Raw genomic sequence first — 106,696 nt, 5'->3', positions numbered from 1 at the left:
CTTACGGTCGCGAAAGACATGACATTTCATTTAATTCAATGAAATCGCACACTTTTCTGTAGGACATGATCTTTTTTTTCGAATTTTCTATTTTATTTTTCGTTCCTTCTCGGTGCTGCTCACAGCTGGTTGTTACACGCTTATTGTGTTTTATTTTTTCACATATAAGGACATTTTTACACTGTGCAAAGAAGTTACGTGCTCTTTGCCTCCTCGATGGACTGGACGAAACACGGTGGCATAAATGTATTACTCACACGTCAAAGTGACCACTGAAGATGAGTTTGTGAAATGGGACGTACAAAATGCCACACATACACTTTTTCCAAATTCACTGATTTCTTTTGGCTAATCGAAACGAACAAAATATGGAGCACAATTAACGCAGTCAATGAATCACCGCCATTTTGTTTTGATTTATTCAACTCCTACGCTGATTCCGACAGTATTTCGGTGGCCATGCGCCGCAAAAACAAATGAAGAAAAAATCTATTTCATCGACAGAACAGTGGACTAAATGTTCGGTTTTGAAACATGCTTTTCTTTCGCAAAATATTTAATCACCGGTTTACTTTAAATAGTGCAACCCGTTGTCCAGTTTAGTGCGCTTTTCATGTTATCTACGTAATAAAACCAGTGAAGTGCGCACGATTTGGATTTATTCACATTCATGGCTTACTTTTCACCATCTCACTCGCAACTTACAGTAACGCACGACCTCTTTCAATGGGATCAGTTTGTTTTCATTTTCTTACTAGCTTTCTCTTACCTATCTAAGATGTTAGGTTTTATTTCAGCTTCATTTCATTCGACTCAGCAGAATACAGCGGTTGCCCGAGAAATGTACGCCACATTTTTTTTACACAATCATTGATGGCGCTTTTTAACAATCTACCATCCAATGTTCTGCGACCTATTGTTCTTCGCGACACCTTTCAACGGTCATTGGCAAATTATGTATATACACATACACACCCACACGAAACCGGTCGTTAGCAACCTTCCTCCGAGACGTCCCGAATCAAACTGAATTGGTGATCTAGATTGCGCACGATTTGGATTTATTCACATTCACCATTCACCTGTTTGTTTCATTCTTTTTCTTCGTTGAGTGGATTTTCCTTTGGTTCGTTTTCGATCATGAAAGCGAGATGCGAAATTTCCTGTACAATCCACTCCACGGTGCCATGTCCTTAGGTTAGTTTCAATTTAATACAATTTTAAATGAAAAAGGATCAATAGTACGGGGCAGTTGGTCTCTTATGCTGATGCGACTTAAAAAAAAACAATATGACCATGTTTATTACAACGATTTGCCCCTCGTCTGTCCCCTATACTTCTGGTTTGTTTTAATTCATTGTTTTTATCACAATTTTATTTACCTCCTGCTGTCGTCATCCTAACCGGTACGATTTTGCTGGTTTGTTAAAGTTTCGCAACAACTGTTCCCTTCCATATCTCATGGCCGAACGGTTATTTCGATGAGCGAGAGTGTCAACAGCCTACAATATGTTAAACTGAAAACACTGATAAAGGAATCGCCTTCGCTTTTTTGCTCTTAGCCGGTAAAGTGTGAACCGCCATTGCCGGTCGCCAAGGTGACACCAGTGCTGACTCCGATGGGACCATTGGACCCGTTGCTGCTGCTGCTACTTCCGTTGCTGTTTCCATTCATGTTTTCTGCCACCGGTGTTGAAGGTTTGTTGTCATCTGCAAGAAAGGAAGTGATCAATGTTTGCCTGGGTAGCAGAAGGTTGAGGAAAAAACAGTCAGCAAAGGATCATCCGAAGCATGTCCCGGGAAACGCCGCAATTGGTAGAGTATGGTGATGAAAGGTCAGGTTTCCATGAAGTGGGCAAGAGTTTTGTGAAATAATTTTGTACGAAGAATAATGAAATAGAAATTTCGGGTGTTTAGAACGAAATTAGAAATAGTGGGTGTTAAGTCATAAATCGAACAAAACATTGAAAACAGTACAAAATAAAACTGAAAAAATATCAAGGGAAGAAAACATTCCAATTTTCGGTAAGCAATTAAACTAGTAAACACAAAATTGAAAATGAACACAAAACAATTGTTGGTACGCGTTTTGATTATTGTTTCAGTTTCTTTGCTTTTTTTTATCTGTCGTCAGTTTTTACATCATCACCTAATAAACATTTCCTACTGATAGTACTCGAGTACTATTCCTGCTGCACTGCAAACGCTCTATCTGGGCTCCTGTTCACTACATTCTCGCAATTCTCCTACCAACGTTCTACAACTCATATGCTCCGCAACACATTGTACGCCATTTACTTCCTTATATTTCCTTACTTTGTTGCACTGGTTGTTTCCCTTTCCTAGTCACACACGTTTTGTATGGTTACGATTTATTAGGTTTTGTTTGGATATTTTTTCTGAAACTTATCTTTTCCTTTCTTGTTTGCTTTCTTCGTCAGAAGATAGGATCTAAAGCGGTATCGTGGTGTCCTAGGCACTACACCATATAGAGATAGAACTAAACTTTGTCTCCTATACTAAGTTAAGGATAATAATAAGCATACGGGGGGGGTGGTGCAATTAATTATATTGTTTTGCTGGTAATAATTATAAAAATAATCTTTACCTCATCTCCGACTGCTTTCGATTGGAGTTTTGGAAAACAAACCAAAAGAAGAAAAAATGCTCTTACCACCTAACTAAAGGGATCCAAACACTATTACATTAAAGCAGACAGAGTTTGCATCCGTTTCTGAGTGTTCAAAATCGAATAGAAGAGGAAAGTTATGAAATTATGCAGCATCTTACTTATCTACTCGCTTTAGTATCCCTTTCACGACGGTATGTGTGGTTTGTTGCCTAACGTCGATAATGCACAATCTTAAGTGTAAAATAAAACGCAATGATAAGAAGCCAAAGAGAATAAAAAAATAAAACTAAAGTAAGAATCTGTCCAGTGTATGGGGGATAGAAGAGATGTGTTTAAAACTAACATGTAAAATTATACAATGGAACCAATCGATTGCTTCTTACGCACTAAATTATAGTCCCGAGGGCGAAGGTCACCCGAATTCCGTTTTCGGTGCTTCCACACCGTGTTTGGTCAAGCGTCGCTTCAGCATTGATGGAATTTTCGGAACCATACCAAAAAGTCGATGCCCCTCTCTCTCGATTCTCGTGAACAAAAGCGAGACTTTACGCTAATGGGATGTTTTTTCTCTCTCTTCTACAAAACGAGCATATTAGAAAACAACGTCACAAGGACGAGCAAACTGCAGCAGAAGATTGGGGGTGTGTTGTGTGCGTGCTTTTGCAAATGTTGGTCTGAACTGTTCAGAGCATATCCGAAGGTGACGGCTATATTGTTTACTCTTATTCTGTATATACAACGAAAGTCTTACACTAAACGCTTTTGGGAATTTAATCCCAACCTCCCCAAAAACAACCAGAGGTTGTGTGTGCGCATGTAGTTACATATCCTTTCCAACCCCTTGTTTTTTTTTGTTTGCCAATTCCACACTTTCAATGTTTTTTTTAAGTCGTTTGCCGTGAAAATCTAAATCGTATCATTTTCACCAATTGTCACCTTCGCGCCGTACCGTACACACAGCATCGTTTTCCTTTTGTCCGATCTGAGATCTTGTGGAAGAATAGATGTGGTTGTGCTTGTGCGCTCGCTATGCTGCTATAGAGGAGCATATTCGTATTTACATTTTTATTGTTCGTCAAAAAGTACTCCGAGGAGAGGAACAGCAAGATTATCATGTGTGTAGAGCTTTAACATTTTTGTTTCAAATGCTTTGCCTCGTTCTAGGCGAGAGCGATCTCAAGGATATACAAATCCATCATCGCACGCCCTCTCTGTCTCTCTCTCTCTCTTAGAGTGTATGGAACACAGTGAGGCCCATCGTCCAGGAATAAAGAAGTATCTCAACGAGTCAAATAAATATTCCTAAACCTTTTCCATATACCACATGTAGCCTTTCGTGAGAACCGTCTCACCGGTTGTCACCCCTTTGCGCGCCATTGTTAAGCCCTTCTACAATAACGGGCGCCCCGCCGTCTGCACTGTTCCCTATGGCGGACTTCTTTCCGTTCTCCGCGCCGTGAAGATGTGTCGTGTCCATTGGCTCCACATTTGAACGGTCGTCGGGCGTACTAACACCACCGGGTGGTGAGGTACGCCGCTCACGTTTCGATGGTGGAAGCACCAGTTCCCGTTCGGCAACAACGTGATCCTCGGCCGACGGTTCAACGACGACAGTCTTATTATTACCTGCTGATGCCGCTGTTCCACCGATCGGGGTGCTGGTACCCGAAGTCGTCGTCGCCGTCGTGGTGCCCGTTTTCGTCGTGGTCGCTGATGGTGGTGTTAGGGGGCTGGCACCACCTACGGTGCCACCGTCGGGATTATTACCACCACCGGTACTGCTGCTGTTGCCATTACTATTCACACCCGCTGTGGGGGAAGTGGACCGTTGACGCTGGTGCTGTTTCTCTAGCACCGTCGTACCATTATCGTCCGCTCCGTTGTCATGTGGAAGAGGTGGTGGCGGTTGTGTGGTGACATTCACCGGATCGTCCTTCGCGTTCGACCCATCGCCACTCGCCGCACGATCGTCTTTACCGTCCTTCGCCATCGGGTCGTCGTTCCTCGCGTTGGAGGCACCCGTTCCATTCGCTTCCATCACCGGCGTTGTTTCCGGGGGGGTTGCATTCAAATTGTCCCCGCGCGGTGGGGAGGACGACACGGGACGTTTGGTTCCCGTGATTACTCCACCGGTAGTAGTTCCATCATCCAGCTGCGACGATGATCTACCGCCGCTAGTCGCATCGTTGACGGTCGATTTGATGACATTCGTGACACTGCTGTTCGTGTCCACGAGGGGTGTCAGCACGGATGGGGAGGGTGCGCCTATCGTTGATGGTGGCGAACGGGACAGCTTCAACACCGAGGGCGACAACGATGAGTCATTACCATCACCGCGAGATGGTGCTGGAGGTCCTGTGCTGTTAATACTAGCGACGTTTGTACTATTTACATTGAGTTCCGGCACCAGCGGACCGGCCGGCGATGAAGGGATGACGGAAGGAGGGGCAGCTGGAGGAGGGGCAGGATCGGATCGTACGTTCGACGGTGGTGGAGGTCCTCCACTGTTGCTGCCTCCTCGGTGTTGGTGCTGCTGTTGGCTCGCTGAAGAACGTTCCTGGGAGGCCGCGGCAGCCGCCACGAGCGCGGCATGATGATGATGATGGGCTAGCTGCTGCTGCTGCTGTTGATGATGATGGCTTGGTGGTGTTATCACACTGCGTCCTCCACCACCACCACCTGCTCCGGGAGGATGTTGCGGTGTTTGTGCGCCGGGATGGTGGTGCATGTGGTGCAAATGATGACTTCCGGCACCGGCCGACGATGGATGGGACAGCGAGGGATGCGGCAGTGGTGGCTTGCTGCTAAGCGAGAGTGGCGAAGCTGCCGCAGCAACTGCGGCCATTGCGGCGGCCGTGTAGTACGGATGCGGGGCGGTCGCGGGACTGTTGCTGTTGCTAACGCCACCGCTGCTGCTACTGGCGGCCACCACCGGGGATGAGGGAGAAGCTCGGGTGGCCGGATGTGGCGATGGATGGGTGGACGATTTGCTGGACGTCAGGGCCAGCGGGGCACCGTGGGGCGAAGTGAGATGATGGTGCGGGGACGGTGCAAGATGATGCTGGCCACCGTTGTTACTGCCGTTCGCCGACGAGACGACAACGCCAGCCGGTGACCCACCGGAAGAGAGGTTCATCGATCCGTGCGCCGGCGGAGGAATGTGCCCGGCAAGGCTGAGGTTCTGGGCGTTCGCGAGAGCCGCTGCCGAGTGGGACAGATTCAGCCCGCCCATGTGCGCCATCGACGAGTGGAACGCGGAGTTCATCGTCGACGCGATGCTGTGGCTGTAGGCGGCCGCTACCGCCGCCAGGCTTGTCGGGATCGCCGAATGCCCGAGACCACTGCCGGGCGGTGGTGGTTGTGGCACCATCCCGGCCGACGGATGCGATAGGTTGAGCGTCGAAGCCGACGGTGGCTGTGGCACTTGTGACAAACCGAGACCCATGCTCAGTCCCAGCGATGGGTGCAGTGGGTGATGCGAGGGAAGCCCCAGCGGACCACCCTGCGGACGCATGCCGAGCCCGAGCGACGGTGGCAACCCCGGCGGAAGGCCCGGAATGGAGAAGAACTGCCTCGGCAGCGAGTGAGGTGACATCATGTGCATCATGCGTTCACGCTCCCGTTCCCTTTCGCGTTCCCGCTCCCGCTCCCGAGCTGCCTCACGTTCGCGTTCCTTCTCGCGCTGCTCCCTCTCCCTCTGCTCCTTTTCACGCTGCTCCTTCTCGCGTTGCAGCCGCTCGCGCTCCTCCTTCTCACGCTGCTCCTTTTCGCGCTGCTCGCGTTCCCGTTGCTCGCGCAACTCGCGCTCCTTTTCGCGCTCCATGGCCGCCTCCCGGGCTTCCCGGGCTCGCTCTTCCTCGCGCAACCGAGCCGCACGGTGCTCCTCTTCGAGCTTCATGCGCTCGTGAATGCTCGGCATGCCCATCCCGGGCAGCATGCCGTAGATGTTGGGCGAGTACGGAAGCGACGGGTAAAGCGGGTGACCCGCGGGTGAATGATGACCGGCGCGGAGCATCGGGTAGCGCGGATCAAGATAGATCGCCGGATCGTGGTACGCGAGGGCGGCCGGATTGAAGAGATTTGCTAAAATGTCCAAAATACGGGAAAAAGATGCATTAATAAATTATCCGATGCTGGGAACGCAAGGGTTTACTCACTTGGCGGCATACCGGGAATGGAACCGAAAGCCGAATAGGCATCGATAGGAAATGCACCGGCAGGATGCGTCAGGCGTTCGTCGGGTCTGTACGGCTGGAAACCGCTGCGGGCCAGCAGTTCCGACTGAATCGTATTCGAGCTGGGTGCACTCAAGCGTGGCATCTGTGAAGAAATCAGAACATTAGCTCACCGGTGTCTCACAAATGGGTTTTCCTGCGCTAAAATTACCTTCTCCGGGGGCTGCGGGGAGGCACGTTGCTGTTGCTGGTGTTGCTTCTTTGCCCCTTCGACGCCACCCCCGCGGCCTGAGCCCCCACCCTCGGGCCCTCGTATCCGACCATCGTTGATGATGTTCCCCCGCGAATCCTCGCGCCTATCGACCATCGACGCCATCGAGTTACCTCGTCCATCCATCGGCAGTGGCCCTCCATCACCCGCTCGCTCCCGCTCTCGATCGCGCTCCCGTTCCCGATGATCTCTATCACGTCCACCCCCACCTCCTCCTCCTCCGCCTCCCCCTCCACCACCACCAGGTCCTGCACCGCCACTGGGTCCACCATTCGCACCGCCGACGCCCGGCTCGTCGTCCTTCCCATCGGCCTGCTTGGCCAGGTTACGCAGGGCCGCTGCGAACGAACCGGTCCCGTTGCCTCCACCCCCACCACCACCGCCACCACTACTGCTGCGTCCACCGGACGAAGGATTCTGTGTGTTTGGCGACGAAGAGTGATGCGGTGGCGGGCCGGGTGCGGCACCTCCACCGTGCGCCACCGACGGTACGCCCAGTGGTGGCTGCTGGGGTGGTGGAATCAGTCCGGGGGAGGCACCCGGGGGCAGATGGTTCGGACCACCGATCAGGTGGTTCGAGTGCGGCGAGGAAGACGGATGGTGCTGCAGGAGCTGTTGGGCCGACGCGGCAAGCACTGGCGGGGCCGGGCTGGTGACGGGACGTTTCTGAGCCAGCTTCGATTGTACTGCGAAGAGAACGGGGAAATAGAAACGAAGAAGACGCAATTAATACGATATCCAAAATGGCCGAAAGCATCAAGAACGAAATTCGAATACGGGCGAAATCATGTTTTAAGTAGGGATGAGCGTACTGAGTAAGAGTGAGTGATTGAGTTGAATCTTGCTATTGAAAGATTGGTTTTAGTACGAACGGATAGTTTCTGAATACTCCATTATTATTTGCAACCTTAACTGGGATTCGAATCCGAAAAGAGTGAATGAGCGAGTAAAATAATTACTCCGATTAGAGTGAGCAATGGAGTTAGTCGCCGCAGAGAGCCGGATCTCAAAGATGTATATGTATTCATATATAGTTCTTACCTAAAGTCCCGGTTTGGGACTCATTCACTCTATTAAAAATCGAATTCCAAATAAGAATTCAAATCTCTGCGACGACTAATAACTCCGGTTTACAGATTTTAAATAAAAAAAAGAGTGACTTAAAGATTCGAATAATCGTGATGATTGTTCACTCTGAATTAAATCTTTAAATAGTCTTCAAATCTTTAAAACCTTCATCACTAATTTTAAGTTCTCTCAAATAAACAGAATCGCTGCAAAAAGCCTCTCTGGTGTAGTAAACCCAATCGTTTTTGCAATTCCAAATGTTCGACAAAATACAGGACATCCTATCCATCATCGGTCTACCGTGAAAATATCACCGCAAAGCATCAAGTGATAGCGCAAATGATGTGTCTCGTATTGATGCAGATTTCGACATACTTGTCCCAATTAGTTTGCAGAGCGGGACGTGGAACGAACGATTTTACATTGCACCGACAAGACCCTCTCTTGGCGGGCCACGTCACGAATCGGTGCGCTTTTTAACAAGCATCTGATTGGACGTGGTTCACCGAACATTCAATATGCAAAAGCCTGCGGTTCCAGCCGTCGTCGTCGTTGTAGGATGCGAAAAATAGGTTGGGACCGGCGGGAAATTCAACAAGTATTGATTTTCCTTTCCCCAGGCAGGTGCAACTGCAATTGGAATATCATGTGGAACATATTGACGTAGGTTGCTACCCCTACCCAAATCCCAATGAGTGTACAACGAGGTTAAAGGAATGATTTTGTGTTTGGGTAAACTTTGTAAAAACTATGTGAAGTTAAATGAATTCGTAAACTTTGTACTGAATTGAAAGTACACCAAAACATCCGCTTTCATGAACTTCTAGTCCTGATTTATCAGATATTGGTACATCCTGGGAACGGATGGAATCAACTGGCATTACATTCGATTAACGTTCACCTCCTCCAGCGTGCAATGCATGTTCGACTGGTGATCCACACGTGAATGTTGGATCCCAATCATCCCATCCATCACCGTTAGGCGTTAGAGTACGCAGGATGTAGGCTAAAGTGATTCGCCGTGAGTATCCCAGCCCGGGGATGGTTTATCGGTTGCTTCCGATGGATTCTGATGCCTCGCATTACATGGGCATAGCGTATGTGCGACCATTTCACCTTCTTCTCAGGGTCCCTAAGGGAGGAAGTTCTAAACGTGGAACCTTGCAAAACGCACATCAGATATGCGCCCCTCCGGTGGCCTGTGGTGTATGTGGTCGGGGTCCTGTGTAGATGGACACCGTCCGTGATGAACGTTGATTTGATTTGCGAACCCGGTTGGTTGCATCGTGCTCGATGCCATCGTTGGAATGGAACAGTAATTGAACCGCAGCTAGACGTCCCATCGTTACTTCTAAATATTTGCGCTACACTCGGAAAGCCGTCTCACACCGAGGAAGCGTATCGCTGACTTCCGTTGTGGCTTGTCGTGTCTAATTGCGACCGGCAAAATGGGAACCTGACCCAGGCAAGGATACAAGGAAAACCAAGGGATCGATGCGTAAGCTTTGCCAAAGTGTAGGTGTAATTTCTTTAGTGCATGAAATTCCATTCAGCACGCTATCAGTAACGAGAATTGATATGATGTATCCAATATAAAAAAACACCACGATTCAAGAACGCATAGTTTAGGAGCTCTCTAGAGATACGTAACAAATTTGTCGAGGAGTTGCCTGGAAATCATTGGTCGTAAACTCGGGTTTATGAGGGACATACTTCCTAAACACAATTTCCTGAACCAAACCAAACGCAAACAAATCAAAATGGAATGAAAGAATAATGTACATTCGCGCCAAACACCTTAAGGCTTAAGTGAGGCTTAAATCGCGACATAATCCTTCCCCTCTAAATGAAGGAAAATTCTTCTGTAAATCACTGGAAGCTCTCGAAGCGAACCCAGGGGTTTCCCTTTTTTTCCCCTCGCAAACGGGACAGGTTTTCACCAAGCGATGTTTAAACATACCAAACGCCAAACAGTAGCTTATGTCTTTTTGAGGCCGCTGCCCGAAACACGACTCCCAAAACCGGATCCCGGGGTTTCAACAAAAGAGGCACGCAACAGATCTTAACGTTTAATTTATTTTTCGCTTCCCGAACCTGGCCACCATAACCGGCGCGGCAGTAGAAGTTGTTGCGCTCAAGGGAAGGGACACGAAAACTCGAAACCGACCTCCAATCTATCAATGATCCTTTTAATACTTTGGCATGCCTTTGGTCTCACTTTTACACCAGACCAGACCTGGTGAGGTTCGATTGTGTTTCGTGTTGTGTTCGCTTTCCTGGTTCAGTTCCGTTTGTGACGATCGGACGAAGGACTTTTCAAGGGAAGGATTAACGGTATTATAAGACCCAAGGACCCTTCTTCTTGCGCAACTTCCGTTGAGCGAAGGGTCTGTCGTCGCAGGGAGTTTCATCTCGCGGGGATGGGTGAATAACGAAGTGTAGAAAAATCACTTTACGATAATTGTTTGCTATGTCTGACATTCTTTGGGGTCCGGATTTCACACCCCAGGGATTAGGACTTCCCAATGCACGCTATTTTGTTGCCCTTTAAAAGAAACTCGATGACATTGAAACTAGTTCGCATGGTGTCGTTCCAACGAGAATTGAAAAAGGGAACTGGTCCCTGGAACTAGCGAAGCATAGCGTTCCACCCTAAGAAGCAGCAGGAATACAACTTATCGCCATCGTCTTAAGCGTTTCCCTCTTTGTCACGGTAATCAATCCCATTCCAACTGCTCATGAATGGAAGGGATTTCACTCGTTTATCCCCGGGGGGCCACATTGTGGTGGCTAGAATGTGCGTGTTTTCTTTTATTTCCACCGCTGCTGAGGGATGTTAATGATTGTTCGTGGCCTCTACCATCGCCCGGAGCAATCTGGACGTGTTTCGATGGAAGCGACGGTGGCATATAATCAATTATTCACAAGCCAATCGAAAAGTGCCCGTTAAGCGTTTGGAGTACTTTGCCGGATAATTGGGATCGATTGGTTTGCTTGCTTCGTAGTTGCTGCTTTTCGGTTTCGACGAGAATTATTAGTTCTTGCGGTTCAGAGAGAAATAAATGAGTATGCAATTCAACCTAGATCGTTTTCATTCCTAACTGTTCCATTTTTTCTTTTCGGTTGGGATTTCAATTATGCATACGCTGAAATTTACATACACAAGCTATGTTCCAAGTCAAACCACTTCAGTCTAACTTGACAGGATCTAAATGCGATTGTTGTCACTTTGAACTTTTGGGGGGGAAAACTCCACGAGAACAGAGAAGATTAGAAACAATCATTTTTGGTTCGGTCGACCGATTCTGGTGACAAAAAACAAACACCAACCAAAACCCACTCATGTTTTGGTTATGTTGTTTTTATACGGCCACGTTACGGAGCGATGTCCCGGTCTCCGTTTCAAGTGGAACAAATTGTTCCAACTCTCGGGCGCAAAGCAGCTGAAATGTTCTAATACGTTTAAAGCTGGTTCTATTTCGCTTCTAAAGGGGGACCGAAGACGAATCGCTCGTGTGCTGGTGTCATAACATTCGGCAACCGATCCGAACCGTTCTTGGGATGTGATGCTCATCATGGGAGTGACTTTTACCATAGCGAAACATTAACAGTTTTCCTAGAGAGGCGACTGCTTGGAAGATGATTCATTGGCGATTACCTTTTTTTGTTTTCGCTTCTCGAGCTCTCAGCCTTCACCCGCAGCTTAAGAACAAACATTTACGGGGTAGTAGGAAAAACTTAGAAAACATTTATTGCCAGAAAACCCCCACCGGTGTGTGTGTGTGCTGAAGGAAAAACAAGCTCTAACGAGGGTAGATAGAGTATGAGCAACTACCAAGTCAAATAAAAACCCCCACACGAGTGAAAAGAAAACGATCACCTCCACCCCGCCCTTTTGGCGATGATGATCTGCCTTCTCCTTTAAAAATACAAATAATAATAATAAACCAGTGGGAGAAAACGATCCCATTCAACAAGATAAATATAGGCACTTAAGTGAGTGGTGTGTTTACAAAACTCGGCAAAGATGGCAATAAAAATAAAAACGCACATCTATATCCCGTTCCGAGTGCGTGCGTGCACATCCATCTAACCGGCCCCCTCACGCTTCTCTAATTTCCCTCACCCGACCAAGAACGAAGAAAAAAAGGGCAGCGGGTCGGTCGATGTCGTGTGGGTCGAGAAAACGGTTTGCCCGAGAGCTCATATGTCGTCCCAGCCAGCGTCTAACCTCTCTAACGGGGCCTCCTATATCCACTCGTTGCCCGCATCATTTTCGAACCGTTTTTCCTTTTTTTTTTTTCTTTTTTCTTTTGCTTACTATTAGGAGGACTGAAGATGAACGCAGTGGAGAGAACACGAAACAACCCGCGGGGGACCCAATTTCATCGAAACTAATATTATTGGCTGCTCCCTCCACCCATTTAGGAGTGTTTCCACCGGGTATCTAGTTACGGGAATTGTACTGAAAATGTGTGTGTAGACACAAACCGTATTTCAACAACTCGAACTTCGGAAGGAAGCAGTTTCTGGGCTGGAAGCGGAAACAGAGACTCATTAGTAGCTTATCCGCATTGAGGATTGACTAATTTCATCAAACCATACCACCACCATGTACAACACTACACTCGATTTTCCAGTTTTTCCCCAACCGGAATGAACAACAATCAGCATTGTTGGGTGGAAATGATTTGCCAATTTTACGCCATCCCGAGTTTTTGAGAAAGGATACAATAGTGGCTTTTGACGTTCGGGTAAAAAAGGGTTTTTTGGATGGAATCGTCACATGATGATAACCAACATTAAATTAGCTTGCCAGCAAAACTATATTACAAATGAAAATCGGTTGTTGAATTTAACGTTCAATGAAACCAAAAATCGTTTGATAAGAAAGGAGGAATATTTAATGCATGAAATTTATATTCTTGTAACAAATAATCCTAAATGTATTATTATAAGTTATTTTTCCTACATCTTGCACAACCATAAAAACAAACTTTGCTCAGACCGATAACTTTCCCAAACGCCCAGGGAATGCATTCAACACCCCTTTTCCTCGAGGTTAAAACAGAGGGATCTTTTTTCCGGTATGTGTATGCGTGTGTTACGACCGCTCACCTAATAGCTAGCCATTATTTAGGGACTCGTTTTACAACACGAAAACGAGCTGTTAACACTCTGCCCTGCATAGTACACACCGTTCTGATGTACTTCTGTTGGGGTATAAATTTATAATACCAGACACAAACACACACCCGAAACCATACACCGTACGCTGCTGCGTGCACTGGTCCAGTGTTAATAGGGTGTTTTATTTTCTACTTAGATTCCAGGTTTCCCTACCGCTTTTGGGCGGCACGGAAGCGATTGGAAAAGCTGGTAGCGTCGTTTAGCTGATGAAAGGCGACGAAAAACGCCGCAATTGATTTCTCGCCCCCGGGCGGGGCGAATGATTTTCCGAGCAGTTAATAGACTGGCTGCCGATGAAACACATTCCGTGCATATTTGAGACTCGAAATGCGGGGGCGAGAGGGGGGAGAGTTTTCCACTGCATTATAAATCTTGCCAGCAGATGTCGGAACTTAATTAGGGTGGATTTTTTTCTAACTACTCCAAGGGGAGCTATTTTTTTGTCGCCGGTTCCGTTGTCAAATGCCAATGGAATTGGAAAAAGTGTATGTAAATAAAAGCATGTAGGCATAAGTTAATTTCTCCCATCAATCCATCAGCGGCAACAGTCGAGGACGAGAGCGCCGCCGCAAATACTGTCACTTTGAAATGTCTCATAATTACCGCTTTACAAACCGTCACCGGCGACGAGTGTTTCGTGTCGCGATCGTCAATGATGAGCACGTGAAAAAAGCAGCAACAGCAGCAGGAGAGATTGACAAGATACATGCCCAGCAAAATCACCATTAACCTTCGCCGGCGAACGATCCGAACGACGGCGTGCGGTGATGAACCGCAACTGGCAAATGATGATTTGTGACGCTCACACACATCGAGCGATGGGTCCAGGTTCTCAGGGGTCGGTCAGCGGTCTGTGTTTCCCTTGGCAAATTGCGGCACGTCTTGGCAGTCCATAACTCACGGAACACCGCCCAACGTGGTCCTGGTCCAGGGAACAAACGGACGACAACGTTGGAGGTTTCATATTCTAATACTACTATGCCATTGCACGTTTCGTGCCATCCGGGTGAAGCAAATTGTGGGTGTCGATTGCGTGCTTCCATAGCCAATTTGTGCCAGCGTTCAGGACGAGAAAATTATGACTAGTTTTTCGTGAAAAGTAACATATTTTTTTTTGCTAGATCTCTTTTCGACTTTTTTGCCTGTTTGAATTTAGTAGAAAAGATCATGATATTTCTTTTTAAAAGAATGTTTTAAAAAGTTTTTATCATTACATAATAAAATAACATTTTTACTATTCCAGATGCCTTAAATAAAAAGTGAAATGAAAGTAGAAGTCATCTTTATACCATAACGCTTTAAAATATAATGAATAAAATGTATATCATAGGGTAAAATTGAATACAAAAAATATTCACCCCAGATTGAGCGACTCCGTGTAAAGCATGTGAGAAAATTGCTACAAATTGTAAAAAACAAAATCCCATTTACTACGCCACATTTCATGACATCCACCGCACCACCCAGCGTGTGCCCCAGTGGGGGGTGGGGCGTGGGGTGGTAGAGAGGGATATTTTGGCTTTCGCTTTCATCTATCATGCAGAAAGTCGACCCACACCGAGCGCGCACTAATCCGATCCGGAGCAAATGGCAACAACATTACCACCCCACACGCTGTCGACATGTGTAAATTCACCGTGACGACGCACACGGTCCGGTGGCAAACGAGGGGTGGTAGGGGTGGGAAACACAACGGGCAGGACAAGTGAAATGCCAGGAAAATTGAGAGCGGCAATAAACAAACAATCATTTAACGCGCACGCCTGAAAACTGTTTTAACTGTCACTGCAAAGACCCACCCTCTGGGCACCGCCCCACCGCCTCTTCACCCTTCCCCGTTTTTCCGCCTTTTGGTGGTCGCACACATACGCACGCACGCACGCACGCGGTCATGACAGATGAGTGGTGTGATCAAAGCTGTCACGGAGTTAATGAAGGTTGTGAAAAACGTCCAACAAACGACGGGACAAAATGTGGCGGCCTCCCCCCCCCGAATCCGCAGCCCACCCACCGAGTGCAGACAAGGAGTGAAAGGCAGAAGAGGGGGTGGGTTTAAACCATGATCCACAAGCTGTCAGTGGAGAAGAATCACGCACCGGCGTGACCGCTTTGACTTGGTCGATGGGGGTTTCGTTTTTTTTTTCAATGGCGAGGATCAGTCGCACAAACACCCAAACCCAAATCCGCCCCAATCGCTCGGATGGCGATGGTGGTGGTGATAATGTACGGAAATCTTAGACGAACGCCTCGAGCAAGCGCTACGCACAGTATTGTACAACGTTCCCATCCGACGTTCGAAACGACCAGCTTCTAATAAAACCTTCGCCGCAATCGGCAGTAAAGTGCGAGGGATAACGGCAGGCGGAAGAATTTATGTCAACCGGAAACCCCGGCTACGAACATCTTCGGCCGGTCTGGGCACGTCGGTCGGTCGAGGTTTGTGTGTACGGATGTGCCGGGATTGGGAGCGTGTTTATCCGGGCGTGAGCCGGGAGGAAAACAGTTCGCCGGAAAAACGTACGGTACGGCCCGCACGTTTCCCCATATGCGCGGCTCTTTGTTGTTGTGCTTTTCTTTTGAAACGCGATACTGGGGGTGTTTGTTAATGTTTTCATTTCTTTGAAGGTTCATAACCATAATAGAATCGTCGAAAAAGCGAATCTTTCCAAACGCAACCAAGTGAAAAAACAGTACGGTTTAAAGAAAATAAATTTACTACCGCTAAAAACCTGTTCTGAATAAATGTTGTTTCAGGTTTTTCACTGGATGGACCGTTCTCGATTTTTCAACATCAAAGGTTTGCTCTCTTGGAAGTCAATAATGCAACTATATTCCATTTTCCAACAATATATTGCGTATATATGAAAAAAATAGATGTTAAGCGATCCGTTGGAAATGTAGTTTGTTTAAAGACTAGTTTGTTTAAAGACTTCTTGATTAGAGTTTTGTAACTCGGATTAAGATTCATGAATCTGAATGATTCTTTGTGTTTTAGAGATTCATGAATCCCAAAGATACATCAATTGATGAAAAGTGATGCTCCAAAAATGGGAAACAGGATCCCCCTTTTTTTGGTCGCAAGATCCACGCCAATGAAAGAATTATGGAGATTCGTGACAGATCCACGTAAGATTCATGAAGATTCATTAAGGTTTCCAAATATTCATTAACGTTGGAAAATTCGAATCACAAAAGATTCATGAGTCCATCTGAATGAATTTTAGGTGAAAGATTCATATGAATGAATCCCGTCAACATATTCATTAAGTCCAACACTATTCTTGACTAAATGACTTCTTACATAACCAGGGAGTTTCCGTTGGCAGAAGTTGACAAATGAAAAACGAAAAAAAAACTTCCAAAACGATAAAATCCTTTACACAACGATGAGCATTTCCTGCCACAGCTCGCCCCGGAAAAACTAGTCTCTGATGAATACACACAAACACATCTAATTCCGAAGAAATACACAAATCGATTACCGATACCAAAAAACATTACACTGCCCGCCAGGATTAACACCCGTCAAGGGGATGCGATGCATACAAAAAGAGAGCACAAGGAAACGAAATGGGAGAAACATAATAAAAAAAAAACTGTCAAGAGGAAAAGGAAATCATTTCCCGCACGGCAATAAACACGACGGCCAAACGACGGCCCGGCTCGTTTACGAATGTCTACGGGAGGGGGCAAATAAAAAGTGGCACAACAGACCACACTAAACCCCGTGGAGAAAATGGCACCGAAGAAAGCAACAAATAAAACATGGCGACAAATGACGATTACTAATAGTTCGGGCGGCGGCAGGATGGTACGGCCATAAATAAAAGAGCGGGAAGAAAACGGAGAAGAAAAAGAACGATGCGAACGTATGTGTGTGTGTGTGTATGTGGAAAAAGAGTGGGTGGAAAATAAAAAAAGAATCCCCGGGCTGTTATGCGATAAAATATGGTCGCAAATAAAATAAACCTACATCTTTGCTTCGGACGTTGATATTCGTTTTATTCATTTTCACCGAAAGCAGATTGGTGACCCGCAAGACGGAGGGTGAAGAAGGGGAGAGCAGAGAAGGGGGGAACAAACCCCAAAACGAAGTGGCGGAGCGGCGAGCGGAGTATTTTATCAGCTCGCTAATTAGATAAATCCGTATCATCGTCGTCGTGTATCCGCTCAAACGATTATTTGCTGGTCCGAGGTTAAATGTATGTACAACAAAAAAAAAAGAGCCACTGGGAGTGAAAGAGAGGAGCAGAAAATCCCGAACCCCGAGTGACTGGCCAACAAACGCACGATGCGCACACCCACGGTCCATTTTTCATCACCAACATTCGTCGACTTTTCCGTTTTTCGACTACTGCCACCCGGTTCCGGTTTCCTGACCCAGCCCTGCGGCCACAAATCCTTCACACCGTAAATCAATTACTCGTCCCGTCCCGCTCGCTCGCGCGTCGAGCCGTCGACGAAAAGCACCATGCGCATCCATCACCAGGCGCCTCCATCGCGTGACGATCGCTTTTTATCTTTGAGCTCACGGCAGCGCGAAGGGGAAAGAAAATGCCCCACAACAGGGGGTGGTTGCGGGCGGTGTCGGTTCGGTTTGCGGAGTTGGAAAATCCGCTCGTCGAGGGCAGTGTATTTACCACCCACTTAGTGAACCGAAGTGACTCGCCTCGGTTTAATGGTGATGGTGTCGATGTCAAATTAAATATGAACTCAAGTGGATAATAAACAGAGCAGGCGACGGGGAGGTCGGTTGGTGACGGGCCGGTTGGTGGCGCACCGGATGGCAGGTGGTGGATGTGTTTAATGTTAGTGTGAGTGTGCTTCCACAGACTTTTGCGTGCTGCAAGAAGTTATAATAGGGGGGTGTGCGAACCGAGAGAAAAGTTAACACCGAGAGTTGAACGTTCTTAACAAGTTTTCCCCTTTAGTGAAGGATTTTTAAAGTTAGTATTTAAATGTTGGCCAAGTCATTCAAACCCAGCAATACTTGAGTTTGCAATTCTTATTTCATATCAGCATGTTAAACATACGATAATGAGTTTAATTTTCCACTATTTCATATTTTCCTAGAAATTTCCGTTTGTAGGGGAATTTGATTTTCCCCCAAAGGAAACACCATATTTACTGAGATAAGAGAGAGTGTATGCGAGGGAGCTAGACAGAGAGCACATACCGACAGATCTGTGTCCGTGTATGTGTGCGTAGGTGGGTGGATAAAGATTGCTCACGTCGTTAAATAAGACGGTTTGTGATTGTTGTGAGAAGATTTCGGGTGAGGTTTTCATAACCGCAGCCAAATCATTCTCAGTTCATCCTTCCTCTCCTACCTTTTCCGGTTCCGATTCGGCGGATCAGGATGGGATTTTCTGTTGCTCAGCAAAGTATCAGTGAACAGCTTACAACGACGAGCCGGTGAAGGAAAATGCGAACAGATGCTGTTACTGTTCGTGTCTGATATACGAGGATAATACATTCCGGACACGGTGTTCATGTGTTCAGCTACTTTTTGTACAGCGAATGCCAGTGAGAAATCAGAATACTTTGCACATTTTGAAGACAATGAAAATGTTGAACGAAAATTTTCAATTATTTAATAATAGAAATAGAATTTTAACTTACTAATTTTCTGCCATCAAATACTTATAAGTTTGTTTCATTTTTGGCTTATTCATTTGCTATGTTTGTTTTTAGTTTTCCCTCAACTAAACCAACCGAACATAACGATCACCTGACATGACGAGGGTCATCATTATCAAAGGGGATGCAGGGATTTTCCCAACTGTGATACCCTTTCTGCCATTTCCATTCTCGGTCTGTTTCCACTCAAATAAAAATTCAACAACCAACCTTCTGGCGCTCGGCTCCTAAGTACTATTGATCTCTTTATGCTGCAACAAAAGATATGGCTGATCAAAAAAAAAGAAGGGTATTTTTTCCGCCAACGTTCCAACGCGACGAAGGCTTACCAGAAGGCTCAATAGAAGGAAAGGGAACTATTTCGAGAGTTTCCTTTTGCCAGCGACAAAGAATCGCTTCAGCGTTATATCTGTTTCTCCTTTCTTTGCCACGGAATAAAATAAGTAAGTTCGCAAATCCTTTACAAAGAAGCATCGAGCGGAAAGTGGGGAGAAAAAACATCTTATTTTGTCAACACCGCCACGGAAAGGCACGGAACATTTCTTCACACCGGGTAAAGTTCCACTTCTATCGAGAATTGGAAAAAAAAGACGGACCCACCCACACAAAAGCCTTTCCTCTTCTCGGGCGGAGCGCGATCCTTGAGAAAGAAAAGCGACAAAAAAAAGAAATGAAACAAGACCCCGAATGGGATGCGAAAAAGTGAACAAGTCGGAAGCCTTGTCGTTGAAAAGGATGCAAACGACCCGGTTTTTCTACCACTTGTCTTCCCCCTTTCGTCCATCGATAAACTTCACCCGTCCCGTTCCCGGGTTGACTTTTCGGTTCTGCAAACAGTTTTGCCCAGTAATGGAGTACAGGCTCATCATTTGCATAATAACAGGAAACGATAGAGTTTCGCCCCGGGATTGAGCGGGCTCGGTCGGGAAATTCACTCGTACAATGTTTGGGGAAAGAATATTGCACCGATTCGATCGGAAAAGTTTAAATCATTTAGCTAGCTCGAGCTCGAATTTGCAATAACCCATAACTTAGCAGACACTTTTTGGGGTTTCACCGAGGATTTCTTTTGATGGCCAACGTTTTGGGTTTAGTGTAACGAAGGGGCCTCGATTTTTCTATGACATTTTGATACTGATCCTTTCTGTTAAACGTCTAAGATTAATTTAGGTCAGGTCCACCGTTGTCAAATCACCTCAACGTATCGTTATCGGTATCATTCCATCCCCGTTTATGTAACACATTTGTACCTTTGATATGATCCCAAAGATGTCTCACATTAACAAACGAATATACAACCGTTTTCCTGTTCTCCCCTCTCTTACCGGGTAATGGGATCGGTGCGTGAATGTTTGCCAATCCTCGCGGTATCCATTCCATGTTGATCGAATTTGACAGCCCGTCGGGATCAACGCCTGTAGAACGGCAAGTCGAGCAATCTCACGGGTAAATATTCTAGCACCTCAAGAATTATCTACTGAACTTGTTAAACACTTCCGGATTATCGTTGCGCGGATTCGGCGGCAATTAGTGAACGTTCAAAATACCGACGGTAAGTTGACGCCTAGGCAGAAAATCCCTTGATTTCTGCTGGAATGCACCGGCTTGCAGGGAAACATTAGGCCCCATAGATGTACGATTATCTACTTTTGGAAGTTGGTTAATGCTTTTCTTACAAGCGAAACTTTACGAGCAAACTTTGTTAAGCAAGCTTAACACACATTGGATCACATTCACACTTGACAACGAATCGCACTTATAAGCGTTCGAACACCTATCCACTCTGGAAAATGTGCTTCATTTATCGGTCGAGGATTGAGCATTTCGAAAAACCATTTGCATGGTCACTGGTTCGGAATAGATCCGTTTTTTGGAATTCGCGTTTGATTGTTATATTTTTCACTGGCAGAACATGTTTGTTTCTGTAAACATTTACAAAAACTGAAACGAAATATTTGCTTAGTAAACACTCAGACACAATTTCAACAACGGTTGATGGAAGCAGTTTGTATTATCTTTCAGTACCAATGAATGCCTTTTTTCCGCAAACAACCCAAGAGGTATTGCGCAGGTTAAGATCATTTAATCAAAAACGTAGTTGAACAATTATAAGCACCTCACAATGACTACCAAATTGACGAAAATGAATTATGAAAAACATTTTAAATAATATCACAGTCCTCCGTCGAATGAATAATATAGAAATTTAAATTAATGAATGAAGCAAATAACAGAATAGAAGAAATATCGTCAACAATACTCTTCAAATGGTCATGATTTAATCTGTCATCAGTTTCGATGCAAAAAATATTCGTAAAACTGATTCCACTCATCGATAAAAAAGAGTGCAGCAATTAAAAATCAACAAAGCCATGCATGCAAGATAATACACATTTGATGAAAGCATATTTTTATTCAGATTTAAAAAAAGGAACAATCAAAGAAATTGTGAAGTGGCAAAAAATATCAATCATCAATCGGCAGGAAAGGAAACAAAAAAACGGGAAAAGATTTTTGTTTATGTGCGCAAATGCGATGCACTGATAGCGAGAGGCAAGGTTGGTCCCGTTGTTCAAAGTGCATCCCCAGCATCCAATTTGCATGCCAAAGTGAAAACCAACATGGCTGAAATCCAGCTCCGGATCGGTGGCGTGTTGGCAACACTGCACGGCCAGTTCGCTTGTTGGATGCTGCAGCCACACACTTCCATTCCAGCAGCAGCAGCACACGAATTGCGTGTTTGGCACGCGCCCACACACCACCACAGGGGGAGGCGGTTGGAAAAACCAGCCGGTGGAGGAAGTGAGGGTTCCTGTGCGCTTGACTCGCATTTCCACCGTACTGAATAATTTAGTGGCACTGATTTACATGATTTGCTTTTCCACACTTTTCGTTCCGATTACTCAACTGGTGCCTTCTTTTCTCTCGCCCGGTGCGCGTTCGTGATCTTTTACTCTCTCATTTTCCGTCCCACCGATCTATATATTTTTCCTTTCCCTTTTTCACTGCACAAAATCACATCGGAAGCGTTGCATTCGGTACCAGACCTTTTTCTTCATCGCCCCCGATCCGGGTGTTTGCACTGCAGCGTCTGGCAACACTTACATCCCGTTCTCGCTCGCACACTATCAACACGAAAAAAGCGGCATATGCAAGTGTTTGCCGGTCCACAATCCAGCACCCTCTTGTGTGTTTGTGTGGGTGCGGTGGGCAGATTTGTTTACCTCAAGAAATGGCCGAACGACACACATCATCAGAAATGTGTGCTCTTGAGCGGCGGGCACCTTTTTCCCCTGTTTTCCCGATCTCTCACACAACACACGCGATTGCTAGAGAGAGCGACACACATTATTCCGCCCGGTGGAGAAAAAACACCCCGATCCCGAACGTTAACCCCCTTCGGAACGTCCTTCTCTCGGTGGCGGTGCGTTTTCCATGCGGGAAAAGCGCATACAACGACAGGAGTGCGGCCAGCACGCAGGCGCAGACCACCGACAGGGGCAGGCAACATCGTAATATGCTGGTCTTTCTTCTCGTCTTTGTTTTTTTGTTGTTGTTGTTGTTGAGTTCTCCTTTCGGACTGTTGCTGCAGCAAGCCGTTACGCGTGGGAAATGCTCGAGAAAATGTGCATACTGTCGCTCTTCACTCGCCACACTTCACATCTCGATGGCGTTGATCTTGGGCAGATGAAAATCACACTTGCTGTGTGCACATGTGCATTTGCAGAACACACAGTTTCAATTGCCATATTTTATGGTGAGTGAATGTCTTATAATAAAATCAAGCATTACAACAAGGAAAAGACATGAATTTCCTTTCTTTGGATTAAAATTAAAACTTGTCACTGTAAAACACTTATTTCAAAAGGATCTTTAGAGCTAATGTGTGCACTTTACTTTAAAAAAAAATTATAAAATAATTCACAAATACACACAGCACAACAGTGCATTTCTTCTTATCTCAATCTTGACGGAACCAACGGATTTTGAATCAATTTTCCGCAACACTTGGTGTACATTATTTTCCCACTCCTGCGTGCCACAATTTCACACCTTTGGTTTACATACTTCCAACAAACCACTAGCGCTATCTCGCCTTCTCGTTCACCTTGTGCGTTTTATGAACTTCCTTCTTCCCCTTTCCGGTCACAGTAAACGTCACGGCAACCCACCTCCAGAACGGTGGAAAAAGGACAACGATGCCGAAGGCTCAACACTGGCAACGGCAGCAACAGCAACAAGGACGACAATGAGAGCGCGGCGGCAACCACACCGCGCCGTGGTATTGCGACGACGACGACGATGGGAACTCGACTCGACTCGATCTCAAACACCGCGGGAACGCATTGATCCTGTTGCGACAGCTGCTACTGAGACACTGCCGGCCGACTTGAGGGATCGGGCGCCTTGAAGTGCGATTTTCCCCACGACGACGACGGCGACGACCGAGAGTAAAAGGTCGGTCCGACGCGCTTCGTTCGTATGCGTGTGACGAGACGGGATTGCGCGTTCTCCTCCAAGAAGAAGACGGAGAAGAAGCGTTTTTCAGATCGGTTTTCCCGACCGAAGCGGCGTTTCCTTCAACACCGAAGGAACCGTGAGGTTGTGTTGGTTGGCAAGCTGTGAGTGGTGTTGGTACCGGACTGAAGAAGAGCATTGCTCGCGCACCATATGTATTTCCCGAGGAATAAAGAAAGCACAGAGAGAACATCGATGGTGTTGAGTGGACATAAAAAAAAAAGAACAAAAACCCTCCAAACTTCACACAAAGAAAGGCCAACTGAAAGGCCCGAGAGATGGAAGCCGTGAAGTGTGAGATGAAGAGAAACATATACGCCACATGTGGCCCGCATGGAAATGTTGGATTGGGTTGGGTTGCATATGGTCCTCCGACGACGACGATGATGCTGATGCTGATGATGATGATGATGGCTTCTGTCCGTCTCGCTTACGCTCGCTCAACCCACCCGAAACTTGCGGACGCGCAAGTGTGTGAGGGAACCATATGGTGTCGAACACGGCACAGTATCGCCACATAGATGGATAGATTTTCCCGCAGCACACATGGAAAGCGGACGACGCGGGCCAAACTCCAAGATTCCTACCCCACCAATACGCATATGAATAACACCAGGAAGGCGAACACAGCATCCTGCTGTTCCGATGCAAAATTGCAACATCGAAGCTGGAGGAGAAATGGGAACGAAAGGACGAATCGGTCCTTACTCTTACCATTGCCTTCTCTCTTTCCATCTCGGGCAATATTTATGGTAACGGTAAAAGAAAAGCGTACCCTTTACCGTTACACGGCGGGCCACAGTTGCATCGACCAACGTCACATTCCCGAACTGGGATATAGTGGTTATATTGCCGTTCAGGAGGGTTTTGGTTACTGTTCTCACAATTTTTAGCTGTTGCTGCCAACGACCATGACCAAGTGCAGGACACAACTGCACACAAGGAGAAGCAAAATAAAGAGATATCATTGCAACAGAAAGAGACAAAAACAATGCAAGTATTTCCAGATGCATTTTTGTGAAAAATATAAACATTTGTTTAACCTTCATTACATATTGCACGCCGTATCGAACATAGAAACAATTGTTTTTCACAAATTATGTTGTATTGAGATGTGCAGATTTCTTGGATTTTCCTCAGGAAAACTTTAGAAACTTGAGATAATATAAAAAGTGTTATACACAAGACATAAATTCAACAACCAAATTCAAATGAAACCGCACTAAGTTGAGTTACTTTGCGCATTCTTTTTTATACAAACTCAAACAGCGTGTGAAGGAGCAGTAAACAACGCAACAACGCAACAACTAATGACAAGCAAATAAACAACTATAGAACAAGTTTTAGAAGTTTAAAAAAGAAAACATAAATATACAAAGTTGTAAACGAAGGTTGAAGGGAGATAAAACGATGTGCCTCTTCGGGGTGGAATTAAAATGGTACTGCTCTACGCCAAATAACACCACGTCAACATTGTCACGTTGTTGACAAGAGAACCGCAAAATATACGGATGAGTGATAGGAAAGAACATTCCGCTCGCGGCGTGTCCGTGTGCTAACACTGACAATGTGTGGAGTTAGTGGCTGTCGCACTAATGCGCTGCCTTCGCATAATAAAAAAAAAAAACGATAAGAAGTCCAGCAAGGAAAGGAAAGGAAAATTGAGGTCTCACCTCACTAATTTGCTGCTTAGTGTCATGGTGGGAAAAGAGAAGAAACAAAAAGGACATCATGCGCCACAGCACATAATCAGCCGGGATTTTTTCAACTAAAACGACGAGCAACTAAGATTCTTTTTACTTTTTCAAGAAAAATAGTTAGAGTGAACAACTCCACAATTGAGCTGCGTATTCATGGAAAAGCCTTAAAAGATTCCACGGTGATGAAATGAACCACACACAGCTGACATAAATTTTCTGAAAAGCCAAAGCACATCATTCAGTCCTGCCGCAGGATTTCTAACCATTCAAATCACATGAACTGTCCTCATTCCAACGTAAAACAGAAGAGCAACACTTTCAACAAGCATTCAACGAACTGCTTGTATATGGGTTGAACAGGATACAACGCTCGTATACAGGTTGAATTCAGCGCAGAGGAAACCAGAGTAGCGAGATTTTAGTACAAAATAGAAGAACCAACTTCTCAACAAGAACACAATAGTTTCTCCTTCAACCATTTCCACTCGCGCATTCTTTCACCAGAACAAGATGAATCGCGACATACCAACTTTGCTGGCATGTAGTGTGTCGGCATAGAAACGAAAAATGGCTGTCGACGATCCAATAACCCAATGCTCAAAGCCATGTCGCAAAGGGCCAGTGATGCATGTAGGTTACAATGTATCAATGTAAAATGTAAAATGTACAAACATAATTTATTTATTGAGTAAAAAAGTATAAAAACCTTGCATTAAATCAAAGTAAACTGAAGAATAATTCAAAGGCAGAAATGAAAAAAAAGAACCACAAAAATGAAAAATATAGGAAAGATAAATAAATAAATTAGAAACATATAAAAACTAAATCAAATTTTAAACAACCAAAATGTAACGGAAAACCCACCCATCCTTTATAGAAAACTTGTGAAAACTAGAGCGAAACAAATATTTGACAAGCAACTGGCAACACTGACGCGATCAATCGCATGGGAACTACTGTGTGCATTTCCACCACCTACTGGCGGACTCGCACACCTCCGCCCCCTCTTTCCCATTGTGGAGTGCAATCGACTTACAAATGTTTGCACCATGTTCAAGGCGTATTTACTCTACTTTGCAGCGTTTTTGATCGTCATTTGGAAGATTGGAGAAGTTACTATCTGCTTCCCTATCGTTTCCATACTGCTGACTACTACGGGACAAGTTTCAACCACTCTCTCTCTCTCTCTCTCTCTTTCTCTTTCCGGCCTTCCCTTACGTCACATTCAGTAGATCCTGCTCCGGGCTGAGAAGGTTCTTTGTTTAAGAATCGGAAAATGTGTTAGGCTAGTGTGCGCGTGGCCTTGCGAGAGAAGCCTCTCCTGGCCCGATGTTGGAAACCGTCTCGCAGAAGTAAATTTTCCACAGAGTCTGTACACATACACACTCTCTCTCTCTCTCTCTCTCTCCAACCCTGGCGTACGCCGGAAAATGCAACGCAGTTCGCTATATAGCGGCGAATGACAACCCCCAAGGTGTGCAAAACCCCGACCTGAAGGTGCACACAGAGAGACGAGTGACCCTTTCCACTCCGGGTCGCGTCTGACATTGGGACGGCGAGCGAGATCCTTTGTGAAATATGTACTACACAAACAAGTGCACGCTTTCCTGCGTCGGTATGTAAGCTCTCGGAACCGTCCTTTGGCAAACTTGCTGACTGGTTGTGATATATGTGTGTGTGTATACGTAGGTAGGTGGGTAGCTTAACTCTAGGACGAGCAACACATGCACTTTATATACCGCTCGCGCTTCTCGCTCGTTCGGTCCGTAAATTATACTCCCGGAACGACCAACCGATTCTCCTCAATTTTCCACTTGAAAGGGATACACATCACTTCACAGCTTGGACCGGAAGGGGTCCTTCCGCTTGCTTTCATTTCCGTAACCTACCCCCAAACATCCCCGCTCGCCCCAGTTTTCCGTCCAAAAGTGACGATGCTTGAGGAGCATTTTGCTTCCACCTGATGGATGTCGGCCAAAGTGTCGATCCCTGTGCGAGGGGGGGGAGGGTGGAGGTGGATCGGGTACGCAAGGGTAGTATGTACACCACACACAGACACACACACACCCACAAGGGTCGGCATGCACATTGACGTTGCTCAACTGCTGTTTCTGCTGTTTTTCTGCAATGTTGTGTTAAATTGCGACCGTAAAACGAAGAAAAGGAAACAAACATGACAACAGCAATCTTTTTTCCGCCTCACGAGATCCGTTTACCTTTCACCCCCGTTTTCCTCAACGCCATCTTTCTCTTCATTCGTCCCCGTCCCGCTCGCTACTCCTTTTTTCTCCATTCGACCTTTACCGGCAAAGGAATGTTCGTGCTGCGGAAATGATTTGAAAACGATCTCGCCTGCGGTTGACTTTTATGGGTGCCACAAACGCATACACACACACACGCACACAATATGCCACCCCCCTCACTTACCCACCCCTTCTCCTTTCCCTCACTAGCACAACACCGGGAATGTCCTTCACAGCGAGCGGAAAAAGGATATTACGCTCGGTTCGTACATGTCGCTCAAAACAGCAACGACTCTTGAAAAAAGGACGTTTGCGGTACACGGGCGTGTGTGTGTATGTGTTGATGTGTGTATGAAACTTCCTTCTCTAGCACTTGCCGGGTACTGTGCCGTACTCTTTCTGTTGCCGTTTGTTTGCTTTTTTCCAGTTCCAGCACCGAAGTGACAGCAGGAAAACGAGCAGCGCACAACCGTTTTCGCGTTTGAGGAGAAAATTGGGAAAACCGGGGCCGGGCCACACCACCTCTTCGCGTTGATTGAGTTGAAAGGTGTCAAGTACCGCTGAACCTCAACGCTTACATATCGTCGTCGTCGTCGTCCCACGTCTTTTACCCACATTAACAGCCCCCGCGCCGCCCCCGTCTCGTTGCGCCCTGGCCACCCCCCCCCCCCCTCGCGGGTTTTCCCGACCCGAGTTTTTCTCCCCCGTGCGCGCTTGTTACGGTGTGGTGGAAAATCGAAGCAACAAACCCCCGACCCCGAAACACCAAACGAACCGAAACGAAACCAACCGCCACATTCCACCACCACTGACTTCTTTCTTCCGCACAAGCAGAGAGCGTTGTGTATGTGTTTTGTAATACATTTAACGATTTTGCGATGTCCTGGACTGACGACTTGGTTGGTTGGACAGGTGAAGAGAGCACTGGGCTTGGTGGAAAACGAACGAGTCGTGAAAATGTGGCAACACAAATTCCCGGGTGGAAGATTTATTTAATGGTCTTTTAAGTTAGTGACAAAAAGACATCGACACCAGGTTCGGAGCGGTTTTGAGCGAGGGGGCGCCACATCCGCAGGAAGCCGGGCAGGACGGGCGAAAGGGAAACCCGGTCGACAACTATACCGGTACGAAACTACTAATCTGCCGCAACGTAAAGTGTGCGCAATAAACTACACGAATGACGGAGCCTCGGCTCGTCGCCACCGAGTGTCCCTTTTCCACTCTCAGAGGATGGGGTGTTTGTTTCGAGCCCCATTCTCGGGTGGCGCAGCAAGGTGGTGCAATTATGCTGATTTACCTTATTTATTATTTGTGTATGTGCAGCATTTGGGGGAAAGTTAGTCTCGCCGTCCAACCGCCACAAAAACCACAATCCAGGTCCGCTCAAGGGGAAATGTTAAGTGGGATCACATCGGATCGGTCGGAACGATGTGACGAAAGCTTGTTGCAACTATGAGTATTTCTGACTGACAGCTGGAGTCATGTTTTTAATGTCATGCGATTCCATTTCCCAATGGTGGAGTATTAATTTGAGGAGGCTTTCGGGAAATGAAAACAAGGTGATTGAAAGCCTAAAGTCAAATTAATAAATCATTTCAATACTTGACACCACACACAATTTTACTAACTATGATAAAATTGAAAATATTTCGCAATTTAATAATTACATCCAATTAAACACTTGAAAAAAAGACCCAGGTTTAAATCAAATAAATTCTAACGCAAAAAAATCCGGTTTCAAATCCATCAATTTAGTTTCATCAAGTACGAAATAACCTACTAAAAATTAACCAACGCTAAGGAGGTTTATGATTCTGGATCAAACCTTTATGCCCACACCGTCAGCTTAATTAATAAAGTGTGCTGAAAACGCACTCAGCAAACGAAACTGGGTTCCAACGCCATTGTTCAAACAGTTCTTTGAACATCCACCGAACGCTTTCGGGAGGAGTTGCAGGTCTCAATTTTTTATTCATTTCCCATTTAACCCTTTGGCACTCGAAATCTCTGCCCCGCACTTAATCCCAACACCGCTTTTTTGCCTTCTGGCAACTATTTCCACCGGTGACCCCACCATCCGGGGTGGACAATTTCCACCCGATAGCACCCATCGGAATAATATCATTCCGGTGAAAGGCAAGCAATCGTTCGGAAAGGAAAATTTCACTTTTCCCTAGAACGGGTCGGGGGTGGTGGTGGTGGTGGATGGGTGGGTGGCTTGCCCATTAATGGAAAATTTGTCAACGCCAGACGGTGACGCGGGTCCAGCGGATGGGGAACGGGGGGGAGGGAGAGCGGGCGTGCGAGGAAAAAGCGAACGAAACACGAGCCCGGGTTCGGGTCATAAACGAAGGCTAATTGGAATATTCACACAAAATGGAACGATTATTTTACACCCCACCCTAACATACACGGACAAATTGACCCACCAACGCAGCGTAGGTGGGTTGAGTTCGTTATGCATCTGAGTGTAAGTGTGTTTGTGTGTGTGTGTCGGCGAAAACTGTTGCATTAGGTATATGCTAACTGGGCGCCTCCATCGTAGGTTTTCGTCGGCTCCATGAACATTGCTTTTTATTTGAAAAATCTGTTGCTAGCCTTGGCACCAGCTTTGTTTCACTGTGGGGGTTTTTCACGCCGCCCGGAAAATGGTGTAAGCGATAAAGTGCATAATAGGATCACTGTGCTCGGTGATTATACGGCACGACGACAATGCCATTTAGGTGCGACCACAGAATCGCTTTGTTACCCCTAGGGCCGGGTAAGTCAATAAATACCCGGTGAAGGGTTAGCGTTAAATTGAAGCCAAGCGTAGCGAGAATAACTATTTCAGGTGACAACAAAAATGACAGCTATTGTTGGGCAATTGTGGTAGTTGTCTTTATAATCCAATGGAAAACAAAATAGCCCAGTTTAGGGAAGAGGCTTTTTCAATTACTTTTTCGACGAAAAGATATTTTATCACAGAAAGCAAACCATTCCCAATTCTTTATTTATCAATTTAAATTATTAATTGGTAATATAATTATAATTTATCTTCCCTATCAATGAATGCATGCCAGATCGAAATTCTTTAAAAAGTCACAACGGTAATGGAAAAATTTCTGCTAATTACTTCTCACATTAATTTGATCGGATGATTTTACCCAAACACCTCTCTCGCCAAGAACAAGCAATTATGAAATTTGCCACATTTAATTCAATACCATTGAAAACTTCATTCCAAACCACTCCACTCCATCGCCGCCCTTTAACCACCCCAGAGCTAAAGTTTCAAATGGCGACAAAGTAGGAGCAATATCTTTTAATGGACCTTTCATCTGCAAGGCGGGATAAGGCGGGGGTTGTGCGAACTTGTTGTGCCTCCACATTTAGTGGAACCACCGAAATAGGCGTAAGACAACCGACAAACATCGTCAGCTTTCCACCCCGAGTTGCCGATGTTGCCGAGACGATGGGACACCCGGGAGCAATCGTTTCGCAACCATTCGAAAACGGCCAGGCTTCACTCCTCACCACCTCCTTCGCTCGCTGAGACGAACATGAAAACTTTGTTCAAACCAACGCCAAACACCACCAAGCCTTCGGTAACGGTCTAATGTACGTCACTGCACTGCCCTTGCCTTTTTCCTTCCCTCCCGCCGTTGGATTGAAACGAGAAAAGCGTCGACCGACGGAACGGGAAAAACTTTCACAAATCTCCACCATGCACACACACACACACACCCACGAATCCGCTGGTAGCAACTTCAGCTGGACAATGTTTCAATTTACTCAACAGCCATATAATGTACTACAGCTATTTCCGTCGCTTGCTCCTTCTGTTTTACTCCCCAAGCCCGCACTTTGGTATTGTAGCCAGGGAATGGCCGAGACATTCTTTATGCCAATAAGTGGGCAAATGAAGTTTGTCCTTTTGGTGGAGGAAGTTCGAGGAAAAAAACGGGGAAAACATACCATCTACCCTCCCTCCCCCGTCCGTTTGGACAATGTTTATCCCGACGGGAGAGTGCAGGAAGGATAAAGGTAATCAAAGCATGGTAAGAAAGCAAACTTGAAGTATACGAAGCGAAGGAAAGAAAACAGTGAAAAACGAAGGCGATAAAAGCAGTGGAAAATAAACCGGAAAAGCTGCTTTAGAGAGCTGTGGTAATACCGATACCGTTCAAGCTACAATCGGATTTAGGATCTTTTTTATCGTTTCACATCGTTTCTCTCGCCGCTTTTCGATCTTTAAAATAGTTCTCCACCGTCTGCGAAAAGGTATCTCTTTCTACGTATATGTTTTTATAGAGGAACATTCGTAGTTTTATTTGCCTTAAAATTAAAAGTAGGTAGTGAAATGGCTCTAAAACTTTTATTCGGAGAGTAAAGGATATTGAAGGGATCAACAATTGAATATCAACTACAGCGAGTTGTTAAAAAACTGTCTAAAATATGTAAAAAATTATCAAAAAATTACCGTGAAAGGACAGTTAGTGAGATTTTTGTAAAAAGTTGGATGATAAACACTTCAGGCATAATTTTTAAAAAATGTTATACCTTTTGTGTTGTGCGAAGAAATAATTAATTTTTCAAACGCAGATTCCGAAGCGGTTGACATTCCCACTCCCGACATGCATCATGCGGGAAACTGACATGACAGCGTTGGTGGACGGCTTATTTAACCGGCACGTGCGATTTCCATCTGCCCACACCCAAACGCCATCCTTAATCTGACATGCGACATAAGAAGGACATCGGACAGATAATGGGAGTTCGTTGGGACACGTTCGTTTCAAGTTCTTTTTTTTTAAATTGTGCCTACCCGAGATCGGTCACCATCGCAACCTGTGAGCCTCGACCGCTCGGGATCGATGGCGTGCGGCACTATTGCGTCGTCGCCTAATTGAATTGACGACGATTGTTTCCTCCGGTGCGGTGAAGGTGGTTCCGGGGTTCCAATCGAACCACTCTCTCCTCCACCATCAACCGTCAGTCATGCGCTACTTAGTGTTGGTCTGTTGGTCTTTGAGCTTATCACCTTAAGCCCCAACAACTTCGTTGCCCGTCGATTCTCCACTCCCCGGTAGTTAGGACGCTTCCGCTTTGACGACGTGCACACACACACGGTTCACTGGCACAGGATTGAGGTTACGTACGTGGGCAGTCAAAGCAGCAGCATCCAACGAGGGACGGGAGGACGAAGAGTGTGTGTGATTGTGTTTGCCGAAGGATGTAGCACAGAACAAAACGGGAACGATAACGACATCATCGGTAAAAAGAGGAAAGAGTGTCTTCTTGCCGGACGGTAAGGTAAGGTACAATTTCGACCAGTGCTCTCGAACGCCATCCATCAAAGTTTGTTTGTTTTGTATGTTAAGTCTATTTGCATCTTTTCTAATGAGGATCATTCGAAAGAACAGAGAAAATTGCGCTTATTTGTAGGCATTTTAAGGGAAGTTTAAGGGAAAAGTTCGCAACAACTCCACTAAAAGGTTGGCAAACACTGACGACTAGGGTGACCATTGGACGTCGGAAACGAGTACAGAAGCAACTGACCTGGAAGTTCTCCCTAGAAAAAGCAGCACACAAGGTTGGGAAAGGCATCGAAACGGGCCGGAACATAACAGCACGAGCCAAGTCCATCCTCCTGGCTGGACCAGTGGACCAGGCATCAATACGCAACATCCAACAAATACGACACATGAGTGAGCGAAATAAAGGACAATGTCGTCCAATGTACATTGTACCGGTCTGGATTTCTTCACCCGATGCCATGCAGAACCGAACATTCCGGAGACACAACACGCTCTTATCGCACGTTTTAGCCTTTCACCCTGATTGCGACACGTCCGGCGTTCTTGCCCCGGACACCACCTCCGGCTCCAGAGGACGACTTCTTCCTTGTGGTCAAATTGAGTTAAATGTTTCAGTTCATAAGCCAGCCGCATTATGTCGGATCAAATCAAGCGCAAATGACTCCCTTTATCGGGGAGGTCTTCGATCAAAACCTGGCCACCGCCGTTCGGTAGCCGGATGGCAAAACAGGGTGACATCATGTTGTGATCAATGCTTGGGCAGAGAGACGTTCGTCAGTTGCGCCTTTTGTGGCTGGAAAAATGTATCGATACCTATCCGTTTCTAAAATGGATAAGCATTGACTAAATGGGATAGTTATATCTGAAGTACTGGGGGACTTTTGTTGGACTTCATAGAATTGAAAGGTGAATTATGGTTTGGAACAGAAGAGGAAAAGTTCAGGAGAAATTTATATTTGTAAGTAATTGGGTTCCAAACCCTGATTCAAAGGAACGTTGCCATCTAAAAATATGATTTTGAAAAGTGATTGAGGACTCACGTCTATTTATTCACGAATGCAGGATCCTTCTGAAAACGAATGCCCCCCCATAGCCATTGGGGGGTGTACTGAGTTTTTAATACACATTTCAGTACTTCAGGGAACTACGGCACAACACTCTACGCCAAAGTTCAAACCCAGTATTATTAGCTAGAATTTGTTGATTCTAAAAACCGGCGGCTCAACGGAAAGTTTATGCAAATCGGATGCAAGCCTGCGCAGAGAACCCCAGAACAAGCTCAGCCGAGTGCCTATTTTTAGAAAGCAGAACAGAAGGTGCTTCAGGATTTTTTTTTCAACGGTTTCCAACCCTCCATTGAGGGTCCCGGGAAAGGAACCACCGCATCCATCCATCAGAATCGAAAGCATCGATCGATCTCGGTCCGCAGCACAAGGACCCTGATGTTCGCCATCGCAACCATACAACGCCAACGCCAACGCCAACGATTTTAATCAACCATCAGCATACATCGGCCGGACACAATTCACGGCGGCCGCCTTCCAAGCGCTTCCTGCGTCCCCCCTGATGGTGCACACGCTCCATAGATCAATCGGTCGGCCCGGGAAACGGGCCACGCCATCATCATCCTACAGAGGCATAGCCAGTCGTGCTCTTGTGAACGGGTTGCCTCTCGCCATGACAACGAGGTTTTTACGAATTTGCATCACTTCAATCGTGCTGAGGTACGGGCACGGGTGTGTGTGTGTGTGTGTGTGTGCACACGCAGTTACACAAAAGATTCCATTCGACGGGACCGTCGTCGTCGTCGTCGATGGCATCGTTTCCGGCGAAATAGTCCAGCGCCCGGCGGTTCAAGTCACGTCAGGATGCAACGATGCACAACATGGCACTGATTGCAAAGTTCCGAGAACGGCATTTCATACGATACCAGGTACTATTCAATGGTGGCACGAGCAACAACCATGATTGAATGTATATTCTCTGGAATTCTCTAAAAGAACGATATCAGCGCAACGTTCGTAACAGACGCAAAATTTCCTATTTCAAATGTTTTCTAACCAACGGTAAAATGTTAAACATTTCTTCCCGCAACCATTTTCAAATCAAATTCACATTCGATTTGGACGGCGGGGTGTGTCCCGGATGGTTCCCGTATTGCGTGACCAATTGTTCGAGGCACACCAAAATCGAATCCCGAAATCCAGGATACGTCTGTGCGAGCCCAGATGCGAACCAAAAACAGCCTAAACAACAAATTCCATCAGGAGTTTGTAGCTGACACGGTCGAAAGGCTGGGCTTCCATTGCCGTGGACCTCTGGACTCTTATGGCCCAGTGTCACATGTCTGGCCAAAATGGAATGAAATGCCGAATTCCATCTCCCATTAATCGAGATGGTTCTCACAAAAATCTCGATCAGCAACGGTTTCGCTACAGATAAATCGGGTTCAGTTGCATCGTTGCAATGTAGATGATCAACATGAGGTTTAGGTGGGACATGTAATTATTCATAGAATATATGTCAGGTTTGGTACGATTAGATGATTCCTTTACATTCTACAGGGTGGCATCGTAGAAGTGATACACTTTGTTTATGTAATAAAATTGAAACCAGGTATGATACATCTTCGTAAACAATTTAAATAACATCTATTACTATTAAACTTGCATTTCAAGTAATTTATTTCAAATCTTTCACCTTGGCACTTGATAACGGCCCGTAGAACCTTATGGAAGTCGTTGCAGACCGCACGCACAACTTCATCCGGCATTTCGTCCCATATCTTAAATAACCGGACTCTCCATTTTTTACCCGGTTTCTTCTCTAGAATAACCGTGCCTGTCTCCTCGTATCGCTTGATGGTCCGGAAGACAAATAATCGACTTAAATTGAGATGAGACTTAAATTGAGGCAGACAGACAGTCTGCCTAATCTGAATGTTTTTCAGACCTTGCAAATGTTAAATATTTAATTATACGCAAGTCTAACTCATTGTAGTTTTCTAGAAAACTGAACTGAACACTTAGTGTACGTTTTGTACATCAATTTTAAACATGTTAATTTATCAAAATATACCCATGTATGCGACACAAAAAGTTTTTCAGAAAACACTCAAATAAGTGTATCACTTCTACGATGCCACCCTGTAAATAATTTACCCAAATGTTTCCTTTACGGAAAGCTACTGAAATAAACAATATTTACGAAATATCACTTAAGTTCAACACTGTATCTAATGTATTTACTGAAAAATCACGCTTCAGGGCACTTGTGTGACACCCTTCAAATCCAGAATAGCAATTGTGAACAACAGTATCTAGCAGAATCCTTAAACAAGATCGATAGTGTACACTTTTCTCCCTTTTGAAGTACGTCAGTACAAGTTGGAATTCAAGTATACCACGTGAGTTTTTGTGTACAATGTTGAGAATCCAGATTGCCTACCAGTTTACAACAAAAATCTATGTAATCCACGGTTCAGATTCGAGGGAAAATAAAAACCCCACCACCCAATAAGCCAAGAAACCAATGCAGGTGTAACGACAGCGCAGCAAACCAGCACAAAAAGAACGAAAACGAAACGAGTTTAAAAAGTCCTTAGACGTAACGCTTCCTTTTCCGCTCGGATCGCTGCACTTCCGTTGGTTATTCACTCTTCCACTCCCTGGCTTGGCTTGGCTCGGTGTCGTATGATGGATAGCTTCCTGCAGAGAGCCAAACCATCGAGGTAGCGGAATCGGAACGTTCTGTCAGGAGTACGTTTTGCAAAGTAAATAACCACCACTTAAAAGACTGTCACATGCTCGACGGAACACTGCATTCCACCGAACCATGGAATAGTACCGGTCGAGCAGCAACAAGCAGAAATAACATTACGGTGTGTGTGTTCATAACTGGAAGGCTCATCGGTGTGTCATCAGAACTAGTTTTTGCACAGTTCTTGGGCAAACTTCCACTCAGGACAGTCCTCCGAAAGGACAATGTTGTCCGGTTTGGAATCTCCGTTACATACACATGATGCAAACTAATAAGGTTGTTGATTTGATTATCTTTTGTGTTCCGACGATGACATTGTCAGTGATTCTCAATTCATTGGGATTTTAATTTGCAATAACGCTCAATGAAAGGAAAATGTTTGATCTACAATATATATGACATACGATAGACTAAATTAAATCAGATACTAAAGGCAACACAATTGCATGAACGATAACTATATGACGGAGTTGATGCAATAAACGAGAATTTATTTCAAAACCCAGAAGGAATGAAAATCACAATGAAAAGCAGAATATAGCAGCAGTAAGTGTCAGTAGCTTGTAGACCTCAATTCTGCACGGAGTTGATTTTCACCGGCTCAAAACTATCATCATTGCGGTGTGGTGTCTGCGGGCATCCGACCACCAGGTCCGGTAGCAACAGCCCACATTTTTGAACTTCATTCAAAGAGTTTTCACACAAAGCACATCTTACACCCTCTCTCTCTCGCGTTTGCTCATTTCCAGCGATCCTTTTCCCGTGCGCCTTTACGCGGGCGTTTTCCCACTCCATTCGCGCAGGAATTCAACGTTCCAAAAGGTGCAAAACCTCGGTGGTTCTGGCTCCCGGTAGGGCGGCGGGTGTGGGGGTGCGAAGGTATTCAGGAATGGTTTTGTTAGTTCACACCTTTCGCCTTTCGCAGAAGGGGTTGAGACACTTAGACACACGAAGAAAGCATTCCCTGACCCGTGGAAGTAGTGCGAGCATGAACACGAAATGGACTCCGCCCGCCGCACACCAAAAAAAATGTACTGTCGTTCACACATTCTTGGCGAAAATGAAATAGTTTTCCGAGGTAGATTATTTTCACCGAACCTTTCCTCGGTGGAGGTAATCATTGGAAGGGCATTTAGGAACAACGGTGGGAAAGACGAGAAAGAACTAGAGCATGGTTTCGAAGAACTGTTAAAGCTCTTGCACACATTGCCAATGTTGGCGCCAACTTTCACTGCCAATATGCAGATTCTATGGTATCGCCATCTGTCGGAAAAATTTGCAACCAAATCTTGCTCAACCAAAAAATTTTGGTTGCAACCTCGCCAATGTTTGACAATTCAATATTACCTAGTACAGAAATGGTAAACAAACCAGTATACCAAGCGTAAACAACCATTCGCATTCAAACACAACTGGTGTTGTTTATTTTTAATGTAAAAACGAGTATAGAATGAAATTTACAACAATGTTGTCGTCGACAACTTGTCGACAACTTGCGCTGATACTTCACACATGAGCAATGCCAAGGCAAGCTATTCTGACAGAAAAACAGAGGTTGTCAAGTATTGCTTTGGTATTACCTTGGCAGACATTGCTCAGGTGTGCAAGAGTTTTTAGGGAAAAGGATAATCACTGACAATTTCACATAGATGTGGCATAAATGAGGATTTCAGTAAAGAAACACGCAGGGTTTCGTGTCTCGAGTAGTAGTGAAAAAATTGGAATAAATTTGGTGTACATCTTTGTTTCTCTTCTTACTGCAATTAATTACTTGTACAGAATAAGTGTAATTGTTGGGCAAATTTAAGGTAAGTTCAACAACAAACTTACCATAACCGGTTAAAAGCACAAGGACCCCAAAAGCGCTTATTACTCTCCAATACAACATAATCTAACGTTCCGCTTTACGGTTCACGCACCATTTCACGGATCAGCGTCTAGTTTTGGGAGACCGTTTTATCGAGCCCGAGGACGCGATGTTGCGATATTTGTACAGCCAATAAATGAAAACATTACGGTGGGACGTGCAAACGTGCGTGTGTTTGTATGTGGTTCACGACTGCACGACTTGTCCATTCGGTTGATGATCAAACCATACCGCAGTTTCGATATTCCTTGTACGCCTTTGCCTATTACCCATTTAGCTGGTGCGGGAATGGATATAGCGATACAGCGATAGCATCATCACCATCCTCGTCCTGCTTTTCCCGACGGAGCTGTGGCTTCGCATCCGCCATGTCCGTTTGCCGGGAGGGAGGAAAGGGGAGGAAGCTCCAGCCCGGGTACACTCCGGGAATCCGATAAAATCAGCACTAATTCTCGACACGCTGCTCCTCCCGTCTCTCGCCAGCCGTCAACGTGTCGAGCCCGAGCTACAAAGTGATTACTGCCGCGTGAACCGTAATCAAATCCAATAAAATACACCAAAGCGCTCATAATCACTAGGGCATTCGGTTGGCTGTGGATGGCTCGCAGTGAGACATAGCCATAGCCGGGTGTTTGGCAAGCCCGGAAGAGGATACGGATTTAGGCGTTGAGCGTTAGAGCAGCAGTTCGTAAAGTTCGCCCCCGGAAGAGGTCGGGCGTCGGGAAGATCCAAGGTTTATCGATAAGACCGAACCTCCACAACGACGCATTATCCCCTCGTCCTCGATGGAATGTACGAGTTTGTGTCGGGGTGAGTGTGTGTGTGTGTGATTTGGAGTGGCCAAACAAAAATAGAAGGGCATAATTGAAGGAAGGAATCCTTGGGAGGCCCGGGAAGTACGACTCTATTTCATTAGCCTCACATGGTAGTTAGAACATTCCATGATAATCTCATTTCAATGCCACTTAAAATAAAGTTATTTGTGCATACCAAACACACCCACTTGCAATCAATAGTGATAAGTAAACTTTAAGTACTCAAACCATTGAACTAACCTAGTTTAAACATTCCATCCAGTAGTTGTGAGGGAACAAACATTCCGTTTCGTGTGATAAATTTCTCAACGGTAAGTAATTCCAACTGGCTGTATATCCTTGCAACAAACTTCCAAGCGTAAGACAGCTGCCCATTTTCCCAACAAACCCGAAAAATCCGCCACCCCGTAACCTCCCTCTCTTTAAATGATTCTTTACCCAAAAACCCACAAGTTGTGACTCTTCACCGAAATTCGTACACTTGCGTTCGGTGTCAGAAACCAGTGTATGTGTGCATGCGTGTTGGTTGTGTGTGGGTGTGTGCATGTAAAGGAAACGATGGTGGTATCAGGAGGAGTCCCACTGGAACGTTTGCGACACCCTGTCAGCACACAATGGGGAATGGCCAGGAAATGGTCTTCTTAATAACACCATCTCGTCTCGCCGCGCTTCGCTCTACCGGATGGTTGTTTCCTTTTCTGGGGTTTTTTCAACCCCTCCCCGGTACAACTTTATTTGCCCACCGGATGCCCCTGTCCTTTCCGAGTTGGGGAGTGATGTAAGTGACTCGCCACAACGGCGAAAGGAACATCCTTGAGGAAAAACGGAACGGTAAGCGAAAAAGAGGAATAAGCGAAAAGCTAAACGACTAGGTTGGGACCGAATGTATCTTGGGAACGATGGACGGATGAGACTGCTAAATGGTCACCCCCTCACGCTTCCCTTCTCTCTCTCTCCCCACCCTGCTCATATGACAATCTCGGGGCACCTCGAGACACTTCGCATCGTCGCGTCGTCCTTTTCGGCGAGGCACGCGCTTACAACGTCAGCGGTCGCATTTCACCGCACCTCGTATAAAATGTAACAAATTATTCACCAAACTGGTACGTTACCTTTTTAACACAATCTCCCCGCGTCGGCTGTTCGCCACCCGCAAATCGGTCCCAAAATGAACGTCTGGCTGGGTGGAGGAGAGCTCTGGGCGGATTGTGTAGCTCAAGTTTCCCAATTTTCCCGAAATTCCCTCGCACCGATTCGTCCGTCCCATTCGACGTTGGATGGAAACGATTCGAGTGAAATATTTATCCACACGCTTATATTCTCGTTTTTCCTCAACGTACGGATACACCACCTCCGATTCACCGTCGGTTTCTTTATATCAACACCATCATTTCCACCCTCGGAGCGGTCGCATTTGTGTCGCATCGTTTTCCACATGCGGCAAAATACCACCACCACCTTGCAAGCGATATGATTTTCCGCCTTTCTATTAGCAGAGACACCCGTCTCGTTGCTTGACATCGTCCACATTTCATCAGGCAGCACGTCAGAAGATTGGGGTGGAAAAAAAGCAGCAGCTATCATTCAATGTAGTTTCATTGTATCAACGCAACATCCTTCGTCTGCTTCCTGGTCAATGTGCTCATAATAACCGACTTTACACCTGTTAAAAATGTAACCACAATGTGGGGAAAAGATCGTTAGGATTTATTGAATAAATCGACTAAAAGAAAACCAATTTTGATAGATTTTAATGAGAGGTGTCACCTCTTCTTTGACATAAATCTCAATCTTACATCGATGGAAAACGTGCCACCAGAGGGACGATCTAGTCAACGGGATCAAGAAAAGGCGGATTACTCATTCCAGAAAATAATACCAATTTGTCATTCAGCACACACTACTACGCAAGGATGATGGAAGCAGGCGAGCGAAAGGGAGCAAACCGAAGAAAAAGAGGCCGAATTATGGGGTAGATTATAAACTTTATCAAACCACCGACAAAAACCTACTTCGCCAAACGAATAATAACAACGCAATCTACACAAATTAGTTGATGTTTTCCTTCTTAGCAAACGGTCGCCCCGTCGACGTCGGTAATCGATCTTCCTCATCACCTCCAGGACCTCCCAAGGGGGAGGACGACACGCTCGGGCTAGGGGGGGGGAAGGAAGAATGGAGCTGATTCCGAGACAAAACGGCTCACCACGTCAGCATCGCGTCACATCCCCCGCCTGCACCGACAAGCAGGCGAACCATAAGGCGGGAGAGGCATAAGGTTGAAAATCCGAAAAGTTATACGCTCCACGGTGTTCGTGTCGATGCTATAGGTTCTCTTTCACCCGACCCTCCCCCTCCCCCAAGCACTCGTGATTTGCCACTTGTGTTGGTGTGTATGGCTTCGTTTATGTATTTATGCATTGTTTGTTTAACTCAGTGAGAAACCATCAAACGGATGTAGTCCACCTTTACTTGCCCATCATTGCCTCAACCACACGAACGCCTCGACAACATCCCAACCTACCTTCCCCGCCCCCACCCGCCCGTGCGCCTCAGCCGCGGGGGAGAAAATGCGCTAAAGCTTCCCGTTTATCCGATTTCGTGTTGTGGTTTTTCTTACCAATTTATGGTAATTTGTACACTCTTTTCGGAGTAATTTGCGCAGACTCTTCCGACACCCGAAACAGAGCGCCCGGGAGGAGCCGGCCGAAAGAAGTGGAAGTGCGCGAGGTGCTGGAAATGGTACAAACAGTCATACACACACACACACACACACACACAGCAGTGTGTACGTCCGAGGCGTCATCCGGTGGGCACGATGGCAAGTGTTGCATGTAAGAGCAGCGCCGAGAGGTGTAATAAACCCCGTCGTCGTCGTCGTCGTGTGGACACATGCGCATTTCAAAGGTGAGCATCGCCAGGCTAGATGTCGACCCTACCACCTCCCACTTGACAGTAGAACTTTCAAAGGATCCTCTACCATCGGCCAGAGAGAGGAATGAAGACACGCGTACACACACACACATACACCAACAGTGTGTAAAGTGCAGTGCAAACGGGATGCGAACAAAAACAAACAACGCCACCGTGAACCAGGTTCATCCTGACGACCTGACGCTGCTCTTCGGAAGCGACCTTCTTGCTGCCAGCGACTAACGCGCACGCCTGCCTATGCGCCAGACGGGGGGCGCTGATGGTCCGAGGGAGAGGTGAGAGGGGTGGGTTTCGGTTATATATACTGCCACTGATCCACTGGAGCGAAGAAGCCACCGCCGTGGCAGAAGGATCAAGCGTGAAGTGGTTATTTGGTTGGGGTTTTGAACGGTTAAGTGAATAGAGTCACGCATACACTCTCGTACACACCCACATTCGCAAGGCCTTGTCAATTCTGAACTCCCCCCCCCCCCCCCCCCCCTCCCGAATGGAGGAACTACTGAATGCTCAAACTCCTGCACCGACGGTTGTATCCTTGCTCGAGGGTTCGGTGGCGCCATCTTGCGTTCAGACAAATATCCTTTGGAAAGCCTCAGTCCGGAACACGAACCAAAGGATGGAAAGGACGAGTCCTGGGTGCAAGTTGTTGCATTCGAATTAAGTGAAACTTTCGCCGTACTATTCGAAGAATAAAGAAGCTTTTTGATTGAAGCTCTTTAACAACGTCACTTTAAATTTGTGTTCGCTAAATATAGGGTTGATATAAAATAACCAAGGTACTCACGTGCTTCCCGCTTATCAATCGAGCCTTTCGTCGAGCAATTTTTCTTATTTGGCATCGCACGTAGTCCGCTTTGAGACTGGAAAGGGGTAAGGAAAAATAACGTGAGGTTTATTTTCTTAAAAAGCTCCATTTTAACACTAGAATCCAAATAGTAGACATTTTGACCACTACACCTTTTTCTCTTTTCATACCTCAAAAATTCCGGAATATTTACTAAAACACAAAACTCATCAATACAAAACTAAATGAAATTTAAATTAGCAAAGAAATTTCAGAAAAAGTCAATAAATATACTAAAAACTAGTCGTTTATGGATTCGCAAAATCTTCAAAAATGAAGAAGGATTTGTAAAAGAGAGGTCAAAAGGACTGCTAAAAAGCATTCGAGCAAGCAATCTACTGTTAAAGGCACTTACATTTTTAATCGCCTTGTCCGAACGTTCGCCACTCGGCAGCCTCGCTACCGAAACTTCCGGGCTGTCCTCCGGTGGCGGTGGCTGTGCCACCCAGTTGTACTCTCGCTTTTCGATGGCCACACCGAACCGATCATACTCGGCCGATTGTTGCCTACAAAGAGACGAAACAAATTTAATAAATACATCCTTGCACTACCCTTTTTACTAATCGCTCCTACCTCAAACTCTCGTAGCAATCTAAACACACCACCGCGTACTCCCCATTTTCAAGCAGTATGCCGTCGCACTTGCGATTGGCCACGAACGGATACTCCCGAATCGGGAGCGCACGGACCCGCTTCCGGTACGTGGTGATGCCGCACAAGTGGCAACAGTAGTCGTGAAAGTTGTACTTGCGCTCGGTCGGAGGAAGAACATTACCCTGAGCGTCATACCTGAAAGGTAGTAAAGACAAAAATGTGTTACAACAAACGGTTCGCATAAAAGGCCACATAAATACGTACTTCCGCCATTGGTTCAGCAGCGAGTGATAACAGAATGTGCATACCAACGCCGAACTGTCATTGCGCAGCTGCTCGGCATTGGGTGGCGATTTGTGTTCTAACAGGAACGGAAAGTAAGGCCGAGAACCCTTCAAATAGAATTGAAAAAACAAACGAAATTAGTATCCAAAGTGCCTGGCGCAAAATATTGGTTCTTTTTTCAAGCTACCTCCTTGATGGCGTACAGCAACCGGGCAAAGATCATCTCCGAGTGCAACCCGCAGATGAAACAGTACACGGAGGTACTTGGCGCGCATGAGGCTGGCGTCGATGGAGGCGTACCGCCGAGGCTGGACTGCGTGCGCACCAGACTACCGCTGCCACTCCCACCACCACCACCACCACCACCGGGCGATATTGAGGCCGAATTCGGTGTCGGCGACGGGATGACGTACTTCCGGTGCTCGAGTGGCACACGCTGAGCATCCATCGTTTCCCACTGGATGGTCAGCTTGTCGACGCAATTCCGACAGGCTAGCACGCGGCTCTGATCGTTGCTGCCTTTGAGGCAGGGAAAATGCATTGCATGCGAATTCATATGCTCGGCACTGGTGGACAAATACTCCATCGATTGGCTGGGAAATGTATTCTTACAAATGGAACATCTGGAAGAAAGTCGAAGAAGAACTCATTAACACCGTCAGCTTAATCCAAAAATTAAAAACCAGATACACTCTAAATTGAATTTGACTAAATCATGTGTTTGACAGTGACCTAAGCTGGTTTAACAAGTCGTTTTCGAAGTTTAAGTCGCCCTATCCATTGAAAACCCCTATAAACTTATCTTTCCGATACATTTAGCGATGGAATCAAATCCTTTACACTTGTTCTAGCGTGGAACTAAAATGACGGAGGTTAATCGGTTGTCCGCTTAGTTTGATATCGTTGCGTTTAGTATTTTTTTCTTCTAATACCAAACAGGAAAGCCTTTTCAAAGCTGGTAAGTCTATCTCAATACTGTGTCGAAAAATTGCGAAACAATTTGTTTACATTTACTGTGAAAATTCGTCACGCACTCTGTAGATCCGATAATTTTATGACAAGACTATGTCATAATACCTCATATTTCATCCAAACAAACAATTATCATCATTTTGAAGGCACAGGATCTTAAACATTCACACACTATCGCTGATCAGATGTCGTACCATAATTCCTTCCGGTAGAACCAATCGATCAATCGTTAATCTGAGTCAATCAGCTCGGCAACAAACGAGCTCGTTATCACACGACACCCAACACGAAAATATCCCGATTTCCTGTTGTTTTCCTCAACCCAACCACCGCACCAAATCTAAACAGCGCACAGAGCCCATGCAAACAGCTCCTACCTAGTTTGTACTGGTTTTGGTGATAATTTGAAAATCTGCTTTCCATCCTCCAGCTTATCACACATCACAACAAAGCACGATCACTCTAATTTCGCTATTCGCGCGAAAATAATAATAAAGAAGGTGGAATTTGTTACCTCGTGTGGGGCTTGTTGCCAAAGGCCACCAATTTCTGTCACTTCTTAGCACACACACGCAAGCTGTTCAAGGTTGTTAGCGCAATAATTTCGCACACGTCACGAAAGAATGGAGAGGAAAAAAAGCGAGCTGATTGTATCGCTCGGCGCGCGCGATCCTCTTGCCCAGTGACGTAATCGTTGACATACTACCGCAAACTTCACTCGCAAACCGTCCGACACTCGCGATGGCCGTTGTTTACGATCTGGATTTTCCAAAAACGTCCCCACAAGGTTCGTTTCTGCACAGCTGAGTGAAGGTAAAGGGAAAGAAACCCGAAAGAAACCGTGCAACAAAAACAATAGCCATAAAAGAGGCGCTGAGCTATATTTCAATTTTGTGATTTGATATTAAAGAAGCGAAACGGACGTGATAACAACCCCTGAAGAGGGAGGATATCTTGAGCCGATCTGGTAAAAGATTACGGACCACCCCGTGCACGTATGATCCCAAAACTGGATGAAATTGCGTGATCCAGCTACGAAGTTGACCGATAAAGGAACACACACAAATCGTTTATCTAATAGCTAGCATGTCGGCATGAGCCGGTGGCAGATAGCTGCATTTTAGGGTCTAAGGCGACGTGATAAGGTAATGGTGGTGTATTGAATTACCAACGTAAGTGGATCAAGCCATTTGTATTGGAATGCTATCTCTACCGGTATCGGACGTGACGGATTTAATTGATTCGAATCCGCTCGTAATATAAAAAAAAGTTGCCAGCTTATACAAGATGTGCGAGAAGATGTTGGTCAGAGTTTGATTTTTTTTATCTTGCAACGTTATCTAACTTTTCAAGTTGGAATGCCACCCTGGATTTTAGAGTGTCTTTTCTATTCAGTTCTATAGCCTGACAAAGCTGTAAATTTCTTGCCGATTAACCTTTCAAATTAATTCCGTTTCAGCCTTTAATTAACCTTTCAATCCTTCTGCTTATCTTTTTGATTAGCACGAGTCATACAATTATATACATTCCAGTTGACTTCTCCTTGATTGATTTAATCGATTCTTCAGATTATAAACAGTATCCTAAGGCATTGTATATTCTTGCAAGCCCTTCAAAACAGTGCAACACGCGTCTCGGTTCCCTTTCGTCGTATACTTACTGATGACCGTGGCCATTTTCGACTGGCCCTTGAGAGTGAGGTGGTGGTGTATTTGGTCTTGAATCTCTTCGGTTGCCCTTCTGGTCCCGCACCGGTATCCCAGACAGGGTGGAGGCAAATTCATAAGGCTAAAAGTAGAGGAAAGCGTAAATAAAAGTCACCGTCATAACACCACGTGCCAAATCACGCGCGTTGCGTGGCGCGACCGTCCGGACCATGCTTACCTTAAACCGTACAACCTCATTTATCACACTGGACGTCATTTTCGTCGGCGACGGATAACGTTCATCCACATTGCTCACGATGCCCCCTTCCGCTCGGTGGGCATTTTTCTTATTGCACGTGGAACATATTTGCACCATCCCTGCAAAGTGAAGCATAAACGAAACACGTTATTTCAACGTTCACCTGAGCTGCTTACGCGTTTGCGGCTGCTACGCACCTTGTGGACTTATTGGACTAGCATTGGTTGGCGCTTTCAGGGTTTTGATGAACGGAAAGTACGGTTCCCGTTCGGCGTTCGGGCAGCAGTACACTAAGCGTAGTTGCGAGGACGGCGTGTCGGCGCCGCACGTGTAGCACACGAACGTGGCCGACCGTTCCTGAGTGTTTTGGCGTTTTCGGATCTGGTACTTGCGGTGAGCTTCCGGTGTTGAGCGAGCCTGAAACGGAACGAAATCAAAGCAATTCATTAGCCAAAACGTCAACGATATGTTTGAAAGATGTACCGCAAACAAATGGGTGATAACATACGAAGCATCGCTTTTCTTATTTCCTGATTTTTTTTATCAACATTCTTCTAACCGATCGAACATCCACGTTGAAACAAAAGGCAAACGTACTGACGCATCGAACGCATCTAATTAAAAACACTCCATTTCATAAAATCTAATCGACGCATCAATGCGGTATCGAACGACACACCCAACGTCACTGTCATTCCACGTATCAATATCGCCGGAACTCCGGCCCTCCAAAGATGCGTCACCGCGACGACGCACGCTGATATGAAAATGAGGCAGAAAAACCCAACCCTCCCAAGAAAAAGCCCACCTGTGCTGCTTTTTTGCCGTGCGTCATCAAACCATACCCCGCGAGGCTGCAGCCGAGATAATGAAACTTGATTTACAATTTAATTATTGGCAATCAAGATTCCTCCAAAAAGTTGCAAAGAAAAAATAATAATTGCGAACCCTCAAAAAAGGTATCGGCAACAAACTTTCGACCGATAGAGCTCAGGTCGACGAAATTGTATAGATTATTGAGTTACGAAGTAAGACAATTGAACTCTTATAATTCGTTATCATATTGAAGAAACATTCATTCAGAAATTAATATGAATTGAGCAGAAAAACTATTTTATAGTAAAACCCGGGAAGGTGGAATAAATCAAATAAACGATTCAATTTATAAATTACAACTAGCCACAGATTGTATACCATAACGCCCGAGAGCCGTGTTGATGTAATCAATTTAGCTCCTTTAGGCAGACACATCTCATCCATAATCGATGCCGGCACGAGAAAGCATATGCTCGGAATTTATAAAAATGGATACAAAGTGAAGAAATAGCTGGTCTTGGTCATAAATTTCCCGCATCGTCGAGCGCATCATAACTGAAACGATGCAACTACAAAACGTAACGTAATAAATTAATAACTCTACATTTGAGCCCTGGACGAAGTTGATACGTTTTTCCTAGCGCTTGTGGAAAGCAAAGCAAGACGGACACTTCTTGATTAGGTTATTGCACGCCCTAGCAATAACATTATCACTCATCCAATCACCTTTGTATCGAAGAGATGAGTTGAAGGCATAGAAGAGTGTAATGGAAAGACATCAATTATTTCTACATTGTTGTATTATACACTCTGGTTGATTCTCCAAGACAACTTTCACGAGCATAACGAAACTCGTGTCATCATCGTGGTCGAGTAGACTGAAGGCAATCATCAAGATCTTCTATTTCTCGCCCGGAAGGAAGTAAGACAGGAAGTATTACGTCTAATCAAACGTTACACCAGCGCGTACGGACAATTCATCCATCTCGATGCTCAGTACAACAGGAAATGGGTGGTTACGCTTCGGTCGAAAGCATATTGATCGAGGGCAAACATGTTCTACACTGCCCGTCGAAGATCTAAATTAAATAACGATCCAGCACTGAACTGAGGGCCGAACTAAACCGGTCCAAAGTGGATTCCAAAGATGACGAAAACTACAATTGAATAGAGAAAAATCCTACAGTTAATGATCGTTTGGAGCAGAACGAAAACTGGTTTTATTCCAAACGAAGATGATTTCACTGGTAAGGTCGCGTCGTCGATAATTTGTGAAATCATTAGAGGGTTGGAACTTCGTATAGACAAGTCTCAAATTAGACGTATTGACTAGAACATTTAGCTAGGCGTAAAACAAGATGTTAGGGAAACTTTTTACTCTTAAGACCGCGTGATGTAATTAGAATGAAAACTGGTTATTTTGCTGTTTGTGACTTGCCGTTCCGTACCTAAACAACATTACAATCTCTTCATCCTTTGGGGAAGTCCAGGCAAACGGATTTGTGCCCCGGGCGTTAGTGGAATTTGCCAATTTAAACCGCCTCACTGCGGTTGATGCTTGTCACGGGTTTAGCGAGATCGTCAAGAGGAGAAAAAGAGAAAAGGAACGAGTTCGAATGGAATGGCGATAAAGCGGACGGTAGTAAAAATATAAATATAAAACGACAAAAAAGAGTCAACGCAAGGACAGAAAAAAGTAGAGTAAACGTTGAGTCCACTGATAAGCTGGCGCAAACCAAATCAAAATTGATAAACCGGACCCGGTCCGGACGCAGCCGGACACACCACCGCTCCAGTTTGGCTTAACCTCTGAAGGAAAACTCTAAAGATGAGAGCAAAACAAATGTCACAATTTATTAACGATTATTTCATTAAAAAAACGTTAATTACATTGACAATGTACGATCACAAACTGCGGTGACACGCACGGTAACAGTAAGAATATAACTTTATTGATTCAGCAAGCAATGTTTCTCAAGCTTTTGATACCAACATTAGATTGCTGATCAATTTCTAACCAATCCTATTACCATTCCGTTTTAGAATAACAAAACTAAAACGGAAAACGTTATTGAGGATTGAGAAACATAAAATAATAAATGTTTGGGCCAATCATAGAAATTACAAAGAGCGATAAGAAAAAGTACTTTAATTACTGTTGGAACATAATTTTTGTCTGTTTCTTGAAGCTGCTTGTGTTTGAGCTTTGTAAAGATGGCTGTTTACAGATCAAGTGCTACTGCTATTTTTGACAAGCGTTTAATCCAGAGTCTTACTGGTTTAATTTTGAATTCGAAGAAATACCAAGCAACCAGTATATAATCTTAGAGCTAGGGCAAGTATCTCAAATCTGCCCTAGCTCTAAGATTATATACTGGTTGCTTGGTATTTCTTCGAATTTAAAATTAAACCAGTAAGAATCTGGATTAAACGCTTGTCAAAAATTGCTATTGTTGCTCATTGACATCGAAACAAGTAGCCCAAAACAAAAACTATGGCATTCCCTTGTCATCAAAGGGTTAAGTAAATAAAAAAAACGCGACATCACGCGACAAATCGACCACCATACCCACAATGGAACGAAACCCAAGTGGGAACCGCGAGTTTGCAGAGTGTGTTCGCACCATTTGACTCCGCCACCCGTCAGCAGTCGATGGCGCCCGACCCGCGGCCCGGTCGACTTCGAGAGGCACATATTTTTATAGAACTTGCCACCCCCGGGACACCCTCCACTTCCACTCCCCTCAATGCCATCGAGCGATATTTTTACGACTGGTATGGCTACCCACAACGAAACTATCGCGGGGCGACTCGGGAGAGGTGAAACTGCGCAGATTTAGTCCTCCCCCCCTCCCAACCAACCGTTCGCTTTCCTCCACCGACTGTCCCACCTTCGACTATTTGGTGCTAGAGGTCCCTCTGATTGCCTTACACACCCTCGTTAAACTCCGCGTTCCACCCAACAACACTTCGACCATTCATTCCGCCGCGTGGTCTGATAATAATTCCGCGTCTCCGGCGCGACCCGGACTTCGAGACCAACGACTCTTTGTCTGTTTGAAGTGCCGTTGGGGTCTCGCTGCCTTCAAAACCTTCCGTGCCTAGCTTTTTATGGCAAACCCCCCACCGGCGGACGATGATGGCGGGGGGCGGATGGATTCGGTTTCGCGCCGGAGCCGGTGGCGAACGGTTTAAATCTTTGATTAATTGCTAATTGTGTTGATTGGCGTGTAGCAAAAACGTGTTCGCGGTCCACGGCGAAGGCAGGTCCGCGCCGATAGCGGCTTTATGGCAGTACGGCGTACGGTGGTCGTTGCTTTGTTGGGAGCTTGCTCAGCGACCGCAACATTCATAGAATGGTGTTCGATTTTGCGCCGGTTAACGACGGATATGAGGAGGTATCGATGTGAGAGACGAAAGGCAGGCATTTAGAAAACAGGCACATGACCGTAGCAAAGGTAGCAGAAATTCGACTGCGAGCGTGTGTTACATTTATGAATCACGCGCTCGCACGAGTTTACCATTCGAAGGCATTGAGGGTTAAAACCACAAAAACCGGATTACAAAAATGAAACAACTCGGCTTAGTATTCACACAATAATCGTTCTCCATCGTTCTATAAAGTACATAACCAGTGGATTCACTTTATCCGTTGGACTATGGGCAAAGGAAAGGAAAAATATTGATTCAATCAAATTACAATCATTCGCAATTGATTAAAAAATAATTAAATTCCTGAGTGACCAGCTCGACAGTTCACAAGGGGATCATCTAACGGTTTAAAGCAATAATAAAATTAAAAAACCTTTTCATCACAATCAAACGGGATCGTCTACCGCCTCCCGGGGCAGGAAAATCCTTCCATCTTTCCCCCCGAACGTTGGAATCGGTAGCTCTCTTAATCGGCCATCGCATCTGCGGCGGAATTCAAGCAAGGAAAGTGAAGAAAATCCAAATAATAACACAAAAAGACCCACACACAACCGTTCATCGCCTCCATCGCCATGCTGGTGGTGGTCAACTTTAGTGTCTCAATCGGAAACTCGATCTGCGGCAAAACGGGCAACCGGAACCCTCCTCTCCCCCGCGAGTCGGCGAAATCTCACCCCTCTGGGGCGTTTTCATTCTCCACTCACTCCCCCCACCCCATTCGAAGCGTTCATAAATAATGTAAACTTTGGCGCTTAATCAATTCAACTCTGCGCGACCTCCCCCCAACGGGCTTTGGGCACGCTTGCGTATGTGTGTATGTTTATGCCTACCTTCTTGCGGGTCACATCCCTACACAGCCCCCGCTTACCTTTGGTTGAAATCAATTCCACGTCGCGAAATCGGTTGAAAAAGAACTATTGCCCACCACCACCGACCGGGCGGCTTCCTCCATTTTCCTCGATAAATTTGAATCGAGCCGACATGGCCACTCCTGCGCGCCCGGCGGGAGGACCGACCGGTGGTACCAGGAGCTGCTGCTTGTGCCTGTTAACACGCGGCCAACCCGCAGAAACGAGAAGTCGGTTCGTTATGTTATTTTTTTTTTCTCCTACCAATTTACCAACCCGCGAATTGATGTGACGCTCGTTGGTTCGTTCGTCAAAATGGAGCGTCGTCAACACTTCAGAGGGAGGGTGTGTACGAGTGTGCGTGCGTGTAGGTTTCGAAGGGTGGGGAAAGTGGGGTTCGCGGTTTACAAGAATTACAAAAAAAAAAACTGCTTTAAACCAACAACCAGAACTCGCTCCGGCACACAATAAACATCCATGCATACACATCATCATGCCGCGCTCCTTCACTGGAGGCGCCCGTCCAAATTAAACTTTCCTCTCTCTCTCTCCCCAGCCCCCAAACTGTTTTCCCAAGCGTATGCTCTCGCCCTCTCTCACTCTCCCCTTTTTCGCATTTCCACGACGAGGTGACAAAACGGCAAACGGGTTGTTAGTGCGCGAGCAAATGGGGATGAACGCGGGGTGCAAGTGGAGAATTTACCAAAGGTCAGGAGGCTGCCGGGGGCATAACCCACTGGCGGGTGGGGCGGGGGGATTTGCGGAGAGGACAGAGCGCGCCAGACGCAAAGGCGGACACGTAACACGTTACGCTAAAAATAACGTTGACTGTCGCCTTTCCCTTCCCCACCCCGCCATATCGCGTCGCCCCACCGCACACACACACACCCACCCTTCTGCTGCTGCTGCGGCTGCTGCTTGTCTAATGACACGTAGTTTTGGACAATGGGAAGCGGGTGTACGGGAGATTCGGAGCGGACCGAGGGGTGGCATCATCACTGCAGAAAGACGACCCCTGGGGCAGGGAGGCGAACGTTGACGATGGGGAATTGTTACCAGTTTACCTTCCTCCCATTCCCCCCCCCCCCCCCCCCCCTACCAAACCGTACACACCGCGAAAAGCTTCCCCATCATGCTCCATCTCCGTCTGTCTCATTTCTTGTTTCTCACTCTAGCTCACCAAGCAGTGGAACACTTTAACGCGCGCTCAGAACGAACGGGTTTTTTTTGCGTGAATTTTGCCCTCCCCGCCGCATCAGCACGGCGCGACCATAAAACTCACCCGCCAACCCCGATAGTCCCACCGTCCCCACCCTAACCTCCTACCACCAAGTGATAGCTACTAAAATGGGAAAGAGCCGCGTGTGTACGATGCGAGCTGCAGAGGAAGGGTCTGCTGGGTGGGTTGTGGAACCGGCGGGGTCGTGGCAGCCGTGAAGATACAGTCCGGATTCATTTAAATTGGTTCCACTTCAAACCGGCTCAAACGAGCACCAAAGCAAAGCGAGGATCTCCGCCCGCCCAACACCCTGGGGAGGGGGAAAGAACAAGCGGGTGCGCCAGGGTTGGCTGCTGCAGGGTGAACGGTAAAGATTGCGGTTGCTGCAATTTATGCCAAACTCGGTACCGAGCCACGATAAAAGACAGATAAGGGCTTATAGAATTTCGCATCCGACGCAATGTAGCCTTTTCAATGTAGAAAAGTTTGAAGAAGATTTATGTTCGAAACACATTTTACGATGGGGCGGAGTATGTTTTCTACAAAAAAACTAACGAGTTTTTTTTACAGAGTAGCATAATTAGTTTTTCTTCATAAAATGATTGAAAAATTAAGAAGGAAGGAAGAAATTTAAAGTTCAAAAATGTTATGTCACATACATAACATAATGAAAAAACATATTTTTTAATTAAACCCCAAGTAGACAATTGTCAATTAAATCATGTAATTAATCTGAATTTAATATATTTCCATTTGTAAAATAATTTCTAAAAGTTTAAAATATTAAACCCTTTTTATAATGGCCCTCAACATGTGGCACCGTGTCCCACAGTGCGTAATGGGATGCGGCAACGGAGAAATGCCGTTGCAGAATACAAGGCCTTGGCGCTTACTTTACTTGATACGGGGCCGACTACCCAAAGATGGGAGGGAATGCAGGGAAATTGTGGTTACCGCGGGGGGCAAGACGCGTGTGACAGCATCAAGACCAAAACACAGGGGTTTTGCGGTTCCTTTCCTGTGCGATACACGATCTCTGTACCGGTTCGCACCGAAGGCAGCGGAACGAAAGTTCAGGAAGATGGAAAGTGGTCGTTGGAGCACACCTTGTACCGAGACGAACACCTAGTTACATTCCATCTCCGGACTATTAACTGCCTCCATTCGTCCACATCGTGCGCCTCGGGGCGTAATAGCAAAGTTCGGGCGGGGAGCCCAACTGGTAAAGAATCCTTTTCTCACCCAAATAGCGGCATGCCGGGGGATGACAATGTCCTACACGTGATGCGGGGTTAGGTCTGCCTCTTTCGCTTAAATAAGTGTTTTTACCGATGGTGTAATGAAGATATAAAACTATAGTATGTACGGAAACAGGGCCGAGACAAAAATGAGCAACTATTATGGTAGTGTGTGCTAGCATAATTTAGGGTTGTAATAGTGCCAGGGTTAGATCCATCTAATTTTTCTACAAAATTTTTATATTAAATCACGTTTATAATTTCCTACTCTGAAGCAACGAACACAATATTGAAGATCACAGTGCAAAATTATTTAAAATTAAACTTGTCACTGTCACTTTTTATATGTTTTATTTTCAAAACTCTTCAGCAAAAATGAAAGAAGTATCAAAAACCACACTGCAAATGTATTTAAAGCTAAACTTGTTAGCAAAACAAAAACATGCAAACAAACCCCAACACGGAGTGTATTGAACGTCACTGCTGATAAAAACACACCGAGGGCAGGCCTGCCAATTTGATGTAAAAGGTAAAACCACCCCCCAGAGGACGGCCCATTTTCCACCACCCAACCAACCGCCCATCATCGAATGCAGCCCCGAGCGGTAGAGGAGACGAACGCACACGCAAACGAACGCACCCGCCATCGGTTGAATTGTAGGGGAAAGAGATAAGATAAAACGAGGTCAGACCCAGTTTCTGTGCGACATTGCAGAGGCACTTCCCGAGAGCACTAAAGGGAGGGAAATTCTTTAGGAATGCTGTGGCGGCAAGAAACACACAAGAGGAGCGGAGTTTAGATTGTTGAAGTCGGCGGGGAATTCTTCGTCCGTCCATGCTGTCAGTAGTAAATGAGTTCTTCACACTTCGGCGAAGAAAAAGATGTAGGAACTAATTTTCACTTGCATAACATAACTTCTCATAGAAGCTAGACAAGTGAACGACTATAAACACAATACAAATAAAATAATAGGGCCTATTACGAGACTCGAATAACTCTCTCATCACACGGAAACCGCCGACTCGAACGTTAGAGAAAATTGCATTACGGTCACTTGTTCGAGTCGATGAAAGTTTCATCGATTTTTTTCCAAGCGCAACTGTCAAAGTGGTGTGAATCGACTGTTGCATTTTGTAAACAATGAAAAATTTGTGAATAGTTCGGTGTGTGTTTTTTCTCCAAGTTAAAGCGAAAAGATACCTCCGCATTATGAAAACGCCATATTTTACTTCAAGTGTATCTTATGTATCGTAATTTACTATTGGAACTCCCGTGAGGTCTTTTCGATTGAACTTTTTGGCACTTTCCGTAGCACTAGACCACTACGGATACAAATTTGTCGTATTCGAGATCCCGTTCGAGAACTGTAATGCAATTTTTCCCAAATTGTTCGACAGATTACTTTGATCGACAAAAAAGTTCTCGAACGGGAGCCGAACGGAAACTCGAAGATGAGGCATAATGCAAATGTGCCGTTCGAGTCGGAAATTCTCGAACGTTCGAGTCTCGTAATAGGCCCTAATGTTTCGCTCTAATTGGATTGAATTTGATTCAATTTAACATACTTCTTGTATTACCTAAAACCAATTGTATATTGTCTACGAAATTCTACTAGTAAAAATTAGTAAGACCTGTAACATAAAATCAATTTTACTCAATCAATTTCCCAAAATAAAATCAATTTTTATTTTTATACAGCTCAACCGATAAATGTACCCACTCCAAGTACCTCGTATTGCCCAAACGCAACTAATACTCAAAAGCTGCCTTCTTATCTTTTCCGATAAAACCAGCTCAGATAACTTCAGCGATCGTTGCAAAACCATCGTCAACTCCGGTTTCGAGCGCAACCACATAAAAAAAAAGTATCGTATCGCGCTAAATCCTTTATCGGATTCGGGTACGATAATAAGTTCGGCCAGTTTTTCACCCTTCGAAAAATTGCTTACTCACCGGAGGAGGTCAGGCGTTACTAAGCCGGTAGTAATTGTGTTGCGATATTTTAAGAGACATTTTCCCCCACCCGCCCGCCCGCCCACCAGAGAGTGTCCGCAAGCGTTATAATATTTTATTTTTTCGCATGCCTAAAAATAAACACACCGAACCCGACAGCGACGACAGCGCACATTCGTCGGCGCAGCGACAAAAGTTGATTGTTTCTTGGGCAAAACGTTTTTCGCCGCGCTTCGTTTTGGCAGCAACCGAAACCGTTTAAATAACCATAAATAAATAACACATCAATCCTCTCCACGAAACACACCTCTCGGGGTGGTGTAAATTTGAATACTCATCCACGAAAAGAGAATGGAAAGAAAAGCAGTAACAATGAGAAAAAAGACGTAGCTTGACGGATTATGAAGGCCAGGGAAGTATAGTAAAAACTTTAAATCATTATTTATGATTAACTTCAAATAGAGGGAAATTGTTTGATAAAAAAAATGCAAAAGTGATGAAAAAACGATACAATCAGAATACAATAAGCTTTATGCTTCAGATAAACAATTATTTTTGAAAAGATATAACCTAAATTGGGTAAAACACATAGTAAGAGATTTGACAAAGCTTCCTTAAAATAATTTAAGAAGGCACTGCTCTGATCCCGTTCGTGACCCCAAAGTTTTGGGGCCTAAATTAAAAAGACATGAGTAACGCAAGCAGCAGAAACAAAAACTGAAGTAAAAAAGGACACCTTAAAATAACCGAACAGGCAATTTCGGCGTGGCATTGACCGTTCCGTTTATAACGAAAAGGCACAAATAAGAACGAAAAAAAAAACCACAGGTGTTACAAAAAACTAAAACAGCGGAAAAGTTATTTCTTGCCACTCCCGGTTTGCGAATCGCGGCTCGGGCGGCTGTTTCTTGTGCAAAGAACACTAAGCATGGCGCAACATATGACAATGAAAAATAACATGGGCGTAAGAAAACTGGCTGGTAGAGAAGAAACTTTAAGTAAATAAAAATGTTCGCCGCGTACAACTGCCGACTGTGCAAACATACCAACAAACACACATACACACTAAAAGGTAGGAAAAAAAACACATCATCTACCAAATGCTGCAGCGTCAACAGAACAGAGAAAGTAGCAGAAAAAAACAACAACAAACACAATAGGCTAAACAAACATCGCCGCCATCGGTGTTGTTGGTGGAACCGCGAAAGATAGAGGGTCGAGTCTCATAACCGTCGTTATCTGACGACCGTGGGGTTGCTGTTTGCGGCCCTTCGGTAGGTGACGAAGGTTGGCAAAGAGAGCAACCGAAGGCGCAGGGGAAACATGGAGCACGCCCGGACAAAGATTGCGGAACGTTTGGCGTGAACGGCTCGACGTCCCGACGGCAGATTCCGCAGTCCGCCAGTGGCGAAGTAACAGGGCGCCTTTTAAAATGATGGAACACAGAGGGAGGGTATGCTGGTCGCGGAGGTGCGCAATCTGAAACGGAACCCCCAACAAACAAACGAACACAACTCCGTTTACAGTAGACATACATACACACACATACGCACACAAGCCAACCCCCTGGGTGGCAATTGTTAAACGATGCGCAAGTTCAACAAGATTAACCGTCGGCGTCTCCCAGTGCACAGTGGTTTCTTCGGTGGTCCTTGTCGTGTTAATCAAGAATTGGCACGCGTTACTTATAAAAGCAAGCTGCATTATATTTGCATTTCATAATCTCTTTTACTAGTATGAAAAATAACCTCACACACAGCAACATAAAAAAGAAACAAGTTATCAAAAAATTTTGCTGGGACAACATCATTTCAAACCATTATAGAAAAGAGAGGGTAGCTTTTATACTTTTGTCATAATTCAAAAATAGTGATAACCCGTTCAAAACTTAAAAATAATGAATCTACTAAAATATTTGAACAACTTAAAGACATTTTCATAGAAGTTTCAAACCCTGAAGTTTGAACATTAAAACATGCAACATTCTGGAACGTCCTGAGCAAATACTTGGATACCTCATAGTGAGCAGCCTGAAGCGAATTGATTCAGTAAAATTCAAATTCAAAATCCAGTAAATTTTCATGCCAAATGTCCGCGATCTGCCCCACAGTGAAGCCCCCCGATCTTTCCCTTCGCACGTTGAGCTCGATGGTAGCGAACCAGAAAAGGACGCAAACGTGCAAATTAACAATGGAAAAAAAGAGTTCCCTTGTTTGCCAAACTTCCGCCTACAGCCACACAATGACAAAAACACACACACAAGTTCCAAAATGTTTCCTCCATTTTGAGCGGAACAAACCCAAAAGTAACGGATGGTGTATGTTTGCATATTTATTTAATTTTTTCCTCACCTAAAAAAACGGCACGCGGTGCTGACTGCGTTAATGACATTGGTGCTGCTTTAACCTGGTAAGAACACAGTGGGACTCATCATCATCATCATCAACGTCATTACCGGCAACACAAAGCAGTGGAGGAAGGGTAGCTGGTTGTGTTTCGCACGGGCGTTTTGACGTCGCTGTCTTATGTGCGTTACTTCACCGCAGGTTACGAAGATGCACCGCACCAGCCAACGGTCGAAAAAATGCAGAAAAATAAACTAAGCTCAAGAAAGCAAAAGGCAAAAATTCACCCCCAATGGCCCCGGGAAACCGCCGGTAACCGGTTTTGGAGGCGCAACCTTCGCCTGTTTTTTTTTATTTGCTTGAATCATTTATCTTCTCCCCAAGCACTTCCTTCCGTGGTGTGAAACGGGATGTGGCTTAAGGGAGAAGACGGTCTCTGCCTGCCGGCATCATAATTGTGCGATCGCTCGATGCTCGATGCTGTTGATCATTAACGCTGATCAATGATGCAAAAGAAACCGACAACTGTCGATTGGACGCTCCTCTCGGTCTCTTGCGTTGTCTTGGGTGCTCACAGAGGAACAACAAAAATAACCGGTTACGTGGAAAATGTTTGCCCCAACGTCACCCGAACGTTGTTGACAATTTGAGTCATGAATGGTGTTAGTCGATGTAAGAACCTTGTGCTCTACATTGAACGTAACATGTTGCTTCAAGGCAATGCGGAAATATAATTTGTGAAAAAGAAACACCCCCTAGTAAGAGTGTCAGTTAAAAATAGTAGTGAATCGATTTTTCTAGCAAACTAGCGTGGGAAACAGATACCTTCATCGACCTTTTGCGCGTCAGAGGTATTACAGTAAATTTTACAGCATCCTATACCTTCCGACGTGCCCATTTATAGTTCTCAATTGCGGATTGAAACATTGAAAGCTCAATTTTGGAAAACTGATAATCTAGGATGGGATTTCCACAAATAAAGCTGAAGCTTTAAAACTTGTAAAACTTGTTTTTACTGAACGAAACACCATCTCCATTTATAGTAACCACCCTTTACTATTCCTTTACTAAAACATTGATGTGTTTGTTCAGCTCAATATTTAATAAAAAGAAGAGTTCAATACACCGGAAGGCGTATAAACCAAACGTTGAGGATCAAAAGCCTGCCACAATTTCGGCCAAACCAACAAACCGAACAGACAAAACTACAACAAACTTGGTTCTCTACAACAAAATGGAAGGCGGCACGAAAAATGTGGCGCGTCCGCAAAAGCCAACGTGTTTCGCGGTGCCCAATTTCGATGTTATAACCTTCCTTCCTTCTTTTTTGCAAGACGCAGCCAAACGGCGCTGAAGAACAAGCGCGTGTCATGTTCGACTTGGAGTTTGTAAAAAAAAAAGCAACGCCCGTTGGAAAATGAGTTTTCAAGAGGTTTTTTTTGCTCCTGTTTCACACAATTGACAGCGCTGTTTGTTTTGCAGTTTGTCACCAGCACCTGCTATAAAGGCGCGCGGTTCAGGACACGCGGCTATTAATTTACCGTTTTCAGGTTTTTGCTAGCGAGTCATTTGGCTAGTGTCGCATATAATGCTGCTGTGTCTTCGATCAATATTTTTAATGTATGCTTGCCCCCTCCTCACCCCCCGTCGGGTTGGAGCAATTATTGAAACTTGCGTTTGTGCCAGATCATCGAGAATTGAAGGGTGAATCCAACCGAAACAGCAGCTGCTGTTGTGTGGCCAACCTTAAAAGGGTGTCAGGTGCAAACAGCTACCCCGAAGAAAGATAGCGAAACATGCTTAGCAATCGAAACCTTAAAAGAACGATAATTGCACGATCATTGGCTTAAAAATTAAAAAGAAAAAAAAAGTAGACAGCTAAAAATTCTCGAGTGACTCTGACGAATACTAATTGCGGCGTGTCGACGAAGCGAAGAAGAATGCAATCATCGTCAAGACGCGCGTTGCTTACGCTGAGGCGTACAATATAATATAAAAACAACTGTTCACGAAAAGTCGCATCTGATTAACGGTCGGGGCGTTAAAAAAAGATTTATTGAACCGGCGCGCCCTGCCATAAGCGGACGGAGTGTATCAGCACATCTCCGGGGGTTGCCCTCGCGTGATAACCTTTCCCTCTGTTGAAGCGAGACGCTCCCCGCCTAAACAAAACCTTAGCCCCGCGTGACCCCGGGGATCATGCGGTGTTGTGGATGGTGGAAAACGGTACACGTCAAGTGGGTCGCCAGCATTGCTCCCGCGCTCGGGGACGTGTCATTGGGCGATTGATGATACTGATGATGGTGAAGATCATCCCCTATCGGAAAGTTCTGAGAGGCCAACACACACACCCATGGGGGAACCAACAAATCGACCTTTGCCACTCCCAGCAGGAGTTTCGGGAGTTGTTCAACAGTCGAATGTGCTACCGATACTATCAATAACGCCGCCATGTGGCGTGGTTGGGGCGCAAAAAAGGAAAAACCGAACGTCCACCGGAGATAAGCATGCTTCCCTGGGAAATGCAAAACATCGCCCGAGAGAGCGTCTGATCACTAGGTTTTTGCAGCGTAAAAAGTCACGAGGCCAGCGACGGGCAGCAGAGCAACAGCGGGCACCACACTCCGATGGATGTGTTGATATTTAGTTGAAATTGATGTTTTTACACGAGCAAAACAAAAACCGGACCCTTTCCGTAGGTTATTACACTCCGATGTAGCGCTGGAGCTGGCGTGAATCAGGATCCATATGTGAGTGTGTGTATGTGTGTGTGCACTCTTAAACCCAAAACATCACGAGCTAAAATGGCTGCCACGGGCACGAAAGCGGACCGTGAAGGTCGAAAATCCAGCCCGATCCATAAAGCGTGCCACGTTCAGTATTGAAGGGGAACGATAGTCCTAACCGGAGAGTTCCAGCCAGCCATATTTGGATCAGTGTTGGGTTGCTTTTTTCCATCGAGAAGAAATTCACAGTTTGTAGAAGAAAAAAAAAGTCACTTGAAGCTTATCAGCGAGCAACAGGCAAATATACAACCCAATCAGTCTGCACTTCCGGTTGGGAAAGTCGCAGCAAAGCAAGACTCGAGAATCATAAATTATTAGTTTGGAACTTTGAAATCAATCACATTTCATTTTTCGTATGATAAATTGCTTCGTATTTTAGTAAAATTTTCATAAAAATAAACGAGTCACTTGTTACATAAATATGATAAGGTAAATCGTAACAACGAAACCAAAAGGTTAGCGAAAAGAAAGTTTCTGTCATGGAAGTGAAAAGTGCAAAGTAAAATAATTATTAAATTTACATATAAAATAAATTACAAGTACGAAATAAACTCCATTCGTCGGGCAGCAAGCAGATCCTCTTAGTTTTTAGCTCCAATAAATGTTATACTTCTTTGGGTATCAAACCGATTTTCGGCATAATTTACAAATAAATAAATAAACGGAACCCGAAATGTTTAGCGCCTGTGGTTTTTTCACGAGGGCGATGAGCGTAGAAGGTCATCAAATTCAAATGACTGGCGCACACTAACCGGCCAAACCGGGTCCTGAGAGAGGCCGGCCGGTTGTGTAAGTAAATCGATCGATAGCGCACCCACTACTCCTACCCATCAAAGTAGGCTTTGATGGTACACCGCACCCTCGGCCCAACCCAATCAACCGCCATTCCGCCGCCGTTCCGCTTTGATCGATGACAAAACCGGCTTCCACCGACAGAAGCACCAGCAGCAGCAACAACCCGCCATCGATGCTGACGTCCGACGGAGCTAGTTCCGTGTTCCGCGCGGCGCGGTTCGGTTTCCATGCACCGGTTCGACAAACCGGTTCCGACCGGTTCGGTGTGTGTCATGGCGGTATCGTAGGATGGAGAGCAGCGCGTTTAGATGTCGGTCGGCGCAACGTCTCCCGCCGGCACCGTCCGGTTCCTCTTCCCATCCCTTCCACGCCGGTCTCCACGAGGGAAGTACAATAACCGGGTTGTTGTTCGAGGATGACGTGAAGGTTTTCTTGTCAGAAATCCAAAACGGCCCGAACTGATAAAGAGCCCGGGACGTGCCCCGTCCGAGGTGGCGGTGGCCACCATCGGAACACGGTCGTTCTTTGATAAATTTGTCGCGACCGGAGGATGAGGTGTGTCATTATCAAGTAAGTGAGGGGGTTGTTTGGGCGGGTAGGAGTTTGTTTCCCTTTTCAATACTTTTATTTTCACTGCTATGATAAGGTAATGAGTTGCGTTGCACGTACGAATCGATAACGCTCAACAACAAACGTTTTTGTTTCTTTGCGCTATTGCTTCATACCTGAGATAAGAACTTAATAATATGCAATTCGAACTATGAACCACGTTGATTAAAATAGAACGGGCCGTGTAACACTGAGTTAAAGTCTATTGCATATTTGTTGGATGACTTTCATATTTGATTTTTGGTGGCGCGTAAAAATTAATCGATATAAAAAGTAAACACGAAAAGCAGATTAAATAACAATTTAAACTACGTACCAAAGTCATATTTGAGTCAAGAATGTTTGCTTCCCAGGAGATAGTCAACTGTAGATCACGAAAATTAATTTACTTAAATGGTTAAAAACTTCGTGCTTTCAATAAGCTTTTGTTCACCACAACAACACCACAAAATATATGGGAAAAATTGTGTTTTTTGTTCTTTTTTTCCAGGTTCAAGTTCAGGTGCAATCAAACATAAACACACAACAAAACGTTGATTACAACTACTTTTAAAAGAGCAAATAGTCAGCTGGGGTTTATTCACAAATGCTAGGAAGTTTTCTCTTTAATCTTCACGTCCAAAAAGATCGGTATAAATTTGCACTGAACCTTAAGGAATCGTAAACACGAGGAAAGATCAAAAGAGCTTTTGGAAATAGGAGCCACCAAGTATTGCGCACTCCTTCGCGATGACTATCGTGCAGACGTTCACATCCCGAACGACCGGGAGATACTGAGGCGCCCCGACCGCCTTTGCTGGAGCGAATGTCCTGCACGCTGGGGGCGCAGGCAACGTCATTACTACACACAGCCCAACCCAACGCAACGCGCATCTACTACGCCACACATCCGAGACTGACATGCTCATCGGACACATCCTCCCGCGGACCCGCCACTCTATCAACCAGCACCGTGTGTGCTCTAATGTCTCCTCGTGTGGGTGTCGGTGATGGGCACGGCAAACGTACACTACCAGCGCGAGATTCGCGCGGAATCACTGGTGGAAAAAAAAAAGGTGAAGAAGCGGGAGTCACTAGTATCGCCCCCAATCGCATCGATCACATGGGAAGCGTGTGAGCAGCAGCAAGCGACGTCGAGTGCGAGGTCATGTATCGCGCCGATAGACACAGCGCGGGATGTGTATAGGCAATATCGATGCTTTCTATCAAATTAATGCCACGAGAAGTTCGGGCTGCCCTGTCAAGTTTCCAAAGTAAATCCGACGTGGGACGTGGTAATAGTAGTCGTCGTCGGTCTCTTTTGTTCACCCCGTTTGGACCGATATCAGTTTGAGGATCCCTCAATATGTAGCGTCCTTTAACGAATTTCGTAGAAATGTTTCAATGCATAAAAGAAACCACTTTGGACCAGAGATTCGAACCCATACTGTTCCTGGAACGGACCATGTATTAGACCATGTGGTATTAGACATTATCAAGCGCTGTTATCAAGATCAGTGATTAAAGTCCGAACGAATGAATCCGGTTCAAATGGGAAAATACATGAACTTTGACAAATCTATACTGATTGATCACACTTACAGTAATCAATCCATGGAACTCTTCTAAAACGAATGTAGAAGATGAGGGAATTATTGCTATCAGGAGATTGTAAGTAATAAACTTGCAGTTCCGAAGACAAACGTTTAACAGAAGGCTCAAGTCCTATGACTGACAAGGAGACATAATGGAATAGTTTAGTTTTTCTTCCTTTTTCTGGTTGTCTATCGATTGCGGATTTAACTACTTAACACGCCCCGTCCGGAGAGGCGATAATTGTTCCCTCGTCTGCAAACACTTTTCACACATTCGTGTCCGTCCAACCCTACGTCGCTGTTTGCCACGTTCAATCACCTAAGAAAGTTGGCGGAACTAGCCGTATCCAACCCGATCCAGTTCCTGAACGGGAGTGGTGGACATTGCCGAAACGCTGTAGCCGCTGCTGCTGATGGCTGCTTCACGCGGGCCACATGGTGGCGTGTGTGAAGCTGGTTCTGAAGCGTGTTATTTTCCAATCGCCGCGGACAAACCGCCACCAATCGTACGAGACACGCCATCATCTCGTAGAACGGACGTGCGCTGTCCGGGAGTCCGCTAATGGACTCGTAACGCGTACCACCGCGGTGATAAGTTGTGAAAATTGGCAACCCATCCTAACTCGCGGCCTTCGGGTGGCGCACGGGGCGGCTAACGAAAGGAAGAGGGAAAACATTAGGAGTCACCGATATGCTGCTGGATAACTAACCGGAGCCGGATTGAATCGGTTTTATCGTCCCGCTTCTGCGTTCCAGCTGTACGCTCCCAATCAAATGGGTCGGGGGGGGTTTTTATTTACAAAGTGCTTCACTGCAAACGTAAGTCTTTTAAGTATCGTGCAATAACAAAAAAAAAATGATTCACTTTTTTCCAGTCTCTTCTGTAATCAATCGTCATTACTTGCTGGTTCCGACGCTTGGCCGTACAAGGGCTCTTGCGTTTCAAGACTAGAACTGAACTTCCAACGCCAACTCATCGAGACAAGTCTAACAAAAAAGGACCAGGCTGAACAACTAAACACTCTCGTCCGCCACCTTCAACATCTCACCTTCGCTAAGAAGTTCCAGTAGTCCTCTCTCCTCCATTGCCGCTAATAAGTTATAAAAATAGCCAACCATTGAAAACCCCCCATCCCAGCGTGGAAGGCGAAGGAAATGAAAACCTTTTTCTATTTGTACTCTTCGTTTGTTGGTTCCGTTGGTGAGTGACGTCGTCAAGTTGTTTGACTAACGTCACGAAAAAGCGGGGAAGAACGTCGAATATTGTAGAAAACCTTAGTGATTTGACCTCAAAACCAGAAAAAATTCTGCTTGCATTGCCCATTTCTGGTGCGGTAGGATTAAGAATCATGCACGCAATTATTTATAGAATGGAAAAGAAATCGAATTTAACAAGAAAATCCGACGGTATTTTTTTGACGCCAAGTACCTATTTTTGGTAACTCTCCCGTTGAATCGAAAACAAATAACAAAACTTTGATGAGAAAAAATGCAATCGCCCCAACATTGTTGGTATTATACCAGCATTTATTTGCACTTTTTGCTACACGGCAGGCCACCCCGTTAAGGGATGACTGCGAATGATGTGGCATTTTATGTTCCGGACGTTCCGTTCTGCTTTTCTGCAAACGAATAAAAACTAAAAGTGAATGAAGCTTGGAAAGAAAAAACTACCTCGGCGGTACTGTTTACTCGATTACAGCACAAACGGGTGAAGAGTTGCATCAGCAGCTATCGCTCAAAACAAGGTTTCGATCGGTGTTTTTCTTTCCGAACCATGTTCGCGAAAGTCAAACACGTGTAACAACAACATTTCAACAATACGAGCCATGGCAGTCAGAAATAACCTTGCAGGTTATTGAAAAATATGTTTATAATTTGCTTTATAGGTTGTTTAGATTTTTATTCTACTTTGATGAAATCCTGCATGTCAGTACCATTGAAAAAGTAAGTTCGCTTTGCTCTTTATAAACCTGATCTAAAAGGTAGTGATACCAGGTAGAGCTGGATCCTGATCCCAATCTAACTTGAGATCGATCCTCCTAATCCAATCCAGAGCCCTGTTCTGATAGATGACAGATCCCAAGCGATTCAATACTCGGGTTCCAAATATCCCGGATTTTGAAATCCGAATTTTGTATCTACATGCCAAGGATTCTGAATACAGAATCTAAATCTAGATCTTAACGGATTAGATCCCAGAATCTGCATCAGGATCTGCACGGATCCTAGAGCTTCTGCAATCGCGACTCCAATCCTGGAGTCTGATTCTCAGTATCTCGAACGTGATATCAAATCCGGATTGATAGGATCTGGCATAGAGTCTCAGAATTCTATCAGAATTCAATTTCCCACCTTCTAAAGCACTGGAACGGGTTGGAAGTAGTAATCCTAATGGCTAAGAATCATTATAGCGCCAAGGCGCGTTTCTGGAGACGAGGAACCAACGAAAAGGATGCTCGTATATTATTGCTCAAAACACAAACGACGAACTGGATAATGCTCGCGCTACTTACGATGAACGATTTCCACTGATTGTGCAGATACAGGTGGCACGCCCGGCACGCCTGCACCATACCCTTCGGGTCTTTCGGTCGCGAACGTGCTGGTCTGTGGAAGAAAGAAATGGATTAAGTAAAATAAAAATCCTGTCAAATACCATTGAGTAATAAAGTAGCCCACGTACCTGGCGTGCGTTTCGTCAAAGATCGGAAAGTACGGCTTCTCCTGGTCCTTCGCGTCCTTCGGCTTGACGGTGGCGATCTCCATCAGACTGCCCCGCCGGTGCTCGTCCCCACACACGTAGCACACTTCCGTCATCGAGTTCTTGTCCGGCATCGACAGGTCGAGGATGTCGGTGCCGGTACTGCCGGTGCTGCCATTACTGTTGCTGCCGCCACTGCGGATACTCTCCTCGGCCAGCGTTAGGCCACCGAGCGACGAGGTACTGCCACCACCGACGATACTGCCACCACCCGATACGCTGCCCGGTCCGAGCCCGACACCGGTGGCCGAGTTTCGCAGGTCCAGAGCGCCCTCTTCCTCGAGCCGCAGATGATGCTGGTGCGTCGCGGAGGATGATGCCGACGAACCTCCCGTCGTCGGCTGTTGGTGGTTGGAGGCCGGTGTGGCCGCCGCGTTGTTGTTACCGGCCGCAGTTGCACTCTGCTGGGCCGCACTGTTGTAGTTCACCATCTTGAGTTTGTGGTGCGCGAAAGAGGACATCCGGCGGCCGTCGTAGCGCAACGAGGGAGTTCGTTCCGCGCCCGGAGAGGGGTTCTCGTGCGTCGCAGGCCGTGGAGTGGTCGATTTTTCGTTCCGACTCGACGGTCTCTGCTGTTGGGGTGTCGTGGAACCCGTCGATGGTTGAACGACATTTGTAGGGGTTTGCTGCTGTTGCTGTTGCTGCTGCTGCTGCTGTTGCTGTTGCTGCTGACTCGCGAGATGATTCTCGAGGAAGCGCTTCGCCGGATGGTAGGGCGGAACGGTGTTCGTTCCGTCGCCCTTCGCCTGCCCAGGTGATTCGTTCCGTTGCGCTCCGGGCCCTCCCCGGTGAGGGCTTTCGTTCCTCGCGACCGGCAAAGCATAGGACGACGAGGAATTGGACGATGGAGGTGGCGGTGGTGCCTGCTGTTGTTGCTGATGATGCTGCTGCTGCTGCTGTTGCTGCTGCTGCTGCTGCTGCTGCTGGGAGCGAGGACTTTCCGTCGCCATTCGACCACCTCCGCCGCCACCGTACGGACCTCCCGGACCACTGCCGAGATGCTCCGCACTTAGTCCCAGCACCTGCGCCGCGTACTCGCCCTGACTGTTCAGCTCCGCTCCGATGTAGCTCTTGTCGTCCGTGCGCTTCAACCAGTAGAGCCGCTGGGAGACGGGTTTGCCCTCGCGCTCGTGGTAGTCCCACTGCTGGGCGAAGGTCGTGAAGCAGAGATAGCACGACCGGACGCCCACCTTCGCCGGTGTCCAGTGGGGAACGCCGGCCGGCGGTGTGTGCGTTTCCAGCAGCGGAAAGTGCGGCTCGTTCGGGTTGTCCGGGTTCTGGCGCACCCGAAGGTAGTACTTGTCCTGTGCACCGTGCGCTCCGCAAACGTAGCAGATGTTGGCGGATGCATCCTCCAGGTTGGACGCCACCGACGGCGAACGAGACGCCGACGGGTGATGCTGCTGTTGCTGATGCTGATGCTGATGCTGATGCTGGAGGTGTTGCTGCTGATGATGGTGCTGGTGCTGCTGCTGCTGTTGCTGCTGATGCTGATGGTGCAGGTAGTACTGGGCCGAGGACACCGGAATCGGACCGGGGCTACCATGGTGCGACGGATGCTGCTGCAGATGATGCGGCGGAGGCTGCTGGTGGGGATGGTACGCCGGGTGGCTGGCAGCGTTTGGAGGTGGTGGCTGTTGTTGCTGATGGTGGTGGTGGTGTTGCTGCTGCTGCTGTTGATGCTGATGCTGCTGATGCTGCTGCTGGAGGTGGTGGTGGTGTGACGGCGGAGGTGGCGGGGGCTCCGGTTGCGCTAGGGAGCCCCCACGTAATTCGTTCTTAATGTACGCCTTTGCCTTTTCCATACTAATCTGCGAATTAGAAAAGACAAACGAAAGGTGAGAAACATTAGTATACAAAATTGATCGGACTAGTAAACTTGAAATAGAAAGAAGTTAGTTATAGAATGCACTCAAAACATGTGTAACCCAATCTCAATTTGATAACGGTAGCACATATAAGACACAAAGATTTGTTTACAAAGTAAAATATTGATGATCCAAAAATCGACGAGTAAATTTAAAAACAAAACAAAAATTTTTTATAGAAAAAAAAATGTAAGATGAACCCATCTTTTTTATTAACAAAATAAAATTAAAAATGAAATCCGTCACATTGGCATCGTTTATATGCCAAGGGTCACTTCCCATGATTGCAAATAGCAAACAGATCAACAATGTCATGGAAAACCTTAGTTGCGGCAGTGAAGTTTTGACATTGAATAAAGTTTATACAAATGAGTTCATTGGCAAACGCAGGACAAATTTCCTGAACTCATCAAATAAAAATGGTCACAGTGCAATGAAAAATAGTCGAAGCAACAACAACAAAATAAAGTTATTAAAAACTGAAACCAAACAAATCTAGTTTCCTATCAACAGAGACTCTCTTCGTCTTATTGATTGTTTCCATTAGAGTAACAAACTTAACCTTCAACTAATCATACGTCAAAAATAAAACTATTAAAGATGGAACTGTTATGAAACGCGATTGTAACAAGCGGCTCGATAACCTAAGGAGCTTTTAAAGAAAACCCGTTTGCTTGAATGTAAACCCAGATAAGGCGCATCGCGGAGAGGACGGTCATCGTCGTAATGAGCGCCATCGTAAACGTTTACTTCACTACTTGCACTTGGTTGTCTGATCTTTGCACCCCAACGGAGGAGGAATGTTGGAACGTCCTCCGGGCGGATGTGGATGCCGAAGTACGTTAGTTCCCATTTTAATGATGATGGAATTCAATAATCCCGATCGAAACCGACGGGCTGGAAGTTGAATTTGTCGCTGCCGTTCCGTACACAAAACAGGGTGGAAGCGAAAATAATCAATGCCAACTTGGACTGGCTGCTTGTAATCCTTCCCAGTCCTTGTCGAGTGTAAACAACACCCGAATCCACTGTTGGTGGTCGCTGTTCAAATTATACTTGACCCCCCCTCTTCCCCTCCAGCTGCAGCCGCCTCCTTCAGACGCTATGCTAATGAAGGGACCGATTTCGCTGCTGCGAAGATTCATCCGGTAGCGGGGCTCTGTCAGGCCTCTGAGACTGTCTTTCCAATTCATTTTAAACTGGACTTTGACTCACGTCCGGGGAATGTGGTGGGGAAAGCTGAGGCAGGGTGCGGATGCGGGTTTTTTGTCGATGTCGATCGGAAACCCGGATCGAAAATGTGAAACTTGGAAAGCATTGCACACAACGGTACGGTGAATAAATATACATGCACAAGTCACATTCCGCGCGACGAGATAACCAAACACACACACACGCATCGCGAGCCACAGGGGAAAAGGAAAAGAATATTAGCAATTTCGCAGGGTATTAGCACATCGTTACGCAGCCTCTTCCTTTCTTCATACCAGCCCGTCTCGTTTCATTCCGCTGGGGACAGCTCAATCCAAAGCCAAAATCTCACGTAGTCCACGAAATCCGCCGTCGTTTGACGGTGGAAAGGGGGGTGAGGTGAAGGCCGGGGAGAGAGGGAGAGAGAGAAGACTCGAGATCGGCAAGACCACACGTTGTCTATCATGTCCCCGGCACCCCCTCGCGGAGGGCAGCAGGGGGACAGGGTGTTTGGGTCAAAAGGTTTCACCTCAATCTCCCCCCCCCTCCCCCCTCCCCTTTTCACCACCCCTTCCCGGTTACAAATGGCCGAACGAAGGCCGAACATTGGGCGAACCGAGCGCGCTCGTGAAATGGAGCGAAAAAGCAAACAAACAAAAGGTTATCAAAGCGCGCGCGGCGTCCGCCATATTCGCGGTCGTGATCGATGGCGATGATCTTTGGGACCCCACAGCACCACCACCAACCCCCCTCCCATCCAACCCCCCGGGGGTCCACCGCCCCCGGGCTCGGCGTGACTCGCGAATTCGTCCACCTACTACATGCGCAACGAGGATGATCGAATCGAAGTGACCTATGGCCGACGGGGAGGGGTCGCGCCCGTCCGTGTGTGTGTGTGTGTGTGTGTGAAAAAGCGGTTCCTCTTTGCACAAAACCGTGAGTTTTGTGAGTACGTGCGAGTGGGTGAACCGCTGAAAAAAAAGAAGGACAGAGCAGATGAGACTGAACTGTGCTAATGAACTGTGAGGTCATGCGACGAGCGTTTGTTAGCGGGTTCTTTTTTTTGTTTTTGTTATTTCATATGTTTGGTATTTGATTTCTTTCTTCCCACTTGTTATTGTTTGTTTTCGCCCACCGTTTGAGAGGGTGTTTTTTCTTTGGTTTTGTTTTTATTTTGGTTGAGTCGCCGTTGTTGGTTTTTTGGATCCACCGTTTTTTTTTATTTACGTTCCACTGCAATGCTCGTGCGCCTACACCACCTAACCCCGCTACACCCACGGTGGTACAACAGCATCCATTCCGAGCTCCCGACACCAGACCTCTACCCCTCCCCACCCATTGTTGATCGAAAATTTGAAAAAACGACGACATTAACGCATTTGTCACAGCATCGAAAATGAAAACAGGAACGAGCATACATTGGCCCCACGTGGCGGGGGTGGGGAGGAAGGTTGGCAAAGTTGGGTGGCTTCGTTTAGAGCATTTTTGGCAATCGGCCACAAACCTGTCCTGCCCTACCCCTTCCCGGGTGAACCAACGAGCGCCTAAATATGTGTCTGCGTGTGAAACGAGATAGTCATCGAAATTCGTCGCGACACGGTTTTGGTTCGATACGTCTGCAACAAACACGGTTGGGAGGCTGATGGAGTTGCCTCAGCATCAACGAAGGTAACAGGGGGTGAGAATAACAAGGTGTCACATTCTAATCAATCATATTAAACTAATTGGGAGTACTAAAAATCAGCCAAAAGGCATGTTTTCTTGATGGTTCGTGATCTAAAGCTTGTGCATTTAGTGGTTGAAATGATAAAAGATTATAGATTCTGCATTAACGCTTCTCTATGCCTCTTTTTTATACAAAATAATCTATGTGAGATATTTATAGAGAATTTTAAAGTTACATTGATGAAAAGAAGACAAATTAAACAATTAGAAAGACTCAACCAGCTTACATGCTCTAAAAAAAGGTAACGAACCGTACCGGGAAGTAAAGGCGAAACATTTGGCTAACGACGACATGCAACACAGGGGCCCATGCCAACCTTCGTCTGGTAAGTCATTAAACTACAGAAAACCGTTTGGGCGGATACCAAACAAAACATAAATTCTAAAATTAAACCTAGACTGGTGGCGGAGCGAGGAATAAATTGCAAACAGTCAAACGCAAAACGTCCACGGCTTAATTGGCCAGTTCGTCTCGGTCGTTTGCCAAAAAAACGAAACCGAAGAATACACACCTCTTGCACGAAAAGGATATGAATGAAACGCACATACGGCGAGGAAGATGATGAGCAACACGACGTCGGCATGTGCAGGCGGGTTAAGTAGAAGGGCGGTGAAAATAAAAGTGCAACATCAAGCTGCAACGGAAACGTTCAATAAAGTGCAAGCCGTGAGAAGAAAACAACCATTTAAAAAAAAAACTAAAACGAGAAACACTTAGACGAGCAACAAAGCGATGCAAGCTGAAACAGAAATAGCAAACGACTTGTATCCAATTCCTCCCACGTACTTATTATGAAAAGTCGTCCGGCGGCGACGCGGCGGCACGCTCAGACATTCCGCAGTCTTACTTTCATTAGCTTCCCTTCCACACAACCCTCGCCCAACCCGGGCCACGATCTCTCATCGACATCGATGCGGGAAATGTGATGTTGAAATTCCGTTTCACGATCCAATGAAGCGCGGTGGTGGTTGGGCAACGGGAAGTGAGTGGTCCTCACCTCATAAACATCAACAAAAGCGTGAGTGCATCTCGGTGCATCGGACACAGTGTGTAACTGCATCGTTCAAATTTAAACGCGAAATACCGTTTCTTCGACGCATCGACAAGCTCGACTTCCCGATGGCTTGTACGGGTTTAGTTTTATATTGGCAATAAATTACATCTGTGCACAACACTTCCGGCGCGAACAGACTTTATAGTTTCCGTATGTCTCGCTCCATGGGCCCCCGTTTTACATCAAGTAGCAAACATTTATGTATCTTTGCTGCATCTATATTATGCAGTGAAATTGTTTTATGTTTAAACAACACGACTGTAGCAAAAGCGTAACGAACATCGTAACTATCAAACACTTTCTTCACGCGCGATACACTGACACTTACAACCGATTGCATGCTCGAGTAACATGAATATCCTAGCAATTCCATTGGCACACCCATGCCATAAATCCCACGCAGCCAAGATCGCTTCCTAGAGGGAAAAACAAATATGATTTCTTATGTCGCACAAATTGCTGTTAGTGCCTTTGGCGTTTTCGAACCAACGTATCGAGTGAGAAAGAGCAGAACAAAAAAAGCAGCTTCCTTCACACAGTTGTTTACTTGCCGACATTTGTATAAACAAGATCCCACCCCGTTGACTGTATCCAACCCTTTATTGCCGCACCGAACCCTTCCCTTCTTGCGTCCTGTCGTTCGTTTGCATAAATGATTTGCATTTCACTCTCTGCGCTCTTGTTCCGATGGATAGAGGAAACCATCTTGCCGTCACATTTCGAGGGCGCAGGATAATCATCATCCCGGAAGGAGGGTTTATCCTTTCGACGACGGCGGGATGCAGAAGGAAGGAGGGCGATTGGCGAAAACAATTTCATTTTCTTGTGTTCGGTTCCAACGCGGTTGCCATTCGCCGAAGGGCGCGAAGGCATCGCTAGGCAACATTTATCCACCCACCATGAACATCGGGGCTCGATACCCTGTGCAACCCACTCGCCATACACCCACACACGACCATTGTTGAGCAACATTTCGCCATTTTTCCATCCGAGAGCTACTTTCGTTACTTCAACCTATTTCTAATCGAAATAATTTTCTTGATCCTTCCGGAGGCAAATGTGGTATTTTAGCCCGCTCCGAAGCCCTTTTCTACAATTTTTTAAACAGTGACTTAAAGTGCCATTTTGATGATCCTTTCTGCAGGACATCCCCAAGAAGACTTTGCGCAAACATTCAATGCATGCCTCGGAATCGATTGATCCCCTTTAATATGAGTTCCGCCAACGCGATTCGTTAGATTCCTCGTTCGGTGGATGGACAACAGTACAACCTAACCATAGTATAACCTCCCAAAGGACTTCAGGCAATGTCTTTGTTGCCGACAAACAATGGCGTATGCTTCCACCATGTTTGACGCTCGTGGAAATAATCTCTTCGGAAAACGCAACGAGAGAAGCTGCAGCAACATGTACGTCATGGGGGGAGGAGGGAATTCAGACGACCGAATTTAATAACGTCCTATATCGCCTCCCATTCCTAGGATTCCTCTGGACATCCACCCTTCGATCCACCCTGTAGACACCAGGAGTTCGAAGGAGGGGACTGAATTCTGCTCTCGACTTCCCACACGAGCTCGTGAGAGTATGTTCCCGAATGAAAACAAGCAAACGATTATCAAAGCACGCATACAATGTATACAACACAACACACCAGGATCCAGAAGATGGAGTTCTGGGAACTGGGGATATCTAAAACACGTGGCGAAGTAGCTCTCGACACCGAGGATGGGAAGAGGAAGTGTGTAATCGCCCACGCTTGCCGTCCCCGTAGGGAACCTGCAAAGCCTCTGGACCAAATCCGCTCTTCAGTCCAGGACTCTCGGGCCTGGAAAGTCCCTGAATGAGGACCCACAAACACAGGGTAACGTCGGTGCGGCAGAGTGTCGGCAATCGGTTTATGACCGGCATCTCGTCCGTCACGTAGGGAAACTCCGTTTATCGATACGCTACCAGCGACGGGAACCATCCCGATGACAAATCATCCGCGCAAGAGCTCGGCACTCACACGCACGGCGAAGGGGTCGGGACGATGGTTACCGGCCATCGTGAGTCGTCTGCCCTTTATCTCGACAGGCCGTGTTTGTCAGCGGCTCAAAAGATTCGGTAGCTCTAGTGGAGGGGACGAACACTAACAGATTAGTAGAGGTTCGAGTGGAGCAGGAAGAGCCGGAAGTCTGGCGTGACTCTTATCGATTGGGAAACGGGCTTCAGCAGGGAACATTGTCGACGTCGTGGCTATGTGCGCTTACCTACATTTGACAAATACATATTTTGGAACCTTCAAGTTTAGGTTCAATTCCCAACAAATAATTGTCAATATTGATTGTATTCCAACTTATCCAATTTATCCAACTTACGAATTTAAAACAAGACCAGATAGGTAATTCCTAATATTTTATATTAAAATTTTTATATATCTTCAAAATTGTTAGGTACATTTGTTATTTAAGGTCCAATACCAACCGGTAGGGAATTTACAGTTCCTGCTGGAACATCAGCATTCTCGTTGCGTTTAGCAGAGCGCTCGGAGGGAAAGGAAACCCAAAGACATGCCAATGGACCTCCCTTCCATTCCCCAAGGGATCGAAACGCACATACCAGAAGCGCCACAAAGCCCACCACCGACCGAAGCAGGCCAGCTAGAATTTGGATCACACGGCAATCATTCGACATCGCCCGGAAAATGGATCGTTATCCGCATTGCGTCAGTGTTTCGGGGTGAAGTGGACCGAACAGCAAGCGAAATTCAATGACAAAACCAACGCATCGGGAAAGTTATGCGGCATGTACAAGCATCTTAATGCGTTTCAAAATACTAACATTAAAGTCGAATAGGGTTTTCAAATGTCCTGTAACTTTAAGCAAGTGAGAGGTAAGACCTTCAAGTGAGTTGGTAACATACCATGTCCCAACAACTCATTACAGATTTTACTTCCGTCAAGGAGTAACACACATCGATCCGCAAGAAATACAAAAAGACCACCATTCGCGCCATCATGGATGAAAACTAACATCTAAGCAGAAAAGTCATTGTACTCCATCTTGTTCGTCTGGCCAGACCCAGACAGAGTGTAATAACGATCCCAAGTTGCATGTATGTTGTAAGTTTCCACTTTCAGGAGAGAATGATGATTATGTGGGAAGCTATGTGCTCCATTCCTGCTTCAATTTCCTGCTGGAAACGTTCTTTTTCTTCCTCCATCATAATTACATTACACACTCATCCGATTGGCTTTAATACCACTCCAGTACATTTGTGTGTTGCCGGAAAAAGGTTCCATTTTCTTTGCCCTTCTCTTTTGTTTCTTCCCAATCGAACACATCACCCAGCAATGGTTCACATTCCTACTTGGAATGTTGAGAGTAATTATTCTAGTTTTCCCTTTTCATTGTCGTTTTGGGTTTGTGGTATCGTTTTCTGTTAGTTGTGGTAAAAATTCATATACGCCAAATATCATATACGAAATTGAATAGTTTTCCACTTTTGTTTAAAATTAGTCGAGTTAAGTTCGAGAGAAATAAAATAACATATTAAAGTTCATGGTTACAAGAAAATCAAGTTTGTTGGGTCGATTTGTATTTGAACTTATGAAATAAATTGAAAATAAATATTTTCTTCTCGTAAATGCAGATTTGATTTGGTCATAACTTCAAAAAAAAGGAAGACAATTGACCTTTACAAATCATAATTGTTTTTGATGAGAAAGTTTCTTCCATAACAATGGCTTTTTGCTATCCAAGTCCACCATTGTCGGGTTTTTCTCTTGAAATTGATTCTTTTCTTCATTGGCTTCAACTTATTTTTTATTGTCAAATCAAACTAGCTCAACTCAAGAACTTCTCTGTAGAATAGTGGAGAAGAAACTTACAACGAATAAAGTTGATCTTTAATGAGTTAAACTTTTGCCTCCCACCCGCACCCGACGAAGCCAACGTAGCGCATCGCGAAGCATTTTTGGGAAAACCCCCCGAGGGAAGGAAACCCAACCGCCAGGGGGTGTTGTCTCGGAGAAGGGTGAAAAAGTGCTGTAGCCCCAGCGCCATTGCGATTCGGTGAAATGTTATCGCGCCAAGTTTGCTTGCAGAGTTATGTCGTCGACATCCCGCATCCGCCACCTTTCCTAGCCCCCTCTTACACTTCTTTTCTTTTCATCAATGCGCTTTGGAATCGCTTTTTTTATGCTGAGGTTCACACATTTTCCTGCAAAAGGCCCCGGACAACCAAAGTTGCTGGCATAGACGAGATTCATTCCCACCGCGCGCACAAGTGTGGAAGTGGAGTCGGCATGTGTGCGCCCCCCGACCAAGAAAAACTCGGGACCCTTTCCCGCCATTTGACACCCTCGTACCCGTCTAACCACGTGAAATAACATGGAAACCGTAATTGGATGAACATCGAAGCCACAAAGTCAAATGCTTAGCTACCGGCGGGCTTTTTCTCCCAGAGCAAGTTGGAGTGGTTGCTACTGAATCAACTGGATTCGCCGAGCCCTTTTCAACAGTTTTCCACATTATTCAACGTGCCTCCGACGCACGTTGTCCACCCACCCGCCGTTCCGCCCCTTGCGTTCCTCACCCCATCCACAACGGCGTCCGCAGAATAACATCGAAACGGACACTTGTGCCATATAAATTGAGTTACGGGAAAAGTTTGCTTATTTTCCACAGCGCGTTTGTGTGCGCCGGTTGAGCGTCAAACAAGAGGAAAAACACTAGAGAGATGGTCCTCTAAGGGGTTTGGGGAAGTGGTGAGAAAAAGAGGAAAACACTCCCCGTTTCCCTACCTACTGGTAGCTGCTACTGCTTGCTTCCCTTTCTGGTGGCAAAGTATCAAACAATGTAATATGGAAATGGCTACACTTTCACACAGCATGACCCTTCGCTTTCCTCCTGCCATTTCCCAACGGTTTCCTTTTTCCAACTTCGGGCGCCACTCGTCTGGTACCCCGCCCCTCGTCGACGACAAACAATAACAACAAATGCTTGCCGGACGAAGCCCCGTTTCTTCTGCGAATGAGGCAAACTTTAAAGAGACTTTATGTCAACGGCCAACAACGAACGGATAAAGGAGCGAAAAAGAACAGACGCCGGCGCCACCGTCAAACATCAATAATAAACTCGGCTTTCCGAGGATAACCGTTTGATGGGGGAGGGAGGTGGAAATTGAATTTCATTTGCGTTCTGATTACGAAGAAAAGCATTTCGAGCGAATGGAAGGTGAGGGCCAATATGCGAAAATGATTGGCAAAGAGCAAACAAGCAGAACTGCTCATTGATGACGCCATTTCACAAACGATTTGTCGTGCAATTTATTGTTGATTAATCAATTTGTAACCGATTGAATCTGCACGAAATGAATTCGATGCAAAAAAGCAATAGAATTATATTCAATACAACATAGTAACATCAGAAAAATTTAATAAACATTTAAAAAAAATAACACAAAGGTAAAATAAATTAATATGTTGACAACCAAACAAATGCTCGAATTAGCAAAAAGTGGAAAATGAAGCAAAAATTCTGGTAACACTAGAACCTTTAACACCAAACGCCATCCATCGAACGAAGGGAAGAGTGGTGAAGTGGTCAAAACCGAATAGCGTAAAAGTGCAAGCACGCAGCAAAACCGGTACAGAGGCACCAAGTGGAGGAGGTAAGGGGCAGCAACAGAGAAATAAAAAAAACAGATCTCCTCACAGGCGACGTGTGTGTGTGTGTGTGTGTGAAACATAAATTGGCCACCCGCGTGAGTGCGAATGTGAGAGGGAAGTGAACCGATTTAAAACAAGTCCCCAACCGCTGACGCACAGGGGGAACAATTCACCTCAACCCGCCCTTTTCTCCACGCGGGGGGAGGGGAGCCCGCAGTCCTGACTGGCTTTATTGTGGGGAAGACATAGGAAACCGCGATCCGGAGAACATCAAACGATATGCGAATGGTGCTTCAAACGGTTGCATTGGCGTTTGGTTGAGAGAAACGGAAAAGTCAACGAAACACAGGACGGGCCCACAGAGGGACAGGCGGTCTACAAATGAGCGGACAATGGGCTTATGATTCGAGGACAAACTATTTCTTTGTGAAGGCAATTAGACTTTGATTTAAACTAATTAAGCGTGAGAAGTTTAGTTTTTTGTTGAATATTAAATAAATATATTCAAACATATTGAAATGAATGTATATTTTATCCTTTTAGCCGTGGTGCTTCGCTTCGGACATACTTTAATTTGTATTAAATAAGAGCATAGGCAATTAAACTATCCAAATACGCTGGCATTACGTACAGTCGCTTTTTGTTTTGTGCACAGATATGGTTTTATATTATTAATGGAACTGTAAACATAATCAAAAAAAGATTAAATATACTCATTCACCCACGAATAGAACTCGATTTTCTGTATCATATGTTCCACTTCTATATTTATTTTGAGGACCAGCAATTGGTCCGTTTGATACCTGTTACTGGTCTATTTTATTTTTGGAGGACTTTGCTTAGGGAAACAATAGAATGAAAGCAAAACGATTATAAAACCAATTTATTTTGATTCACGATTTATACTCCTACAGTAATAACTAAATATTTTACCACTATAAGTCTACTTTAACAACTTGAACGAGAACTAATAATTTAGAAAAAAAACCTTGAATATAATAAGTCATTAATTTTCGTAAATGCCATGATCTAAAATTGCGTCAAAATTTAGTATTTCTCCACTAGCTTGAAACCCCTTTTCCCACTGTGCGCGTCCAAGAACCGTCAGCACGCAGAAGCGTTTAGGTATGACGAACGATCGCTCACGTTTTCCGATGCGTTTTCCCCGCCCACCCCCTCATTCGGAAGCCGTTTGGCGAAACGACCGGTTACCAAAGGCACTGACCCTTCCCCTGACATTCAGTGCCGGAGGGGGAATAGCAATCACCATCCCTGAGGGAATGGTCAGGATTTCAGTTTGACCCTCTCTCACCCCCATCAGCCGATAAGCGTGTGCGAGCTTTAAGTTACCCGAATCCCGTTCAAACATTAAAGCACGGAGGCTAGGGGGAGTGTGAGGGTTTGGGTAATGGGGGGGATGATAGTAATCGGATGCGATTCCTTCGCGGACTACCGTTGTTGTGGTTAGCTCTCCGTTTAACCACACCCCAGCTGCGTTGAAGGTGGGTAGAAATCACTCATTTTCACGGGCATCCACGAGTGGAGGAGGTAGGCGTCGTTGGTGGTTTCCGTGGAGAGGGCGCGGCTCACACATTGGCAAATTTATTGGATCACTTTTGCAAAATCGAAATAACCCCTTCGACATGTTGAGGGGTCGATGGCGGGTGTGTGGGACCTGACAGGAATGTTACGACGAGCGTGCGCGTTCGCGAGATGAACCGGAGAAGCACATCGACGGAGAAGAGTGAAGGAGAGAGGATGAATTCCGATCGGAGAAGCCGGCCGGCTAAAACATACACTTGGAAATTCATACTGCATTGGTTCGTGCGAGAAGATGAGGAAAATTCTCCGCAGATCGTAAAGAGAGCTAGTTTAGAAAATTCTTAAATAACCATTTGAAAATTGTCCAAAAACTTTCGAGAGGTATCGGTATTTCGCCGAAAACGATTCAATGTACACGAATGTCAGTGTAAACACAAACGCCTCTCCCCGGTTCAAAGGAAGGTGTGTCGAGAGCTGGGCCGGAAAAAAGGGTGTACAAAAGGTGGAAAAGAAAGCAAAAGCATAAAGCGTGAGAGCAGCGGCAACAGTTTAGCCATCGGTAGACGATGGGGCATCGATGATTTTAACGATTGCCGGAGGTGGTTTGCTACGTTCTTCGCCCCACCGCACAATCACGCTTTCCTGATCCGGATCCCTCGATCGGCGGCCATTAGCGGAGTGAGCCGGTTTTAACGATCATTCGGATCGATCGTGTTCGCCAGAGCTTCTCAAACTTATTGTTCGCATCAAAACCTTGTTGTAGAAACTGTAAATTTCAACTCTCCATTGGCGAATAAGAATATGAGAGTGTACGTATTTAATTTCTCTCGCTCTTCATTTCAAAAGAATGATTGAAATATTTTTAATTATTAAGGTACGACCGACGTTCTTCTTCTTCTTCTTCTTCTTCTTGGCGTAACGACCTCTTGGTCATGCCTGCCCGTTAAGGGCTTACGAGACTTGTTTCCCTGTTGTACGTGGATAGTCAGTCCTCTCGTACAGGGGAGGGTCCGGTCTCGGTTGGGATTCGAACCCACGCCGTCGAGGTGGTCGGCTCATGGGCCGATTTTCTAACCGGCGCTACCGCTCGGCTGTCGCGGACGACCGACGTTGAAATGTGTGAAATATATTTGACTAGCTTGACGCCCCGGCGTTGCTCGATGACGAAGGGATTGAGAAAATAATTATGATTTTAAATATTACTTGAAAGATATGTTTAAATTTGATAGTTTCAACAACGAAATATTTAAAATGTGTGATATTTCATCAATTTCCCCGTAATGTATAAACCTTAGGGTAACTATGTTGGATACACCTTGACATTTGTTTACATTCTTGTTTTGTTTACGTTAGTAAAACTGAGTTTAAATTGTAAAATTTAGATGATTTTATAAAAAATAGTGATCAAACAAACCTTCAACAACATCTGCAATACTTAAACTTAATGTGTGAAAAGTATCAGAAGCGACGGTTTTGTATTGGCCGAATTTGTAGTGTCCACAAAACTCCATACATAAAAAAAGCTAAAATATGTAGTAGATAACTTTTTTATTTGCAGTACTACCAACGATGACAAAACAATTAATTTTTTACCAAGTCCTTAACAACATGTTAGGAAGCGCTGGTTTACGGGTTTTTTTCCCCCCAATGACTAGCTCATATATGAGCAATACGAACCCAAGCGTTGCAATCGCTGGAATAAACTCGAGATCAAGGATAATAAAATGGTTAGAATCAATCGCAATAAAATGGAAGCAAAGCCGTTCAAAAACTATAAATTTTGTGAGGAAAATAAACTCTAAAAAAATAGCAACAGGATAAAACATCAACAGAATTTTATCATTCTTTCGTTCCTTCCCTCCGAAGTGATGTTGATAAATATTGTGTTATCCTCAATATACTTGCGCATCTTTCGCGTCGAAAGTTTCTCAACGTGCACAAACAGCGCAATCTTTTTGGCCCATTTGGAATAAAGACCACAGCACGACGGTGTGTACCATCATCCTCGCAAATGATCGATAGCATATTTCCATACAATAACGCCTACGAAAATAAATTTTCACCCATCGAAGAGAAGAAGTTCCGGGGAAGGGCGGGTCTGGTGGCGTGAGGGCAAAAGCCGGAAGGTGGAGACTGTTAAAATATTTACTCGACGTTCCGCGCGTCGCACCAGAACACACGCCCGCCTCAAGACACTTGAACTGCCGTGTTCGGTCGGTGTACAAACAGACTTTAATTGCGGCTACGGAACTGCCATAAACTTTTCGGAAGAGTGTACATGCTCTAAAGTGGCTCGACGCGCTGGGAAACCTCGTGTGTCGTGGAACACGAAGGTATGTGTTTGTCGGTTGATTGTCACCGCAACGGGTGACACATTTCGCTCCGGTTGTGAAATGCCGGTTATGATTATCGATTTTATTACTTCGAACCGGTATGGCATGTGGTGAGAAATACATGCGAATGGCAGGAGAGGGGGAAAACATGTTTTACATAGTTTGGTGTCCATATGGGAGGAAGAGGATAAAGAAGTTTCATACTGGTGGTACAATTGTTTCTATATCTTCAGCATGATTTTATTTTTGAGTGTTGTCTTTGACGTTTGTTATATGTTTGTTTTGAACTCACATTTGATTTTCTTTCACCAAATCTTTATTTTCTATGTAACAAACCTTCATCTCACAACCGGTAAAAAAAACCAGACGTCACAAATACACGTAGTCCCACGGCTCCAAATAAACGATCAAACAAATTCGTTTAGTCCAGAAACCGGCGGTACCAGAAACATCAGAGGAAGGAAGAAGAAAAAAAACGGCCATCATAGCAAAGCTGATCCATGATCGGGTTCATCCAACCCCATTTTCTGGCTAGCGCCCTTTGATCAGCACGCCACTCCCACCAACACCATCCCTTTCGTGGGGCGATCTGATGATCCCGGGAAGCCGCCAACTCATCCCATCATTACGCTTACTCCGGTCCCGAATCAAAACCTATCTCCCCCCGCGGTGCATCTTCCCGCTTCTCTTCACGATCTTCTCTCATCATTATTATCGTCTTCGGCGTGATTCCTTGTGTCCAGGAACTGGCGGGCATCGAAACGCCAGAAAACACAAACCTAACTCACGGGCGAATCAATCGCCACCCCTTTTTTTTACTCGATGAAGTCGCGGGATGGTGAGAGAAAGGGGAAAGATATCTTCCTCCGCAGGTCATTTACAGAAGCGAAGCGAAACATGATCTCCACCTAGTCAGGGTCGCTTGGTTGGGATTTTTTTTTACATTTTTATCCCGCTCGTACCATTCACGATGCTCTAAAAGTGGAGAAGATTAACTCATAGAAAACTTTAAATTTCAAAGACTAGTGTGACATTATTTACTTCGAAAATATGAATATTTCCATATTGACGTTTATTGTAGCAAAAATTGTCTCTAAAAGATTAAAAATTGTAACCTATAACTAGTCAGAAAGTTATTTCAAAATATGTTACGGTTTTCTTTAGAGCAGGATGATGCAGAATGTTTATGTCTCACACCAACACATAGCCGAATGGAAACATACGCGATCGCTTTCACTGGCACTCATCGCGAAGAGGAAGAGGAGGCGAAATATAAAGCCTTCCAACCGCAGATCCGTTTAAGAACGACGATCGATTTCCGATCGATACATTGAAGCATCTCACGGGAGAAACAGGACAAGGGGCAAGGGAAAGATGCCGGTGGCCGGAGAGCCGTGAATGATGAAGATGAATAATCGGCGCTTAGTGGTGGTCTACGTGTGCTGCCGGGTGTCTAATTTGATGCTTGTGGTTTCGGAAGTTTGCCGCAGCATCCGATGTAAGAAAAATCACCCGTTGGTTGGTGCAAAGGAAGATCTACGAAGATAAGTTTAAGCTTCGCACGTTGAAAAGTGTATATTTAAAGACCAAGACTAAGCGAAGCGAGATCCAACTTTTTGCGGTAACATCGATTCACTGGGTATTAAGTACGATTAAGTACGAATTTTAAGAATGCAACCTTCTGTCTCTAGTAGGAATCCGTAGAAACGGATTAGCTTTGGAGTATCTATCGCGTGTCTTCAAGCTTGACGATTGCTAGAAAGGAGTATAATATCCAATCCGTCAACAGAGAACAATAGAGGAACCACCGCAAGCAAGTCATGCGATCAGAGAGAAGGAAGCTGGTGCCAATTTGAATAATTCATCCAAGTTCTCGCTACATCCTGAGGAATCCCAATGGGGAGGTGCTGTAGGGTGGTTCCATAACTTTTACAATTGCAACTGTACAGAAGTACCGAGTCGTAGCCTAGGGATAATCCCACCAACACCATCAAACTTCATCACTACACAACGAGCAAGCCAACGGCGTCCGCGGATATCGGCTGAACTTACCAGACGTACCCCATAAATCAGCTACAGACGTCATGTAAAGCTCGACCGGGAAAACCGTCCAGCATATCCGTGAACCGTGGCCATATATCGAACGCCGTACATGCATACATATTCATCTCTAAACGGCCGAATGGAAGAAGTTGATGCTTTCCTTCGCTGGTGGGTTTCTACCCTTTTCGCCCGGAGAACGCTTTGGGGAAAAAAAAAACAGTATTCGTAGAAGCGCTCGAAAGCAATTTCTTATGGTTCAATTGCTGCCCGGTTGAGAATGGTACGGTTTCGCCGACGCGGAAACGGGTGGCCCGTAGCCTTCCGAAGCAGTCAAAGATTTTATGGAGCCGCTCCTATTGGCGTGCGAATGCAGCATACGAACTCTTGAGCAGGGTGAACAACCGGTGTCGTTGCGGACATCATTGCGAAAGATTAGGCAGAGGTATCCATCGATTGAAAATAATAAAATCAGGGATAAAATCCAACCGGGAGCAAATGCCTACTCGAATTGTTGATCCTGGGATAAAATGGATCGCGGTGATATCCCAAGTATTCTGACTAGAATAGAGTTCCAACATTCATATCATTGCTGGAAGTTGATGGGGATTTCAGTATAACAAGCTTTAGCCTCTCAGTTCGAGGAATATTACGTGTCGTTCGTAAAAAGTACTGGTATGAGTTTTAAAGAAATTAAAATTACTCTTACATCATGTAAAACTGAACATTCTACCATAGAATAGCTACAGCAATCATTAGTTTCAATATCCTCACCCAAAAACTCGTGTGTTAACTTCTAATCCGTTCCTGGCATCCCACCACGCATTACGAGATAGGGAATAAAGCATGCTTTTCAATAATACCAATAGCAGCAGCAGCAGAAAAAGGAAACTCACAACTTTTCGATCGGTAGACCGTTGTTTAAATTTATCCACCACTGACACACACACATCCTTTGCGGAACCGTGTGTAAATTGGAACCGCGAGGACATGCTCCCTTTGTAGTTAGCTGTAGTGGATTTGCAAGATGTATGAGAGAAGGAAGCGCGGGCAGGGGGGTTGGGGGGATAAGGATCTGCGCTTGTGTTGCTGCTGGAGTTCTGATGACGTTGATTGTTGGCCGCTCAACAGCCCACACCATTTTGGATAGAAATTCTCGTAGCATAAGGGACAAGGAAAACGTTGCGGTTCATTATACAAAACTTTTACCACATACAGCACGGAAACACAGCCGTCCCCGCTCGTCGGACCCTGGGGTTTTGGGTTGGGGTTTGGAATATGAGATACAAATTTAACCGTTGGCGTGTGGAATGAATCTTCCGGTAGCGAGAACAACCCGCATTTACATACGATGGACATACGATCCGTGGAATAATGTTTCAATGCATCTTAAAATCCACAACCGTCATGTCCATGAAAGTTTAAATATTTCTTTAAAACATGACATCGAGAGCAGTCGGTTCAGGGGTTGTACCATTGCATTCTCCAAGCTTGCCCTGGTTCGGCAATGAAGGAAGGCGTCTAGTGTTTTCGCACGAATTGTACAAACGCCAGCCACCCGTTCCCTATCATCGATAGATTAAAACAGTACCGCTTTCGATTACAATCTGAAAAGGGTTACGGAAGGGCGATTGATGAGAAGAGGTGGGAAAGGCTGATGGACGTGCGGTGTAAAACCCAGACGCAACGCGATAGTGAGAGCTACACGTGCCTTCCCGCCAGACAATCGCTTCCCTTATCCGAGCCATCCATCTTTGGCCGAAAAGAGGATCATTATTACAGGGAAATACAAAACAACAGACGTTTCTATTGATTTCTTCTATCAATTCTAAGGTTTTCCTTTGTTCTTCCTCTGAAAAGTCGGTATGATTCGTATGTTTATTGAATGCAGATGTTTTAATTCAACCACAAGCTGTTGCAGCGTTGTAAATCTAATACTAAAAGCAATAAATAAAATTAAGAAAATAATTCACACATGGCTTTACATTGAAACAATATAAGAGCAGATGTTTTAGGTATTCTCATACTAGAACAAACTGAATTCCGAAGAAGTATGTTCCCATAGAACAGAAGCTTAAGCTTTCCCTCAAGGATATTTCCCGTGATTGGGAAGTGAAAAGTTGGCGCCGAACTTTGTTGTACGAAACCAAGGCAACGGCTTAGGAAAACGATCCCCGACAACGCTAAGAGATTGGAGACTAGCTCTTTTGCTTCCGGCCAAGAGATTGGAGAAGGTGCCCAACTCATTCAAGCAAGATGGCAGCCGCTGTAAGCCAACCTTGGGCTGGAACAACTCCGTGGTTTGTAGGCAGGCTCGCTGATTACGCGCGACCGGGCTGCAAGAAGCTACAAAGAGGGCAAAAAAAAACCAACCAAACAAATAAATAAACAAACAAACAAGCAGCCAACCAATCTTCCGAACCCCTCCGAGCGGCCAGAGTCACCGGATCAAAATAACGGATTCATGTCATAACCGATTACGGTCGCCCTCTTTGCCTCCCTAGTGGCCGACCTTTCGCGACGACGTGTGCGCACCCCACCCCTGCTGCTCGTTCTCCTCTTCCGGCAATGCTTACTTTGATGTTTTCCTAATAATGTCGTTGCGGCCGTTTTAGGGCCGGGAACGGGTCGCACCAGGTGGTGGTGTCGGGGTGAGGGGAGTGGTGCGAATCGATGCGTCGAACGTTGATATCCCGTCCCCCGGAAGGCGCTGCGAGTGTGGCGGGGGGAGTTCGTACTTCCGGTTGATGTTGTAGCTGCTGGCCGAAGCTGCGTTGGTTGTGTGAGAACACCGCCACCGGTTTCTTCTCCTCCTCCTTCGACGAATCCGTGTTAACTTACACGAACCACACACACGCGCACACACACGCACAAGAGCAACAGAACACGGTGGTGTGTTGAAATTTACGCACTAATCTTGCCTTGTGTTCTTCACACAAACACACAGCCACCGAGTGGTACAACGGAACACACTGGCTTAATTTGCACAACCGAGGAAACAATAAGCCGTTGGTTGGTTGGTTGGTTGGAATATTTGGGATTATAGCAAAACTTTGCACTACTTCCATACACACGAACGCGCACACACACACACACGCGATGACGACTGGCGACGATGATTCTGCTTCTGCTGCTGATGATAAAGACGATGATAATGATGATGATGACTATGCGGACCACCACACAACATTCTTATCAATCACATTATATGCAACCACCATCATTTCGTCGCGCACACACAAATGCACGTGTGCTTTCGTGAGGCAAACTTGCTTGTTGACAGAAAAAAGAACAAACCGTCTTCGTTTGCTTCTTTTCGCTGCACAAAGAGGTTAAACCCACGGCGTACAACAAACACAGGCCTACTACTTTCTAATGGCCCCAACCACAAACACACACGTACATGAACACACACGGGCTCGAAGTAGATGCGTATGTGCGCCAAGGGCACATACACTGCACACACACACACGTTCGAGCGCGCGTGACACTTGCGGCGCACACTGCGGGACAATTTTCCTTGGCCCTTTTTCCACCGCAAACTTCTTCCTTGCGCTCCTTAGTATTAATGCGGTAGGCAAAAGAAAAACACTACAGAGGCGGTGACCTTCCCCCTTTCGAGACGATGGCGCTTCAAACTTGGCGTGGGCAATGGGAGACTCCCCCTTTTCTCGCTTCCTCCACCGTCTCCTCGGACCGCCCGCCCTTCGCGTGCCACTAGAAATCAATTCCACCACTATCACGACACCGACGGCCTGCTGTGATCGTTGCCGCTGTCGATGGTGGCGTTGTGAATATCGCTGCTGCTACTACTGCACGGCACCATCGCTATCATCGCCGCCATCACCATCATCATCATCATCACCATGTTGGCCGCGGCAAAATATGCGTCACACTACCTCCTCGCTGCTCGCTGCTGCTGGAGGCGACCGAAATGCGGCGCTGCTGCTACTAATACCAGCACTAATGGCTAATCTTTCGCAGCGATTACCCCCGACCCTCGCTCGGCAAGGATATCGGTTGAGGGACGCGATGGATCCTCGGCGTCCGAACGGGGCGCGATCTGCTGACGATGTAAACAAATACCACACCAACGGATCGCGGGGGGTTGGTTTGTGAAAATTGTACACACGCGCCCAGGAAACACGCACACGCACTCGCCACTCGCGGGATGCGGCGTAGTATATTTCTTCTCGCATGCACTAGAACCGCGCGACACTGCTGGAGGAACAATGGTGTATGAACAATTTTTACAACTTACGATCGCTAACAGATGTACACACGCACACGAACGCCGCCGCTTCTACTCGATCGGACGACGTTTCGACGACGCGCAGCCGGAAGGAGCTAAACCTTTATAGCATCCATTGTGTGCGCCCGTAGCTTACAACTGGTTCTGCTACACGAAATCGTACAGCATGAAGTACCACGCCATCGATTCAACCCCATCCGCCGGAGGGGCTGAGAATATTCCGAAAGATTTCACTTCAATTTGCCCAAGCCTGTGCAATGTTGCGCCCTTTGTACCGTTCACTGCACGCGAAGGAAGCACTAATATTTCACTACCGAATCCTTCCGGGAGATACCTAAAAGAAGAACAAAGGAAAAAAAGGTTAATATTTTACCCGGTTTTTTACTTTCTACTTCACAAAAAATCCTCGCCAGGTAATCATAATGGTTTGACTGACTGTGTTGTTATTGTATTCCCGAGGGCGGCCTAATGAAAGAAGAAAAAACAAGGATCACAGATGCCGACAGCTTCGTTCGGATCTGTCATTTAAATGACAGGTCGCATAACCCACACTACTGCAAGGCGAAGGATTTTCCTTCGTCCTCGCGGGATGACGTTTGACATTTACCGCTGTCGTATTCTTTTTCGCATTTTTTTTTTCATACAAATTGAATGAATTTTCTAAAAAAGTTTCCTTTTCTAACCCAAAATTCCATTCAAGTGTGCCGCACAGCGTAACACTCGGAATGTTAACCTCGACTCGATCCGCGACTACGACAGCTTTGACGTTTGTACGTCCTCCATCTTGCGAATGCGGCTTTGCTTCTCAAAACACACGACCCGAAGTGGATTAATGGGCAGTCACTCAAGACGATTTCGATATTCCAAGGCGGTAGCAGCTGCGGCACCGTCTAAGAAGCTGGCCAGATGCAAAACACCATCCGCCACCACTCTTTCCCTCTTGCCCCTTCAACCAACAGCACTACCTCACGATCTACTACCACTACCACCACCACCACCATCATCTCCGCTACCCACGAATAACGTTGTTCCTTGTTCGTTTCGCTTCACCTCCCCCGTGTCCTTCCTTTGACAGGCAAGCGCGTGCGGTAAAATTGTGCCATTCACTCCTGCTACCGCGAACGGTTCCCAGCTCCCAGCCTTTCCCTTTTCTGGCCAACCATCCGTACACGTCGTTACGTTTCGGCACCCCGCGCCAGCCCGCTGTTCAGCACAAGCCGTCGATGGCGTTCCGAGCGCCAGTGTATGCGTGTCTTCGACGTCCCCGCCGATATAGCGAGGAGATGCGTGCGCGACGGGCACCACTGCGGTACTGCCGGTATGCTGGACTCGAAGGAAGTGGACGAAAGCTTCCGGGTGCCTGCACGGATCTTGGATTTACCGCCCGGATTCCGCTACGCACTGCTGACGGTCTCCTCCGGATCTGCCTTCCGCATTGCACGCACACAAAGAAAACGGTCTCTTCGCACATTCGACACACCGCCGGACTTTTGCTGAACCACGGGTACACCGAAGGTTCCTATGCCACCATCGGAAGGTTTCATCACCGTTGCTCCTGAGCTTGCTTGGATCGCCCGTTTTCCATACCTTTCAAGCACTCTTGCGAAACACCTTTCCCCCTTTTTCCACCTCAGCACTGCGCCACCTCAAAGAAACCACTGTGAAAGCACGCCAGCAGCACTGCGGACCAGGCGGAATCGTGAATTTCGCATTTGTTACGTTGCGCTGCGTTGCGTTTCACACTGCGTTGGCCCAGCGCGGTATCGGGCAGCGTTTTTGCGGCGCTTTTCGGCGCTTTTCTCACCTTCAAATTCCGCCCGCGAATGGCTAGCGACCCTTGCAGTCGACGGAACAGTCCATTAAATGTTGGGACGGAAAATAATACGTGAAAAAACGGAAACCGCGACGACGATCATGACAGCGAAACGACGTCCGAACAGCGATTCCTTCAACTGAATCAACTGGGCCACGAACACTTTGGCATGGGCTTCACCAACACATCCACTCCGTATATAGAAGCGTACCTTAAGGTAGCCTAAAGGCTTTGCCACATGACAGCAATCTTTCCCACTTATTCAAACATGGTTGTCAACCATATGAAGAAATGGAGGATTCTATCCATACGATGGTAATTGAAAATCAAACGTGTTGTTGGTAATTGAAAATCAACATTCCTGATCAATATTTCGGGCTTATCCATCGATCTAGTCAACGAAATCGTGTACGAATACGCTAAACGTCAGCATGGCCGAGAAAGAATGCTTTCGTACGGCAGAGCCTTAAGGCTGCTGTCAGGGCTCTACCGCGTCAGGTTTTGACAGGCGAAAATGGATGGGATTTGACAGATGAAGTCGGTCGTTTGATTTTATCGTTCAATAAAATTAAAATCAAGCCCGAAATTGAGGCTTTTATACAAAATAAATAATAAAAATCATTCAAATTTCTTAGAGCTTTAAAAATAACAAAAATACTTGCGAATCTGACGTCCGATAGATATTGTGCGAACAAGGACTGATACCAGCCCTGTCGCTACCCTTTTAGCGGATATTTTTAATTTATCATTATGATCCCTTTTTATACAACAAAGACTAATATGTAAACATAGAAAACATTTAAAAAACACGTCATTTGCTCTTTAAAATATACTTTTTCAGTATTTTGCTTTGCAATTGGTAACACTGTATTCGGCGAAAATAAATTCGAACACGGACTGTGACGTTTCGAAATAAATTTGAAAAGCACGTTTAACTGCGTTAGCACACGGACTACGAATGGCAAATTGGCGAAGTCCAATAAGACGCAGTAAAAAATGTTCTCGTTCTATTTACACGATAAAAGAAGAATAAAGACAAATAACTTTATGTCGAATCGTGTAGTTGTCATCAACATGAAATAAAACTCTTAACGTATATTAAGCGTTATAGGTTGCATCGCTCTGGTTGGATAACATTAAGTTTTCACTGATTTGTTTTTTTATTATTACAATATTGATATAAGCTGCTGAATGCCGCCATATAGTGCCTTTCGCTTCTTAGAAGAACCGGCCATAAACAACTATTAATATCTTACACTTGGTAATCAACGCGCGCCTGGAGCTAAATCGACAGGAAGTTTGTATGCTTAGATATGATGATGGCGTCAGCGTCGGACCGACGACACTACAGCTGACTTCTCTCGACTGGTTTAAGTGGTAAAATGTCTTACACGGTACGAACGAATTTAGCAAGAGAGAATACTTAACATCAATACTACCATCAAACACTGGCCATGCCGGGTTGTTCGCCCAACCGTTCCACTCTCCTTGTGTTAAAATGACGCATGAGCGCGTGGTTTGAAATGAAAGATTTAGAAATTGATGCATTAAAGGACTGCGTCGGTGATAAAATGAAGAGACAAAAAAAAAACGGGATCACTGATGTTAAAACTATCAATGGGCGATAAACTTAACAGCTTACATACTAACACCAAGTGTGAACCTACCGTTATCATCATTATGTTCACACGTTGCACAACTAGTGGTAATTTTAACGTTTGCATTGATTCATTGACTAAATATCTGACACCCTACCAGGGAGGGGGGGATAGGTTTTTGTTTTGTAGTACATTTTCGTACTTCTATCATTTCATTTCCTCACAATCTATATTATCCAAGCACAACTAAACGCTATGATGCCTAACACTCTAACTTGGTTAGTTTTGCCTTTTTTTGTGTGTTACCTTTTCGTCTGTTCTGTTTTCCTGTTGTCTTTTCCATTCCTCCTACATTTTCTCCTTCTAAGATAGATTCAGACAGCAGCAGCACATTTAACAAATAATATCACCAATTTGCCTTATATCCTAACAATCCGTCGTTGTGAGCCGGGTTTCGCAGGTCTATTTGCCACGTTGTGGAATACGCATTTTGCATTGGCTTCGGTGAATCCTTCATGCAACGCACGAAGGATGAAAGCCCGCAAGATTGCCCGCTTCCGCTTTCTACTGCACCAAAGTCGCAACGGACTTCGGAGCAGCAATCGACGTCGATGTGGTGGACGACGGATCCGATCGCCGTCGGCTAGAGATCGTGGCGTTCGTTGAACCGCCCTTGCGTGACTGCAGCAATGGAGGAAGAAAGATCTTGCTGATACTTTCAATGTTCGAACGGCACAGTGGACAACGGTCACACCTGAGAGCGGGGAAGAAAGGAAAAAGTGAGTGACCTGTGTGAAGGAGGTTCGTTTGCAAATAAGCTCCCGGGGTATGATACTTACTGTACCGCGCATGACCGGCAGGCGGTCATATGCCCACAGGGCAGAAACGTCGTGTCGATCTCACCGTCGGCACAGATCGGACAGGTGATCGCCTCCCGTATCCGCTCGTCGAACATTCGCTCAAGCTTGCCGGCGTCGTCTTTTTGCAAACTCAGCGTTGCCTCGAGCCGACCGAGCGCAACCGCGGGACTTTCGGCCCCGTGCTCCTCGGCCCCGTTGCTGATCTCGATGCCGCGGGCATGCAGCGTCCGGCGGGCGGCATCGTACACCTCGCGGCAGGTGCGCTGAATGTCGAACACGTACCGCTTGCCCAGCTCGGTGTCCTCGTTGAACATCGACACGATCGTGCCCTTGAGGTCACGGATGAACTGCGTCGTCACGACGGGCCGGACCGTTTCGCACGAGTAGAAAACGTGCTTCTCCGTGATGGCCCGGTACAGGGAGGCGGCCGTGCGATGATTCGGTAACTTGAGCTCCACGTGCGTCTCCTCGTGTCGCTCGTCCATGTACGTCAGCCGGAAGGAACGCTTGATGGACTTGGCCGCTTTAACCGCGGTAAATGGGACGCTACACGGGAGAAAAGAAAAGAAAATGAGCATGTTAGTTAAATACGTCCATAAAGGGTCATCATCATCATCATCGTCGTGGATTTCACGACACCTACCTATACTTTTCATCGTCCTTCACAATCGTCAGTCCGTGCGGGCTGACACCGATCTTGCATACCACCGACGGCTCGGCAATCGTAACGCCCTCGAAGATTTCCTCCCCATACCCAACGAGACTGCACACTTCCTCCAGCAGCCAGTACTGTGCCGACGAGGCACTCATCTTGATTCGCGACAACTTCTCGTGCTCGATCGCAATCAACTGGTGGAAGTTTTCCGGCCGTACTGGAGGCTTTCCCTCCTCCGCCTCCTCATCAAATGCTGGCCGGAGTGCTCCGTACCGATGGTAAATGTTCTTTGGTGCTTTGCTGCTCAACTCGACCACGGAGCCGGCGGATGCGATAGTGGCCCCACCGCCGGTTGTGGTGGCCGTCGTTGGACCACCACTCGTCGCACCCGGACCCATATCATCCAAATGCCATCCGGTCGGCGGCGAAGAGCCACCGCCGCCGCTACTCTGCGAACTGACGCTGCCCCGTTTGCACTCGATCTCGGAACACTTCCGCTTCGAAGGGCGCCTTAGCTGCTGCGGTTGGGGTCTTCGTTCCGGCGTACTCGCCGCGCTAGCACTCGATTCCACCACGGACGACGATTGGCTTGCAGTGGCCGCCGTTTCCTCACTGCTAGCGGCCAGCGTTTGGACCGTCGCCGCCGGAACCTTTGTCGGATCGTACCGGAAACCGTCGGCCTGCAGGAGCAGTGCGGCCAGGTACGCCGCATTGGTCCAGCTCGAGGGCCGCAGGTGCCCGTCGAACAGCTCCTGGCGGGCCTGCATGTAGAACAGGCTGCGGACGCTGCTCTGCAGGATTAAATGCGCCGGCACCCAAAACTTTACCCGCAGCGAGAACACGATCGGATGTGTCCGATCGTTGGTGTAGAGGTGGAGTGGATTGCGCAGATTGATCCACTGCTTGGCGTTGCATTCGTCCACGTCCGCCACGCTGTCCCCGTCGCGCACTGGGATGAGACCGAAGTAATCCGTCTCACAGATGATTCCCAAATCAGCGCACACCTGAAAGGAGACGTAAGAATACATATTATATTAACATTCATGAAACATGTATTAAATAAAATGAATAAATATTGGAATATTTCAGGGAAGGAGAAAACATAACCTCAACGCATGTTGATGACTCCCACTCCTTCTTGGAATGCTCTTCGATACAGTAGCTTCACAAGCTTCCAGGGATATTAGCAAAACATATCCTTTCCCAGCAACAAACATCCTTCGAGCACTTTAAAAACCAATAAGTCAATTCGCAGGACCGGAAAAATAACCAAGCGGAACTTTACGACAAAACAACGTTCTCCTTTGTCCACGAAAGAGGAAGGCACTTTCAAGCAATCGATTTCTTTGTGAAGCCCATCTTTATCGTGCATTCACCCCCTTCTTCCGTTCCTCCCCCCCCACCAACCATGTGGCAACCAAAGATGGCAGACAGATGGAGCTTTGTGTATTGCAGTGTGTCCACGATGGGAGGTTGTCCCGCGTATGCACAAGTGTTTGGCGCAGTGCTAGAAAAACAACTCCCCGTCCGTTCGCATTGCAATGAAATGGAGAACATTCAGTTCCTCTGGGAGTGGCCATTTTTTTCGTTTTTGTTTTTTTGAGAAGGTTATTTTTGTGTTGTTGATTGTCCTCCCGCCACGAGGCCTCCCCCCACCGTCTATCGCGTTTTTGAGCGAACATATTTACCACCAGTTTCACGTGCCGATCGATCTTTCGAACCCAACCTCACCTATCTCGCCTATCCGAGACGAGTCAAAAAAAAAATTGTGTCCCCTAGTCACAGTGTCCCCGAGGTGTTTTCTTTATCAGTATCCCGGCTGGGAAATTGCTCTTTCCCGGGCGATTGTTCTGCTTATCAGCGGTTCCCTTCCCCCCCAAAAGCCGTACCGTTTGTCAACTACCCCTACTGGACCTATGATTGGTAAGGGGTTCGACCTGGTTCCGACCAGTCTTATCGTGCCTGTAAACTGTGTTGTTCTGCTATCCCCAAGTAAGGTGTGTTTGTGGTGGGTAAATATTTGATCCGCCATCTTCTCAAACTTTACAAAAAGCGCGCCTCTGTTGCCTCGTTCAATTCATTAACGAGGCGGGAATAAGTTCTCGAACCCGCCCCGGAGTCCCGCGCGTTCACGACGACCCGGGGGAGGTTTAAGTGTTAAACAAAGAAAAGTGCAGTGCATTCGATGCATGCATGAAAGTCTGTCTGGAGTCCGGCAAATATTAGATGTGTTATATCACTTGTTTGGATTGCGTAAATCTCGTGCAAGGGACACAATGGCAAACTTCTAATGATTGCTAACGATGTTGAATGAAGAAAACACGATTAATTTTAACCTCAAATGCAATTTTTGAACAAGGAACGCAACAATCCTCAGAATCTAAGATACTTCCAAACCTTCTGTACCTCTTTGGCACGTGTTTTCCATTCATTCGATGGTCATAACAGTGAAGTCAATAGCGCCATTTTCATTCAGAACCGGTTATTTTACGCACTCCCAGCCGAGGAACGGAAAGGCGAAGGATTTTCTGAATCTGAACAAAACAAGATAGAATGCAGTCTCCTTCAAATGGAGGCGTGTTCCAGAACCGAACGTCTTTACATAATCCGTTCGGGATGATACTAAATCATACTGTTTTCGAGAATATTGAGCTTACAACAACTCTGCCCAAAGGGGGATCGTGCCCAGTGGGAGTTGCCTTTTTCCGATTTGTGTGGGATTGTAAGCCAAGAAAGTCCACCACCATCATCAGCATCGAGATATCCGCGCATCCGCCGATGTTTACGAAATCGCTACGCATCCGTAATGAGCCCGCGGCGACTGGTTCCGAATTGTCCGACACACAAGGGGCTGCGTTGAGACGTCTCGAGGAGCATTTCGAACACAGGCTCGGTTCGAAGGCTCAAAGTGGAAAGCAAAACAGCGCAAGCAGTGATTTAAATGTAAGAAGATAAAAAACACACACACAGTAAAACCCGTTTCTCAGTGGAAGTTTATTTTGGAACCAGTCTTGTCGAGAACGGGGAACGCAAGAGGAAGCCAACGGGAACCAACGTAGGTGGAAAGGTGTCGACACCAGGGCCGGACACGACGCGACAAGGTGGGCGCTTCGGATGGGAGGCTTGTTATTTTTTTTCCCCCTTGTTCCTCTTGGTTTCAAGACTTTGCCGGTTGGTAATGAGTTTCGTGACAGAAGCCAGGCTCCGTTCGTCTGCGTTCGTTTTTCTTCCTTTCTGCAACACCGTGGTCACAACAACAAAACAAAAAAAACATGTTCTACGACCGGTCGCTGCTGGAAGGTCTTCGAAGAAAAGCTGGATCTTCTGGAGCTCCCGGCAACAGCGAATACACACCAAGTGGCCAGCACAGCGAGTGCGCGGTGAGGTGACCCACATTTTACAAAGCGCCATTGAAGTCCTCTAACAGGATGGTGTGTACAGAGAGGGAGAGAGAGATTGATAGTACACAAGCCACACAGTTCCCTTCATTAGGCTACACGAGGAAACCATCGGTGTCGGAAGGAGTAGGTTGTTTTTGCTCGTCGGGGAAAAGTCGACTATGCCATCATGAGAACTACCACCTTTTTTCCCCCCCCGTTTGTGTACACACCATCCGTTCCGTGCCGAGAGTGACTCATCACCTGATGGACACCTAATTATCGGGTAGTGTCACCTTGTCCTTTGATCGGAAAAGTGGCACTTCAAAGTCATTAAATTTTATCAACATTCTTTCCGGGCTGGTTTTTTTTTCGGTTCTGTGTAAAATTAAATTTCATCCTTTTCGGAAACGTTTAAATTTTAAATTAACACTTCCTTTCCACCAACACCACGTGCTGACCCCGCTGGGAGGAGAAATATGAAAGTTGGTTAGTATATAAGAAAAGAAAAAAAACACACCCCACCGTGTCCACTTGAAATCAACACTCAGCCGGTTACGAATGGGTGAACCAAACCAAACCAACCAACCAACCAACCTACCTACAACGGCCACATTATGCCGGGTGGACTTTGGACCTTTGTTTGTTTTCACATGGCGGCGGTTTGGTCCGTGCTGGCCGTGTCGTTGGTTTAACTCGCGATCGTTTGGAGGGCTTCGCGGACTTTCTTATCGAGGAGGTTCGTAAGGAAATGAAAATTCGGTTTGTTCGATGAAACGTACCAACGCAAACGCGTGCAAGGTGCGTAGTATATTTTCTGACGACCCTTAATTGACCGAGACAGTGGGGCTTATCGATTGATAAGCGCAGGTGATAGGCGGCTGGTGATACATCGACCATAAGTGCCATATCGAAGGCACCGAAGTGCTTGCATTTAGTGACCAACGAGCGCTTTCATCGTCTTTATGGGGCGTCACATTGCTGTCTGAAAACAAGCTAATAAAATTAGAAGGAAAAAATAGAGTACGTCCAACGATAACCAACTTAGTAGTACTTTAGCGTTAGCTTGTTTTTATAGAAAATCAATGGAATAGCGTTTCATTTAACGGTGAATGCTGCTAGCATTTGGTGGCATTGGAACTTAACGAGAATACAAGAGAGTGTCCTTCGAACTTTTATTCGGTTACAATCCGAGCTTGGGAGTTTGAGTCTCTTCCAACACGAAGGCTTGTTATGCTTGGGAATGCCTTCATTTCCATATCATTATGATCAAGGGTGGAGGTGGACAAAACTCTTGCCAACAATTCTAAAGCTAGCATTATGTTGAAGAAACATTTACAGTTACAAATTTCATTAAATTCTGAATTTTTAAAATTTTAATTAAGAAACCGTGAGCTATTACCACGGAAGGTTCTAATCTTATCTAATGCCCCACTAAAAGATAACCATATGACAACTTCTTTCCGCGAGTCGCGAATTTTGTTGAGGTAAGCACGTGTGTGTGTGTATAAATATCCGACACCTGTTCACTTCACCATGAGCGCATCTCGATGGTGGCGCCTCATCATCATCATCACGTTTCTACACACACACACACCTAGGCGGCCAACATATGCGGCGTTGAAGTTAGTTCCAAAACTACGAAAATTGGACTTTGAACGGTTGGGTGAAGCGAACGGCGTTGGACTTTGGACCAAGCCAGCCCCCTCTCCCCGCCCCACTTCACCAGCGTGGTTCCCCCGCGGGCCTTACCATCCCCGTTTTCACACTAGACAACAACCTCCTAACCGGCATATGGCAGGCAGAATCCAACCACCGAACACGACCCACACCAATTTGGCGTGTGTTTTTGCCGCCGCGAGCCGTTTCGAATGCTTCAACAACAACACCTCAACAAACGGCCGAAGTAGGAATAAAAAAACAATAAACGGGAGGAAGGGCAAACAACTCTCGCGTTGTGGGGTGGGGTAAATAAAATGTACGGGTTGTAAAACATACAAAGCAATGGACTGAAGGAAGGGAAGAGTTTACTACTCGCTGCCGGCTTTTGGCTCGCGGACGCGATCGCGATCGTCGCGGCTTATGAGCGATCCGAGTGGACAGCTCCATCATTTCACGCATACTCCAAAAGGCTCCGACGCGAGGCAGTGGATCAAAGGCGAGGCCCGTGCAGTGGATTTCGATGCGGTCACGTTTTCTCGTATTCAAAACCCGCGCGAGAAACCGAGCCCGGGCTTCAGAGTACGCACACATCAACGGAAATGATCCGCTGGCTGCAGTGCGACGGCTGTTGCTAGGCGACCGAAATGCGTCGATGAGTAGTGCGAGTGACGGATGGTGGAACATGGTGGCCGCGGCCATCATCGCCGGTCAAAGTACGACGCCGTCGATCGACGGTTGACCGGGCGCGCCGCGTCCGCAGCGAGGAGAGGTCGCTGGCGATGACATCATCTCTTTGTTGGCCACCGACGTGGAATGTAGCGTCCAGTCAGCTGCACCGATGAACACTCTCACACAGTGTATATATCTCGTGCCCTCCATCCGAATCCGATCATATGGTAAAGCACGTGTCCAGCGCGCGCGCTCGCTCTCTGATACCAATTAGACGTGATCACTATCGATCACGGGCGATGACAGACGGATCGTTTGATGACCGCTTGATGCAGGTACGTTGGAGGGGACAACTGTGGGTGGATCTTTTCGAGCATATGCACATTAACGAGCCAAAGTCCATTGGCCCAAAGTGATGATATTTGGGATTGGATGATTGAAACTTTCGGGAAAATGCCACCCTCATGTCAATTGAAGGTTATGTTTGCACAATTGACAATTCCATTACGATATTCGAGGCTGACCAGGACAAATTCGAAGCTTCTCGTGCACCAAAATGTGGTTGAATATATTTTTCCTGTGTGCCAACTTCTCATCCCCTGGCCAATGGATGATGGACTCGAGTGGACGACAATGACGTGAGAAGCGGGAAAGAAGAAAAAAATGTCTCCACGAAGCTGTCAATTGTTCCGACCACTTTTTGGCGACGGTGCGGGACTACAAAGTGTATGGAGAAAGGTGCTACTTAAAATCTCATTAACATTAACAAGACAATGATGATCTAATCGACCGAACCGACCGACACCCCCCTGGCGATTGTTCGAGAAGGTTTATCCATGGTGTCGTCATGCAAACGTGAGATTTTAGGAAGGCTAAGTGCGAGTTCTTTTTCCCAAGAAGTCGGTTATCCGTTGGCTGATAAACGTAAACCCCGACTCGCTTTCTACACAACCAGACGACGAGTCCTCCGCAGCTATGGCGGCCTGCATTAGTCACCCGAGCGCGTAGCTGGGATTGGAGGGGGCTTGGCATTAAATTAGGGCAAGAATAAATGCAAAGACACTCGACACACAAGTTGCGAACTTGTTTGTTTGTTTGTTTGTTAGGTTTCCCTAAACGAACCCAACGTGGGCACATTTTCTAACGTGTTTAGCATTTGAAATTCAAACCATTGGAAATTCAAATTGCTTCAACTTAATTATTCTTTCTCCGCGATGGGGGGTAGACAAACATTCCCGGTGCCTCCTCGCCCAAAGTTCTTCCCCAGAACCAACGGTTGAACGTGCCCGAGAGCTTTGAATAATCAATAGCCGCAAAGGGCCATCTTCCAGCGTGCCGGCCACCGAATACCTTGAACCGGGCGCGGGTGAACGATCCTGCCTGCCTCAATCCGGGGGTTGGGTTGAGGATCCTAGAGGTGCTACTGCGAGCCGAAAGTAAACAGTATAACCGTTTCGGGGAATGCGTCGAATAAAGTATCCAGATCCTTTGCGACAGAACGCGACGTTACGCCGTTGCCGGGAATGCAAATCATCCGAAGGACCAATGGTGGAGTTTGTAAGTTAAATAGGCATAATGTTTGTGTGCTATGAATAATCCTCGCTTTTGCGACAAGGGCTAATCTATCCGTAATTGATTGACAACTTTTTAGATGGACTTTGAAGTGTATCGTTTCATTTATTACTGACACAGCTGACCTTTCAACAAGCGGCATTCACGATCGCACACGTGCACTGGGCAAATAATTTGTACCGTTCGTAAACACCTGGCACGGTAATCCATCGAACTGCCCTGTGCCATTTAACACACAGTCCTCGTGTTATGTTTCCGCCTTCACACTACCAGCGGCATGTGCCAACCGCATGCTGCCTTTTGAGTTTTTGAGGTAAATTATCGTATTTCGAGGAACCCCCGCTGAAGAAAGCTAAGAAACGGAACGGGTGGAGGAAAAACCCCGGGGTCCAAAGTCTAGTCCACCCCGTGCCAAGTTGGGTGGTGAGGTAAGCGTACGCCAGTAGCGCGTGTACCGTTGTAAGTAAGACTTGCTCTTTTTTCTCTCTCCCTACTATTCGCCAAGTCATATCCACGCGAAATCTACGATGGTTTCTTTACACCAAGAAAACCAAAAGCAACTGATTCCGGTGCTGACACACAGACCTACAACACAACGCAATCCTAAATTCACCACTTGTTTCCGCCGGATCTAGATGGTTCCGCCTTTCCCGGTACCTCGCCTTAATCCGGGGGGAGGATTTAGTATAACCTCTTTTCTTCTTGCGTGTGTGTGTGTGTGTTGGTACTATTTACCATTAGTCGTCGCTTTTCGGTTAAATTCCACGGTGACAAACACCCCCGGGATTATGCAGATGTGGGGAAATCCCGAGGCGTTCCCTCGCCCGGGGGGCTAAATTCTGCCCGAGTCATGGTTCATCAGCCCTAAAACATTAGACAACAGAGCTCCACTAATCGGGTATATCTTATCAATCCCTGGGACGCACTCCTTACCTTCCAATGTCCCGGTGTAACCCGGTACGAAATTCGGGTGAAGGTGAACCAGGCATAAGGCACTGGGCCGAGAGATTAGGGCCGGTCTCGTGCCGAGGTTTGAAACGAGCCAGCAAAACACAAATTGCTCCTTTTCATGCACCCGGATCGATTGTGGCCAAATTGGATATATCATGCCCGGGGAGCTGGGATTTCACCGGAAGGCTTTTTTTTTCGACCGAAAGAGATAAGTTCGATGAGCTTGAGTGCGAAAGGATTTAAGCTTTATCTAGATTTGATATCATAATTATTTTCCACAAGCGTGTTTTACACCGAGGAAAAATTCAATTAATTAACGTTTCAATCCCATTCTCCTTCATGTAATTGACAAACGTGCCAAATGATAAACGTAATCGACCGTTGAACGTGTGGACACAATGACGAGCCAAAAGCCCATAACTGGACAAACATTCACAGTTCAGGAAGGAGCTTAAAGGGCGTCAAATCTAATCATAATCAGTGATTAAATAGAAACAATGTAGCGTACGTTAGAAAAGAACTAAATGAATGATAAATCTTTTTACTTTGTATACGCAACGAGTCAAGATGAGGAAACATTTAACCTGCGAACTGGCGGTGCGCCTCATAGTGAGAACTCAATTGCCGGCATATCCAACCATTTCGTGCGATCGTGTCGATAGTCACGTAACGCACTTGCAGTTGCCAGGCTCGTGCTGCTATGCATGTTCGTTATTCCAACCATTGCCTTCCCCCTCTCTCACCCCTCTCTTTACTCACGAAAATTGCATCAATCACCATCATCCTCATCATCCTCATCATCGTCAGCATCATTCTCACGATCGAAATTCCGACGATTAGGTATGGGTGGTTTTTGTTTTTTGCAGTACCCTTTTTGCCTGTCAGCGAAAGCGGTGACCTTTACCAAAGGTTACGCTGGCTTGCCGGCAACGCTGCTGGCGTTCCGAGATCCCCCCTCCCGGAGTGGGGGAAAATGCGGTCTGCAGGGAGGGGGGCGATCTTAAACCGGTTCCGGTGATTTGATTGAAGGATTTTTGCGCCGCGTTATGTCGGTGGTACGGGTGCTTTTGTTCGTAACTGTGTTCATTATTTTCGTTATTTTGCTCACATTGGCTAAGGACAACTACTCTTTGTTTTTACTCTCAGCAGGTCACCTTATAACGCACACTACTGAATGAGCCACCGAAGCCACCCCCACGTAAATCGATGCACGGGAAACCCTAAGGAAGGACCACCTGGAAACACATTTTCGCCGGCCGGAAATTGAAGGAAAAGCAAACCCGCCAAAAATGGTGGTTTGTAGCCGATTCAGCCTGAAGTACTCGTAGAAGTAGCTGAGGATGGGGGGTTTTCGCGGGGCGGAAGCCATAAAAAATCTTACCCAATTTGGCAGAAAATGAAACCGAAACACAATTTGTGTGCCAGGGAAAAAATGCACACTCACACCGGGTGGTGACAACTAAATGTTGTTGAAGCAATATTTGTACATTTGCTGGCAATTTATTTTCACAAACTTTGTGGGCAATTTGAAAACCTAAAAAAAACACCACAACGAAGGCAGTTTTGCTTCAAAGTGGGTCAGTTAAAAATTTAATTTAAATGAATTAATAAAATTACCCATGATTGTAGCCAACATTTTGTTGACGCAAAATGAATAACCATCTTACAGCTTCAAGCAACATTAACCTCCCATAAATTAGGTATACATTACCAACCGGAAGTGCGAACCTGTGAAGCTTTAATGTGGCTTTTTGTGTATTCGCTGACATCAGGAAATCAGTTCCAGCTTGGGAGAGATCTTGTACTCTTCAAGATCACTTTATGATACCATTAAAAATGCTTACGCGGACTTCCCCTGGAGTGCACCCGAGATAGTGAGATTGTAATCGCTGCAGTCATCGGTGATTCCGCGCCAATTTAGCGCGTTTCTCGGTCGACCAAAACCCGGCCGATCTTCCCCCCACCCCACCCGGGTACGATCCGATCCTCTCGCCCCTCGGTGCAATGATGCAGTTTTTTAGTACACTTTGTCTAGGTGTTGGTGTTTGCCCAGCTAGCGTACGGCCTTTCCGAAGACGCTGCCAGCTGCCAGCTGACACACGCGAGTATCGGAGTAATATTTCCTTTGCCACGCCGCCCCACCAACGTTCCCCCGGTCCCCCTCCCCGGTGGGGTTTCGCTGCCGTAATATCCACACCCCAAACAGTCCGTCGTCGAGTCGTTGTTTGCACTCGCTTCTGGTGTGTGTGTGTGTGTTTTGCTGCCCCTGCACCGGCAGCAGCCATATTGGAGCACATGTTTCGCGAGTGATCTCGGGTCCAAAGTCCAAGCCATTTTCTCGCTGGTTGCTGTTTGCAGTTGTATCGAAGCGAAACGCGCGCGCAGCAGCAGCACTCTGTCTAGCTCTCGCTCCCGCGCACAGCACGCTTTGCTGGTGGATCCGCGTGCCGCCGCGTAACGCCGAACAACTGGTTGGTCATGGCCCCCCCGTTCCCATACACGCCCGGCGGCGTTTACCGGCGTCGGAAGTCAAAAATGTAGTTTACCGGAGGACAGTGCCAAGCGCGTGGGGACGCTTAAATGCCTCTTGTTATTCTCAAATGCCATCACTTGGGTGATCATATTTCATGTCCAAATTAAACACCGATCTACACTACACAAGCCATTTAGGGGCTCTCTGATGATGATCGAGTTGAAAAGTAGAACAAATCCACCAGTATTACAATCCTTTCGAAAACCACTTTCGATGACCTTCATTGCATGGCTACACATGAAGAGCAGAGGGATTGTAAAGCGAAAAACACACACGGAAAACAAGAATCGGAAACCATCGGCGTCCGTAGGCCACGAAGAAGCGGTCAAGGAAACCAAAGGATATTGCTCAGCATTTCAACAGCTCATTCCACCAGGAATAGGAACGAAATGAAGATCATCATCATCAAGAGAGAGAGGGAGAGTGTGTAAATCCATATTATAGTATTTCTTGACTACCTGAGGGGAATGGATATGACTGGTATTATGCCACCGAGGGTGGTCTAAGGCTAAGTATTCTGAGTCCGTGTCTCTCATTTAGCTGCGCTACTCTCTATATCGGTTTCATCCAAACTGCGACCCGGTACCAAAGTCTACGAAGAAAGACGCCGGACATATGTGTGTATATATATATTAGCGTGCGCTTCAAATGGTCCCTCCTCCGCCATGTCGGTCGCGCCTATCACCGCCATTAGAAAAAAAGGGGAGGGATAAAAATAAACTTTTATTTTTACGACACTTTTACACAAATGTAACCAACCAACGTGAATGCGAACCGAACGAACGCTGCTCTCTCCTAAACGATTGCATCTTGGTGAACCGTTTGGGTTGCAGGCATTCGGAAAAACAGTTGGAAAACCGATTCTGGCCTCGACGATCGCTTTTCGATGCTGCTTGAGGAGGTATGTTGTTTTCCGATTCGGTTGGCAAACATTGAATGAGAACTAGGGCCACCTGAGAGTCCGACGAGTACCCAGGAGAGTCGACTAGAATCGATACAAAGTTGTTCGCCTGTTTTATTATGCGATCGAGCTCGGGTGATCTCATCATTTTTCAAGATTAATCTACATCTTCAGAACGACACAGGTCTTACACAATCCTGCCCCCGACGATGCGCTGTACTCTTATCCGAGATCCGAGCGGGACTTATGACGTCGACGCGACTGATGCTGGCGTTACACGATTGCGTTTGGAAAAACCACCCTTGTGTCTATGCCGGCCAACTGCCAACCAACGCCCACCGCTCGCCTCCCCCTAACCCCACCCCGACCGTTGTGATTCTTTGTTGATGCACAGTTTTGCGGTCACTCAACCCGAATGGCCCCCACCGCGAGGAGCAAACGAACATTATTAACAACCTACCCTAGATACGCGATAAACAGCTCAGCAACAAGCAAAGCGACGACAACGACCGACCGAACGACCCGATGATTACGAGGTGGCTATACAGTGGCTTAAATCGTTCGGAATCGAGCCCTAACATCGAGCCTCCCCTCATCGCCACTCCCATCGTCGTCGGGGTGTACGTTCGATGCTGGCGCAATTGAATCACAACCGTCGCCCTTTTGAAAACCACCGTCGACGGCATTCAATTGTGGGTTTGCAGGGATGGTACCACACACCGGGCATGGATGGCAAAGGAGGTCTTAAAAAATGACAATAATCACGGACCATTTGCGGCCGCCGACTGAACCAATTACACACAACACCCGTCGGGGCTGGTACACTATAACAAGGGCGACTAAGGATTGTACCGTTAGCGGAAACACCAGCGGACACCGGTAGTCGTTGTGGATTATTCATGACCGATATCGAGCCGGAGCACTCTAGCTGGTGGTAATGGCTGCGGTTTCCTGGTTGGGACGAGTGGTTGTACGCAGGCCCTTCACGCAATAGGTAACGCATTGGATCCGCAATGCTTGTGAATTCATTGTAGAAACCTCAGAAAGAAACACTGAAGAGAACTCCAATCTTGTTTAAAACCAGAAATAATTCCTAGCCAAGATTATGACATAACCTAAAACATCCTGGGTGTAAAGCAAAACATTTTTACTGTGTTCTTTATTACTTCTGACTTGCGAAATGGATGCTAATGGGTCTGTTTGGAAATCGAGGTACTGGGATTAAGATAAGGAAATAAAACTCCTATACCTAGGCATCAAGGAAGTGCCAGAGAAGAACTTAATTATGCGTCCGTTTGCGACTTTTTCTTCTCAGATTCTCCCATTCCTACCGTCGACTTTGTGTATGTGGTACCC

At 46.1% G+C, this 106,696-nt stretch overlaps 2 protein-coding genes across 2 annotated transcripts in view; both read right to left on the bottom strand.

Moving 5' to 3' along the window:
- Positions 1-3,980: 3,980 nt before the first annotated feature.
- Positions 3,981-87,199, bottom strand: LOC131284217 (uncharacterized). The gene is made up of 16 exons (XM_058313071.1): positions 87,074-87,199; positions 68,636-68,903; positions 68,554-68,600; positions 67,015-68,501; positions 66,845-66,938; positions 46,910-47,129; positions 46,692-46,831; positions 46,468-46,595; positions 44,023-44,458; positions 43,815-43,942; positions 43,530-43,745; positions 43,312-43,462; positions 42,897-42,972; positions 7,019-7,764; positions 6,790-6,952; positions 3,981-6,715 (listed from the first exon to the last, which is right to left on the bottom strand). The coding sequence occupies exons 2-16, from the start codon at positions 68,895-68,897 to the stop codon at positions 3,981-3,983; spliced, it is 7,029 nt and encodes a 2,342-aa protein (XP_058169054.1). The 5' UTR covers positions 68,898-68,903; positions 87,074-87,199.
- A 4,959-nt stretch (positions 87,200-92,158) lies between these two features.
- The window catches only part of LOC131289334 (E3 ubiquitin-protein ligase MYLIP), a 20,537-nt gene continuing 5,999 nt past the window's right edge, over positions 92,159-106,696 (bottom strand). The window contains exons 2-4 of the mRNA XM_058318568.1: positions 93,664-94,679; positions 93,000-93,566; positions 92,159-92,914 (exon numbers count right to left, since the gene is read on the bottom strand). Coding sequence (XP_058174551.1) covers positions 92,725-92,914; positions 93,000-93,566; positions 93,664-94,679 — 1,773 coding nt within the window. The 3' untranslated portion in view covers positions 92,159-92,724. The remainder of the gene's footprint in view (positions 92,915-92,999; positions 93,567-93,663; positions 94,680-106,696) is intronic.

Source organism: Anopheles ziemanni, chromosome 3 (genome assembly GCF_943734765.1).
Source record: "Anopheles ziemanni chromosome 3, idAnoZiCoDA_A2_x.2, whole genome shotgun sequence".
In the NCBI taxonomy this organism is placed as follows: domain Eukaryota; kingdom Metazoa; phylum Arthropoda; class Insecta; order Diptera; family Culicidae; genus Anopheles; species Anopheles ziemanni.
Note: the sequence above shows the minus strand (reverse complement) of the source record. Positions and strands in the feature narration are given on the sequence as shown.

What these genes read in the sequence shown, in the direction of transcription:
- LOC131284217 (XM_058313071.1), bottom strand. Translation starts at nt 68,897, where the DNA reads ATGGAAAAGGCAAAGGCGTACATTAAGAACGAATTACGTGGGGGCTCC. An exon ending in TAGTCCAATAAGTCCACAAG is followed by an intron (nt 46,832 to 46,909) that starts GTGCGTAGCAGC and finishes TTCACTTTGCAG; the next exon opens with GGATGGTGCAAATATGTTCC. An exon ending in CGGACAAGGCGATTAAAAAT is followed by an intron (nt 42,973 to 43,311) that starts GTAAGTGCCTTT and finishes ACCCCTTTCCAG; the next exon opens with TCTCAAAGCGGACTACGTGC.